We start from the raw sequence: 115,512 nt of genomic DNA on the forward strand, positions 1-115,512 counted from the left end.
CAGAACCTGCGAGCGCCCCCCGCAACTGAACCGAGCCGCCGTTGTGCTCGCCTTGATGCTCTGCTTCTTCTCTCCTTGCTTCTTTTGCTTACGTGCGCGCTTGGCTCGGCTTGAAGAATGGATTTTTTTCACCCACAAACCACCACAACCACCAAGGGACCAGACATAGTCAGTCACTGAAAGATGCTGAAACTTTGCAAGGTGCAAACTTGGCAATGGGGAATATATACCTAAAAGCATGTAACGATAGAAAGATGAAGCCTTCTGAGATTTGGGTGCACCCATTGTGGTGAAGGAGAAGGTAAGGCTTGGAAAAGTTCGGGCGGTGCAGTTGTCCATAGTTGACAAGGTAGTGACAGTGCAGTACAGCTGGTCAACGTCGTCAAGGAAGAATCATGAATATGAAGCTTGAGCAAGGGCCAAATCTTCACTGGTTTGATAGGCACGTGGTAGCTGGGTCAACCGCTAATGATAGGTGTAGACATTGGGTAGGACACCGCAATGAGATCCATGGCTGCTGGTACCCTATGCCACTGCATTCCCTTCCATGGTGTCGCCGTGTCGCCTAGAAGACACGTGGAAGGTTGTGCGACCGGCAGCATCAGGTACAACACTGGGGCCTAACGTCGTAACTACACTGGATTTGTTGCAGCACTTCCTGCCTCACCATCTCATCACAAATGTGCATGTAGCACAAAAAAAAAAAAAAGCGCTGTAGTGCAGCAAAATTCTGCGTCAGGCTCTTGCAATACTTGCAAATGGTAAGAACACTAGAGAAACCAAACTTAACTGTGCGCCTGCCCCTCTCAATTTCAAAGATTTCAACAAAGACGGAAAAAGAAAATGCACGTCGCGAACCTGTTTGCTCTCTGCTTCTATATACAATATACCGATTTTTGTCCGTGTAGTTAATACAGGTTACACTAAAATGTGTGCAGGTCCGCCCCCCCCTTGCTGGTTTACAGGCCTCTGTAGATATCCACAAATTTAACGGCCCTGTGCATAAATACATTAGCTCCAGTTGGTTGTATACCATATTGAACGCAATATGAGACGACAGCAGTGCTTCCTTGGCGAAATCAACCTGCCAAATTCTAACCTCTATTACTAAAAATATTTCCTGTCAACACAATACATATTTGGATTCAGCAAACTGACACCAAAACCACAAATTTTGATACATCTTTCACATTCCAAAGTTTATTTTATTTAATCGTACTGGCTTTAAAACGTTGAGAAGTTCATGTTCTGCAAAAAAATTTAAGACATATGGTAAACAAAACACTCGCAGAATTTGAAATCAATATCTGCTTTTCCTCACTACAATATATCTTGCACGTGCCTGCTGTACTCACATTAAGTGCTCTATTTCTAGAAATATGCATATTTGAGGTAGGTCGACACCTTCGAGAAAAAAATTGACAGGTGTAGCCCAAACGTTACAATTATATTTTTGGCTTGTAAAGCTTATACAGTTAGAAACTTTAAATAAATAAAATTGCTAAAAATGTCAAACAAAAAATTTATATAAATTAAAATGCGCCAAAATATGCATGTTGCGCGAACAGTCATAAGTACAAAATGGTTGGTTCGATTCAACCACGACTTGGCAGGAACATAATGAAGACAATAACCTGTGCAACTAACCTCCACGAATATCACATCTTTAAGCTAAGTTGCGTAATCATAAAAAGACTCAAAAATTTGATATCCGGCTTGTTTGGGTTTCACACAACTGGCCATAATATAAAAAGTTACCAATAGTTTTCAGTCATTCTGCTTGATTGCATAGCTCTATATATAAATAAACAGCACACAAAGTTTCGTAAGAAAATAATTTCTAGAAGCAAAGTTATCACTGTTCGCGTAACTAATGGTTGCAAAAAATCAAGTTTTGAGAAAAATGGCTTTGAAGGTTCAGACCTATTACGTATTATAGGAAACAGTCAATGCGCCTAAAATCCGCCAGGCTGATAGCTTGCACCCTCCTTGTAACCGGCACGATCTCCGTTTGGCCGAGCTGAGGCGCAAACATTTTTTTTGCCTGTTTCGTGTTTTACAGTTGACTCACATGCAGCCTTCGTCTTAGGGTGACAGTCACTGGTCAGGCACGCCGTCCTCGTACTATAACTGTAACTGCAGACTATAAAATACTATAACGGTCTCCTTGCGAGGCTAGAACTAAATCCGTGAGGTTAAAACGGCATACGAAAAAGCACGGACAACCAGACACGAACGCAAGGCAATGCAAATGCGCGCAACGTGAACACGAGTGTGCCACCCATTGCCCCTTAGTGAAAATTTTGAAATAAATCAAATGTACAATATCCCGAAATGTGTCCAAAAGCTTAGAATGTAGCTAAATAAATTGGCATTATGTAACATATATACGAAGAAACATTTAGGACGACATGGCAGATACTGCGGAATCGGAAACCTTCAGTTTCGGTTTCGGATGCGTCTCGGAGGGGTTGAAAAATGGTCATAACTTTTGAACCGATTAAGATAACAGCACAATTTTTTTTCTAAATATTCTTCAATAGACAAAGATGTTGAAATTACAAAATTTAAAAAAAGTCATGTTTTTTTAAAAATGCGTTTTTGAAGGTGTCGACCTACCTTGAATGAGCAGTACTACTTAACCGCTGAACACGATGGTTCTCCGAGAACTGCTCATCGGTCGCAAAAACTACAGGGGTAGAGATTTTCCCGGTGGACCAACATCAGAATGCCCACCGGAATTACAAAATAGAAAAAGTAAACGGCGGAGATAATTGTCAGCTTCAACACTGAACTCACCGAAATACAATTCCAGCATTCAACCAAGAACAACTCGACGTGTGGCCCGCGGATGCAACATGTTTACCAACGTGTTTATCAAATTTATTGCTGCAACTAACAAACTATTGAGCTACTTAAAATTACGCCCATCTTCCCGCGAGGGAACCCTGGAGTGATGCGACGCATCGGGGGGCTCAATTGGCGTTTCCATTGGGTTGATTCTCTAAATCGGGTGAAACGTGTTGTGAACGCGTATGATGCATTCCATCACATGCGGGTGTTCTCATACGCGGGAAGATGGAAGTAATTTTACTTTTCATTAAGGGACTGTCGCTTCCATCACGTTTTCATCGGAAGAATCAATTCAAGCACGTAGTCGTCTAGCAAAGTGACGCGAAGTCGAACGAGAGCGAGCGCTGACTGAACCGCCGCAGCGCGATACCCGCTTTATATTCACAGCGCCTCAAGGAGAGGAGACAACGGAGGAGAGTCGCGCATGCGCACGCTTGCGCGACGGGAGCGTTGTTGTTGCAAACTTTATTAGATAGGATGGCCAAAGGCCAGGTGGGGGTGGGGGGGGGGGGGGGGGGGGGGGAAGGGAAGGGAGGACGGAGCACTGTTCTTATAATGCCGGCTTCAAGGGTTCTCTTCAGGAGTCGTGTAGACCACTGCTATATTGCCCGTACTAGGCCGCTCTTTGTGGCATAAATGGCGATTTCGAAGAGTGTGTCGTGTGAGAGGGATGTTGGGTCGATGTAGGTAGAGGTGTCGTGGTGTGGGAGAGTGAATGTACGAAATCGAGAAAACTTGGGGCATGTGCCAGATGAGGTGGTGGAGATCGGCTGCGATGGAGTGGTAGCAGTAGGGACATCGGGGGGCGTGCTGGGGATAATACCATTGTCGAATGGTCTCTGGTGCCGTACAGGTGTTGGTCAGGAACTTGTTCAAGAAGATCTCTTGTGCTCGAGTTAGGGTGGGGAAGGAGGTGAGGTGGCCTGAAGGAGTTGTTGTTTCAGCTGCTTGAATCTACGGAGCCTGATTGCGGGAGCGAGAGTGGGGTCATCGTCTGGGCAGTTGGGCCAGGGGTGGTCCGAGAAGGGCGGCGCCGGGGGTCCATCGGAGGCTATTGTGAGAAGGGCCTCCTGTGCAGCCACGTGAGCTGCTTGGTTCCCAGGAGCGGCTGGTTCATGACCGGGGGTCCAGTCGATTCGGACTTGGCAGCCTGATGTTTGGAGCGCAGTGATTTGATGAATAATGTGGTGGACAGAAGGGTGGGTGGACATGGGATGACAAAGTTCTTGGAGAGCTTCATATGAGTCTGTTAGGATGCGAAGGTTGGGGGGAATGGGGTGATGGTAATCGTACATAAAGTAGTCGAGAGAATCGTGGATAGCGATGAGCTCCGCGTCCGTTGAAGTAATATTGGGAATACGGTGAGCGGAGCGAAACGAGCGAAGCGCGCGCACACAGCTGTTGTTTATGATAATGAGGCGGAGTGAGAGCGTTGCGCGCACAGTGTGGCTGTCGGAGAGAATACGGGAGCAGAGTCGCGCATGCGCAGCTGGCGTGCGGACGCCGGACAACGCCGACGCAGGAGGGACATGCCTCAGAGCAAGAGATGCGTCGCATGTAATAACACAAGATTAGCCAACAGCTTTGCGGGCAGCTTGACAATGCTAAGCTTGAGGTATGCCAACAGAGACCAGAGTGATTCGAAAGGGACAGCGCAAGCCGGGCTGGTCGCAAAGCAGGCGAAGGCTCAAAGGCGTGCGAACAATTTTTATTTTTTTGTTGGCACGTGGCGTGCGAACCAAAAATAAAAATTGTTCCCACGGGGCGTGCGAATAGGTACACCTGAGCCGAATACAGACCATATCACAATCATTTTTGTTGGCCGCAAGTCACGACTAGGACGTACAGCAGGCGGGAGTTGCCAAGGCACAGGGCCACATGTGTTAGTAGTATTCATGGAGGAAACCTTTTCTTTCCTCCATGGTAGTATTAACTCTGTGACCTGAGCCCTGAGCTACAAGTACAGTGCTTTAGAAGTTTCTTCTAGAGCACTGTACTACAAGCATGGAGGAAAGAACATTTTTCTTCCTCCATGGCTACAAGAGTGGGCGACAGCAGCGCCTCCGCTACTGGCTCCCCCGGCCACCCCGGCTGTGACAACCCGCGCCGCTCGTTTCACTGGCCTTATTCCAGTTCCAGTTCACTGTAGCCATGTTTTGTGTGATGCGAGTTGAGTTGACTGCTGCCAACAGTGGCTTTATTGCAGTTCCCCACTGCTAGAAAACGTCTTTTGCGTGTAACCATCAAACTATCTGTATGTGGCACGCGTCGCCTGCTGTGGTGTAGTGGACCGGAGAACGGGAGTTTGGTTTGACAGCGTTGCAGCACAGTTCTTCCCGTCGTCGCGAGTAAGTGGCCCTGTGCCTTGGCAACTCCCGCCTGCTGTACGTCCTAGTCGTGACTTGCGGCCAACAAAAATGATTGTTATATGGTCTGTATTCGGCGGCAGGCGTTTCCGATGCTTGAGGGGCGCCCCGTTACCCTCTTCAGAGCGAAGGCTGCCATCCTGCTCGTCTGCCTGCACCCACGGATGTGCCTTGTCTGTTTGCACGCAGGAGTCATTGTAGCGTAGGAGAAAACAAATAGTCGTCAGGCCGTATGCTTCGAACGAGTAACGTAGCAATAAAAGGTCGTTCATTTGTGTCGTTCACATTCCATTTCTTTAGTGCTGTTTTCTAACGTGTACCAGCTCGCCGAGATGCAGGTGTCACCCAAGGGTAGTTTCGTTGCTCACACCGCCTGGTCCAGGACTAGTGAAACCCCGAGGTGCCGCCTTCTCAGATTTCACCTAGCCGAGGTGAAGAGATTGCGTGAACGCGGCCCTACAGAACGTGGCTCCTCTAATAAGTAGCACGAAGACGATCGTCTCTTCTCTTGCGCTACGTCTACAAGCCCAGCTTCACATAACTCGTGCGGGCCGCCGCGGGCAAGAGAAGCCAAGGGGCTACGACACTGCTTAAGAAATATTTTCCTCATTTCGGCCCGCGGATGAAAAGCACATCTGCGTACGTGCGGATCGCAGTTGACCGTCCCGCATCGCTGTTCCTTTCTTGTGCTAGCGCCCCTCGAGATGCGGCCTCGTTCTTGACAGGGGCAACCAGCCGCCCGAGTCGTTGCTAATGTCTTTGTTCGTGTGTCAGGGCATTAATTTGCGGGCTGGAAGATGGCGTGGGACGCTGGGAAAAAGCTTCTGTTGAACGTGTCAGTGGCCTTTGTGGTGTGAGCAAAGGGTCCTGAAACCTTTTCTGTCATCTGCTGGGGAGTGCTGATCTCCCTAGCAAACGAAATTCTGAGAGCTTGTGAGCGGTGGGCCTTTGAAGAAGAACACGTACCAGTGAGCCATGTCGGGAACAATTTAGTCGTACAGCACTGTGTTATACACCGAGTGATAGACGAAGCCCGAGCTTTGTAGCTGTGCGGAGATGCCCTTTATGACGCTCGCATTCACACGGCTCAGCAGCTATCTGTGTTCCTCAGGGGAACGTTCGTGTACAGGACAGAAGTGTAACAAATTTGGAGTGGGTCTTTGGAATAGTGGCCAAGTGTGGGGCCTGTACACAACCAGTCAGTCACCACAGGGCTTTTGTTTTTCGAATGAGTATGGGGAACATTTTACGAACTGTCGCCCCGGGTGAGTGAAATGTTGAGTGGTGAAAAGGCTTCTGTTACTTCCATAAGGCCCTCTTCATTGTCACTGCTTTTCAGTGGCCTTTTTTTGCGAGATCACGGAGTTGAAATTTTAGTGGGAGCGCTGTTCTGCGCAACAGAAGTGCGTGCCATTGGTTTGCTACTACTGCAAAATTGGTTTGCTGAGTCTTAGTGACCACACCCCACATTCAAATGCCTTTTGAGAATCTTTGCAGCCTGGAGTTGTCTCTTGTGGGGCGTGTTGAGCATTTTGGCGGCCGCGCAGGAGGCCATGCGGGCCCGCACGGTGGCCGGCCACAGCACGGTGTCCCTGCTGCAGCAGCGGGAGCTGGGCTGCAGCGCGCAGAAGCCGACGCATGCGCTGGCCTTTGAGCGCATGGCCGAGGACCGGGCGGCGCACTACGAGCTCGAGGAGACGGTGGGTAGTGCTGGGGGAGGGGCCTTGTGTGGGCCCTGCTCGACGTCCCTCCCTCCCTGCTCCTTGCAGGCATGCCAGCTGCCACCGTCCGTCCGCTCCACGTTCCTCATGGTGTTCAGCCCCGACTGGTGAGAATCTGCAGCTCGTGAAACGTGCATTCGTCGGGGATTTTTTGAAAGGCTAGACGAACGAGACGGCCCCCGGTCTTTTTGTTGTCGAAGGTGACCAGAAGCCACCTTGCAAGCTGGGCCAAGTAAGAATGGAACACTGTCAGCTGTTACGGCAGCCCCTGTGGCAGCAGGGTACCTCAGTGGCACTCTGCTGGAATGGAATTCTGTGCTACAGATTACCTGCCTTGGACGTGGCACTGCCCAAAGCGGGCGCATAAGTGCGGGAATTCAGATTGCATCACAAACTCGTTGAGACACCAGCAGTTGTCTAAACGACCCGCCGTGCTGGCTCAGTGGCTATGGCGTTGCGCTGCTGAGCACGAGGTTGCGGGTTCGATTCCTGGCCGCGGTGGCCGCTTTCCTAGTGTTGGCGAAGAGCAAAAATGCCCGTGTGTACAAGATTTCGGCGCACGTTAAAGATCCCCAGGTGGTCGAAATTAATCCGGAGCCCTCCACTACGGCGTGCCTCATCGCCTGCGCTGCCCTACAATCAATCCTAAATGGTGCTTGCTCTGCTTTGCAAGCCCCCTGTGGCGTTTTGGCACATCCACCGGGAAGCAGAGTTCCTCAGGGTACACCACTTGCAAAACTGCGCTTCAGAATCTGCCCGGTTGTAGCACAGGGGCACCTAGCTAGGCACAAAAATGGAACGCTGCAACACATTGACTTTAATAACACAACTTTGTAGATGAAGCTTGCATTTCAAATTATAGGAAATTTACTGGGAGATGTTGGCTTGTATTCACACAGTGGTTACCTTAGGACTTACGGCAGCAGCCGCTTGGGTAATTTCTGTTGACAGGCTAATGGAGTTGCTGCATGCTTGCCCCTTTTTCCTGCATGGTGAGTTTCACAACTGGTGTATATTGCCAGGGTTCCCTTTTGCTCTTTTGCTCTGCAGTATTTACAAGCAGCCTTGACCGCGCAGGCCTTGTCGACTTCGAGGCCGGGCCATGGGGCACCTGTCGTGTGCCCAAGTGCCACGTTTACATGAGGTTGGCACAGCGCAATCGATTTAGAAGCAGCCATGGCATGGGTCTTCTGGAACTGTGCACTTGTGCTTCCCGTAATGATTGGCGGCCACTGAGCCCAGCCGTCGCCAAGAAATGCGACTGCATCTAGTTCCGTCTGGATTCCTCGTGGGCCGTTAACACATTTTGAGAGCTCTGCATTTAGTATTCACCTGTCCCATGCTTGTGGAGTGTGAAGTTTCTCAATATGGTGCTTCTTGGTTAATACTGGAATGGTGTGATTTCAAGTTGGGCAAGCCTCGTTGGCCTCCTTCATTGCCACCCTTTCCCATGCCATGTTGGTGGGTGCAGCAGCTGTCAAAGTGGTGATGGCCCTGTGGCAGGCAAAGGAGGTCTATGGCAGCTCTTCAAATGAGCCCGCCTGCGCTCGCCACGAATCCAGCTGGACTCTATGCCACATGGAGATGTACATTCAGGGGGGACAGTCGGGGTGTTTGCCTAACTTGGACACGGTGCCAGCGCTGACAGGTGGAAGGTAGGAGCTGCATGTGCATTGTTTTGTCGCCTCCACACAAGTCGGCATGGATGGGCAGCCTTGTCAGAAAGGCGAGAGGGAAGTTTCACAGTGGCCAAGACCACACCACTGTGAGGTCAGTGCTGTGCTGGCTAATCGAAGGGAGCAGCCTGAACCGCCTGTGTTTTTGCATGTGATTTGTGCATGCGTTTCACGCCTGCCCTAGTCGTCTACTCGGTGAGAGTGCTCGAGGGAGCCGGCCGGTCCATGGAAAAATAGTTTAGGCTTGCCACTGCGGCGTATATTTGTCAAGTGCTTCGCCAAGTGGAGCAGGGGACGTCTTCAGGGCCATTATCGCCGACAGTACCAGCTCCTTCCCCGCATGAGCAGCTTGGTTTGGTCCTTCTGCGGCATTTTAGCAAGCGGTCACTGGAGCGGCCTGCACCACTTCACGGTGTTCAAAAACCCTCCATGCAGCGAGCTGTGGTGGTGGCAGGACACTTGGCCGTCTGGTGCGGCTGCTGCCGAGATTTTTGCCGAGGGCTACGAGTGTGTACGCACCCCCACATGGCCCTCTCGAAGGAAGCATTTTGTGAGCAGCGCGTCTTGTGGGGTCAAAAGAAGTCACCAGAAGAGAATTAATTTTATGTTTGGCATTTACTTAGAACCTGCGAGATCTGAGGAAAGCACTGGCAAGATGTTCCAGACCACGATTCCTGAGCTCCTCTTGCCTCGTTTTCCCAAGACTGACTTTTTATGTTGTTTTCGTGTAATGTGCGTAATTCCTGCTGCACCTGGGAGTTGCCCATTGACTGGACAGGGTAAGAAAACTAGAAAAAAAGCTCTCTTTTTTGTCAGCACAGGTACAAAATATTCTCTGTGGAAATGTTGGCGCTTCGAACGGGAAATTTTATGTTGTCATGATTTTTGCAAAGAGCAAACTCAAACTGCAGTAGTGTTATAATTACTCTCCCCGGTCCTTATCAAGCACTATCACGTGTAGAGTAAGCCAGTATTTAATCTAATCTGAAATTTTTGCGTGATGCTGGGGCATAACATATTGCACACCTCGAAAACTTGTGCAGCATAGACTGGTTGCATATTTGCTCTAAGCTTACCAAAAGATGACATAGGCCGTGTTACGTCAGCCTGTGTTGCATTCTGGTTTCTCTTTGAATGCTGCCCTGTGCACAGGCAGAAAGCGCTAAGAATAAGACACTTTTCCGCATTTGGGGCCCAATGGCAGGTTGAGGGAGCATGTAAAAAAAAATGTGCAAGAGGGGAAAGATGCAGAAGGCTTCTTGACAGGCCACCGCTTGTCTTGTAATGACTGTTCTTCAGACTTGGAAAATACTTGCGTCATTAGAAGGGCAAGACATGGCTGCTGTTGCGTGCAATTGTTGAATCGGAGTGAATTTTTACACTTGGTGAGGCGTGTCAGCATGGCCTCTATTGGCGGTGAGCGCAAACACAGGCGGCGCTGCGAAGTGCGCCTCCGTGACGCCTGCTTACAGACTCTTGCATTTGTCGTCCGCTTCACTCAGGCTCTCTCTCCCTGCGGTTTCTTTGCGCTCAGTCAATGTCTGATGCTTGTCTGCACCAGAATCCTCATGTGGGTAACTTGTTATCACAATAATAAGCTTAAAATCACGTAAACAATAATAAGCTTAAAATCACGTACACTAGCTGAAGATGTGAGCGATACTGCTACGGAAGAAACATTGCCGGTGTCGCCCCATTCCTTGCGAAGCTGGTCCTGTGCGGAGCGCGAAGATTCGGAGCTTCTGTATTAGGCAATCTTTCGAACAAGGGGAATAGCCAGCTGCTTTAAGCGACAACAGCGAAAATACAAAATACTGTCTACTTTGGCAGAAGGCATTACGACTCCCAGTAAGGTAAAATGGTTTTTGCAACCTCGCCGAACGCACGTTTTCATGGCATGACTGTGTGCTGACATGCACTACATGCTGCACAAACGCTGCTGAGTTCCAAATAACCCATTGTGTGTTTTTTACACCAGGCTTCTAACCCGTATGGAGGTTTATTGAGCAAAACGAGCTACGTCTAAGGTAAAGATAAAGAGACAATATGTTTTTTCAGACCTGGAAGGATGTTTCGGTACATTTTCCGCAACTATATCTTCCCAATACTATTCGGATATGCATTATAGGAAAACTGCGCTCAAGAGGAGGAGGAGTAGGAGGAGGAGAAAACTTTATTTAACAATGATATCGAGCTGGTTAGTGGGCCGGGTCCTCAGTCCAGGACAAGAGAGTAAGAGTAATTTTGTTCACTTCATAGAACGCCATCCTGAGTATAATAGTATTTGTTCTTTGCGCCTCGAAGGGTTGGAAACCAATAAAGAGCTGCTTGGAAATATTCATCAGTTTTGATTCGTGTAATATATGCATGTATACCATTTATTGCGTTAGTTAGCGAGTATATCATGCCTTCAACACCGTAATCATGTTATCATTAATCATGTTGAGAGTCAGGTCGTTATGATAACAATAGTTACGACACAGATACAAAAGCCGCCCTCGAGTAGTACTCTGGACGACGTTGTCTGGGGCGCGATTGTGGTGCTGTAGCACAAACGTTCTCATTGTATTTGCATGTGAATAAACAACGCACGCTTCGGATATGCACCTTCTTGCACGCAGCCGTAACGAAAGCCAATTTGTGAGGAAGGGAATGTATGCCATACAACCTGAAGAAAATATCCACACGATCTTTGTGAGCCCCCCAAACATCCCCAAACCTCCTAATAAAACGTTTGTGGCGGTGCAGAAAAATTAATGCGTTGTGCACAGGAAAAAAAAAAAAAAAAAAAAAAAAACATTCATCTGATATAAGTCATCAACAACAAAAGAAATAGAAGACAGCCGTTTTATTTCGTGCTGTGGATGCGCGTGTGTGCTTCATAAGAGCATCTCAAAAGTACTGCAGGGAAGCCTACGCATTTTGAATACATATGGGGGAGCTGTGAGCGCTGATCGTCGCGAATAAGCTAGAAAGGACGAGCTACACACGATCTTCTGGCCGATGCCCTGAAGAAAGCGGTTCTCTATCTCCTCGTGTGTTGCAAACTTGTGGGAGACACAGCTTGAAATTATTTAGATGTGCCAGAAGCTGGCAAAAATAACTGAGTTACTAGAACTATGATTTTAATGCACTAAAGCATCAAAGCGGGCGATTTCTAGCACAGACACTGCTGCCCCTCACAAGCGGAGTGTAGCAGACGACAGCGGCGCGAGTCCCTAAGCCGACGTCGAGAGCCAGGGGGAGCCACTGAAACATCTCACCGCCAATCACGCTTTCTCAAAAAGAGCTAAAACTTGTACGCATGCGCAGAGATGAGCCCCCGGTAGGACGGTTAACCATATGAAGCCAGTTGGAAGCACAGCGCAGACCTTTTCTCTCTTTTTTGCACTGTTTCTTTCTCCGATCCTTGTGCCGACATACCCAGTTTTCCACGTAAATCAGTGCACATAATCCTCTAGGGAGCTCTTCCAGCACAGGTGCCAGAGATCGCCTTTTCTGTAGGTTTTTGATGCCATCAAAAGCATGCCTTTTTAGCAAGGAACAGCCTACATGCCAGAGTATAGGACACAATACTCACTCGCACTTTGACACAGCTCTGCAGTACTCTTTCCGTCAGTGGAGTGGGCACAAGCCCTTATGGTAATGACTTTATTACAGGGTAAAGTTGCCTTCCCATAAGATATTCGAAGATGCTAGTGTGAACATTCACAGAAGCATCCAAACTTCACTACACATCCATAACACACCTATGCGCCCCCCAAACGCTCATTCCGCAGGCCTCTGGCGCTCTACGCAGCCCCACTGTGATGGGACGAGACTTAAGGCAGGCGCCAGGCCAAGCCTGGGGTGCTCCTGAGCACCTCGTGAAGCAAAATGGCCGAGTTGGAGTACTCTTCTGACGTCAGTAACTTCAGAACTGACACATTCACGCCAGACACATAGCATGTCCCTGGTTAACGCAACACTTGAAAACCAGGTACTATCACAACACTTGCACTAGCTTTCAACGTGCGTCCAGTTCCCCGCAGTGTACAAACACTTTCCCCGCGTGGGACACCTTGAGTATTCATGGTGACTGTGTCGGCGACACCACAGACCCCAAACATGAGCTGGAGCCAACCATGGGGGAGTGGGGGTCAAGCTCTGGCGTTCGGGCTCAGGGGGGGAGCTCGGGGACCTCTTTCAGCGTCAGGTTAAACCGAGCTGAGAAAGTATCCCCGAACCCTGCTTTATACCATAGCATATGGTATTTTCTACACCCCCCCAAAAAGGGGCTGCACCCAAGTTTGTTTTCCGTCCCTATCAACCGTTCCTTTCCCAAAGCCAGCTTCCTGATCATTGAACCTGCTGAAAAAGAAAAGTTTGTTGCCTCACTGTCCGTGTGGTTGATCACTAAGTTGGTAGAAGGAATAATCGGAGAGTCCTACAAAGCAAGGAAACAGAGAACTGGAGAACTGCTGGTAGAAGTCAATGCCCAGCAGCAGGCAACAAACCTCCCGAGCCAGACGCGCATCTTAGATCTTGACGTCAGGGTCACGCCCCACCGAAGCCTTAAAGGGGCACTGACACAAAAATTTTGTATCTTGTTTTTTTTTTATTTTTGCGATAAGTAGCTAGTGACCTACTTATCACCTGTAGAAACCTCATTTACTTCAGCGTGCGACGGTTGTTTAATTAGAGGCATTTTCAATGCGGCCAGTCGCAATTTCAGTTTCTGCGGGTGCCGCGAAACGATGGATTTTGTGTGATCAAAGCTGACCACGTGACCGTCGAGGGATATCACAGAGCAGAGCTGCCGTAGCACTGTCGAATCCGCGTCGCCGGCAGGTTCTGCTAATGCCCCCACGTACTGCTCTCGTGAGCCGCTTAATTAAAAACCGACTGTGGACGTGACGCAGGTGCTGCGAGTGCAAATGCTGCCGCGGCTAGAGAACGACGCGTGCCAGACAGTGGGTGGCAAGACGCGCGCTGGGAGCAGCCGGCCGGTCTGCCCACAGGTCCACCTACAGATGTGTTCGGCTTAGCACTGCGGCGGATATTCAATTGCCGCTCTCGTAAGCAGTGCAGATGACAATTTCTAATGCAACCCGCCATTGCATCATTAACTCCTTTCTCATATAATCTGCACTGTTGGGACTTGGGTTCAATTTCGTGCAGCGGTAACAAGCAATCACTCGAGCTACCTGCGCCACTTCGCGGCTATGGCCGCCGCCTGCACAGCAACCGTGCGGCCCGCTCAGTGGGCTTTTTGTGTCTCCGGCACGTTTTCGCGTCCAATGTAAATAAAAAGTAATAAAAATAGAGTGCCTGGAATCGCTGTAGAACTTTGGTAGCGGCCAGCCGCCCGATGAGCCGACAAAATCATAGCGCCTCCACCGCCAACGATCGGGTCGTTCGTTCTCGAGAGCAGCTCCGCCCTCTGATTGGAGCGGCAAGTCGGTGAAAAACACCGGCAGTGCGGAAGCGGCAAACACAAACTCGTGACGTGTTTGGTTGTTGTTTATTTACAAAATATCCAGGGGATGTCGATTGTGCGAGGTCCTCTGCTGGCTGCTCGGTTGCATTTCGCACACTTTAAAATTGATTTTAAATACGTTCTAGGCTGTATTCGCCGCTGATATTTTGCAGATGATGTATGTGTGTTCCAACAATCTATCTCTGAAGTTATCTCGCCTTCAAAATTTTGTGTCAGTACCCCTTTAACTGCTCACAGGGCATGATCTCAGATCCTGACCTCATGATCGAAACCGATCTGCTCGAGGGCCTGCGAAGTCGGGGTGTAACAGCAGTGAGGCGCATAACCATACGTAGAGAAGACAAAGAAATCCCTACCAAACACCTGATCTTAGCCTTTGACCGGTCAACACTCCCCCAATTCATCAACGCAGGATTCATTCAGTGTTCAGTTCGGTCATGCATCCCCAACCCGGGGTGCTGTTTTAAATGCCAGAGGTTTCAGCATGGTACTGGCTCCTGCCGTGGTTGACCTAACTGTGCAAAGTGGGCTCAGCACGACCACCCATCTGAAAACCCTCACCTGCAAACCCTCACCCCACGCGACCTACTCTCGGACATGTGAGAAGCTGAAACAGTAGAAGCAGATCATCGATGTTAAGGTCACCTTTCCAGAGGAGCGAAAGGGGTTCGGCTCTTTCCCCTGGGGAGGCCGCCAACTCATCTCACCAGAGCTGGGTGCAGGTCTGGTTTCCCCGGGGACCCAGTTCAGCAAGTCTGACCTGGTCCCACCCTCTGCTGGGTTGTCTCCGACAGCCTAACCCGCCACTACGCCGCTGTTTGAGTCGCCAGCGGTTGCGGTGACGACTACGTCCTCCATTCCCCCTCCCCGTGCCCAAGGAGGGCATGGAGGAAGCCCCGGCGGCTCCCACCCCGTCTGTGCCAGCCGGGTCAGATTTTTAAGGCTAGAGTCGTTGCTCAGGCCTCATACGTTTATTCTGCGACACACAATTTGCGACCGTTATGTGTGTCGGGTGCTTCGCTGGTCATCCACCTTCACAGAGTCGAATAGCTCGCAATCTTTTACGCACTAGCTTGTCCCTTTCATTCTTGTCTTTATTATTATTTTTTTGGCTCTTCCGGTGCAGAAGCAGTGCATCCGCGCATCATGCAGCACTGACGGAACCACTACAAACTAAATTTTGCTGATTTGGTTCACTGCTGTTCCCATCGACGCAAATCAGTTTAGCCGCGCAGGTTGAGAAGGATTTTGCTGGCTGATATCTGTTGTTTCTTCACCAGCGTGGAAACATGAGGGCATCATTGGGAATGGAACTGTGTGGGCAACAGCCGAAGGGCAATAAATCTTGCCCTTTTGGCTGAGAGCCCCGTGCTTCCGTGGGGTTCGGTTCAATGCAGGGGCAGCATCCTGATGGGTGCCGAGCCCACGCCTGTGTGCTGTAGCTGAGCTGTTTACACTGCCGTTGCAGGCAAGGCTCACAGATGTTCCTCATGGGACAACTGGGAGACTGACCCAGCCTCCAGGTTGTGTTTGTGTCGTTTTGTGCATGACTGTTGGGAAACTTTCAAACTAGCGCCTCTTTAACAACCCTTTCTCAGCTCATTCACCATTGTCATGGTGCTCTTTGCCTTTGTCCGCCGGGCGTCATTAAATTTAAATCATCGTCGTAGATCACCTGGCTGAAGCGATCAAGATCAGCCCGCAGGTTAGTGTCCAGCCTTCTTCACGCTGCTGAAGACTCACGAAAAGGGCAAACTGTTCAGGACGATCGTAGAAGACAAAAGGTGGTTGCCACCTTCTTCAGAGACAGTTGAAAAGACGACCCCTTCTTGATAAGAAGCTTTGGGGGATTTGTGGACTAGCCAAGAGACAGCCCTGGTTCTCAGTTGATGCGCAAGACCGGTTTTGCGGTGTTCCCCAAGACAGTGTCATAGTAGCAGTTGAGCAAAGTATTGATGCTTGTGGGAATGTGCGATTGGGAAATGAAGTAGTTCTCTGCACGAAGTTCTCGTCTCCTCAAGCTGTATCTCGATTCCTCATACGTTTTCCACCAAGGGCCTGTTCTCTCGCAAAAAGGTGCTGTGCCAATTGCTCAGTGATTTCTACCTTGCAACAGGAATCTCCGAAGGCATTCCAAATGTCCTCATGCTTTCGGTATGTTGATGATGTTTTAGTGCACCTATCGTCCAGTGGTAACATTGTGGAGGTATCGGGGAAATGTTCAAAGCTGCCCACTGGGGTGTTCAGTTTGCATTTGAACTGTCTGTGCGTGATTGCTGGCAATTTCGAGGTCTTAGCCTCAAGAAAAGCTTGCTGGGGCTGTCGCACCCCTTACGACTCTGCTCATTCCGAGCTAAGTGATTTGGTGTCTTCCGCATGCTGTCACAAATTGTGCAAGCTGCAGGTGCATTCGATAAAACCGCCATCTTGATCTCCGCGAAAGATAAAATGTCCCGCGAGATATATGAAGCATTTGCCACAAAATTAGGGCATGAGGGAGAGTGTGTGAGCACCCCTTCCACTACGGTGACCCGGGATTGACTTTGACGCCCGCTGTCTTTACCCTCCCCCTCTCTCCTGATTCATGCATGTTTTCAACTTGTTTAGAATGAATCACTTGTCAGTGCACTGCCTGCTCATGAAAGACGAAAAATTCATAGCGCATAAAAACAAGGACAGAGAAGAGGAGAGACACCACGAAGCGCTCCGTGGTGTCTCTCCTCTTCTCTGTCCTTGTTTTTATGCGCTATGAATTTTTCGTCTAAGCATCACCAACTAGCCCAGAAATCCGTACTCGTGCTCATGAAAGTGTGGGTTTTTTCTGTGTCCGTCCTTGTCACCATACCCAGTGCAACTTGAAGAAATCATGGCTGCACAAATGTTAACTCAGACTCACTCGTTCAAGGTATAACTGTCGGCCGTGCCAACACGGTAAGGTGCAGTGCATTCCAGTCGCGTATGACTCGTGGAAAAAAACTCACTAAAAACATTGTTCTTGAAAGAGTATTTTTATCAAGTGTGGGACAATGCTCGTTTCATGTTTGGCGCTTGCGCGTAGTAATTAGCCGAATTTTTGTTCAATGAGCTGTGTTGGAGCAGATGCAAAAATTTCGAACCAAGGGCAGTAGGTGAATCGGTACGCCTGTAGCAAACAACTTGAGGGTTCGAGCTACAGTGAAGACCATTTTTAATGTAAGCCTTATAGTGTGGGACTGGATATAATGCGGGTCCTACTGGCCACCAATAGGCCTCCCATAGATCTCAATGCATAAATGAAGCACTTGTAATGCGGTTCCCCAAAGCATAATACCATTTATAGTGCTGTTTTTGGCGGGTCTGCTGATCGACCGGTGCAGCCGGGGTCACAAAAAAGAAAGAGAAACGATGGACTCGGCATTCCCCAAAATGCACCACTCGTCCAGCAACAAGTTCTTTGGAGGACTTGCAAGTTGTCTCGATAAGGCGTTGCTTGCTCAAAGCCTGGGTACATTGGGCGGTCGCCATGAGGCACGTGCCCATGAGTGCTCGACATTTTCTCGCTCTTCGAAGTTTTCGCCGTTTTTTTTTTGTTTTGTTTTTTGCTAAAGCCACTGCGCAAGCTGGGGACTCTTGGCAGTCGGGCCAGGCATGCGCTCCGCATTTTCTTGGTATTTTTAACGCGTTGTGCAGCGGACATTACGGCCAGCTACAACAGCTCCACTGACACTCTAGACTGCGTTTTGCGAGGCAGCCGAGCAACATTTTTCGTCTTTTGTCTTTCTCTTCCTGATCTCCCCTCCTGTAGATGGTATTCGTTGAAAAGTTTAGCGGTCAATTTCTTCTCTTGGCAACACTGGAAACGGCCACAGACATGGCCGATGCGCCACGGACATGGACAAGTACCGCCATCCCGCGGAGCCAGACGTAACTAGTGACGGCGCACTCACAGGGTTCCATGGAGGAGAAGAGGGGTGCCTGATCGGGGGGTTGTGTGCACAACGTCGCCTAGCAACAGACGCTTGGCCACAGATATGGCGGCGCCCTTGCATGGTTGCCTGCATGCATTCCACACCATTGAATACCGGCCATAGGTTGAAGGGGCACTAAAGGCAACCACCAAGTTGCTTCCAAGCCAGTCTGGCCTTCTCACAGCCATGTGTGGGGTGGAAAGATGCCTCGATTGCTGAGAAACTGCCACTCCAACAACTCTCGCTCGTTTACCTTGCAGCAATTGCGCGACGCAAACAGCGTCGTGATGAACTGCTATCGAGCGAGGCACTGTGGAGTGGTTTAGAAGCAACCGAATACCACACATCCCCAGCTAGCTGTTCCTTTGTGCCACGGACCACTCGGCAAAATGGTATCGTGAACCAAGCACCCATGCATAGCTTGCCCCCACAGGCGTGCCTCTTTGCACGGGGAAGTGGCGCCTTTGAGCAGCAGCTAGGGAAGACGTTGGGTGTGCGTACACCTGAAAGGACTGGGTTTTGAAACGTCAGAGCTGTTTAAGCTTTTGCTTGCACCATCTAGCGTTACCAGCTAAAAAATACAGAGAAAAAATACTGAGCACACACGAGCGTGCGCCCCGTGAGGAGTGCGCGACCTCCGACCTTCGAGAACTCTCGGCGTTCGTGGCGTGTGCTGTTCTCCTCGCCACTTCACGTGCATCCGCTCCTGAAGTGGGGAGCACAGACGCCCCCCCCGCCCCCTCCGAGTTCGCGAAGCCGGCTGCTGCAAGTTCTAGCGCGTGCTAACACTTTGGGAGCGATGCGAACGCCTGCAGAAAAAACGATCCAGGCCTGCCAGTCATAGAAGACTTCCAGCTACAAGTTCGGAAATCCACGTGATGTGCAACAGCCGGGTAAATGTGGCTATGCCCACAGCACTGTACAAGAGTGGCACAATTGTCTGGCCGGATATTGCACTGAAATCGGAATGAACTTGTTGGCGTTTGGGTTCATTGCGGGATCTATTGGCTGTGCTTTGTTTTTTTTTCCTTGATTTTCAAACATCACACCACAAAATCTTGTAAGTTAAGTTTTTATGAACTTGTGAAACCGTATTGTGAAGATGTTTGCCAAGCAATTTTAACCACGTCCAGTGTTGGACATAGCCAGGGGCGGCAACACCTGCCGTGACGTTTTCGTTCTTGTTTTAGGAGCACTACACTCGTGCAACTTGTCTTCCCTTGAGCCTTGGCGCTCGCTGAGCGAGAGGCTTTCACTCCACATGTGGTGCTTTGGCCGCACACTGGCTGGCCTTCAGGGGGCCTCTTCGAAAGCTGTCGGACGTTGAGTCTCGCGTGACAAGTGCTTTCTCCAATCTGGCGTCGGTGCTGTTTTTTTCTCTCGGTGTGGTCCTCGCTGCTCTTGGCCCGCCTTTTGGGGGTTCAGCATTCAGGCTGTTACAGTCCGATGTTCAACTAGAACATAGCATTGCTTTCTGGAGTTGGCTAAGGGGCCGTTAGTCTGACGCTGGCAGTGAGGTGTGGTGACAGGGTCATTCGTGCACTTGTGCAGCACCCGGGTGGCCTCGACGCACGGGGACCACCGGATCCACGTGTGCGAGGTGTCCTCGGGGCGGCTGGCGCACACCCTGGAGGGCCACCCGCGCACCCCGTGGTGCCTGGCCTTCCACCCGACCTGCAACCACATCCTGGCCTCGGGCTGCCTGGCGGGCCAGGTGCGCGTGTGGGACCTGCGCGGCGGCAGCGAGGTGTGGCGCTCGCGCGAGGGCACCGTCATCTCCTCGCTCGCCTTCCACCCGCTCGAGCCCCTGCTGGCCATCGCCACCGCCAACCGGGTGGTGCTCTGGCACTGGCGCCGGGGGGCCGCCCTGGCCACCTGCAAGACGGCCTCGCAGCGTGAGAAGGTGGGCTCGGTGGGCCTTTCAGGCAGCCACGTTTTCTGTGCGCCTCAGGGGAGATGACAAATGACTGGCCCTGTCAAGTCGGATGCGTGTGGGTAAACGACAGTTTTGCTAAAATCAGTAGTCATCTGCCATGACTCGCACCATGCGCAAAATGCAGAAAATGATGTGTTAAGACACCGTTGCTTCGTTGTGATGGTTTCGTACGAGATGCAATCGCGCGTTTTTATGGTGATGAGTCTTTGAGTTGATGTTACAAGGCAGATCATTTATGTATAGTATGAATAATAAAGGGCCCTAGAAAACACCGGAAGGCACACTTGAAACTGATAATTTGGCCCCGTTAAAGTCTACATACTGCAAGCGGTTGCTAAAAAATGTGAAATCCAGTGACAATTTGCTGTTATTGAAAATGGCTTTTAATTTGCAGATGAGTTTTCCATGAGACACTGTATGAAAAGCTTGCAAAAAGTCTATGAATATTGCATCAGTTTGGTTTCCCAAGTTCAGATACAGTAGAATCTCGATGATACGAATCTTGCAGGACTGCGAAGAATATTCGTATCACCCAAAATTCGTATGAACGAATACAGACCAAAAAATTGAGCATTAAAAAATAGTTTTCGTTTATTTCTTTTCTTACTTCCGTGTAAACCCTGTAGACTGCTCGATTGCGGACATGCCATGATCTTTTTCTAAACCCAGCCGTTTCTATCAGTTGGGGGAAATGAAGGCCTTGCTTGCTCACCCCTGAGGGTCTGTAGTTCTCCCACATCTCCCCTGTTGGGAACGAGCATCAGGCTGGGGGCACCTTTGCAGTCTTTGATTGACCAGCCTCCATGGCCACGCAGAGCTCGGTCCCCAGCTGTGTCTGAACTGGCCGCCACTGGAATGGACTCAAGAGGGAGCACGGAGGAACTCTGCAGCGTTACGTTAGAGGTGGGGCGATGAGGTTGCACGGAATTCCCACAAGGTGTTGGAATCAGCAGCGAATACCGTGAAAGGTGCTGCTTCTGCAAACAAGGGGCATGGGTGCTGGCAGTGTACCGACGGCGACCTGGGTCCTGTACAGGACAGTGGGCAGTGGGGATCACAGAAGGCCGGACGTTCAGAGGGAGAGTAGCCCGGCGTTGAGTCGGCCAGAGTGCACGAGTGCAGAACGAACTTGGGCTTTTAACTGGAGACATGTGCACACTAAATGACAACCCCACGCGGTAATCTGTGTGGGGTTGTCAGTTGTTGGAGAAGCTGAACGTAGGAAGGAGAGAGATGAACTGGGCAAGGGGCAGGTAACTGACAAGGTGGGCCACTGCAAAACGTAGGAGGGGGAAGTTGTCGAGGACACTGCGCACAATTCAGTTGGTGGAGCTGCTGAGTAACAGAGGCATTTGTGCCTACAACTTGGCAAGGATTGAGGAAGAGAAGAGGAAGCAGAGGTGTAATGTACTCACTGATAAATGAACAAGGTAACATTATTCACAGCATGGGTAAGGTAATACTAGTAGCAGGGTTATTTTATACCAGGCTATGCGCTAGCAACATACTTGTGATGAATGGGCACGCGAGCGGTTGACCGCACAATCGAACCAGCAGGAACTGCAGCAACGACGACAAGAGGAGCCGCGCGGTGTTGTGATCGCGAGGGCTTGAACGACGATGGCTGTAAGGCAAGCGGTGGAAGTTACGTGGGGAACGACCCCGGGGGATGCCTGGTCCACCAGTTGCTGACGCTCCGTTCCGGCTGTTGGGCGCTGCCGTTCCTGCTGTTGAGCCGCGAGAAACGCATCACGACGGAATGTGAGCGCAATCGCTCCCGGGCATTGCCCTCGGACCTTCCGAACTGCCAGAGTATATTGTGTAGAGTAGACTGTGTTGTGCTTTTTCCCATCGTATCTTATGCTCCCGTCGTGTGCTTGTCCTGCATCTTGTTAAATGCATCTTCAACGTGTTAAGCAGTGTTCGTCTCCCCCTGCATGGTCCTTGGTCCATTTTTCCTGCGGCCACCCCTGTCCAGTCGCCACGTGCTCGAAGCGCTGCAAGTACGCGTGTAGGTCGTCGTGTCTTTCATCAAACAGGGGTAGGAGCTTCTGCGGATTCACGACGGGCACATTTGGGTTGATTTCGTTTCCGGCAGTAACGGCGGTGGTGCTTGAAGACGAATCTTCAGCTCCAGGATTGGCATTTCCCTCTCGGCAACTTCCTTGGCTACCTCGGCAGCTTCTCGCCGTCCCTCTTTTTCCTGTTCTGCAGCTTCACGGAGTGCCTCTCTTTCAGCTGCCTGCTGGGTGTCGATCCACTGGCGAAGTTCCAGTCCTGAGAGACCCAGCTGCGTCCCGATCACCACGAGCTTTTCCACATCCATGATGGAATCTTCAATCACGGGTTTTCACAGCACTCAACTTCTTCCTGCAGATGTCAAGGGTGTGCTCCTGGCAGGCTCGCCACTTTTGTTAGCAATGGGCCGAGGAGCACGCAGGCGGAGACGAACGCTGTTTAACACGTTGAAGATGCAGGACAAGCACACGACAGGAGCATAAGACACGATGGGGACAAGCGCAACACAGTCTACTCTACACGATATACTCTGGCAGTTCGGAAGGTCCGAGGGCAATGCCCGGGAGCGATTGCGCTCACATTCCGTCGTGATGCGTTTCTCGCGGCTCAACAGCAGGAACGGAGCGTCAGCAACTGGTGGACCAGGCGTCCCCCGGGGTCGTCCCCATGCAACCGTGCCCTGGTCCGCCGCCGCTTGCCTTACAGCCGTCGTCGTTTGAGCCCTCGCGATCACGACACCACGCGGCTCCTCTTCCTTGTCGTCATTGCTGCAGTTCCTGCTGGTTCGATTGTGTGGTCAACCGTTCGCGTGGCCATTCATCACAACCATAATGGAGGGCCTACAAGTCTAGCTTGTGAGTTCCCACTAGCAGCTAGAGAGGAAGTAGAAAAGGCACTCGCAAAGGCAGGAAAAGAGGAAAAGTTGCAGCTGACGATAGGGCAACCGTGGATCCCTTAAAGGAGGAAGGAGATATCGGGCTGGAACTGCTTGCTGTACTATGTATTTTCATTAGGAAACTTTGTCAGATGAATAGAGCACAATCCTGGGAAGAGACTACAGGCGGTGGGATTCGTTATGTTGGCCGGACGGTGCGGCCAAACGGACGCGCCACACCACTCATTGTAGCCCAGACAAAAACGGAACTCTTTGTTCAAGGATGCCTGTCCTCTATGGCATAGTCACGACTGTGTGGCTGTGCTATTCATTCAAGGACACACGTGTCACCTCTTGATGTCTACCTAGAATACCTGAACGGCGGCACCTGGTGCCAGCCCACAACACCGCAGGATCCTGCCAGGCTTCGGTGCACGTTTTTGAACGGAGAGTGCCAAGTGCAGTGGTGGGGCCTAGCCTGCCAGGCTGCTTTGTCCCACGATGCTGGCGCAGGGATTGTCAGCGCAGTGTGGCCAACTCAGTTGGCCGATGGTTCGTGTGGATTGGCGGCGGGGTGTCTGATGGTGTGTGTGGCGCCCCCTGCGCAGGTGCGCTTTGTGCAGTTCTGCAGCGGCCCGCGGGGGGACTCGCTGGTGACGGGCATCACCAACGTGGAGGGGGGCCCCTCGGCCTCCCCGCGGGTGCTGGACCCCCTGCTGGGGCCCCAGGTGGGGGCCCTGCGGGTGCCCGCAGCGGACGTGGGCGGCTCGAGCCAGCGGCGCAGCATCCTCACCCGCCTCATGGCCATGTACCAGCACCTCGAGGGGCTCGAGGAGGTGGGTGCTGCAATTGTGGAAAGGCCCGCCGAGCGAGTGCTGGCTGGGGCTGTGCAGAATGGAGCCACCTGTAGTCAGACGGGCAAGTGCACCTTGAGCGACCCCATTGGGTGGTGATTGGTGCTTAGTAAGGAGGGACAGAAAGTATGGCTGCATAAGTCGTAATACTGGCAACACGAATTAGTAAGATGGGATTAACACAAAATGAGGACGTGTAGTGTGGCCGACAGTAGGATGGGCATACAGTCAGACCCAACTACAGGCGCCTGAATTGTCACCGCGATCAACTCCATTTCCACTGCACTCTGAAAGGCTAATCTTGCTGCTTTGTGCCATCCATTGCAGCAACACTGCAGAAGTGCGCAAAGGACGCAAAACGGCAGTGAATGACAAAAGCATGGGGACAGCTTGTCTGTCTGAGAAAGCGCAGAGTGGGCCAAAATCATTCTTTTTCGTGGCATGGAGAAGAGGGGGAAAAGGCTTCCGCTGCCCACGAGAAGAAGCTGGGCGAAACCACTTTTACCTTTTCCACAGTGGGGAAAGACCAGCTTGAAGTGGAGCTCCTGCGGCAGCTGACTTTAGGTATATCATGATTCGCTGCCATTCCTGTTTGATGTAAGCACAGTTTTTGCTATATAGGGTCACTGTGTGCATTCCATGTTCAGAAATAATTCAATACACAGGATAATGCAATATGCAGTAATCCCTCGTTAACTTGAAGTGCGAGATTTTGGCGCACGTTAAAGATCCCCAAGTGGTAAAAATTAATCCGGAGCTCTCCACTACGGTGCGCCTCATCGCCTGCATTGCGTCGGCGCGTTAAACCCTACAATCACTCAATCAACTCGAGTCGTACAATCCGGTGAAAATTGTGAGATAGGCCGAGTTTCGAGTAAAGTGAAATGCTGAAAATTTGTGGCCAGGTCACAGAAATTAGGGCTAGTGCTGGCAACAATCTCCATGGCACAGGGGAACTTTTGTGATAAAGGCAAAAAAGTTTGCAGGAAAAACAAATTTTTATTATTGCGGAAGGAATAACTGCGTGATATTCACGCACCTGGTCCCAGAAAAGCGTTCTCAAGCTGATCAGTGCATCGCCTCAACTGTTGATCACCACCGCTCCATCCTGCCTTGTTGCGAAGCAGGTGCAGCAGCATCTCTGTCCTCGAGGCTCCTTGTCGTCTGCGTGATCAGCTGCATTGTCCACAGATGTCTTCCATGACGTAGGACAGCGTTCCGCTAACATCGGCCTTGTGCAGTGCTACTCCGAGTAAATTTGCTGTTCAGGAAGCTAAGCATTTGGACGGGGGCTTCATCAGCTGCCTGCAGTGGGCTTTGCCTCGTGTCCTCCTGTGCCGAAATTTCGGGGTGTCCACGGCTTCCCGCAAAAGCCTCTCAAGATCAGGAAGGCCTACGGGAGGTAAACGCAAGGCGAGAAGAGTTTTAGACTCAACTGGTATTTGTCCTTGTGGCTTTGACTGAGCACCCTCGGCGCAATCTAGAAGAATGAGCTCCTGGGCAGCTGCTTACGAAGAGAGCCACTTGATACTGCTTCTGCATGCCAGTGACAACTTTGGAAGTCCCGATTAGTGCAAAGAAGCCACGATGGGAGAGTTCTGAAGTGCAAGGAAGGGTGGGCACAGCGAGGCCCCCCCCCCAGTGGGATTGCTGCACTTGCTCATGTGCAAATGTGGACGGCTTCAGCTGTGACAGGAAGCGCGCTGTCTTCTTGTTTATTATTCTCCCCGACACTCAAGAGGAGGAGCATAATTGGCCGGCTCGGTCGTTCTCCACCTGTGGAGCTAAATAGGAAAACTTCAATGCAGCAAAGACTCGCCACAGTGTGGCGGGGGGGGGGGGGGAGAAATTGGCGGTGGCAAAAGGGGGACTGCCCTCCATTGAGGGGTGGAGGTGATGAAAACCTAAAAGGTGGCGTCGACGGTTCTTCGCCGGCAATAAGTAGTACAGGCCTTCCATGCCCAAACAGCGCTGCATTAAAGCTTTACGGCTTGCAGGTGGGTGGGTGTGGTTCCCTGATGCCAGGAGATAATTCTTGAAGAGGCCCAAGGTATGGCTGGCTTCCCTGGCGTCGACGGCAACTCGGGCCAGGCTCATTGGTTCAGAAGCCGGGACAACTGGGGAGTGATCGCAGCAGCCCGTTTATTAGATGCGAACGCATCTCATTCACTCGCCTCGTCCCTGCATCCATCCGGCGTTGTCGGCGTCCACCCCTCCCCTATTCTCCTCGCCGCGTGAGCTGCGCTCTCCACCGCTCACCCCCTCTCCTCTCCGATAGCAAACACTCTCTCGCGAGGGGCATTGGATTGGCTTGGATTGGATTTGGATTGGATTAAAGTGGATTGTGTTGGATTGTGTTGCGTCATAGCCGCGGCAGGTGCACTGGAGCCGGCGCGTCCCCTCACCGTTATGCGCGCTGTAATACGCGGTGCCTGCGCCGCTCCGCTCCATCGTTCCAGCGCCGTTCCTCCTCCGCTGTCCAACGCTGCAACGTGAACCCCCTATGCGTCGCATCTACACAGGGGTTCCTGCGAGGGGAGGTGGGAGTTTTTTATTTTGTGATGAGCATATGCAAATGTTGGTGTCAGCTTAAGGCGCATGCCTGGCACCATCTAGGTTACGTAACTGCTGATTATCACACCCTCGCCAGTCCAAAGCGATAAACTGGGATGTCTTCCGGAAAGCAGAACGACAAGAGGGTCCCGGTAACCCGACAGCTCCTTAGATCAGCACAGGAGGCTACTCGACATCTGATGGTAGACAAATCAGCTCCTACCACGGTTAAGCACTTGCCGAACGTGTGGACCACACGGGAGAGCCTTCACAAGGCCTACCTGGCCCATGGCCGGCAATACAGGGATCTCCTCCGAGGGCGCAACAAAACCGCTCTGGCCTGCTAATTCGCCAAGCAGCTCACCCGCTCGAGGTGGTTGAAATACTGCGAAACCTCTGGCAAGCACACAGCGCTCGCAAGTTATGGCAAACCCACCAAGCCATGTCTGGCAAGCGCAAGACATAGAACTCAGCACTGAACATGCAAATGACCATCATGCCAGAGGCATTCAAGGAGACCGCTGCTAAGGCGTCCTTTTCACAACTCTGTCTAGACTTTGGACGGTATATGCACGTGTCTAGCCCTCCTTACCGGCGGATGCATTCATAGGCGGCGGCCGCCACAACCATGTACTTTCGCCGCACTTTCTAACGATCTGCTTCGTTATGAGTTTACCTAATTAACAAGTGCGTCTTGTGCACCGGTGCGTCTTATACACCGGTGGGACTTGTATACGTTTTTTTTTTTTCGGAAGAACTGTCATTTTGAGGGGGTTGTGACTTATACAAAGGTGTGACCTATAGACCGGAAAATACGGTACCTACGTGTTTTTACGAAAATGGTAAGCCTCTGACAGCGCTTCTCTTAGCAACTTTATTGTATGAAATTTCAACTTTTAAAAATGTTCCAATTTTTTCTGCATATTGAACCCTCCCCCCGAATTCATGCCGAATTTTCTAAAAAAAAAGTGGGTTCATTACGGGAGTAAATATGGTAATGTTACAGTCATCAGTAGGTATGAGCTCTCATTGGAAATGACCTGTCTTCTCTAAAACAACCGCGTAGCCATTCCCAGGTCGTTGCAGAAAATTGTTCTATACCTACTGCACGAAACCACACTAAAAGTAAAATGCCTGGAAATGATGAACATTCTAAAGGTACTATCTCATCCGCCCTGGGGAACGGATACAAAATATCTGCTGGCACTTCTTAATAGTGTTGTTTGGTCAAGAATAGACTACGCCTGCATTGTATACCAGTCTGCAATCAAAACAGCACTCAAAATGTTGGACCCAGTTTACAACTTGGGGCTTCGTTCGAACAGGTGCATATCGAACAAGTCCTATTCCATCCCTTCATGTCGAATCAAATCAGTGGTCTCTAGGGTACCAGCACGCCTACGCTGCTCTGATGTATGCCGCAAAGATCACTCCTCTGAAGGAACACCCTCTGAATACCGTAATGAAAAATAACGCAACTGATCATCTCTTTGAAAACCGACCATCCATAGCTCCACCTTTTCCGCTGGCCGCATCACACCTCGTCAGCGAGTTCCAAGTTCCTCTTACTGATGTCTACTGTACCTCAATTTATGATTTGGTTGCTCCGTGGGACACTTTCCCAATTCATTGTGACATGTCCTTTAGAGAAATACAAAAGAAAAATGTACCAAGCTTCGTCATCACTCGGCATTTTCTGTTCCTCCGCGACAAATACAAGGCAGCTGAATTTTACGCAGATGCTGCAAATGGCCCCCTACTTAATATATCCAAAACAATGAACAGAAACACAAGTATATTCACTGTTGAATCCCCGCTGGGGTATGCGCCACCGCCACCACCATTGTCATCATCATTAGCACATGATCCCTGCCTTTAAAGTGATTCATCACGTAGCGGTCAGCCATGACCCCGAACCCTGCTGCCTGTCTCCTCCTTCCGTAACATTTTGGTGCCGACAAACCCGGGAAGAAGACCAGGGACCGAACTCGAGAGCAGCATGATGCCAGTGGCTGCAGGCAAGTGGGACCCACAACCGTTTGCCGCCGTCTCACCCTGAGCCAACTGGTCCGATGGCTGACCCTGAGCGCAGCACTCCAATGACCGTTACCCTCGAGGGCACCGACGCCAACAGCGGCGTACGTACTTTCTGCCTCGAGGGTCGAGTAGCTGCCCAAACTGAGCTGACATGGTGCGTCGCCATCCCTGGTGCGACCACCACGACTACCGACCGCAACGCTCACACCTACGCAGAGACGCGACGTTCCGTCCAGACCACCACACTTGGCTACAACCTTGCGGCTACCGAAGACCGAGGTGATGAGCTGGACTCTCTGCGCTTGTTGCGGAACCATGCCCGCTCAAACGTTAAAGCTATTCTTGCCCATGTTCAGCGAATTTGCACTCCGTTGCCTGCAGTCTGTAAAATTAACACCTGCCTAGAAAATCTGAAACTTAAGCAAGCATGCCTAAAAAAACTGGATGCGGCAATAATTGATTTAGTCGACAAAGAACTTGAGGAGGAAGTGGAAACTGCTGAATTATACATCGATTGTTTCATCCGTGCAAGAGTACTACTAAATCACTACATCGATTCCCGCAAGAAAAGAGTGCCCCCAGAATTGAAAGGACCAGACCGTCGTCTAGAAGAATTGATAGCAAGGCTTAAAGATTGTTCGGCTGATCCATGCACAAGGGTGTCCGACGTGAATCAGACCGATGTGAGAAGTGCCCTCCCGAACGAGCCGACAGAACAGCAGCCTGCTAAAGGGAACGACGAGACATCATCAACAGTGAAGCATGCGCAAGCGGGCATTGCCGGAGTGGGAGTGGCGCGAGCTCCTGAAGAAGCACGTGTTGAGCCGCCACCGTCTGAGTTCGAGTTCCTATTCGTTCCAGACTTCATGAAGGAGGAAGCCTTGCCCGAACTTCTCGAAACCGCACGGACGCATGCAAATAACTACCCGGCATCTAGTGAGTTTCAGGAAGGCCTACTTGACAGCGCAGGCCCAGACAATGCGGCGAGCTTAAAGCCTGCCGACGGAGTCATTGCTACTTCCGCGAAGGGTTCGTCTAGGACAAAATGTCGTCGGCCTGGAACCCCACGTCATTTGAATGTTTCGTGCATGGTCACCGCATGGAAGAGTAATTGGAAGAGCGCAACAAGGACCAGAAATCCCGTAAACCGCCGATATGGCCGGTTCTTACTTATGAAACGGACCCACCCTACTCGAAGGCAGAGAAGCGACCTTGGAACACCGTTTAAATCATCGCTCGGAAGCTCCCGTAAGACCTACCATAACAAGACATGGAGAGTTGCCCGGCATTGCCTTTGGTATGATCGCCACATGACCACCGAAGGAATGAAAACATTTCCCGAGGCTCGGCACACAGTTTGGCTGCCGTCTGCTTCCACCTGGCGACGCTTGGTTATCCGGAAGTCGGCATGCCGGTGGAAGCACCGCTGGAAACGGAAAAGGCGACAGAACCAGAAGGCAGCTTGCAAGGACTGACGTTACGGATTTTCCCCCAGCATCGATTGTCTCGCGGGCGGGAGTAAAGATGTGGCGAGCGGTCTCGACCCGACGAGATTCAACGACATTTTGGATGACCATTCGTCACTGGAGCCAGGCGTGCCTGAGCACCGACAGCAGCATATCGAGGAGCTGGACAAGGACCCGCGTGATTGCCATCGACATGTACAGGATGCGAAAATTCAAGGGGAAATTGCGCAGCACCGTACAGTTGTCTGAAGCACTTCAACAGCGGCGCATCAGCACGTACCGCAACAAGAAGCCGGAACTTCCGCTCAAGTTTTGGGCGAACTGCGGGGCTCGCTATGAGAGCATCTTACCGAGACGAGCGTGCTGGAGGACTTGTGCCAGAACCTGACACGCTGGAACGTGATAGAGACTAGGAGCCAGCTGGAGAAGTGTCGTACTGCTAGCAAGTTCGGCCCTGGCGCGTGGTTCATGAATCTGCTTCTTTGTGGCATATGCACATTGCGGCGGCGGGAGGATGTTGAATCCCCGCTGGGGTATGCGCCACCGCCACCACCATTGTCATCATCATTAGCACATGATCCCTGCCTTTAAAGTGATTCATCACGTAGCGGTCAGCCATGACCCCGAACCCTGCTGCCTGTCTCCTCCCGTAACATTCACTGCAGAGGCGCACGGTATTCTACTGGCTTTGAACCACATTCTTCAAAACAAAATTAAGAACTCGGTTATGTACACAGACTCTCCGAGTGTCGTCTGAAAGCTTTTATCTGTGAAGGTCAGTAGAAAACCTAGTACTTTTAATTGTGTTTTAAGAGCTCTCTACTTGGCTTATGGCCTGAAACTCGTTGTCACAGTCTGCTGGGTTCCTGGCCGCTGCGGCATTGCTGGAAATGAAGCTGCTGACCGTAGTGCCGCAGCTTCCGCCCTTCGAAGCAGCATAGACATAAATGAGGTCCCATATCAAGATCTGAAACCTTTTGTAAAACGGAAGCTGCGGGACCACTGGCAGAAACAATGGGACAGAGAAGTAGAGACTAAGCTACATATCGTTAACCCCAAAATAGAAAAGCCACCTGCTGGAAGACATGACAGATTTGTAGAGGTAGCATTATGCAGATTAAGAATTGGCCACACACACATCACACACTCGTACCTTTTAACAGACTCAAACAAGTCGCACTGTCATCGGTGGAGGGGGCAGCTCTCAGTTCTTCATATGCTTATTGAATGCGAGATGTGCAACATAGAGAGAAAACGTCACTTTCATGAAATATACACTCATTGCATACCCTTGCACCCTTCATTATTTTTATCAGATAGTCCCATGTTTTCTTACAGATGTGTCTTTAATTACCTTGCCGATGTTGACTTCTTAAGGTACATATCATACTCCCCATGACCTCACTTGGCCTCATGTTCCGTCACAAAACAGTGGCGATATCGTGGGGTTTTTAACACCTTGCATGCCAACATTTCTTACTTTTTAATTATGGCCCTATACACCAACTTGCGTAGTTTACAGATCCCATTTTCATATCACCCCATGGCATCCCACCATTGTCGTGGCGCTATTTGAAAACCCTGAGTCGTCGTCATTGCAAAGCTGGGGTTACTGGCTGCAGGTGTCTGTGGAAAGCCGGCAGCAGCCGCAGCCGATGGCCAGCCCTGGTGTGGACGAGGCCCTGCAGCAGGCGCGGGAGTATGCACGCGACGTCACCCGCTTCTCCCAGCGCCTGCACAACCTGCAGCAGCAGGTCAGTCTCCCCTGGGTGCAGGCAGGCCATGCGTGCAGGCGGTCAGAATTGATCCCAAGTGCCAAAACATAAGTGCCTGCTTTCCAAAACTAAACTGCAAGGGGGGCTGGCCTGCCGCCTACGGCCAAGGCCTTGCGTATGCGTGGAGTTCCACTTGGCTGAGCCAAAGGCATGGACAGTGCAAGCTGGGACCCTCCGGGGATCTGCAGGCGGGGAATCCATTTTGAAAGGGGCAGTCCGTGGGTGGCCCCGCATCCAACGCCTAAACAATGTCGTTTCCACGTTTCACCTATCACAGCAAACAATTGGAAGAGCATTTCCGGAGGGCGTTATTTGTCCTTGCAGCAGCAGCAGCGAGGCGGCGGCAGCGGCGGCTGGGCGGAGGAGGGCTCGTCGGCCGAGGACGAGGAGGGGCCCGCCCCGCGCGTGGGCAGCGGCCGGCACTTCTGGGCCACCTTCTACCGGCTGCGCTCCATCTGCTCCCGCCTGGAGCGCCGCATCCAGCAGCACCACCAGCTCAGCTCCGCCGCCACCGCTGGGTGAGCAGGAGCACTTTTCAAGGGGGAATTTCATTGTTCCCTTGAGGCATGCGCATAGGAAACTGACTAACTGGTGGCCATCATTGAAGTTTGCAGCAGTGCACTGGTGGAATTTGTGGCCTCTTTCATGAGCTGGTTACTAAGGCTCTCACACGTCCTTACTCCATGACAAGAACGTCTTTCTACCTACAGCCAGTTTTCTTTCTCTCCATGACTTCATGGAGCGCCAACAAAACAACAAGGACAAAGGGGGCGACGGGCACATCCTTGTCGTTTTGTTGGCGCTACATGAAGTCATGGATTACCGCTACCAACTAGCCCAAACCCAAACTCTAATAAGCTATAATTCCTTCTCTCATTTCTTCTTTTAACACGAAAGTGTTTTCTGCCGGAGTACACAAACCTCACCGACGTCATATCCGTCACGGAAATGACATCACCAGAAAAAGTTCCATTGGCGCAGTGGCGCCAGGTTTCGAGCCCGCCGATCACTTTGGCTGCAACGGGAGGGGAGAAAGGCTGTACCGACTGAGCCATGAAGTCATGCCCGGGTAGCTTTATGTCCTTCCCTGTAACTTGTCCGTTCAGATGGTGCTGCTGTCTAGGAGAGGTGAAGCGAAGTGGTGCGTCAGGATGCTAATGAGCGCCGATAGTTGGCGGCTTGATAGGGCAGCGTGTAGCAGCGGAAGCTCCTGTGTTTACCCGTCCGCCGCCTACGTGCAATGCCGCTCACCCTTGTGGAATGCCGCCGCCGCATTCCACAAGCTGAGCTCGTAGCAACGCAAGCGTCTGGCGTACACAGCCACGGAGCAGGACCAAGCATGGAGCATTTTCACGCGGCGCGTTTTCACGAGCAGAAAACAAAACCCTGGATGTTCCTGTAGAACGAGCGACAAAAAGGGGAGAGAGAGCCCGTACGTCGCCGTCGCTTGCTCACTCAGCAGTCGGGCGCCTCGCTGACTCGTTCGTATCATCCGCCGGGCCGCGCAGGTCCGTTCGTAAGAGCCGAAATTTTTCCCATCGCAAACAATGCAATTTCGCCGCGACTTATCAGAAATTCGTATCATCCCGAAATTTGTATCATCTAGAATCGTATCGTCGAGATTCCACTGTAGAAGTAAAAGTTGCGCAAAACAAAATGCAATGGAGATGGCTGGTGTATAGGGCCAGGATGATTACACGTGATATGACAAGAGCTGCAGAGACTTTACCTTAGCTAATAACTTAAAAACACGTTGACTAGAAAACATTGGTTCGTCGGCTAAAAAGTATCATGGGTGCAGTGGAATGTGTTGTCTGTATAATTCAGGGAAATGTTTGTGTGTCGTGTTGTGTCAAGTGCCTTGCATGTGACTAGTATGTGGACTACGGATAGGTCCCTTCCACACCTGCTGCACATGGGTCGCGAAGGTCCAGTGAGCAGGTGGGAGTGCATCACGTGTGTGGCCTATCCGCAGCCTAGCCAGGGCGACTTCAGTGTATCTGTTGTGTGAGTCAGTTGTGTAGCATCCCAGTTGTGGTTTTATTACGTGTAGTTTGTTGTCTGTTTGCTGACTCCAGTGTAGTTGCCATGTGTTACGAAGCTGTCGTCTGATGTGTGTCTTTAGGTCAGTGTGCGGTACTGTTTTTATGTCAACTGTGGTCATGAGAGCAGCAGCACCAGCCATTTCATCGGCGGCCTCATAGCCAGGGATCCCACAGTGACCTGGTACCCAGCATATAGTTATTTGAAGATTTGAGGCATATGCAGTCATTATAACCTTTAAAAGAACATTGCTCACAGTTTTTAGATGGCCTTTCTGATGTCAGTGCCTGCACGCTTAGAGAATCTGTGTAAACGGTGGACTTGGGAATTTTATGTTTGATGATGTGATTTGAAATGAATAAGATGCCAGACGCTTCTGCAGTGTAAATACTGCTATGAAAATTCATTGTTTTAGTAACACTAAAATTTGGCCCATGTGCTCCACAAGAGACAATAGAAGCAGTTTTCGACGCGGCGCTGAAGATTTCTGCGCATCTGTATTTGTCCTGCAGGAACAGGAAGTGATGCAGAATTGCACTCCTGGGTACCCTATTTTTTTCTAGTTGTGTGAATGACAGGTTGCATGATATAGGACGAAGATGCCATGGTGGAATGAAATTATGGATGGGTGTCTTGTGCGTGTCTGAAAGGGGGACATTGAGTGCAGAAGCCTCCTCCCTCCCTCTCAGAGAGAGAGGTAAGGAAATAGATGGCCTGTTTAAAAAGAGTTGCAAGTTTTATGTATTGTTCATGGTACGATTAAAAGGATTGTTGGTGAGAGACACGATGTTAGATGCATACAGCAGGTCAACATACTCCCGCTGATGCCCTCGGCACCATTTGTCGCACTCGACATACAGACTCTCGACAGGGCTATTGCGGAAAGCGCCGCATGAGAGGCGAAGGCCAAGATGCAGCACTGGGTCGAGCATTTTCCATGCTGTTTTTGTTGCCGACCCATACACGACACTGCCGTAGTCACGCCGAGACCCTACCAAGGCGGTGCAAAGGCGCAGCAGGAGTTGTTTGTCGGCCCCATAAGATTGCTGTGAGAGGACCTTAAGAATGTTCATTGTTTTTAAGCATTTGCGTTTTTAAGCTGTTTGATATGCGGTATGAATGTAAGCTTTTCATCGAATAAAATACCTAAAAACTTGTGCTCCTTGTTCACAGGAATCGACACGCTGTTAAGAGTGATGTCTGGGTCTGGACAACACAAGAGCTTTTTCCGGGATTCAGTTTGAAACCATTCTTGTCAGCCCAGCTGGAAAGTTTGTTGACACCAAGCTGGACTTGACGATCGCAGATGGACATATTACATGATTTAAAGGATATCTGGATGTCGTCGGCATACATGGAATAAGAGATTGTTGGTGGCAATGCCTTTCCAAGGGCGTTCATCTTTACTATGAAGAGAGCGCAGCTCAACACATTACCTTGCGGCACGCCATTTTCTTGCACGTGAACCTTTGAGAGTGCACAACCGACTCTCACTCTCTGGCGGGTACTGTAACAGTTAAAGGGGAACCTTACCCAAGGAAAGCAACGGCAAAGTGCACTGTGGGGCACCTGAATGCGCATCAGCCCAGCCAACCAGCGGCCAGGTTTTTATTGTCATGGCAACGCCCAATTGAGAGAAACGCTTCAGTGAACGCGGCGGGCTAGAAAATTGCGTGTTAGAATCCATCGGCTGCTTTGTAGCACTGTCTTTCTTTTTCGGCCGTCTGTGCATTTGTGAGCGAGCGGTGATAAAAGAAGCGACCAGAAAGTGGAAGTTAAGGCTCGGCCGACGATTCAAGGATGCCAAACGTTGTGTCACTTGTGCTGGCACCAGCACACATTTGTTGGCCATTTGCGACTGTTCTGTGGGGAGGAAGCTCGGGGTGCAGCAGAGCAGCCGTTGTTGTTGCACAGGCCCTCGACCTCGAGGGGGGGCGACAGCCAGCAGTCCCTGTCCCTGGTGTCCCTGCTGTCCCGGCTGCAGACGTCCCTGCAGAGCCTCAGCAGCGCCGCCCTCACCACAGCCGTGGCCCGCGACCAGATACACCAGGTGGGCCCTGGGGCCTTCTTCCGAGAGGCCCAGTGTCGCTCCGTTTCAAGGCACGGGCAAAATATTGCCACAGCCTCTCCAGCAGAGGCTGCTATGTCGGGTAATAAATAATGAGGCCTTATTTCCACTGCATAAATGCAGACACAGAAAAAGGAGTGCTGGGAAAAATCCACCTACCACAGACGACTGGACAAGGAGGCTGTACTCAACAGCAGCGTCGCGACAAAGCGAACGCAGCCAGAAAGATGAATGCTGAAGAGCTTACGGTTGCTCATTTCTTTGCATCAGGCAGGGTTCCCATTATACGGGTTCCCAAAGATAGGCGATCGAGAAAGCAAACAAAGGAGACGAAGACAAGGCTAGGCACACATTTTGCTATGCCTGGCACGTAGCTGACGCTTCGAGCGTGTGTATACTGCATCAGAATCGGCACACATTGTGAGAGAAGGCAGAGTCCCAGTACTCTGCAGGGACCTCGTTATTCCACAACTCTTTCGTTGCCAAGGAAAATTGATTGATTTTCAGGGTTCTAAGCAGTGATTTCCCTGCACGCCCCCTAGGCGGTGTGTAGACCCCCCTAGTTTTTCTGGACACCCCCCCTTGAATCCCCAAATTTCACTCTTGTCAGTCCTTGTATGGACCTTTTTCAGTATCGATCTGCGCATGTGTGGGCTGCCCGTCTGCTATTCTTGGCCGTAGCCTCGGGCAAAATAAACAAAAGTGCGCCCCCCGAGCTTGCTGTTAGCGTTGCACGTTTTTATTTCCTTTTTTTCGACAGCTCGTGGCAAGTTCGTATGTGCACACAAAAAAGGCTTTCGTAGGAAAGGGGCAAAGTGGTTTGAGGCTGAGCACGCTGCGAGCACATTGCTACCAGCCAGGGAGTAGCGAAAAGCACTACGGAAGCTAATCCTGGCGTTTTAATAAATCAGGAGCGTACAATCGATGCCTGATTTATAAGTGCTGCATAATTCGTGTACTACCTAAACATTGTTTCAAGAACTCAAATTTCGTCACTGGCCCTGGTAACAAGTTCGAAAATGTCCTTATACGTTGAAAAATGGCGAGAAATTAAAAAAAAAAAAAAAAACTGAATGGTAAAAAATGAATTTCTCTAAATTTGTTTTTTTCTTAGATTGAATAGAAAGCACCGCCTCTCAGGTGTATATATATATATATATATATATATATAGAAAATGAAAAACGTACGTCACGGGGATAAACGTTTGGTTAACAGACGTCTATTATTTAACTAGTGGGATAAAAAACAGCTTTTCTAGTTTATGAACCCCCCCCAGAGCCATTGAGACACCCCCCCCCCCTTGATTCGATGCCTGGGGAAACCCCTGGTTCTAAGAAAACATTTTTTTTTTTGTGTAAACATATTGGTTAGTCAAATCGAGAGCATGACGGAATCCCATCTGGCCGGGAGGGTACATTAGGAACGAAAAAGAGATGCCGACCAGTCCAAACAAAACGTACTGACGTTTCGGCTTCTAGCACGGAAGCCTTGTTCACAATAAAGGCATCACCAGAAGTGGGTCGTTTAAGTGGGCTTGAATAATCGCTGCAAAGAGCGTGCGTAGATCAGGTTTAGATTTCCGTCGTTACGATTGACTGTGTTAGATGTGGTCTGAATGATTAGTGATTCCAGATGCAGCCGTGATGCTGTCACTTTTTCTGTTGCGACGATTCTTGCATTGTCCCAATCAATCTTGTGGTCATTCACGACGGCGTGTTCGGCTAAAGCATTGTTGCGGACACTCTTATTCTTTGCGTCACGTGCGTGCTGCTGCAGACAATTCTTATAATTTCCTGATTCCCCGATATACACGCCGCTGCAGTCTGCACAAGGTATCTCGTATACCACACCGGGGAAGCGCTCCTTGGGCTAGCGGTCCTTGACTCTCACGAGCTCATGGCGCATCTTTTTGGCTGGAACGTGGGCCACCTGCACGTCATATTCCTGTAGGACACGTGCCAAACATTCACTTGTTCCCGGAAGGTAGGGCACAGGAGCTCGCTTCATCGGGGCAGGAGGCACGTCCAGTTGTCCCCGTCGGGTCAGTTGGCTTTCCGTTGCGTTTATAAAGTGCCTCGGGTAACCGCAGCTAGCCAGGTCGTCCCATACCTTTGCCGTGTCCATCGCCGCATCCTCGGGCTTCGAGCACAATCTTTTCGCACGCTGCAATAGCGTGCTAACAACAGCCCTCTTGTGGGAAGCGGGGTGCACGGAGTTGAAGTTCAGGTAGCGGCCTGTGTGCGTTTCCTTGCGGTACACGCTGAAACGTGGCCTCTGGCCCTGCCAAGACACGAGGACGTCCAGGAAGGGAAGTTTGCCATCGGCCCCCTCTTCTGACGTGAACTGAATGGCACGTTCCATACTGTTGAGGTGGGCCAGCAAGCTGTTCGCCGCGTCTTTCTGAACGACGCCGAAACAATCGTCGACATAACGCAAGAACACTTTTGGTTGAGGGGCAAAGGAGGCTAGCGCGCGTGCTTCCAGCGCTTCCATGGTCAGGTTCGCCGCCGTGACCGAAATAGCGGCACCCATTGGAGTCCCCTGCCTTTGCTTGTAAAAATGGCCCATAAAGACGAAGTACGTATTGTTCAGGCAAAAATCTAGAAGCCTGCGTAGTTCTGGCACATCCATCGGTGATCTCTCGGGCAACGTCTCATCAGCCTCGAGAGCAGCTGCGCATACGTTGACAGCCAGGTCAATCGGAACGCTCGTGAAAAGGGACTTCACGTCGAGGGACTCCATCAAGTCGTCTTTCTCGATCACGGTGTTGCGAGTCTTCTCGACAAAATCGAAAGAATTACGAACGTGAGTGGTCCCTCTACCGACGAGCGGAGCCAGAACTTGGTGCAGGAACTTCGACAGGCTGTGCAGGGGAGAACGAGTGTAATCAACAATGGGGCGCATTGGGATGTCCGGCTTATGGATTTTTGGCAGTCCATAAAACGTCAGTACGTTTTGTTTGGACTGGTCGGCGTCTCTTTTTCGTTCCTAATATTGGTTAGTCACATACTGCAGTGACAAAAAATGCAAGCAATTTAACGCCCTTGGCAGCAACAGCAGTTTTAATGTTTTCATAAATAATGGTTGCAAAAATAAGATTAAATTTAAAATCTATGTCCAGATCTGCAAGAAAATTAAAAAAAAATTATACATAGAAGTGTGTACACGGGCAGGACAGCAAAAAAAAAGACAGGACGAATGCATGACCGCCACTAGTTCATTGAAAAATTTTACGTGCTTACATACCCACACCAGCACTTTTGCAGAAATGTCACCGTCTTAATCGCATACAAGAGCGGTTTAAAAATTTGTACACGTTTCCATACAAAGATATAGATGGTTCACCGATACACTGTTCGACATGCTTTCGAATGTAGAAGGCCTAAATTGTGTCCCTTGCCACCTGTTCTCTGGCTTTTGCTAAGTGCTTTAGTCTGATTAAGAAACAGCTTGCATGGCTTGCTTTCACATGCTACTCAGTGGTGCGGAACGTGGGAGCCTGTTTTGTTCCGCACGAACAACTGGGGTTCCCTTAAGCGGTTCTTTAGACAGCGGCCCGACCGATGCCAACCCTCCCGCATGTGAGCGGGACCATGTACACCACCCCGGTTGCGCACCTCACATATGGCGTTGCATGCCTTTCCTGGCAAACTGGTGTTTTTGTCCACTCCTTTCAGGATCTTGAGGAACAGGCTACGTCTGAGAACCGACTAGGCCAACAACGTGCTTTACCGAGAGAGAAAAAAAAAATTGTATATAACAAATCACCAGTAGTAAAAAAAATTTAGAGCATTTCAAAAACCCATCCTAGAAGAGAAAGCGCATAAAAGGCGATTGGTCTGATATATCAAGAAATGTTATCATGCGTGGTGAAGCCCACCCTCCATTTGAGTACAGTCGAGTCCACTTATAATGATACTGTTTATAGCAATATATCGGGTACGGGTGTAACGATGAACAGCTATGGCACCGTCCGCTTTTGTACGCTTTTCATGGGAAAATAAACCGCTTATTGCAATGCTCCAGGGCCGCAATATCGGATATAACGATTGAATCGGGTTACAGCAAGCACCGAAAATGCGAGCTGCTGCTGGCTCTCCACGCCAACCACGCCGACGCCATGCGCCGCGATGCGCCTCGCATCCCGTCCACCTCTCAGAAAACTAGTCAACTGTGGCGCTTACGAGCAAGCGAGAGGGGGAGGGGATCCTTCCAAACCCCCCTCCCGATGCCGCCGCTTTGGCCCCGTCCTCATGACTGCTGCTTTGAATTTGACTGGGCGCCTCTTCAACTACGTTCATTTTTCTGCAGATCAGACGTCAGGGCCGATGTTTTGGAAACGTCCAAGTGCCTCACTGAAGAGGCGACCGTCGCGCGGATGCGTGCTGCAGACAGCGGTGGCAGTGACAGCTCTGACGACGCGGTTGCACAGCCTACTCGGGTAGCACCTTTGCAGGAGGCCCAATGCGTGACACAGTCCCTCGGGGACTTTGTTTCCACCAAGGACCCTTCGCTCAGCTGGGTGAAGCCCCTAGATGCTCTTGAAAAAGATGTGTGCCAGCTTCATGTGCAGCAAATAAGGCTGACCCAGTATGGCTTCTTTTACACAAATTGGTAGCAGTGTAACCTTACTTGCCTGGAAATAAAATGTTTTGAGCTCTGCTTCTTCTTTTTATTTAGCAACCTGCATATCACAATCATCGGCTATAACGATGGGATTTCCTTGGCACTTGGATATTGTTATAAGTGGACTAGACTGTATGTGCAATTGTGGATGGTTCTCTGGAAGACATCTGGTGGTTTGGCATTATTAGAGGCACCAATTACAGTCTAGTTCACATATAACAATATCCAAGTGCCAAGGAAATCCTATCCTTATAACTGATAATTGTCGTAAGTGGGTTGCAAAAAAAAAAAAAAAAAGACTTAAACAGAGCTTAACCCATTTTATTCACAATCAAGCAAGCTGGTACTAGTACTCCTCATTTGCAGAAAAGAAGCCATGGGCGCACATCTTTTTCCACAGCATCTATAGGGGCTTCACCTAGCTGAGCAAAGGGTCCTTGGTGTGGAAATGAAGTCCCTGAGGGGCTCTTCGGCAAAGGTGCAACCTGAGTAAGCGGTGCAACTGCGCCTTCACAGCCATCGATGTCCCAGCACATATCCGTGCAACGATCGCCTCTTCAGTGCAGCACGTTTCCAAAACATGGTCCCTGATGTGCCATCCACAAAAAGACGGATGCAGTGGAAGAGGCACCCCGTCAAATTCAAAGCACTGTGCAGCAAGTGACCCAACAAGCGAAAGTGACCCAACACGAATGAGAGCGCGAGGGTCGGCGGAAGGGGGGCTTCGAAAGGAACACTGCTCCTCCCTTTCTCTTCTTGCCTCCTTGTAAGAGGCGCAGTCGACTCGTTTTCTGACGGCTGGAAGGGATGTCCAATGTATACTCGTCCGCATGTGAGCGGGATCATGTACACCACGCCGGTTGCGCACTTCACGTATGGCGTCGCATGTCGTTTTAGGCAACCTGGTGTCTGTTCCATTCCTTTCAGGATCTTGGGGCCCAGGCCAGCCAACTTGTTAGGCGCAGAAAAAACGATAGCCACATTTGTGAGGTTGTGTGCCACTCGATGGATGTATGGAACCACCACCGGTTTCTTGCGCCTAAGGCCGCCTGTCCTTTGGGGTGTGTTCCCTTTCAACTTGTGAAGCAAGGACTTGGCCACCGCTGTCACATCCATTAAGGGAAACCCAGCAGCAATCAATCCGGCAACCTGAGCATCGAAACTTTCCTGAATCTTGTGATGGCAAGATTTTGCTAGTGCTCCTGGAAAGCAAGAAGAAGCAACTGCCCTTTCTACTGTCTTCCTTACCTTTACGGTTGTTGCCTTACCTGTCTGCGCACTCGAAGACAGTAGAAAGGGCAGTTGCTTCTTCTTGCTTTCCAGGAGCACTAACAAAATCTTGCCATCACAAGATTCAGGAAAGTTTCGATGCTCAGGTTGCCGGATTGATTGCTGCTGGGTTTCCCTTAATGGATGTGACAGCGGTGGCCAAGTCCTTGCTTCACAAGTTGAAAGGGAACACACCCCAAAGGACAGGCGGCCTTAGGCGCAAGAAACCGGTGGTGGTTCCATACATCCATCGAGTGGCACACAACCTCACAAATGTGGCTATCGTTTTTTCTGCGCCTAACAAGTTGGCTGCCCTGTGCCCCAAGATCCTGAAAGGAATGGAACAGAAACCAGGTTGCCTAAAACTACATGCGACGCCATACGTGAAGTGCGCAATCGCGTGGTGGACATGATCCTGCTAACATGCAGGCGGGTATACATTGGACAAACAGGCCGCTGTCTTAACGACTGTATAAGGGAACACCAGCAGAGTATGCGTAATAAAACTGGATCCCACCTTCCGCACCATTGCATGGCTTGTGCAAGCCATGCGAGCCATTTTTGACTCAGTCAAAGGTGCTGAGCAGAAGCAGAGAACAGCTGGCAAGGGAATTAATCGAGGCCTTTTTCATTCGAAAGCATGGTGACAAGTGTGTAAGTGAACCATCCATATCTTTGTATGAAAATGAATATGAATTTCTAAACCGCTATATCATGTGATAAAGGTGGTGACATGTGTGCGCATGTGCTGGTGTGGGTATATTAGCATGCTCCATTTTTCAATAAACTAGTTGTGAGTCTGCGCCCGTCCTGTGTCTTCTTTTCCTTGTCCCGTCCGTATGCGCAGTTTTAAGTATGCCTACAAGTAAGCTCGGCTACAAGTAAGTTCGGCCAGCAAACCCTTGCCAGACTTGCGACGCAGCCTATATTGGTGAAACCGGAAACTTCAAAAGGTGCCTAAAGGAGCACAAAAACGACTTTGCTAACGGCCGCACCCAGCTAAACACCTTGGCAGAACACCGAAACGTAACCAGTCATGTCATCGCTTGGGACTCAGCCAGAATCATTGCCACCGAGAAAATATTATCAACGCGCCTACTCCGAGAATCATTCCACAGCCAATCAACCCCGCACGCTCTTAATTGGACGCGTGGGCCATTCCTACCACATACGCGTGCGCTTTGCAACGTTCCACGCATGTATAATTACGGCCGAGCCCCTTTTCGTTTCATATGTGAACAATAAACCCGTACGGGCCCCGAAACGTCATTTGTTTTTACCTATCGTTTTTAGCTTTTTGGCGAGTGTCAGTTTGTTCGCGGAAATGTTATTTCCTCGCCAGACGAGTTTTCGTCGAACTTTGGACTACTATAACAACGATAACAATGTAGCAACGATAACATGTAAAAAATGTGCGGGAGGGGAAAGATGCGGAAGGCTTCCTGGCAAGACATTGTTTGAATTGCAAGGACTGTTTGCCAGAATTACAACACACTCACCGTCATTATAAAGTGCAAATCACAGGTCGCGTGAAATTGTAGAATCCGAATGGATTTTAACGCTTGGTGAGGCATGCGTCACCTTGTCTGAGGAAGAAATTTTCTACGCATGCACAGATAAGCCTTAGGTTGGATGGCTCTATGTATTGTCTCTCTTTCAAAATAAAACCATTTGTTAGTTCAGTGCAGTCCTTGTCGCATATCTGTCTCTGTCTTCGTGTTTTTCTTGCACTGTTTTGCTTAGATTATGTACCAACACACCCAGTTATTGTGGGGCTCGACTGTATATGCCAATCGGGCTTATTTAAGAGCTGCTTGCGCAAGCCCTTAGAAAAAATGACAGGGCCTGCAATGACAGGCCTCAAGTTGTCCCATGCAAGAGATGCACTCTTCAAGTCTGTACGTGGACAATATCCGCAAAGGTATCGAGTCGTGTAATGCGTGTACACGTTGCTGGAGGGAGTCAAAGTCGAGGGGACAAGGGCTTTTTTTTTTTCCGTTGAAAACTGACACCTTGTGAAGTTGCTGGTGAAGCTGGTGTGAAGTTTGTGGGAAGCTCACCAAGGAACGGGGCAATGAGTGTGGGTACCACGGCAAGCATTGTGCACTGTTTTACTGAGTTGTGGCACGGGTGATGTGTGCTTCTAGGGGCCAGTTCCAGAGAGGACACAATGGCCTCGCGACATGTGCCACCTGGTGGGGTGGAGCACAAGAGAGGGGCGACGTGGTGTGGGCAGGCAGAAATGGCTGAAAATGGTTTCGACGCTCCAAAGGGGCCTTTGTAGTAAACAGGCAGAGTCACTGTATCGAAAGCCGGTCTGCAGTGGGCCCCCCTGTGCTGGGGCAAACAAGGACAAGCTGGCGAGCCTGCCGTCCGTAGGCAGGAAGTGGGAGTAGTACTCGAGGCTGCTGTCTTGAAAGGATAAAGCTGATACTCTCTAATTTTACAAGCAAGCTTTATTAGGTTTGGTTATTCATTGAGTGTGTGGCCCAGTGTCTCCTGGGTGGTGCCCCTCAGTGGAGCAGGGGGCATTTGAAGCGGAGTTTGGCGACTAGCCTACATGTATGGAAGAGCTCTGGCAAACAAGGAGGTGTATCAGTGGGAGGGCGTCGGGATGTTGTGGGAAGGGTGCTTTGCCTGGGGTGCATGCAGCAGCGCAGGTGTGCTGAGTGGGGCCCCGGCGGGGGTGGTGCAGGTGCGGCTGCGCATCACGGAGATTCTGGAGCGGCTGTCCAACGTGAGCGGCTACCGGGCGCGCCTGACCAGCATCCGCGACCAGATCTACGAAGGTGGGCCCTCGTGCGCGCAGCTCTGTGGCGGCTCGGGTGTGCGCCTGCCTGTGTGCCACTGGTGGTGCCTCCCTCTCTGGCCTCCTTCTGCTCCTTCCACTAGCCCTGCTGGGCCCCCAAGGGGACGAGAGGCACCACGGCTGCTGCCAGGCACGGCAGTAGTCAGGCTCTGGCCAGGCGCGTCTGTGGCAAACCGCTCTGCACCAGCAGGGGCCTTCTTTAGCCACAACTGCTTCACCGCGAGGCGTGAGGGCGGTCCCTGCACGTGTAACTGCGGCAGCGGGCTGTGCGTCGGAGGAGCCGGGGCCAAAAGGCCGCCGCACGGATCCTGGGGGAATCGAGAGAGGGTTGACGTGGCCCGGAGGTTGCCTTGTGGGGGGAAACGCAGTCAACTCGGCCTGCGGGATTAATTGCCAAACCTGGTTGGGTGCCACCAGAGGGCAGCAAGGAAGAGGCTGCTGCGTTACCTGGCCAGCACCCTAGAGTGCGAGAAGCGAAGCCACTGTCCCCTGGGAGGGGCCACAGAAATGCTTGGCGTGCGTCATTGCTTGGTCAAAATGGGGAACACTCTCTGGAGCCACCACTGGTAAAAGGGGTCGAGCAGCGGACAGAAAAACCCCCAGGAGGGGAGGACCTCCAAGGGGAGAAGAGGGGGCTGACATTGCACATGGCCGCTTTCCCCCATGCAGCGACCTCAGTCTCAAACCCCTGACTGCCCTGACAGGCTTTTAGGGTACTGAAAAAAAAAAGAATGTGTAATGGGGGCATGCTATTTGTACAAGGTATGATCATGGCAGTTGTATACAGTAGCCAACCGATTTTCATACCTGGAGGGGAACGAAAAATAGTCCGAATGAAAGAGCAGTCAGAAAAATCCGCCAGTTGCAAGAACGAGCTTTTATTTCATTTAAATAGGACTGAATTAGTCGCGAATGGTTCGGGACAAACATGATGTCGCCACGTATGACCCTGGCTACGTATGACCATTTCCGGCTTTTGAGATTGCTTTCGCCGCAGAATATACATGCAAAATAATGGCCTCCAAGATGAAAGTTTGTTACCCCAAGTTAAGCCAATCCCCATGCAATCTGCAGCTAGCCAGGTGGCTTACTGGCATCCTGGGGTCGCGCCATGGCTCTGTTGTGGAAAATCTCGCCCAGGAAATCCAACTTTTGGCTTGATTTTGTCCGAAATATTCGTTGTTCATATACGTCACTCCTATGAAGTTCGGAATATCCAGCAAGTCAGAATTTTCGGAGTCCGAAAAAACGGTCGGCTACTCAAAACCCCGCAATAACGAAATGCCACGACTACAAAATTCTCGCAGCAACGAAACATTTTTGGATCCGCACCAAATGTCCATAGAAGCCCATGTACCCGTATTTACTCGCATAATCCTCGCACTTCTTTTTCGGAAAAGTCAATGCGAAGTTAGAAGTGCGAGAATTATGCGGGGAAAAAAATACGGTGCACAGTGTTGCCAATTTGCCTTCTGCCAATCCCGCTAAATGTAGCGGTCGTTTTTTGTATATGTAAGCGCAGTGCTGCCAACAGCAGCTATTTCTTTTTATTTTATAATTTACAATGTAAACAGTATCCCGTCGATCAGCGATCATGAAATCGCCGCCTTTGCTTTCTGGCGTGCGCCCTATCTCGTCGTCGTCATGTGCGTGCCCTTCTTGTGAAGCTCGACAGTAACGCACGTTGAAGTTGCTGACGCCGAAGTGCCTGCCTGCGGCGCGGTTGCCGTGATCGATCGCGTACTCTATCGCTTTCAATTTGAAAGCGGCAGTGTAGCTGGCGTTCTTCCCCATGGCGAAGCGGCACCAAGCACAAAACAGACATCAAAAAGTTCTGAGAATGGCAGCGAGCTATCCACCACTGACGCGAGTGACTCACTGACTGCTGCTGCTCAACGACGCGGCGGCACGACAGCGGGCTGCGCGAACGTAGTCCAGTTGCGCGCACGCGAAACCGGCTCAAGGACAGTGTGAGTAGCGTGTTAGGGCGCCTGTTAGGGAGTAGCCATGCAGGTTGTTAGGGCGCCTGGATGGCCTTGGATACACAGCGCTCTCCGCCGAAAGGAGAGGCGGCGGGGGAGGGCGCGCGTTGGAGAGCCCGTGCACCATGCGGGTTTCGCGAGCAGGCAACTTTCGCCTCTGCAAAGTTGGGGGTGCGAGGATTATGCGAGGAACCAAAAAATCCAAGTTTTGGTAGTTCACATTAGGGGTGCGAGGATTACGCGAGTGCAAGGATTACGCGAGTAAATACGGTATTTCATATCACTTGGCAATTAAATGATGTTGGACAGTGATCCCATGTTAGCAAAATTTGCTACAACCTAGGTGAAAATATTTTTTCTTTCTAGCTGGAGTATTGCACCAGAAACTCCATCCATCTAGAAATCATTCTAGAAATTTTCTAGCTGAAGGAGCAGCTTCTTTTCCAGCTGGAAAACTTCGAATTCATGCTGGAATGTGGAAATTTCCAGCTTCTTTCTAGCTAGAAGTGTTTTTTTTTCTTACTAGTTTAAGCAGTTTTACCAGCTGGAAATGTTTCAAGCTTCATTCCCAACTAGAAATCATTTTTCTAGCTGGAGCCTTGCCATTTCCAGCTAGAATCACCATGATTTCTAGACGTAGATTTGTAATTTCTAGGATGCAGGCAGTAGGCCTACTGCTAGGCTGCAGTAGGCCTAGCAACATTCCTAACCATGTGGACAATAAAAAACCACAAAGGCATAAATGCTGGTTGATTGGTTTCACTGCACACAACAAAAATATTGAGCTTCCGGCGTATTCCTTGAGCCGAGAGGTGCGAGACCTGCAACACCGGTAATACTTTTTACGTTAAAGGAGCCATGAAGAGAAAATGCAAGTTGGTTTTATTTGAAAGATTTCGTGTTTTATAGTGCCCCCAGCGCTTGTCTGGATACAAACGGTGCTTTATTCACTGAGAAATTAAACAATTTAGGTTAAAATTTTGATTTTCCCGCTCAATCGTGCGTTTTCGTGGTCCCAAAAGACATCACTGAAACCGACCGCTCTGCAGCCTAGAGTACCTTCATTCACGCATCCGCCGTACAGGGTAGAGACACGTATACGCTGGCGCCGCCATTTTCAGTTGCTCGCTCGCCGCCGAAGCAAGTCATTGTGTCAAAACCGCGCTAAAATTATCGCCGCAACGCGGTTTACTGAAGAAGTTTGAATCATATTGTCTGTTTCGCGTTGCTAGGTCTCATGGGAAACGAAAATTATAACGCGTTGAGCCCGTTGGCCCAATTGCGGCGGCACGAGACCGTTCAAAGGTTGTCTCCACCCTGTACAGCGGTGTTGGTTTGTTCCCGCGTTTCTTTACGTTCCGTAACCTAGATGGCGCCACCATACCGTGGCAGGCGTTTGGTTTGTTTTTGCCCGCATTTAAACCTGGCTTGTTTTTGTTCTGGGAGAAAATATTCGTTCCCTGAAACAGTGCTCGCTCGACAAATGGGGTCACGTAAGACACCGTTGCTTGCGTCAATCGGCCAGTGTCGTCTGAGACAACCCCAAGCCCCGTAGTGCTGTGCAGCGAAACCAAGCATGCTGTGCGCAGTACGAACAGCAGAACGCATCAGTACTTCTATGTTTACATGTGCTTTCGTAACTTCCACTGTTTGTCCCATCATTCTTATTGCTTTGTAAAGAATGTGCCCTAAATTTAAGCGCAAATCGCTCGTTCGTCTAGTTTGTAAGCTCTACCTAATTTGCGCCTGCTTCTGCCAGCCTCCGCCAATCGCAGAGCTTAGCTCATGTGACATCATAGGTTTTGTTGCGGGAAATGAGCTGGTGGGTCGCATGACCATTCCCGTTTTTCCTAATTATGTAGCTTATTTGAGCGAAGTTTACGTTAAAAGTGGTGTCAGTATGATTCTAACGAGACAATCTTTTGAATGAACCAAACTTGTGTTTTCTCTTCATGGCTCCTTTAAGGCATTAAATAGGAATGTAACAAAGAACCCACAATGAACAGCTCATCAACATTCCCCACTTGTACTCGAACTCCGTGTACACGGGGCTTGCACTGATGAAGGCTCAGTTCTTTCAAAAATCTTGTGCACAGCTCCATGTGACAGGAAATGTACCTTGGTTGCCTTGCGTGAAGCCCCCGGAAGTCACCGCCCAAAAGTCTGCTGCGCTCCCTGCAGGTGATGCACTTGCTATGGAACACCATCTCTGCCCGATATCAGAGCACCTATCGGAAGACCGTCCTTCTCGGCACCATTTTGCTTGCCAGGGGGCCAATTCTCCAAAACGGCGGGCCGTCGCTTTGAAACGACGGGGTAGCGCCATTGAAATGTATGTGTTCTGTGGTTGGGGCCGCCGCTTTGAGGTGGGCAGCAGGAAGTATGAGCTGCAAGAAAAGCACTGTGGCAAGGACGCGAAGCGACACCCACTGCCCTCCGTCATTTCACTTGTCGCTTCGCGTCCTTGCCACAGTGCTTTTCTTGCAGCTCATACTTCCTGCTGCCCACCTCAAAGCGGCGGCCCCAACCACAGAACACATACATTTCAATGGCGCTACCCCGTCGTTTCAAAGCGACGCCCGTTTTTTAGAGAATTCGGCCCCATGTTGTGTGTACAAAACTGTCGCCCACAATCAGTTATCTTGTCAAAAGGGGTCACCGAAGTTCTCATTTTCTATGTAGTTCACATTTTATATATGGTTGTTACGACGGTAATTGGAATATGGTTGTTACGACAATGGAACGCTTTGTATTTTTTTTTTATGAGCGAACCGTCGCTCGGTTCGCACTCAAACTTCAAGCGAAGGTCACATTTTGTGGTCTATTTTGTTTTGTGTTTTATGGTCTATCTAACACCGACGGTATTCACCTGTTGTGTTCTGAAAATAAGCAAAAACGATTTTCGCCTGTGGGAAAATGGCAGCCAATTCTGATGTGCGAGCCAGTGCAAGCGGATCTTGGAACAGCGGCGCCACCTGGGGTATGCAGATGGTGTTCTCGCAAGCCCCAGAGCAGGAGTTTGTATCGCTGCAAGGTGTGGCAGCCATCATTGCCCAAGCCAGTGGCCCAAGTGGAAGAGTTCGGAACTGTGTGCAGCTCACTACCATTTTGAAAAGCAAGGCTGCCACTCTGTGGGGGTGCACAGCAAAACGAAGCAGTGATGGCAGCAGCCTTTCCAGCTGTTGATAAAGTGCGCAGTTTGTTTCATGAACAGCATTGGAACGACGAGTGTCTGGCAGAGGCCATCTGCAGAAGCTGCTGGACTTTGCTTGCACGCTCAGGCATGATCGGGGCTGGGCACCGAGGGATGCCTGGGATGTGTCAGACATGGTGGGGTCGTCGGTAGGCGCTTCTCGTAGTTTGTGAGCTGAGCTGTGAAGTTGGTGCACGGAAAGGCTCGCAAAGTAGTACGACCGACCCCTCGAAATAAATATCCGGTTTTGGGGGGACTTTCCCGTCGTTTATATTTCATTCGCGTGGCAACGAAATCCTCGCAGAAGGGAGTTTTTTTGGCTTTCCCCGCTGGCTTTGGTGTGGCGAGGTTTGGCTGTAGAGGGGGCAAATAGGTGCACCCGTTAGTGGCGCTTGCACGGACATTGGCGCGAGTTGGGAGGAGAAGGCAAGTGCAGGCCCGTAGAATTGCGCCTACCTGTGCAGCCTGGTAGGCAGCCTCGTTCCTGGCATGGCAGCAGTGCAGGTGTGAGTGGGCTGCTGTTGCGTGGCACTTGCCAGTGCCTCCAGTGGACCCCTGCTCTCTGGTGCGCAGCGGCTGCAGCGGGCCCCCCCTGGCCAGGCCCCCCGTGGCAGCAGGAGCCCCCCCAGCAGGGAGTGGTCGTCCAGCACTGGGACCTGGCCTACTGCCTCTGGCTCGTCGGTGAGTGGGGGCACTATGGGCAGAACGGCGGTACCAGAAGGCAAGCTGCGTCGTGCGGAGGAAAAAAAAAAAAACGGTGGAGAGCGAGAGTCTTTTTTTTTTTTCAGTGAAAAAAAAAATGTATGCAGAGAACTCGTGTTGCATCCAGCGCCACGTATAAGTTTTTAAATCAAACTAAACAATTATTTGACAGGTTTTACAAAACTTTACATAATGAAATAAAGAACTATTTAGTGCCATGGATAAGGATGAATTTAACAAACAAAGCTTCTAAGACCAACTGGTAAGCAGTGGGCCGCCATGAGCGCCGCTTACAACGGGAGTCCATCAGTAGAAATTTTCATCACAAAAAGGACGCCCCTAATCGGCCCCGAACGACACACCTCTCTGTTCTAGTACACTGTAATGGTACCGGAACTCATCAATGCCATCCTCCTGGCCATAGGAGAACGCCGGCTGGGGCTTTTCATGAGAGATCGCGCATACATAGCTCCTTGTGCGCAGGGGAAAACATGCCTGAAGTCATTTGGGGGAAAAAAATTTGCCCTTCCTCAAAAAGATTACCAAAGTCGGCTCAAGTCACTGAGTGCCCTGTGGAAAATTTGGAACTTCTGCTACTGTAAAAGAAAAACTACTGCAGAAGCTGCCCTAGTTTTTTTAATGTGAGGATTTTACGTGCTCTCAAATGATTTAACGCATTCATAATTTGCCTGCGAAGTGAATTCTTCTTAATAAAAAGTTTGAATTGGAAAAATTTTAAAGAATGGGCCAAATGTGGCGGCGCCTTTTTCTTCTGCATCTAAACAAGCTAAGTGGCTCAACATTTTTAGTGCTATTTTTCTATTATTGCCCAATCTTCAGGTCAATTTTAGTTTCTGGGCTCAAGGCGGTTCAAATTCGAAAAAGCACTCTATTGAGCTAGGAATAGAATGCACAAAAAACGATTGTTGAGCACGAAAACCAATTTGCAGAGTGTGTCGATTCCACTGTCCTGTGGAAAAACGAATGTATGCCAAACGGGACGATGCCTGAGTGAAAGATTAAAAGACCATGACTATGGTGTACATAAGGTGATTGGTGGCCACTTAGTTGTCCACTGTCAGGGTAGCCGAGGCTGCGCCCCGATCTTTCACAAAACACAAAGATGAAATAACCCGAGAAATAGTTGAGGCTGCAGAAATGGAGTGCCAGAGATTTCTTGTCCCGCAGATAGCACGTGTGTGTGGCACATGGCGTTGGTGCAGTGTGCTTGGGTTATCTCCAGCTTCATGTCATTTCTGCTTTCTTGTATTCTTTGACTGTCAGCGTGTATATGTGGCATGACGAAAAATAAAAATTCAGTTGTTAGTCAGCGCCACTTTCTTGTGTTTCATCGGTGTTGCGCTGTTCCCCTCTTGGGGAACAACCAATTCGCTTGGGCCTTAAAGGGGCCCTGAAAGGCATTTTGAGCACACTAAATGAAGTAGCGCAATCGTTAGATTGGGTCGTCAAGGTCATCTGGGCCAAGTATTACCGTATTTACTCGCGTAATCCTCGCACTCGCGTAATCCTCGCACCCCTAATGTGAGCCAGCAAAACTTGGATTTTTTGGTTCCTCGCATAATCCTCGCACCACCAACTTTGCAGCGGCGAAAGTTGCCTGCTCGCAAAACCCGCATGGTGCATGCGCTCTCCACCACGCGCCCTCCCCCGCCGCCTCTCCGTTCGGCGGAGAGCGCTGTGTATTTAAGGCCATCCAGGCGCCCTAACAACCTGCACGGCTACACCCTAACAGGCGCTCTAACACGCTACTCACACTGTCCTTGAGCCGGTTTCGCATGCGCGCAACTAGACGGCGTTCACGCAGCCCGCTGTCGTGTCGTGTCGCCGTCGTGGTCCCGTCGTTGAGGAGCAGCAGTCAGTGAGTCACTCGCATCAGTGGTGGATAGCTCGCTGCCATTATGAGAACTTTTTGATCGCTTTGTTTTATGCTTGGTGCCGATCTGTTTGCTTTGTGCTTGGTGCCGTTTCGCCATGGGGAAGAACGCCAGCTACACTGCCGCTTTCAAATTGAAAGCGATAGAGTACGCGATCGAACACAGCAACTGCGTCGCCGGCAAGTACTTCGGCGTGCCTGGCGGCAATTTCATGATCGCTGATCAACGGGAGACCAGGGAGACTGTTTACGATAAGATAAAAAGAAATAGCTGCTGTTGGCAACACTGAGCTTACATATACAAAAAACGACCGCTACATTTAGCGGGATTGGCAGAAGGCAAATTGGCAACACTGTGCACCGAATTTTTTTTCCCCCGCATAATTCTCGCACCCCTAACTTCACATTGACTTTTCCGAAAAATAAGTGCGAGGATTATGCGAGTAAATACGGTACTCTTTTACGCGCAGCGGAAAGCTCACACTTTTGTTGCAAAGTTTGTCGCTTTTTTCTCACCCTTTCCTTCGTGTTTTTGGACGCCGCCATCTTCACATGTCTACATCATCGATTCCCAGATCTTCGTCATGAGCTAGACATCCTGCTATTGGGCGGCTTTTTCACGCACTTCCGGCAAAGAGATGAGTCGTCTGCTCAGCGTCGACTCGCCGGCTGATCTGCCAGCGTAGTGCCGGAGTGCTTGGACATTTTACAACAAACAAAACAAGTGTAAACAAACGCTTAACCGTTCGTATTGAATGCAACACGGCCATAACACGACATGGATATTCTCTTACCGCAGTACGTTCCATAAAGAAAGCGTTGATTCCATAAAGAAAGCGTTGAAGCCCCGTGGCACTTCTTTCGTGCAATCGCAGAGAACGCCCTGAGCTGAATGCCCGGGTTTGACGGATACATTTTTTTCCACTTCAAAACAATCCAGAGATGCGTTTCGAACGAACACAACGTCACAACATGCGTTGCAAGTCTGAACCGCGATTGACAGACGATGGGTTGCCTCCTCCTGCCCGTCGCAAATTCGGCACTCACCTCGCGCGCGGTTTGCGGGGACGAACAGCAAGTCACTTAACTCTGGCGCGCAAGCCGAGATGGCTTTTAGCCAGGCACACTGCACATACCCCATGCGAGGTTGAGTCGTACGTCACTCGAGAAAGATAATCCAGACCATGGGAAGCACTATCCACCCGCAGAAGCACAACGTCGCATTTCATCGCGAAACAAAGGCGTCCACAACACACACACCATCGCCTCCTGTAATGCCAAACGCATCTCACACTTCCTAATGAGAGTGAGTGGTACGTCTGCAGTGCCCACATGTCGCGAGGTGGGGCCCCGAGCTGAACCGGGATCACGCAACCGTAACTGACCTCTGGGGCGGTTTGTGCCTTGTTGCCAAGGCAACCGATGTTTGAGATCGTCAAAGAAAGGCGCTCGCTCCAGCGCTAGAAAGCTCAGAGCCGCGCCGGAGCATGTTTTGCCAACGTTGCCGCTCTCCACCACGCGTCGCCCCAAGCTGAACTGGTCACATCATTGAAGCGTTTTGTGCACGGGTTCTGTATCGGTTTAAAATGTATTTTTCACATGGCGCCGGCAGGAATTACCACCACCGCAAAATAAGACCCGGCACCAGCTGGGCCACATCTGATACGGCGCTTTTTGGATAAACAGTGCGCGGTGCATGAAAGGGACCGAGCGCAAGATCCTCCCCAGCGGCTGCGAGTTCGCCGCCGATTAAAAGTCACGTGCTGCACTGCAGCAACGCACACCGCGAAAGGGCAAGGCCAGGCCACCGCACACATGCGGCCCGATTTTTCGTTCGCTTATCCATCCTTGAGCGGAGTGCGGAATTCATGGTGTCAACAAAACTTGCCCGTAGCAGACGGCAGTCGGAGGAGCGTAATGCGGAAGTACGTCACCGATGACTAGCGCAGCATCATGGGAGGGAGTGCTCGCGCGCCGTCAACAGTTGAAAAGAGGAGGAAACGCGGCGCGGCGATAATGCGCGGTTTTTGATTTACGATTTCTCAGCTAATACTCATCGCTTTAACAAAATTCTTGCGGGAGGAGATTGCTAATACATTGTCTTATTTGGTTACATGTACATCCATGCATCCGCGGAAGGTATTTCAGGACCCCTTTAACCATTGCAATCTCTACTAATCAGTGTGTCGAACCGAAAAAAATATTGGTTCGGTTACGGTTCTGGTTCAGGCGAAATCATTTTGTTCCGGTTCAGTTCTGGTTCGACAAAATCACGTACCGAACCGGTTTGCGAACGGTTCGGGAGCTTGAACTGGTTTTGCAGACTGGTTCGACGAGTTGAATTATCACTGAAATTAAAAAAAAAACAACACATTTAGTAGTTTCAAACGACAGTCAAATCAAAATACCGTATTTATTCGAACCCAGGCCGGCCCCGATTCTAAGCCGACCCCCGAAAATCCGAAGCCACGAAAAAAAAAAAAAAAAAAACTTACCTCGAATGTAGGCCGAACAAAAAGGCGAAGTCAGCGTTCACAAAAAGAAAACACGTTTATTGAACATGAAGATGCGGTGCTCATTCTGAGTCGTCATCGCTGCCAGCCTCTGAATGCCATCCTCGTTGCGGCGCACGCAAATATCCTCTCCCGTTGCGTCCTCCAACGACGGACATTTTTTTCATCCACGCCGAAGTCCCGCCCGGCTTCAATGTTCGACAACTCCGCGGCTAAAACAACCTTTCTTTTAAAAGCGGCACTATAATGGCACCGCTTGTTTGGTGCTATTGCGCTGTCAAAACCAAACGCCACACCGCACGCAGGCCACTATCCGCACAGTTCAAAATGGCGGCATCGCCCCCAGCTATGGGGTGAGCCTCATTTCACAGACGATTTCTATGACACCCCCTTGCGCTCCCGTCACGTGATCATAAAGGTCGTGACGTCAAGACCAAACGTCACGTGACAAAGATCGTTTCGTCACTTTGTGCCGTGCGCGTTTTCTCTACGTTGGCGTCGGCGTTTGTCGGTTCGGTGCTATCCGCGTTTGGTGTCAAGGGCGGTTATTTAAAACAAGTGCAGCGTCGATCTGCAAACGTTTCTGTCAGGTAAATAAGCGAGCGAGAGTGAGGGAGAGCTATTTTCCCCTTGTTTCCGTCGTTTCGTGGTTTCGGGCGTCGCGTTCGTGCCTGGCGGTCGATCGTTCCGAGTGCGCGGCTGGCCTTGCGCGCCGGAAAGCTGACGCCCACATGTAGTAGTTATTAACCTTACCTTACCTGTTCTTGCTTCTCCTGGCCTCCTGGACTTGGGAGGCTGAGCACATCGTGGTGTGCACAATAAACGTTTATTCCTCCTCCTCCTCCTGACCTTCATGCCATGGCAGGCACACGAGCGCTAAGCAAACAGTCACATGTTCGTCCATCCAAAAAAAGGAGGGTGCTACGACAGTCGCCTGACACTCACCGTGTACGCGCGTGAGTGTCCGTCAACTGCTGGCAGCCCGTAAGAAGCGGTCGATGCGGATGAGGGTTGTATATTCTCAGTTCGGTCTCATCAAGGCGTCGGTTTGATGTGTCATATTTGTCATCCAGGATTTCACATATTAACCAGTTATTGAGATAAAACATCCTACTTCAATATCTTCCCTTCTGATATTTCGTCTAAATTTCGTGCCCACTTATAAAAACGACGTTATTGTGCTTCACGCTGTCACAAGAGCAAGCCCAAATACTAACTTCAAGCCTTGGAATTATCATAGTATTCACTTTTCAAAAACTGTCTTCTTTTCATCAATTCCCTTTCCTCATCTGTCCGCAGCAGTAGAAATTTGACGATGCCCTCAGCAGCATAGACTCAGCACCAGGACATGTGTTACATCGATAAATGGAACACTTCCTGAGCGTATAAAATGAAAATACGCTCAGGAAATGAAAATTTCCTGAGCGTATCGCTGCTCTGTTCGCGCTCAAACTTCACATGGAGGTCGCATTTTGTGGTCTATTTTGTTTGGTACTGGGAACAACAACAGTAGATACCTGTTTATTCTGGAAATACATAATATCGATCTTTGACTATGGCAAAATGGCGGCCATTATGGACAGAGGATCAAAAAACCTCTTTTGTCGATAGCTTAAGATGGCCACAAATAATTACATAGCAGCTAGTACAAATCATAATACTGTACTCCTGCGGTTCATTGTTGTCGATACCGGTTAACTGGTTTCAGATACGCTGTCGTCTTCTGTGCCAGGTTACCCTACTTTCCGAAATAAGGCTTACAATTCTTTGTTCACGTTTGTTGCTTTGTTCTCGTTTTACTTCTATTACTATTCTGTGCGTAAGTGTCTGTGCTTGTGACAAGGTGCCACGAGATCATTCACAGCATACGAAAAGGCATATCCTGCTCACCTGCAGTGATCGATATTATGGCGTCATGTCACAAGTACAGAATGTTCGCCGTTCGGCTGGCTTGAGAGACAGGTAAGGTGTGCCATACATAATGTGCCTTATGAGAAAAGCTTAAGTCGGATGATATCTGGTTCCTTAACTCCTGCCCGTTTGTGCTTGGTGCGGTGGATGAAGTTGGTTAGCTGAGTCATTGTTGGAGCCTGATCCGTTGGAGCCTGATCCGTTCGAGCCTGATCCGTCCTGTGGGATGGTGAGCACGAGTAGGCTCAATGGCCAATTGCACTCAAGATTTCAACCCCCTGAAAATGCTATTTCCGCATAGTCGGCCTAAAAAGACTGCATGCATGCATAGGCAAAAAAGGACTAAAAGTTGGTCTTCTGGGGGACTACTTGACTTTGCCCCAATCATTACACCCTTTAGGAGCTAAATGTGAGCGGACAAACGGTTAATCTGCCACCGGGTTGTTCAGTTGCCATACTCCCCAGGGATGGACAACTATACTTCAAACAAAGGAATGAACAAGAGAGAGTGCCAAGAGATGCTGCTCGAATGCAATTATTTATTTTCATAGTGGGTCAGATGATTTTGTGTGCACGTTTAATTCTAGTAAACCATGAGCGCTTGACCAGTCGTCCTTTACCGTGGTTGTCCAAGTTGCGCTGTATTTTTTGAATCATTAAGGAGTGCTCCAGCTAAATCGAGAAGATAGCCCATACGTTGCTAAAAGAATCAATTGAGCAGAAGTTCGTTTTTCTGGCCTAAGAGTAATTGGCGAAATTTTGTGATTTCCGGTCGAGTCTTCACACGCCATTAATCATATGATGGTACCCTGTGCTGCAAACAAACAGATTAGTCTTATAGATTTCCATAATCACAATCACACTTTCTTTGTTTTGTGGTGGAACTATTTTTAGGAGGTTGACGAAAGCCATCCGGTGCGGCACATTCATGTGCAACGCTTTATATTGACGCAAAGGTGAGGCCCGCGCAGGACTACCTGCACAGTCGCAACGCTCATTTTATTAATGTAGCGTAACATTTGGCACAACACGCTTGAACCTACCGCTATCAGCTTAACTCTTTCGTTACCACGCCTATTCAAATCGATCACCGGTGATCGATGATTTGTATTGCCTATTTTGACATGTTGTAGTCATTTCTTGTGCACCTAATGCGGTCAGTGGTTAGTCTAGGCACTGCCCTTTTAGAATCAGTTTAAATTTTCCCGCTCCGGCGACATTGAGATTTTTGGCGGCGTTTTTTGCGAGCTGAGGTGCGTGTGTTTTTGAGGAAGGGGGCGTGGCTGCTGCCCTTGAGAAAAAAGCATGCAGATCGTCGCTAGGCTGCATTACCATAATATTTTTTTTGTCAAAAGGCTTCCGGCAAGTCAAATACCAAATAATGCGGTCAGCTTTGTAGTCCACAGCGTTGAGAGGTGATAATTACTTGAAAATGGCCCCAGCTATCCACTAATGATCTTTGGTTCGGACAAAGGGCAGCTTTATTCTCCCAAAGCTTATTTATGATGGTCCCCCGCATGTCTAGCAAGTGTGCCTGCCATTTTCAACCAGTTTCCAGAAGTTTCGGTTTCGTTTTTGCATTGCGAAATTCATATTTGGCGCTACTACGCAGTTACCCAACTACAAGCTCATTTGCCATGGCGCCTCCGTTGCCCGCTACTGCTCCTCAAACAAGCATGCCGCTCGCGCTTCCACTTTATCTACGCCTTGCTTCTACGATAAGAGCTTCCGCTGAAAGTCAAACGATAACACCAAGTCATCGGGTGTCAGTTCAGACGAGGAGAACGCTTCCAATCGGCCTTGAACACCGCCAGCTGTTCACCGGCCAGTTTCGATTTCATACGAGGGTATTTCCGGAGGTCTAGTGTCGCTTCTTAGTAGTACTGTCTATTCTGACAGGGTCTCCAACAGCCTTGTATTTGTTTCTCTTCGAAATTGTTAGGTGGCGCTGCAATGTAGTAGGCTCGGAGTGCTGAACTCGTTTCACAGCCCGATGGCGGCTTGGTGGTGAACACTTGCTGGGCATGATTCTAGCGCATCGTACATTATTCCTGCAAGCAAGGCTACCATAGGGAGTCAGAACATGATAATAAACCGCAAATGAAAGTTCTGACTGATAAGTGATCATCAGAACGTCAACAAACATCCACCAAAGAGTTTGGTTCCCAACTCCAAGCGGATTTTTTCGCATCGCTTGCTTGCCTTCAATATTGTGCTGGTCATAATCATTGACAAGGTGTTTTTACATCACGTGGAGGCTAATTTGGGCCTTTAATAATGTCAAACCACCAGATTTCTTTTAGAGAACCATCCAAAATAGCAACATTTGAAATAGTGGTTGGGCTTCACCACATGGCACGGGCACCATGCGGGCTAACATTTTCTTCTTTATCTCACAAATTGTACTGCGCAACTCAATTTTTTTTCTAGGACGGGTTTTTTAAATGTCTACCTACAAAATGTATATTCTCAATTTTTTCTACTACTGGTGGTTTATTGTACACAACTTATGTTTTCTTATTTTCTTCGACGCGTGGACAGAAATTTCGAATTCGATAATTTTTTTCGCAATCATTATTTAGGAAAACATTATTAAAACTGGTGTCATTGAAAAGCGCGTGGAATAATCTGCATTTTATGTCACTGCAATGTGTGTCTAACCAATATGTACAACGCAAAAAAATGTTTTGTTAGACCCTTAAAAATTGGCCAATTTCCCGCGGTAACGAAAGAGTTAATCTTCACAACAAATGCATGTCTTGAATAAAACAGTGGGCCTTAGTATTGTTGGACCCTTCGTCTCGTTGGACATTGAGGCCAAAAGCGGTTTTTATGTAGCTTGAAATAAAATTCAAGAGAACAAAGAGCAGAATGCACATTTGGTGGACACTTCAATGCCCACAGGAGGATATATATTAAAAGGCGGGGGTAAGTGCGAAAGGGTTTAAGCGGAGGTTGTTCAGAGAACATGCCTGATTTACAGCATCCCTAAAAGGGCACTTGTAAAGTGGCCTTTTATAGTCCAGTATAATTGCTGGCTTTTTGTAAATGTGAAATTCGAACCTGTTATTAGATACAGAACCTACTTTTTGTCGTTCCTAAAGCTAAGTTACGACGTCCTAGTAAATTGGCAGAAGTCTAGCCTTCATGCTTGAATAGAATAAGTACATGGACGAGGGATAATGAAAACAAGCGTCCTGCTGTCACCATGGTCTCTGTACCCTTTCTTTCACCACCGCCGCTGCCATCTTTCGTCCCCGCAACGCGCAGCATGTTACGCGGGTAGCAGCTCCGTTGGGCGAAACAACCTCGGGCGCTACCGAACGCCAAAGCGATCGTAACTGACCAGCACAACCGCGCGATGCTTGCAGCGGCTGCCTGCAACAATCGCTGCCCATGCAAGCATCGCACTTCACCGCCGAGTGCGCCGACATGAAGAGCGACAGCACAAAGTAATCGGTACATATGACACAACACACCCTCCACTCGACCACATCTCATTTGGGCATTGCCGCAAAAGCCGAATGTGGTAAGTACGTCGAGTTCTACGCTTCGATGCACACAATCGAACCTCACTGTATTCGCCACATCACAGCACGGCGTTTGTTCGTGTGGTGATCTCTGGCACGTTGTTGCATGTCATTGCTGGTGGCAACGTGACTTGTAGGATAGGTACTGCAGAACTAGCGGTGGCAAACTTCGTCCTCGATTTTTCATGCGACGGATCGGTGTCGTCATGGTCACCGTTTCGTCGACGAGGGCTCAGCACGCCGGCTACACCCGTGAGCTCCCAGCACAGCACACAACGCGAAGTCTAGCGTTTGCAGATCGACACTGCACTTGGTTTAAATAACCGGCCTTGACAACGTAACACGCGGATAGCACTGACGTTTAGAGGAAGAAAATGGGGCGTCAAACAAACGCCGACGCCAACATAGAGAAAACGCGCACGGCACGATTTGTTTTGGGCCATGGTTTTGGGCAAAGCAAGAACGTGACGAAACGATCTTTGTCACATGACTTTTGGTCTTGACGTCACGACCTTCTTGATCACGTGACAGGAGCGCGAGGGGGTGTCATAGAGATCGTGTGTGAAATGAGGCTCACCCCCAGCTATGGCCCCTTAAGTGGCTACTGGTTTGTCTAGTAATGACTACAATACTTTCTTTTCTGGTTGGCGCTAGCTACGCGCCACTTCCCTCAATTTCACTTGGAAATTGGCGCGTTTCAAAATCCTCGAATCCAAGCCGACCCTGGAGTTTGATATATCAGTATTTCAAAAAAAACTGTCGGCTTAGATTCGAATAAATACAGTAGCTGAAGTGTTGCTACGGCAATTTTGCAAACGCAGCAAAGCTGGATCGTTGTTTTTTTTTTAAGTTTTTGAAAACTATCGCTGGATCTAACTTTCTGCCGCCCCCTGCAACGCTTGCCTTCTCTAGGCATCCACTGTGTTACCCTTAATGACCAGCGGTTACCTTGCCTTCGGATTACATGCCCTGCCCACACCGATTTCTTCTTCTTAATTTCTACTAATATATCCTTAACACGCGTTCGTTCCCTGACCCACTCCGCTCTCTTCTTGTCCCTTAATATTACACCTATCATCTTCCGCTCCATTGCCCACTGAGTCGTCCTCAATTTAAGTTGTGACCAAAATGCGGATTTGGTGGAAGTTCCACCTTTAATCGTTATAATGGCATAAATGGAGATCATTGGTCTCATTGGGATCTGACAAAATCAAAATCTGACAAAATCAAAATTATGCACCTTGTACATCTTCCCCAAAACAAGACAATAAACAATACTTTCTGCAAGACAACATTAAAAATACAAAAAAAAAAAAAGCGTAAATGGACCAAATCTGCAGTGCGCCTTGCATCTTCGGTAAAAAAATCATAATTTGTGACGTGAAGGCACTTGATCGCTATAATGGTATAAGTTTACATGTTTGGCAAAAAGACACAAAAGGAAACCTCAAACGAATAAAGTAATGCAACGGCTTTCGCTACTCATAACCACATCTCGGCATAAGGAACTCGCGCTCTGGACAAGCGGCACAAGAATGCTACACATCAGTGGACAATTCTCTGCATTCCTGCAGATTTTTTTTTTTTTCGCCATTGTCTTCGCTTTCTCTTTTTTGGTTAGGGGAGGGTTGCTTTGTAATCAGGCACATTTCTGGACTGTAACTTAAAACCGCCACCTTTTTGTCTTGCGGACATCTTTCTTTCTTATCACTCTGAGAACCTTTGTTTCTAAGCCAGAACAGGCCCGTCACCATATGCCTGTAGCTGTGTCAACTATGTTAATATCATATGTAAAATAAATATGTGAAAATGTGAATATTAAATATTCGCTGTGAATGAGTTTCTGAGTGCTTGCGTGAGGAGCAATGTATAAAGCCGAGAATTATTAAAGGGGTCCTGAAATGCCTTCCGCCGATGCATGGATGTACATGTACCCAAATAAAGCAATGTATTAGCAATCTCCTCCTGCAAGAATTTTGCTAAAGCGATGAGTATTAGCTGAAAAATCGTAAATCAAAAACCGCGAATTATCGTCGCGCCGTATTTCCTCCTCCTTTCAACTGTTTCTTCGCTGTTGGCCTCCCCTCCCATGATGCTCCACTCCTCAGCGGTGACGTACTTCCGCTATTGCGCTCCCACAGACTGCCGTCTGCTACGGGCCAGCTCTTTCGGCTTTTTCATCTCTGTAGACACCATGGACACAGGCTGGAAAAGCGAACGAATGACCTGGCCGCATGTGTGCGGCCTGGCCTTGCCCTTTCGCGGTGTACGTAGCTGCAGTTGGTATCGGCGGCGAACTCGCAGCCGCGTGGGGAGAATCGTGCGCTCGTTCCCTTTGGTGCACCGCGCACTGTTTATCCAAAAAGCGCGGTCTCAGATGTGGCCCCGCTGGTGCCGGGTGTTATTTTGCGGTGGTTGGAATTCCTACTACCGGCGGCATGTGAAAAAAGACATTTTCAACCGACACAGAACCCGTGCACAAAACGCGCCGGATCGGATCGCTTTATCAGCGGCGATGAACGTGAAGGCGAAGAGCAAACCAACGCTGCACTCGATCAGCGAGAACCCGTGTTCTGACAAGCTGCACCCATGTGTTGCATTCAACACTGACGGGAAAGCGTTTGTTTGCACTTGTTTGGATAGTCGTAAAATGTCCAAACACTCCGGCACTCCGCTAGCAGATCAGCCGGCGAGACATTTCGGAAAACATTTGACAGATGGCTCCGTATGCATTAGTGTGTCGCTACGCACTGATGAGACGCTCTACTAAAACTCCCATCGCGGTGTCACGTAGCGGGACGCAAAAATTTAGCGTTTAGCGTATGCAAAGGCCACAAACGCTGTACTAAAACTCTATTAGCAGCAAAATAGCGTGCGTATGTGAAACCGCTTGCGTTTACAAAGCTGCACGCCGAGCGCGTACGTTTCAAACCTAGTGACATCGTTTAAATACACTGGCAAGCACAGTGTAACGTAGTCAGATATCAACCGTATGCTTAGGCGACAAGCAAGAGCTTGTTTTATGTGGGGCGGAGATTGCGCATAAAGGCCCGTTCGCACTTGCGACGAAAGCGAGTGAGAGCGGCAGGAATTCCGTCGCTTTGTCGCGCGACGATCGTTTTTGTTGAATGGTCGGGACAAATTTTGGTTGCGCGACAGAATTCCCGTCGCTTTCGCTCGCTTTCGTCGCAAGCGGGAATGGAAAGTTCTGCCGCTGCCGTCTGCTACGCAGCTCGGAGGTAACCGCGCGATCTGCTCGGGCCGGATGAACGCGCACACTCCCGCACGGCAGCGCCCCAAGCGGCAGACGGCCGCGTACTTCGCTCCCAGCGCCCGCCTGGAGCCCGCCCTCGGCACACTAGCCAGTATATTTCAGGCACTATAATGGAGGAAAGATTTTTTGCTTCCGATGAACCTAGTTCTTTGCCCCTGTGTTTTTAAATACGTGAAGTGGTTAGCACGTCGTCCTCACGCAGCTCTGTATCGTCGTAGCATCGCTGATTGTCCGAACGAAGCTTGCAGCTAAGCCAATGCAGCGACCGAAGCTGTGTGTGTGTGTGTGCATCGCCTCCTGTGTGTTGTGGACGCGTTCGTTTCGCGATGAAATGCGACATTGTACTTCTGCGGGTGGATAGTGCTTCCCATGGTCTGGATTATCTTTCTCGAACGACGTATCACTCAACCTCGCATGGGGTATGGGCAGTGTGCCTGGCTAAAAGCCTTCTCGCTTGCGCGCCAGAGTTGTGACTTGCTGCACGTCCCCGCAAACCGGGTGTGCGGTGAGTGCCGAATTTACGACGGGCAGGAGGAGGCAACTCATCGTCTGTCAATCGCGGTTCAGACTTGCAACGCATGTTGTGACGTTGCGTTCGTTCGAAACGCATCTCTGGATTGTTTTGAAGTTGAATAAAATGTACGCGTCAAACCCGGGCATTCGGCTCAGGGCGTTCTCTGCGATTGCACCAAAGAAGTGCCACGGGACTTTCTTTATGGTACGTACTCACGTAAGATAAAATCCACGTCGTGTTATGGCCGTGTTGCATTCAATACAAACGGTTAAGCGTTTGTTTACACTTGTTTCGTTTGTCGTAAAATGTCAAAGCACTCCGGCACTCCGCTGGCAGATCAGCCGGCGAGCCGACGCTGAGCAGACGACTCATCTCTTTGCCGGAAGTGCGTGAAAAAGCCACCCAATAGCAGGATGTCTAGCTCATGACGAACATCTGGGAATCGATGATGTGGACATGTGAAGATGGCGGCGTCCAAAAACACGAAGGAAAGGGTGAGAAAAAAATTCCCCCGCATTTCCCCGAGGGGGAGAATGTGAAAGTGCGAATGCACGGTTGTCGGCCCGCTTGCGGCGCTTGCGCTCGGCCCCCGCAGCCCACCGCCTCGCCGCCTTCTCTTCCATCTCTTCCATCGGGTTTGTAGTATCACGTGTACACCACGCAGTTATCAAGCCGCTATAACGCCGCTGAGTCGCCAACGCACGCCGCTGACGACGTAGTTTGAGTGCGTTAAAGATATAAGGCGCGTTACTCACACTGATATCAGCGTGGCGTCCGTGGCTTAGTCGGTAGCGCGTCGCGCTGCGGCCGCAAAGTCCTCGGATCGAAACCTGGCGCCGGATGCTGTTTCTTTTTTAAATATAGAGGAGCACTGCGGACGCCGACGCCGCCGCCGGCGGTGGATGGTTTGGGGTCGCTTATAAAGTGCATTTGCACTTAAAAAGCGACAAACTTTGCAACAAAAGTGTGAGCTTTCCGCTGCGCGTAAAAGAGTAATACTTGGCACAGGTGACGTTGGCGACCCAATCTAGCGATTGCGCTAGTTCATTTAGTGTGCTCAAAATGCCTTTCAGGGCCCCTTTAAGAAATGCTCCAACTGCCGTTCCCATTCTAAACTTGAATTCTACAACCAACAATTGTTTCCTACAGAAACCAGAAGCACTCGTGAGAGCAATATTTGTTTCATAGAGTCCAATAATGCCAAGGCTTTAAGTCTTTAAAAAGTGCACTATGACACCCCACTTCACCTCAGTGGTGCATAAAAGGAAAGCATTGAAGAAGGTGAGTCCGAAAGGAGCTCAAAAGAAATAATGGTCTACCAGTGCAAACTCCTCCTTTCACACCACGTCGATATGTCTTTCAGTCGTTGGGGTTCAGTCCTTGCAGGCATCGGAAATTAGTTCCGCATGTGACTCGGGAAAGAAGTCGGGAAAGAATTTACACCATCTCGAAACCCAATTCCCCCTAAAGTCTTCCACGCATGGGGACTTCAGAGAAGTTTCTCAGAATCACACCCAGACATCAGTCAACAGTTTTGAGCTTGCGTTCTGCCTCATACGGATTTCTTGTAAGGGTTGCAATTAAAAGACTTTTATTACGGCTTCGTTTTGAAGCAACATTTCAGGGTATAGTTACCAACACTGTGTTTCTGTTGAGAAAGTGCCGCCAAAGGCGGGCTCTGGTTCTGCTGCGCGGGTGCACGCATGGAACAGTGGTGGCTGCCTGATTCCCTCCGTTCTGTGGTGGCGCCTTCATCCCCAAACGAAACTTGGGTGGGAGTTTCATGACCAGAAAGGCATTAATTAACGCTGTCGATAATGACAGAAAAATAGGCCGCCATCGCAAGAAGTGCAGGCCTGTCTAAGCAGACGGTCCACTCGACCATCAGGAACAAGGATGCTGCCGAAAAACGCGACTCCAGTGGGGTTGAAGAACACTCTTTCGAATACACTGAGTGGCGCTACCGGTGGTCAGGTCTGTTCTTGTCGCAGGTTTTTATGTAATCAAGAACTCGAATTCAGTCGGCATTTATCATTCTTGCGCATGCATCCTTCCCGTTCCATTCAGTGAAAAGGGTAAGAAAATGCCTCAAGTAGGGGTTGGTTCCCATCCATTGTGTGCCATTGTGTGCCACTTAAAGGCATACAAGGGGAGCGGCTGTCCCGGGCTTGGCCGAGAGCGTGGATCTCCAGGAGCTCGCCAAGCCGCTCACTTGGCCCGTCTCCCGCGGGGAGACTTGCCCTGTTGGGGCACCCCTTGTGCAGGTCGACTGTGCGCCGAGAAAGGAGAGGACACGTGCAGGGGACCGAGTGCCAGAAGGAACCGCAGTTGCTGTGGGCACTGCACGGACAAAAAAAAAAAAACTGTTCACATAATAAGCGTTGCGGATATACTAAACAGAATAGAACAGAACATGACAACCCTCTACCACTGAGCCTTATTAAGTTACCGCCGCTCAGTACAAGAGCTGCGATGAACCATTGCTTTAATTCACCGGTTGCTAAAAATGTGTGCGGTCGGTGGCTAATAGAATTTCATGGTGCTCCTATTTGGAATGCTGTACCGGCAGATGTGAAAGCTGCACACAACTTTTCTGCGGCCATGAAATGGTTTATGTTACAGGATAGTTACTGTAGTTTGAGTAATAATCTGCACTTTCCTTTATCCCCAAAAATGCATTGTGTAATCCAGTATATGTGTTTGTACCTGTTCCGTTTGCCACTGGCTACCGTTTGCCGAGTTATGCGGTATGTCTAACCATTGGTCCCGACACTAGGCAGCCAGGCTATGAGACCAAAAATGCTTTTTTCAAAATTTTTTTGTATCAAATGTTGAAAGTGACAATAAAAAACAAAAGTCCAGGGCCATTAAATGTTTGGAATGTGCCGGGAACCGAAGCTTCACTCGAGCGTACTGTGGCGGTGCAGAGATGAGCCTGCAGCTGACGCGGCAGATGCAGCGCATCCTGGCGGCCGACTACCGGCTGACCCAGCTGCACCTGAGCGCCTCGTCGTCCCCCCCGGCCTCGGCCTCGGCCTCTGCCGGGCCCCCGTGGCTGGGCCGGCGGCCCGGGGGGGAGGAGTCGTCCTCCGACTCGCTCGACTCGTCCGACGAGGAGAGCCTCAGCTTTGGCCGGTCCCTGTCCAGGTCCCGGGTGCAGCGGCTGGCGGCGGGACGCTTCTGGGTGGCCTCCCCGCCACCCCCGGCCGGCGACCACCAGCCCGCTCCCGAGGTGAGCGCTTTGACGAGGCTACTTCTAGGCACTCAGCCCTCGCAAATTGGGAAGGTCAGGCGGCTGCTGTCTTCCCCCCGGAAAGTGGTACATGGTGTCACTCACAGCGTTTAGCTACAGTGTGGCACAGCGATAAATGAGCGAACTTTTTTCGAGCTGCTGCCTTCCCACTCAAACTTCACTCCAAGGTCACCCTGTGTGGTCCATTGGGCTTAACACTCAAGAATGGCAGCATTCCTGAAAACAACAACAGGCAATAAGTGAAAAAATTTTGGCCTATAGGGGAGCCAGCACCTATTTCAGACATCATGGCTATCTTGGAAAAACAAACACTTGCGTGTTGACGTTTTGCCACTCTTAAAGGGACACTGAAGTGAATTTGTCAAGCTCCCGTTTTTGCTTGCACTGCGTAGACTGGCTCAAATTAGCACACTTTTCATCGTTTATCCGGTTGACAAATCGGTAATTATTTTACAAAGCGCGAAAGAAGAAAAACTACCATGCGCGGTTTGCGGCGGTCGCACCAACTAAAGCTGTGACGTTGGGAGGAGCGGGCACCGTGATTGGACGATGCCCAAGGTGAGCAACCAAACAAGTTTCCAGGGTGTCTAGCGACCGGGAAAACCGGGAAAACCGGGAAAAGTCAGGGAATTTTGCGCCACCGGGAAAAGTCAGGGAATTGTCAGGGAATTTTTCAATCAAGTAGTACCAGTCAGGGAAAACCACGTCGGGGCCTGCCCACAGTTTCAGAATAGGGGAAACCAGTGTTGGGGGCCCCCAAGAAGTTACCGAACGCAACACGTTCGCGCGCGACGAAAACGTAAACCGCATGAAACGTTTTCTGGTTTTTCTGCAAGCAAAAACGCGCCGCGCACGCCTGAGGCGCGCTGACGCCGCCGCGAAAACCACCTGCGCGGTGCGCGCCGAGCGGCAGGCGCCGGCAACATGGCGGCTGCACCCTGCACCGGCCGCGGAGTAGTGCGGTAGCTCCAACGACCGCTTCTAACCGCTCTTTAAAATGCTACTCAAGGCACAAACGCACTTGCTTGTGCAGGAAAGGAGCCACGCACGAAATCGTCGACGCGACCGTGAAAATACCCCGCACGAATCGCGCGCAGAAACTCGCCGTGCGGTTCACGCAGCTCACAGCTGGCTTAGGTTGCTGGTTGCACTTGTGCAGAGGGGCGATGTAGGTGGTGCCCAAATCGCACGCACAACGCGCTTTTTTTTTTTTTTTTTTTCCAGCGAATTTCAAGAGTCAGCGCTTTTTTGAAGAGCTAATCTTGAAAGAACTTCATTCTTATGACATCGGAAGCCAGAATTACCTAATCAAAAAGAAACATGAAGTGGTTTTCTGCTCGCGAAAATGCGCCGCGCACGTCACAGACGCTCTGACGCTGCCGCGGAACCGCCTGCACGCTGCGCGCGGTGCCGCCGGCAGCGGAAACATGGCGGCGGCTTCGACCGCGAACTGGTGACGGGAGATCGAGCGACCGCTTCTAAGCGCTCTCTAAAATGCCACACAAGGCACGCACGAAGTTGCTTGTGAAGTAAAGGAGCTTATAATGTGGGCGAAAACGGTACTATGAAACATCATCCGCGCCGTTAGTGTTAGCGCCCATGCAATACCTGCCGGGGTTACGTAAGCCTAAACATCTCTTGCGGGGCCATCCGGCTGTCTTGAGAGCTTCAAAACTGCCACCATGAGGCGTGCGGCTCTCCATTGGCGGAAGTCGGCAGGCTCCTCCCACTTCCTCGCGCGACGCGCGTCATTTTCTGAGCGAGGCAGAAGCTGCCGCGCGCGCGAATCGTCGACGCGGTCGTGAAAAAATCGCACGCGCAACGCCGACGCGCCCGAGTCGCATGCAAAAACGCACCATGCGGTTCACGTTGCATGTCGAGCCAGGACAATAGAAAAAAAAAAAAAAAAAAGCAAAAGGTGCTCGCTGAAGCGCAACTTGAAGCTTCTATCCCGCAAGATGAAATAAACTCTCTGAAGCCGTAACAGAAGGCAAGCAAACCTCAAACTGAAGTTAATGTGTTTTGTATATGCTTTTTATATGCTTCATAGACCGTTTCCACAGAATGGCGCCTGTTGTATAAGTCAGGGAATTTCGTTTAAAATGGTCATGGAAAACATGGAAAAGTCAGGGAAATTGAATTAGGCAATTTGCTAGACACCCTGGTTTCGGTTTTGGTTTCGGTTCTGTAAAACACAACCGGTGGCGTTGTTGGATGGTGGATGGGCATTCTCAATAACTCAGTAATCATCGTACCGCGCTTCTGCCATGTTGTCAGCTGTAAAATGCATAAAGATAAGCCTCCCAGGACGGCTTGGAATCGTAGCATTCACTAGCCGAGGCCTACGCAGTGCATGGACGCCCTCCGCGTACCCGCAGACGCCCAAATGTCATGCGCTTTTCCCCCATATTTGGAGCTTGCCTCACTCATGCCTGTACCGTAAAAAGCGTGTTCGCACCAGGCCAAGGGTCTGTTCATTCTGGCCTGTGCCCACTGCCTGCAAGCAGTCGGTGCTTATGGCAACAGCACGCCAACGAGAACTCGCTAGCGCGCCAGTGCCAGCCTGCGCGCGTTCGTGGAGCCATGAACTAGTTCGTGGAGCCATGAACTAGTTCGTGGAGCCATGAACAATGCGGCCCAAAAAAAGGTGAACTCAATGTAGAAAACATCGGCAGAAAATGAAAAAGTTAACTTACAAAAAAAAAAAAAAAAGCACGTACCTGCGGGGACTCGAACTCGTGACTTGCAAAACACTTGCGGTGACATACCTAGGGCCCCAGACCACTCGGCTATGGGACGGGCTCCGCCGACCTTGGTAATATAAGATATATATTGTACAACAAGTTTACACTTTTATTTAGTTTTGGCATTTCAAGCAGCTTAGGTGACTATTTGTTGTATTGCGCTCGTGCAGTAAGCGTCCCCCGAGTTTCCACAATAGCTCAAGTCTAGCAATTGCATTTCGTAGACGGAAAAGCGTTCGCAGATGCGTAGTCGTGCCGCTGACCGCTCTGCTTGTTCGCCCAGCGCAAAAAAGTGCTTCCCGCACCCTATTTTTACGCTGTACGGTAAAAATATCAGTTGATTTTATTTCCTTAGTACCTATATTGACTTCGCTGACTCTTCTCCCGCCTTCAAGAGGCCTTATATTTTCCTACTGGCGTACCGGTCAGCGAAGCGTCGCATGTGCGCTTGTGCAGCGCTTGTGTGAAGCGACCATGACTTGGAGCTAGATACAGTGTGCAAACTAACCAAGTAAAGAAAGGCACATTCTTCCATTCACAAACGTGTCCTGGCTTCGTTTCAACTGAGCGAACGAATTGCGACGACCCGTCGGCGGCCGGCGGACGAAACGCTGGGCCGACTGACTCTGTCGGCCGGGGAGCCGTGCAGTAGCGCAGCCAATTGCGAGCTCTGCTCCTCCCGACGTCACATGAAAACGCCACAGAAAATGGGCGAGCGTAAAGAGAGGAGGACAGCATTTTCGAATTAGTTTTTCTAGTAAATAAAATCGCGTAAACGCGCCCAGAGTGGTCGAAACGTGGCCTGGGGACTCCGGACTGCAATTTGCGCTAGTAATCCCGCAATGTTTACATATCACTTCAGTGTCCCTTTAACTCCTTCCTTACAGGGTCATAAGCCATCGAACACAGAGTTCCGATGCTTCGGAACATCTCGCGAAAGCTAAAAACTGCGCCTTGTGGACAACTGACACCATCTGGCGTATTTATTGGCAACAAGAGAATGTCTTGTTGACATTTTATGTGCAGAGACAGCGCCGTGGGTGAAATTTGAACCCCCAATAACGGCGAGTTGTGCAAAAATGGCGTCCGCTTCACGGCACGCTCCACAAAAGGGGAAAGCTGTGGCAGGGACTTCGACAGCTGCTGCTGCTGATGATTTTTGTTACCCCAGCAGCAGTGATGACTCCGCCAACGATGTGGATTTGTTAGATTTTAGTTCTGACGAAGGCGCTCCCATTCAAATGCCTCGGGCTTCAACAGGTGCTGTCAGGTGGGTTCATTTTTAGATGCGACTGCATCTCATTCACTCGCCTTGTCCATGCAGCGTTGGCGTTGTTGTCATCCGCCCCTCCCCCAATCTCCTCGCCGCGGAGCTGCGCTCTCCGCCGCTCACCCCCTCTCCTCTCTGATGCCCCTCTCTCGTCCACACCCCTCCCTCTACACTATAAAAAAAATAATAGTTAGCGGCGCCCGGTTTCGATCCCACGACCCTGCAGGCGGAACGCGAGGTACATGGTGCTGTTCCCACTGCGCCACAAAACCGAGACAGAATCAAATGCTACGAACGCGCCTTATATCCTTGACTCATTCAAACTACGTCAAGAAGCTACTGATACAACGCATGATGGGGCAATGATTAACACTTGCAATAAAAGAAAAGAAGCTCTCACTTACAGCAATAATGATGGAGTAAAGGTCGTTGCGACAGCGAAGCCCCAAGCATACCACTTAGAGAGATTGACCAAGATTGGCCAATAAGACATACTAATACAGTCGAATCCCGCTACAACAAAATTGATGGGACCTGCGAAAAATTTCGTTGAAGCGAAAATTCGTTCAGGCGAAATCTGCCCCAACACACCACGGAAAGGCCAGAAAAATAGCCCCGTGCGTTTCCGCAACATTGGCAGCATAATACAAGGTTTAGAAAAAGGAGTGACGCGCAATAAATCATGTTTATTCGGATAACAAACATACCAATGGTTATCTGTTTTTTCACCACCCAAAGAACCCGTTACGGAGGGGGGTGAAGATATGCAGGCGCTAAAACGTATCGCTGTACAACAAGGCGTGTCCACCGAGCTGATTACTTGCATATAGCTGCTAGGCCGTGGGAAGCCCCCCTCTCGCTTGTGGCAGGAGCAGTGCCGTTATCTTATCCTCTGACAGGGCGCGGCAGCTACTGACCTTGGCAGGCAAGACGCGCGCGCTTGCATTTAACATGACCGCGCGCTCGCGACTAAGATAGGATGACTAGGCTTCAAGACCAAACGCGCAAACATGATTTTCGCTCTTGGCTATGAAGAATGGTAGAAGGAAAACGGCAAGGACAGCTGCTCACAACGCATACATGACGGCACCGCGCCAGCAGCGGAGCACATTCATGCAATTTCAACTGGATACGGATTGGCTGTAGCTCTAGGGCTCCGCTTGGCGAAGCGGGCCTGCGCCTCGTGTAAAGACGGCCAGCCACATCGTTATCACCATCAAGCAATGGCGTGCGCCTATGAGTTATTTTTTGTTTTGTTTTGGGTGGCGGTGTGGTCTCAACGCGCATTTTCGGTGAAACTAAGCGTTCTGAATGTATAAAAATTTACAGATAGCTGGCGCTATGCTTATTTTATTGTAAAATAATTGTTCAAACCCAGCCCAAATCATCGAAAATTTCGTTGAAACAAAAGCAAGCCTCACAAATGGTTCTTTGTGGCGAGGACTTTGTTGCATTGACTTCTATGGCTAGCTGACGGGGAATTGGAAATATTTCGTTGAAGCGGAAATTTCGTTGAAGCGGCGTTCGTTGTAGCGGGGTTCGACTGTAATAATAAAACATAATAATCATACACGTTCCCGACACGTTTCACGCGATTTCAGAACCAATCCAACGGAAGCACCAAGTGAACCCCACGATGCGTCGCATCTACACAGGGTTCCCCTCGTGGGGAGGTGGGCGCAATTTTTTCACTTCGCTATGTATTTGTACAGTTGAACCTCGTTATAAGAGGCATGGATGTAAGAAACAAATGGGTATAAGAGACACTATTCACCCACATGGTTGGCTGCCCTGTCTTTCCCATTAAATTGACCTCTTTTATAACAGACATCGGATGTAGAAGATTGGTTATAAGGGACAGGTGATCCTGGAACTTTAATCAATAATCTTCCTTGTAACAGACATTTTAACTTCAGATGCAGAGCCACCGGTCACTAATTGCAGTTGCTTCCATTCTGGAAACACAGGTGGATGAGAAACGCCTGCAGTCACTATTTATTATAATTTCAGCAAACACAAAGTGGTTCAGTCAGCTATGAAATGACAATGAGAAGCCCTGCCAATGGAAATGCATCTTACAGAAGTGGTTGAAGCTTACTGCCATCCATTGGAGCGTGATTGCACATGTGGGCCCTCCCACTCACGTAGCTCCCAATCAAGAAGCATCGCAAATGTTGAGTCCTGCAAGCATAATGAATAGCCTGAGCACACAGCGGAAGAAGCTGTGCACCCTGGCTATTCATCAGGCTTGTGAACTCAACATCTACGATTCATCTTCCACAAACAGTGAAAGAAGAAAAAGCTTGTAGAATCGGTTGTAAAAAACAGTGTAAGTACAGTCATGAAGCAAACAAAGATTCAGAACTGTTTCATAAATTCTGGGGGCCAAACATAAATTAGAATGCATTTTTTGAAACATACTGTAGCGTTCTTTTGAGCTTGTTTTAGTCATATGGTACCCACATTGAACTAGGGTCTGATTAGTAAGTGAAAACATGGTTCCCTGCTTATAAGAGACATCTCATATAAGAGACAGAAACTGCTCCCCGGTACGTGTCTCTTATAAAGGGGTTCAACTGTAACAAGAACATGCTTCCTATCTGACGACTGCAGTTTTACTTTGATGTGCAGGGTCTGGACAGTGTACGGCGGAGATATTTGGCAAATTCACCACACCGTATCACATTATCACCTTTAAAGGAGCCATGAAGAGAAAACACAAGTTTGGTTCATTCAAAAGATTGTCTCGTTAGAATCATACTGACACCACTTTTAACGTAAACTTCGCTCAAATAAGCTACATAATTAGGAAAAACGGGAATGGTCATGCGACCCACCAGCTCATTTCCCGCAACAGAACCTATGATGTCACATGAGCTAAGCTCTGCGATTGGCGGAGGCTGGCAGAAGCAGACGCAAATTAGGTAGAGCTTACAAAATAGACGAACGAGCGATTTGCGCTTAAATTTAGGGCACATTCTTTACAAAGCAATAAGAATGATGGGACAAACAGTGGAAGTTACGAAAGCACATGTAAACATAGAAGTACTGATGCGTTCTGCTGTTCGTACTGCGCACAGCATGCTTGGTTTAGCTGCACAGCACTACGGGGCTTGGGGTTGTCTCAGACGACACTGGCCGATTGACGCAAGCAACGGTGTCTTACGTGACCCCATTTGTCGAGCGAGCACTGTTTCAGGGAACGAATATTTTCTCCCAGAACAAAAACAAGCCAGGTTTAAATGCGGGCAAAAACAAACCAAACGCTTGCCACGGTATGGCGGCGCCATCTAGGTTACGGAACGTAAAGAAACGCGGGAACAAACCAACACCGCTGTACAGGGTGGAGACAACCTTTAAACGGTCCCGTGCTGCCGCAATTGGGCCAACGGGCTCAACGCGTTATTCTTTTCGTTTCCCACGAGACCTAGCAACGCGAAACAGACAATATGATTCAAACTTCTTCAGTAAACCGCGTTGCGGCGATAATTTTAGCGCGGTTTTGACACAATGACTTGCTTCGGCGGCGAGTCAGCAACCGAAAATGGCGGCGCCAGCGTATACGTGTCTCTACCCTGTACGGCGGATGCGTGAATGAAGGTACTCTAGGCTGCAGAGCGGTCGGTTCCTGTGATGTCATTTGGGACCACGAAAACGCACGATTGAGCGGGAAAATCAAAATTTTAACCTAAATTGTTTAATTTCTCAGTGAATAAAGCACCGTTTGTATCCGGACAAGCGCTGGGGGCACTATAAAACACGAAATCTTTCGAATAAAACCAACTTGCATTTTCTCTTCATGGCTCCTTTAAGATACCTAGCCCTTGCGCTGCTGAGCACGAGGTCGCGGGTTCGATTCCCGGCCGCGGCGGCCGCTTTTCTGATGGAGGCGAAAAGCAAAAACGCCCGTGTGTACGAGATTTCGGCGCATGATAAAAATCCCCAGGTGGTCAAAATTAATCCGGAGCCCTCCACTACGGCGCGCCTCATCGCCTGCGTTGCGTCGGCGCGTTAAACCCCATAATCAATCAATCAAGATACCTAGCCTGGCGCTCGTGTCAGATTAGTGCTGCAGAGCGATGTGTGCTGCTTCTCAAGAGCTATGGATTTTTGTTCTTGTTTTTTTAGCACTAAAGAGATGAGGATTTTATTTAAGAACAGAAACAACTATGCTTGGATGCATATTTGCAAAACTGTGCTTGGATGCAGACTGACTTACCCTCGAGTGGCTTCGTGGAGTGGCACAGCCGTCGGTTCTGGTAGGTTGACGAGCCCGCAAAAATCGAGAACTTGATGTACAGAGTTAATGCATATAATGAATCATAGCTTAGGAACGTAAGAAGAACTTGTATATCTTAGAACTGCTAAAATAATTTTTAGGCTCAGTACAACCGCCTATATACATTGTGTGTATACTTTTTCGTGCATTTCTTTTTTCTGATTATTTGACCAATGAACTGTAAGTAATTGTACCTTTCGCAATACTGCTCTTATGTGTTTGGAAGAGCAATCTGTAATCTACAATTTCATGCATATCAAAGCTAAATGTGTCCATTAACTAAAGAGAAAAAAATAGTTTTGTGGAAGCACTCAAGACTGGTTGTGCAGTCTATGGCAATATGCTCTACGGTTTCCCGATCCCAGCCGCAGCATACACAAGTTTTGTCCTGCTCCCTGTAGATGGCCGTGTTTGTCCATGTTCGGAGACGCCCCCGCCCATGCTTCAAAGAGCAATGCACTGCCTTGCGACAACCCCTTCCCTTCTCTGTACCCAATTCGTAGTCTCTGCTGCTTTTACCTGCTTTCTAACTGTTGTGTATACCCCACATTCCCCTACCGACTTTCCGTACCGGTTAGTCGGCTGTCTGGTTCTCCGTCTCCACCGCGTGTCCATGCTCCTCATACGCAGGCACCTGAACACTCCCATGGCCCATTCTTCCTCCCACATGTCTCGTAGCCTTTCCTCAAATTTTGTCTTGTTCTGCGCCTCCCTTGCCTCAAAGGACGGCCAGCCCATATCCCCCTGTACCGCTCCATCCGTCGTTTTGCCATGGGCCTACCGCGCCGATACCAACAGGCCCGCGCAAGTGAGCCAGCTTCGGGAGGGGCCGGTCTTCGCACTTCCCCTTCTAGCCACCTTGTCCCGGAAGTCGCACCGTGGTTTTGTCGCCGAAATTGTTGTCTGGAAAATCGAACATTTGGCTTTATTTTGTCCAAAATATCGGTTCATATACATTACTCATGTAGGACAACTGGCGGTCCCTCGGGAAAGTCTGGAATATCCAGCAAGTCCGAATTGTCGGAGTCCGGAAAAACGCTCGGCTGCTGTAGTAGCTGTGTTAGAAAATGTATTCTGGTTCGTAGCTTCAAATCGGGCACATACCTACGCAGAGATTGGACAGCAGGTTCCCTACCTAATTAGTCGGAACGCACGCACAAACTTCTTCTTTTCTTTGGGGTATGTGTCAATAAACACCTCATGTTCGATGGGACTGTTCGACGGGTTCTGGACTCTGGTCTTTTCGCAAAAGTTTGGTGCCGAAATCCCCCTGAAGACTCGACGAAACCTCTCCTGAAGACCACTGAAGAAGCAGCCTGCACGACTGAAGCAACAAACGGCGCTTCTACAATGTGTTTAGTCCTGACCCGACGTTTCTAGCTGCCCTCGAGCCTCACGCCGCCTCCGCCTCAACGCAGTGGTGTGCTACGCCGTTCCTGATTACGCGGAGTCGATTCCACGCCAAAGCCCTCCACAGAATGGATCGACACAAGCGCAAGCGGGCCACCCTTCGAGCTGGCGTGACGAAGACCATTAGTGACAGCAACGCTTTGTTGGACTCCCAGAGTGCGTCTATCGGTGAGCTGCAGGACTTTTTGAATGTTCTTGTGATGAAAGAATCAGCACTCCGAGACATAGACAAACAAATTGAAGACACCGTTGATGAACAGAATTTAGAACAAGAGTGGGAAGCTGCGGAAGGGTATTACGTTTCGATATGTGTGGCAAAGTCCAAGCTCTCCCGAAGAATCGAAGAAATTCAGCGCCCACAAGCATCCAACAGCCCAATAAACAACGTAGAGCCATCGAGCGCAGTTCGTGTGCACTCAAGCGCCTCTATTAAGTTCCCTCGAATGGCACTAGGAAAATTTGATGGAACCATTCAAGGCTGGCGTTCCTTTTGGGACCAGTATGAGGCCACCATACACCGGAACTCGCAGCTGTCGACCATTGACAAGTTTAAATATCTCAAAGGCTGCCTTGTTGGTACGGCGCAGGATACGATCAGTGGACTTTCCCTGACTGAAAGTAACTACCAGATAGCGATAGATCTACTGGAGGAGCGCTTTGGACGGAAGGACCTTGCGATCAACGACCACATGACTCGTCTCCTACAACTGGAGGCTGTTGATTCAGCGCAAGACGTTGGGGCACTGCGACGCCTTTACGATGAAGTTGGAAAGAACGTCAGGAGTCTTGAAGCACTAGGGGTGAAGCAGGAGCAGTACAGTGCTCTGCTCAGGGTGGCTATCGAGAAGCGGCTACCTCACGAGCTTGTACTTCGGTACTGTCAACAGAAGCCTGAGGAAGCTGACACTCATAGCACATTTTCAGCGCTTCTAGACTTCCTGAAGAAGGAAGTTCGCAGCAGGGAGGAGGCCATAGAAATCGCATCGGACGGGTCAACAGTCCACAAGAAACTCCACGACAAAGCGCGACGCCACTATGTACCTTCAGCAGCCACCTTTACCACCACTTCCGGATGGGACAAAGAACCGTGTTATTTCTGCAGTTCTGAAGAACACTCCTTTACTGCGTGTGATAAAACGTTAACCCTTGAGGAAAAGAAGAACATACTCAAGCGAAGCGGCCGATGCTTTAAGTGCTGCAAAAAATTCCACCGAGCCAAGGACTGTCGAAACTCGAGATTTCTGCGTTGTCAGAACTGCCAAGGCCGACACTTCACGTTCCTCTGCGACTCCAAATACGCTGCTCCTTCGGCAATTGACACTCAGAGGCAGTTCGTCACGAAAGGAATTCAAGTGACCAGTGCTGTGACTCAGGCCCAAGATACTATTCTTCTACAAACAGCTAAAGTTTGGGCACGTGGCTCCACTCAGCCACGACTTGTCCGCTGCCTTCTGGACGGTGGTAGTCAACGAACGTTCGTCACGGAAGACACAGCCAAGAACCTTAGCTGCAAGGAAGTCGGAAAGGAGACTCTGAATGTGCAAACGTTCGGAGCAATGGGCCCATCTAAGCAGACTCTACGACGCGTGGAACTGTCGATTACAAGCCATCACGACACCGAGGCCATTCTGATCGAAGCCCTCGAGGTGCCAACAATATGCGGTGGAACTCCGTTCTCAGTTCCTACTTCTTGCATGGGAGAGGACGTTCGGGATCTTCGCCTCGCTGATGATGCTGATGCTCCAACAGATGACACTATTCATGTACTTATAGGATCAGACTATTACTGGAAAGTCACAACTGGAAAAATTCGGCGGCTTACAAACGGCTTAACTGCCGTTGAGACGTCTTTCGGGTGGACGCTACAGGGCCCGGTAAAAAGCACGGAGAATATCCGAGGAACGTTTTCCACTAGCGTCATGAAGATATTGGCCCAGAATTTCAGTGACGACAACGAAAAACTGTCTCAACAGCTGCAAGCCTTTTGGGAGGTTGAGCAGATGGGTATCCTTAACCACAAGGATGAAGAATCTGTCGAGGATCCAGTTCTCACTGAATTCAGAAGAAAAATAAGGAGAAAGGATGAAAAGTACGAAGTTTGTCTTCCCTGGAAGGATAACGCTCCGGAGCTTGATTGCAGTGTAAAGGAAGCGAAAGATCGGCTTGCCAAGCTCACGCGACGTCTTCAGAAAAACGAAGAGCTTCTCATTCGGTACGATGCGACGATACGCGAATATGTTGAGAACAACTTCGCCGAACCCGCAACGACACAAGAAGCAGCCGGTCCAGTCTACTACCTGCTGCACCGAGCAGTCATCCGCAACGACAGGGAAACAACCAAGACTCGAATTGTCTTTGACGCGTCATCTAGTTCACCTGGAAAACTGTCACTGAATGACGTGTTACACTGTGGTCCGAACCTGAATCCATCGGTACTTTCCCTGCTTCTGAAGTTCAGGATGTACAGAGTCGCCGTAACAGCCGACATAGAGAAAGCATTCTCGCAAATTTTGTTGTCGGAGAACGACCGTGACGCACTTCGGTACTTTTGGTATGAACACCCGCCGACTCCTGGACAGACCTTGCCGAAACAACTTGTCTGGAGAATGAACCGTGTTCCCTTTGGTGCTACCTCAAGTCCCTTTCTACTGAGCGCCACGCTGCACTACCATTTTGAAACTTCGACAGGTCCGCATGATGAACTTACAAAGGCCATGAAAAATCAATTTTACGTTGACGATTTTGTGACAGGCGCCGACTCTACCGAGAATGCCTTGTTGTTATGTGACAATGCAGCCAAAGTCATTAGCAAAGCAGGCATGCACCTCAGAAAATGGACGACTAATGAACCGCAACTGAAGGCCGCTACTGAAGGGGACAACAACGTTAACTTTGATGTTGAGTTCACGATCCCTCAAAAGAAGAAAGTTCTAGGCGTGTTATGGCACCCGGACGAGGATACCTACGGGTTCGACACGTCTGAAATTATGCAACTGGTAGCCTCAATTCCAAGCACGAAGAGGAATATGCTCTGAAAATCACAGCCAAAATATACGATCCATACGGCTTTATTACTCCGTACACAGTGAAGGCCAAGTTACTCTTTCAGAGGGCTTGGAAGAGGAAGGTGAACTGGGACGGAAATTTGCCGGATGACTTAAAAACTGAATGGGACAAGTGGTGCGAAGACCTTCGTCTTCTTAACGTGATACAGGTACCACGCTTTGTGCTGTCAAATGAACCCAGCAAAACAACCTTCCACGTGTTCTCTGATGCAAGCACCTCAGCTTATGGATCTGCGGTCTACGTGCGAGTCAAAACTACCAGTGGCATAATGACTAGACTGCTCATCGCCAAGACAAGAGTCGCCCCCGTGAAAACGCAGACCCTACCAAGGTTGGAACTTCTTGGGGCTCTAACAGCAGTTCGGCTGATGTCAACCGTACAGAAGGAGTATGGTACCCGCGGCCAAGTTTCGTTCTGGACAGACTCATCTGCGGTTCTAGGATGGTTGAACTCGAGCCCAGGAAAGTGGAATACGTTCGTGGCAAACAGAGTGAGTGAGATCCATTCCCTAACCGATATTGAACAGTGGCGTTACTGCCCGACAGATCAGAACCCTGCAGATTTACTAACGCGGGGAATATCGGCTAAGAAATTGCAAGAAAGCAAACTTTGGTGGGAAGGACCTGACTGGCTGCTCAAAGGAAGTGACAAATGGCCAAATAGAACATTTCGCGGCGAACCGTATGCGGAAACCACAGAAGAACGGACACAAGTTTTACCCGTAACTGAAAGGAATATTTCCGAGCTTTTTGACCTCGCAAGGATCAACAACCTGACAAAGGTCTTGAACATCACGGCTTGGATAATGCGGTTTGTCCACAATTCTCGTAACCCTCGCGGAAAAATAACTGGACCCCTAATCACTTACGAAACTGAAAACGCCAAGAAATTTTGGATTTACAAAGCTCGAGAACGGGCGTTTTGTCCTCAATATTTGACCCATCCAGTTATCAGCAAATTTTTGCCCTACCGTGATGAGGATCGTTTGATTAGAGTGGGAGGACGGCTACAGAATTCCGACTTCACGACCAGCGAGCAACACCCAATCGTACTTCCTCCAGACGACGAATTTACAAGATTAATAATTGAAAACGAGCACAGACGGCTTTTTCATGCCGGCGTTCGAGATACGTTGGTGCAGTTACGTGAGCAATATTGGATCATCAGAGGTCGTCAAATGGTTAAAAAAGTGATCAGTCAGTGCAGTACATGCAAGAGACATTCAGCGAAGGCAATGAGCGAGCCATTCGCCCCTCTCCCAAGGGATAGAGTCACCAAATGCGAACCGTTCAGTATCATTGGAGTTGACTTTACTGGACCATTGTACCATCGAGAAGGAGACGGAGCCAAGAAATGTTACGTTGTCATCTTCACTTGTGCCGTCGTGCGAGCAGTACACCTCGAGCTTGTGCGAAGCCTCAGCATGCAAGACTTTTTAGATGCATTCCGTCGTTTTACAGCCAGGAGAGGAATATGCAAGACAGTGTATTCAGACAACAGCCTCACTTTCAAAAGAGCTTCGAAAGATTTGAAAACTATTTGGAGGACGATACGAGACAAGGGAACATTGAAGTACTTTAGGGAAAACCAAATCCACTGGAAATTCATAGCCGAACGAGCCGCCTGGTGGGGCGGATTTTGGGAAAGACTTATAAGAACGATCAAGGAATCACTGAGAAAAGTTTTAAAAGCTAATTGTTTTGACTATGATGAGCTGTACACTTTACTTATAGAAGTTGAAGCCATTGTAAACTCGCGGCCACTGACTACCCTTTCAGCGTCCCTAGAGGAGGAACCCTTAACTCCTGCACATTTTTTGATCGGCAGAAGACTGCTGTCGGTACCGGACGGTGGAATCTTAGACATCCAGAAGAAGTCATCAGAAGAAGAATTTCGGGGACGCTGGCGACGACGGAAAGAGTTACTAGATGCCTTTTGGAGTAGGTGGCGTAGAGAATACATACTGCAGCTGCCATCCGCCCACACTGTACATAATGCATCTTCAAGCGACGCTAAAGTTGGCGATGTCGTCCTCATTGTGAACGAGAAAACACCTAGGTCGCTTTGGGATCTGGCGGTGATCGAAAAAACTTTTCCGGGCTCTGACAACAAAGTTCGTCTTTGCCTTCTCAAGAAGTCGGACGGATCTCGTATTCGACGTGCAGTGCAACATCTGTATCGCCTGGAAGCTTCGAGTTAATGCTCCTCTTTTCGCCGGCGGGAGGATGTTAGAAAATGTATTCTGGTTCGTAGCTTCAAATCAGGCACATACCTACGCAGAGATTGGACAGCAGGTTCCCTACCAAATTAGTCGGAACGCACGCACAAACTTCTTCTTTTCTTTGGGGTATGTGTCAATAAACACCTCATGTTCGATGGGACTGTTCGACGGGTTCTGGACTCTGGTCTTTTCGCAAAAAGCTGTACTCTGAATACGGTCCACGTGTATATTTAGATCCGCATTTCTCCAAGTCATGTTGACCGAATTTCGTTAGTGCGGATGGGATCAGAAGTGGCCAGTGCATTGGGTGTAACACCAGTTTGAAATCATCAGCTGGCAGGGGAGTGAGCTTGCTCAGTGCTTGCTCAGCGCTGCTGCATGTTGAGGCCCGCTTGGATGGTGCGTTGCTGGATGTGGCTGTGAAGCGTAGCCCTGCCTGTCTGCGTTCCCCACTCTTGGTCGCTTGCTCGGGCCTGTTTTGCACTCGGAGGTCAACAGCTGGCCGAATGAAGGGTAATCGGTCCACTGTGGCATGCCTTCAGTGCAGTAAAGGCGATTTTGGGCATTTCTGGATGAATGGCTCCTCCAGGGGAATAATTGGCACTGTCCACTGTTGCCCCGTGCAGGCGGCCACCCTGCGGCAACGGCGGCGGCGGCCCCCGGCCCCGGCCCCCTCATCGCGGGCCCGCTCGCCCCCGCTTCCTCCGGTGATCCTGTCAGGGCCCTCCTCGCGGCCGCCGCCACCAGACCCGTGGAGTGCGCCCGCCTACGTGTCCGCGCCCTACGAGGGCAGCTTCCGGCCACGGCTCAGTAGTGAGTGGGGCCTCTCCTTCCCTTGGGGCTGGGGATGATGGCCACTGGAGTGATTCCCCTTTCTCCCTGCCAGGCGTGTACGAGGCGGGACCCAACCTGACCCACCGCATCCAGTGCTGGGACATCACGGGCTCCCAGCTGCCCGACATTGGCGATGGTGAGTGCCTTCTCGGGGACCCATTCTCTGAAGCCGTTTCAAGAGCCCTAACCACCTGCTGTGCATCTTGTTCCTTCTGCCGATTCTTGTGGAGCCACTTTAGCTGCTTCCTGCCAGGTATATCGCTTGCAGGAGCTTGGGCACTCTTAGTCGTAGGTTATTGACTTCGCTAATTGCATGCCAAGGCTTTTCAAAAACGAAACTGAAACCGGCATGGCTGACTGAATACTGAGGGAAGCAGCGTGCCTCGCAGTGTATAAAAACTGTACTTTGTGTTTAGATATGATGAGCTCACGGAAAGCTTTGGTTTATGTTTATTTCACGTGTTCAACCACTTGGGAACTTTTTTTTTCCCAGGAAAAGATCTGTAGGTGCTTGTCCAATGAGTGCTCACCGTGCATCACTTTTGTGACGTCACAAACCGTAGTACCCAAATGTTTGTTGGGCTCCGTCCCCTGTTCTCACATTTCTGCCTTATTAAATCACTTGGTTTGACTTCCTCTTCATCAGCATCGTAGCAGACGACGCTAATCATCGTTATTTCATTGCGCTCGTCACGAGCGGCTCACGCGCGCCGCTTTCTAGCAGATTCCATTGGAGCCTCATCCTATCAAGACGTGTCTGAGCATCGCGCTGCAGCTGGAGGACCCAGACTTCGAACACATGGTGCCGGGACTTCTGGACGACGCCAAGCCCATCGACGCACGGAGCCGCGAAAGCCGAGGAAAAGACTGCGATCTTGGCGAATTCTCAGCTGCGTGCGACCTAATGGAACGGCAGCCTACGGGCGCAACTGGATGGCCTTCTAGCGGAAGCGGAGGGCCACATGCAGAGGCGACGGCAGGAGCGGTGAGTGTACGGCTCGAGCCAATCGGTGCACTTTGTGGCCAGGTAGAGAAGTTGGACGAGACCTAGTGAACAGCGGGACGACAGACGCTGGTCAGCACTGCCGCGAATCTTCGTCTCAAGCTGCAAGAATGCCGGCTCTCAATACCACGTCCGACGACCGTCCACGCATTACTAACTGGCAAATGCAAGCTTCCCCAGCTAGAGCTCCTCAAATTTGACGGGAACCGCAGATCGTGGCAGCGATTCTGGACTCAGTTTTCGGCGGCCGTCGACGAGCTCAGCACGGCTGACAAGTTTAACTACTTGAGCAGCCTCGTGACTGGAGCAGCTGCAGCAGCCACAGCCGAACTGCAGGCTACCCAAGACTGCTACAAGGACACCATCGAGATATTGAAGAAGCGCTTCGGAGATGACCGCACCATCGTGCAATATCATCTGTGGGGCCTCCTGGACTTGAAGCCGGTGTCGTCGTCATCCGGCGTCCGGCAACTGAGGCAACTTTACGATCGGGTCCAGGTTCATATCCAGAGCCTCAAGGCGCTTGGCATGAGCTCCACGACCTAGTGCACTATGCTGCGGGAAATCCTGCTAAGGGTCCTGCCGACAGACATGGTCCCGCAGTTCCATGAGGGGCACAGGACGCTGTTTTCCTCAGCTGGGGCTTCATCAAGCCCACACCGCGACTCCTGTGGTCGAACGGCCCCTCCAGATAAGGATCTTGAAGTGCTTTTGGAATTCTTCGACCACCAGCTTGTGTGTCGAGAAGTCGTGGCTGAACGCGCGGCAGAGAAAATTCAACGCACCCCAGAGAAAGAAACACGAAAACCCAACCGCCCGTGTGACGTACCCACGGCAGCTGCTCTGCAAAGCTACGTGAGCAGGCCGCGGCAGGGCTTTTTCTGCCACTCGGGAAAGCCTGCGATTTGACAGAACTCGGCCTTTCACGTGAAAAGGAGACACTCGCCAAAACGGGACGAGGCTTCCCTTGCCTCAGGAAGAGGGGCCACATGGCTAAACAGTGCAGAAGCCAGCCTAAGTGTGGCAAGGGCTCGAGGAGGCATGCAACAGGCGTGTGCGCCTCAGACAGTACTGAGAACGACGAGGGCAAGGTTGTCTCGACCCCCCTCAACTGGGTCTCCAAACGAGAGGGCTCAGTCGTGCCGCTGCAGACTCTCACAGCCAAAGTGGGAGGCGTGAAAACGTCCGGACGCTACCGAGTTCTCTTCGATGGAGGGAGCCAGCGGAGCCTCATTATAGCCAGTGCTTCTTAAAGACTCAGTTGCCAACCGCTGGGCGAGGGCCGTAGGTGTGTTTGGAGGTCAACACGCGCGGAAAACAATGACAAAGGTGCGAGTCTTCATTTTCGCTGGAGGCGATCAGTATCGAAGCCCTGGAAATGCACACGATTTGCAGCAAAAAGGTTCCTGTACCAGAAGAAAGAGTTCTAAAGAAAATGAATAATATGCACATCGATACAAGGATTGGAGGATAAACAGATTGCAGTCCGATCAGACTATCAGTGAGGCCTAGAGACCTAATTAGGATCGACTGTGCAAGGCCCATTTCCTGTAGCCAGTGCTGTTGTGCTGCGATCGTACTAAACTTTTCCCTCCTTTCTGGGACATTGGAAGCATCATCGGAGTTGGTGCTGCCGAATTGCGAGCAAAACACCACAAAGAAAGACATCCCCACAACCAGAGCATCCGCTACCCGACTTATACGCCTGGAAAATGACTAGCCTTTTGGAGCTAATTCGCGTCCTGTCCTCATGAAGGCTACCTTGAAGCACCACTTTCGACTCTCTGAAAACCGCTACCCACTGGCAGACCGACCAGCACAATACTCCATATATACGAACGATTCGCTCATAAGAGCCGGCGCTCATAATGAAGAAACGATGGCGAACCAGGAAACAGAGATGGTACAAGAAGCTTCCACGAACCGGCCAGCAACACCCCTGCTGTAGTTTCTACCTTCGAACAAGGAATGACTCCGCCGGAAAAATCCCTCTACTTCCCTCCTGGAGCCCTAAAAGTGCTCGGCCTTCTTCAGAACCAGCGCTTGGATACCTTTTCGTTCAAGCCCCAGAACATCCTGCACTCCATCAAGGAAACAAAGGCAACAGAAAATCTTCGTGAGTGAACGTCTGCAATACGAACCGAGTCGGAGAGACACAAACACAAAAAGAAAGAGCGAGCCAGGAGAAGTCATGCCAAGCCCAAAGTGAGGCTTCTAGGGAAAATGTACGTGGTCCAGACAAGCACAAACACTTCTGGCGCTCTAACCAGGAACCTGGCTTGCAAACACACTGTGCCATGACCCGAAGGTGCAACAGCAATTTGTCAGACGGTGTAAACACCGATGGCGGAGAAAGCTGGAGGATCGATGCTCGGAAATTTCACCTGGAGACAAGAAAAGCGCCTACTCATTGAAGCAAGACAGTATGCTACTCTGCAAAACTGTGTAGTTTCGGAAAGAAAAGATTTCATCGGCGGACAGACACGATGGCTTCATCTGTCATCTGCCTGCGGGGCAGACTGTTGCGACTTCCTCATCAGCATCGTAGCAGACGACGCTAATCGGCACGAGCGCCCGCTTTCTAGCAGATTCCATTAGAGCCTCATCCTATCAAGACGTGTCGCTCCGCTGTCTGAGCATCGCGCCGCAGCGGGAGGACCCAGAGGTCCCACACAACTGCTAGTTGTCGGAATGGTGAATCTGGATTTTGGGTGCCGTAATCTACCAATGGAGGCCAACTTGTTTCTACCCTTTAGTGTCCCTTCAAACAGTCCAAGTCAAAGGGGGTATCTAAGATGTTGAAGTGGCCCGGTTCAGTCCTGCAAGAGCATCCGCTGGATGTCCAAGTCGTGGTCATGAGGGCTTCCAGGGCGTATTATGACGCCCTCTGGTGGCCGGGGTTGGGAGTGGAGTAGAGGACGAGTTTGGGTAGAAATCGGCTGGTCCCATCTCAGGTGGCCTCGGGTATCTGCGCCAATGCAGATGTGAAGAGGCAGGCGTTCCACACCGCGAGTTTGCCGGCGTGGCTGTCCAAGGGAAGTCGCGAGTACGGCGGCAGGCTTGACAAGGAATCGGGACAATGGTTTCCACCGCATGCCTGTTGTGGGGCAGTCCCTGTGTGCAGGAGGCGACGACGAGGGTGACACTGATGATGGGTCCAGTGCCCTCATCGTTGGCACAGTCGGCCAACTTGTTGTGCAAGCGCAGGAGACTGCCTTCGTGGGCAGCACTGGTGACATTTAAGCTCGATGGGGCAAAATGCTAGCCGGGGTCGCTTAACCCTTTCGCTGTCACTGACGTACCGGTATGTTTTCACATTTCTCCTCTGCAGTGTCACTGACATACCAGGACATTTTCCATCTTGCGTTCAGAAATTCGTGCCATAGCGCAAAGCTGCCTTGCCTGGCCTGTTTGCGCCATCTGTCGAATCTTTCTAGTAGCTCGTATTTTCACTCGCAAGCTCAATACACGGTGTATGGTCTACACTTGTTACAGCGGATCCAGCAGCAATGGACTTCCGGTTACAAGAGACTATTTCTGTTGGTTTGTTTGGTCCCCATGCATTTTAAATAGGGTCCACTCCGCTCATAACGGACTAGAGCAGACTATTTTAGGCGAAAATTGTTTCGACTGAATGTTTATAGTGGACTTCTGCGGGGGCCAGCATCCAATATGCTTCTTCTTTGATTAGTTTGGTATGAAAACTGTTATGTCTGGCAACATTGTTGGCAGCTGGTTTGTTGGTGCAGCCAAGCCAAGCCAGTGGCCTTTTTTTTTTTTTTTTTTTTTTTTTTGCGACCAGTGGCATGAGCGGCAGGGTAACTGATTTCACTGTCGGATAAATTGGCCATAATTAATGCTGTCGAACATGGGGGAAAAACAGACCGACATCGCCAGAAGTAGAGACCTATCTATACGGATGGTACGATCGACTGTCAAGAAGAAGGCCGGTGCCGTTAAACGCGATTCCAGTGACATTGAACTACAGCACTATCGGATACGTAAAGTAGTGCACCGGGGTTGAGTCTGCCCTCGTCACAGTTTTTTTTTTTTTTATGTAATAAAGAACTTGGGTTCAATGAAGTTCGGTCTTTATTATTCCCACGCGTGCATCGTTCGCGTTTCTTCAGTGAAAAAGGTAAAAAGCAGGGGGTTGCTTCCCATCCATTGTGTGCAATCTGCCAGTGGCTGTGCGCAATCCAACAGGTCTAACTTCCGGTTTTACAGCTGTCCATCGGATCAGCTGTTTCAGTGACCAGACTAAAATCATAAAAAATGTGGGAGCTGTCTTGGGGGAACGTCAGGCAGCGATCCGATTTGCTTCATGAACGGTTTCGGGTTAACCTGCCTTGTCATGAAGGACGTACATGAAGGACGTACAGAGGACGTACATGTATGTCCTCTGCAAACATCTTCAGAAAGGTCAATAACGTACATGTACGTCATCGCTTGTATGTTTAAAAAGCACGCCTTTTTCGCCAACTTCTCTTGCTTGGCATGTGCTGCCACACCGCGGAAATACCTGTATTTACGTGATTGTAAGTCGACTCGAATGTAGGTTGACCTTCCCAAAATCGCGTCTCTCAAAAAAAAAAAAAAAAAAAAAAGAAAGAAAGAAATGTGAGCGCAGAAAGCAGCCCATTGAACGCTGCTGTAAACGAATGCCGAAAGAGGAGCTCTTCCGTCAACTGCCCATCAACTGCCGTCAACTGCCCCTACGGCGGCTCTTCCATCAATGATCGATGCTCCCCCAAGAGCCGTACGCTTGTGGTGCGTACAGTAGATGTTAAAAAAGAGAAGCTTCTGTGTGAGTAGGCGGAATAACGATGTGCTGTGGGTTTAGCGGGAAACTTCACTTCTAATCGTGAGAACACATTCGCTGCGAGATCACAACAATAGAAACTACCGGCAGCGGCCACTGCCGCGCGCTATCAAAACAAATATGGCGGCTGAAGAAGCGGCCGCTCGCGATTTCCTTTTATTCGTGAGTGCATTATTCGCATTCAAGAAGCGTTTTGTTCGTTCCTAATAAATAAATTAAGTATTAGCGAATTCCTTGATTCAGTGCGCGGCGCTAACGGAGCCACAATCATATCATGTTGTTCAGTACACTTCCGAAACGCAATGGTGGGAGGTTAGTCGCACAAAGGGCACAGATCGCGAACGCTAACTTTCAATGTCGGTATGACCTTTGTTGACGCTAGAATGTATGCAACAGTAAATTAAGGGGGGCACTGGTCTTGAGGACCGAAAATTTGCCAAAAAATCAATTTTCTGTATTAATTTTATTTGCAGTCTGCAGGTCCCAAAGAATGTACCTGCAAAATATTATAGCTGTTTCATAAGTATTCACAAAGCTGTCGCCCTTTGAAGTCACCTAAATGACCATTTTTACCCATGTTTCCAAACTTTGTGCCCTGTTTTCTCAGAACCAATTTTTTCCCCACATGGTCAGCTGTCGGGTACAATATCTTGGGATGTACTGGTTCGATTTGTATCATTTTCACTGCATTTGAAAGCGTATGAACTGAACAATGCAATAAAACCACAGAAGTTTAGAATTTCTTTTTGCTGGTGCGAGATTTTATGCAGTTAATTTCACAAAAACATTGGAAATTGATGACATGACATTTATGAAGTACACAGTGCTTTCAGAAACAAGGCTAAAGTTACTGCTATGGTATAGTTGCACTCCCTGGTCCTTCTAGAGCACAAAGGGATAAAAGCTATTTGAGTACTTCGTAGGTAGATAATGAAAATATTGCCCGAAATGGAGTGGCATAACATGTTGCACAACTCTAAACTTACACCCCATAGATGAAAACTATTTGGGCTCAGGACGTTGAAATACACTCAATGTGTAAATCTGAAGCTCATAAGTTAAAAAATAACAAAAATGTCCTCAAGACCAGTGTCCCCCCTTAATACGCTACGCTTCGACCGTAACCATGAAAACGAGGGTGCAAGGCTCTCCCCATCTTGTAGCACACCCGATTTCTCGTTTCCCTTGCCGTTACTAGCGGTGCACGATTTGATTTCGATTCTAAGTCGACCTCCCAACACTGGGTAGTCAAATTTGAAAAAAAGGGTCGACCTACAATGGTGTAAATACAGTACGTCAAATTATTTTCTTGCGCCGATGGCTCTTCTTTCTATTTTTGAATGATTTACTTCAGCGGCGCACCGGCTATCGCTGCACATCTGGTAACGAGGGGGCGCGCTGGGTATCGCCCACCTAGAGTTCCTGTATATAGCTCCCAAAGGGAGCTAAGAGTTGCGCGACCGCGCGCCATCTTGTTATCCGGATTGCTGCGGGAAAGCCGCCCATCGCGAGTGTAGGAGCCTCGCCGCCCCGCTTCCGACGGCAGCCGACGCGCGGTGGGGGCGCTTTGGTCGGCGGCGCCTTACGGCGGTTACGCTGGATTCCTGCGATGTCGCTCACGCTGCTGCTGCTGCTGTTCCTGTGCGGGGCGCAGTGCCGCCCGCGTCGGCGGCTGCGGCGTAGCTGTAGTGGGGGCTTCTCTGCATGGCATGGATAACCGGAGTGACGTCATCATGGCGGCGCGTGGAAAAGGGTCGCGCAACTCTTAGCTCCCTGCGGGAGCTATATAGAGGAACTCTACGCCCACCTAAGCCCCCTTACGCCCACCGGGCGCCTCCAGCTTTGCGCCTGCCACAGACCAAGGGCGCCTGCGAAACTGATGAGGTTCTTTTCTCCTCTTGGTATTTTTTAGGGGCGGTGCGCCGTCTATCACTCGCACATTCGGCCGCGCGCACGGACGTGGCAGCTGGGTTTGGTATCGTCCTCCGGGCGCTTCCCGCTTTTTGCGCCCGCGAAATTGATGTCTATCTGATTTCGATTCACTCAAAAGGTACCTGCTTGTTACTCTCCCGTTTTTATTTAGAATTTTTCTTGTGTTACTTGTGAATAAACCACATGTATGTTACAACACACAATTTTTTTGTCACTTTATGGTCACCCTTGATTTTTTATAGCTAGTTAATAATTGCTCCTAATTATATTCTTGCTGTATTTGCTCAGCTGATCGTGCGTCTTTCCACAATTGACCGCATGCGCAAGGCCTTTGTGGAAACGGTTTGTAGGCGGTTATTTTCCCTCACGCGAACACTGTGCAGAGGTGGTGTAGAAAGAATATGTTTATGCAATACTGTCAGAGTACCCACTTTTGCGCTCATATACCCCCCCCCCCCCCCCCCCTCCCCATCCCCTTCCTGGGTACTGCATGCTTCGGCTGTAGCTGACTTTTTTTTTTTTTTTTTTTTTTTCCGAATTAAAATGGTCTGTTGTAACAGGTGTTGACAGTATTGAAGAGTACGGAGCGACCATGCCGACCCTTTGTTGCTGGGGGGCATGGCAGCTCCACATGCTAAGATGAGTGACCATGCGGCACGTGTGCTTTCTTTTTATTTTTTTTGCCCCCATTCTGTTTCCGCATCTGCTACAACGCGCCAGGTAAGTCCAGCGCACCGTTGCCTCTCCAATAGACTGAAACGTGACTCAATCACGGGTTTCGCTCGTCCGCTGCGCTCTCACTTGCCGCTGTCAGGAGCAAACCAGGTTGTTGTTTCAATCATCTTTTTATCTCTATCTGTGATCATAATTTCGCAACGCATCATTTCTGTGTGTCGTGTGGGCTGCTGAAAGTGCTCCCTCCATACGCGCGGTTACTTTTGTCTGGCTGACAGCGCGGGGCCTTTGAATGTGGACGGGGGCGATGGTTCTTTCGATTCCGATCTGAATACGAGCTGAGCTCGGATGCGCATTCTGAGAGTTTCTCATCCAAGGAAGGGGCGCTAGTTCCGCAGTGTCAGATTCTGATGTTGAAACGGTGGGCTCATCGTCCCGGAAGCGTGCACAACAAACTGAAAAGGCGATTTCTCACCCTTGCTGTTTCCTTTGGACGTGTTACGTTAAGCCACTCCTTCCCTGATATTCCGGAAACCGAGCCGGCACTGGGGGTGCGTCCCGGCCTGGCAGGGAAACGTTCGGAGAAGGTTTGTTTTCGACACGGTGACCTTGTGGTCAATTCTTGGGACATGCGAGACCCGTGTCTCACAAACTCTGCATCCACTAAGCCATGCTGGTCATGCATGTGAACGCCGCACTGTAGAGTCATCTGGCTGGAGTTTGTCGCATGGGCCAGAGGGTTGTCGGTGACATACCTCCTGTCGGGACAGTGGCAGCTTGCCGGAGGTGGGGCTTTCGTTGTATTTGGTAGTGTGTACCACAGTGTGCGTCTTGTGAGTGCTGTGTGGCAGGAACTGTTGAGTGCTAGTAGACGCGCCAGCAACATCGCAGATGGTCGAAATGCGTGGGGAAGCAGTGTCTTCAGCTGAATTCTTCAGGTGGACGGACAGGGCGGGGTGGTTGCCGAAATCTCACTTGGGTCCTCAGGAGCCGCTTTCGTGACAGGTGGTAAACAAGGTTTCTTCAGAGACAGTCCCGGGGTTTGATTGTGTGGGGCTGCTGGCGTGCAGTCGGTGTTTGTTGTCGATCCACGGGGCAGGGTGTGTGACAAGAGGCACTCGACGGGTGTGGTACAAGGCTGGCCGGCTGGCACGTGTGGTTCTAGGAACCGACGGTGGCGCTCAAGGAGGACTGCCCTGAGCTCGTCGTAGGGCTGGGCTTCAGGCTGTGGCAGAGTGGAGGCTAAGCTTGTACACCAGTGAGTAACGGTCCTGCTGCGCTATTATGCAGTCAAAGAAGCATTCCATCTGCCTGAGTCGCACAACGGGGTTCTTGGGGCAGAACGGCAGTAAGGTGGCAAGGAGTGGAAAGGTGGGAGCACCAAGAGTCGAGTGGCTCGGCACGGAGAAAGTGGCCGGGTGGTGGTGCCTTTGCTTTTGGGTTGGAGAGTTGTTGTTAGGGCACAGGGGGTGCTGCATGCGAGGAAGCAGGGGCTGATGCGTCGTCATTGTGGTGTATGCCTGCTCACAACGTCAGTCATGTGTCGTGAATGACAAAGTGCGCTTCCATTTGGAGGAGCGGGCAGGAGAGAAGTTGGGATCTGGGTCACCGATTAATGTCGGAGCGCGTGCGGCGGCTGACCTTGCCAATGCGGTTCGGTGGCACCCCGCAGCCCAGGCGTGCGTGGTGGCCCCCCGGTGCAAGATCCACAACGACTCGAGCGTGGCCCTGTGCGGGGAGCTGCTGGCTGCGCTGGTGCCCTGCGGCCTGCTGGGCGCCTCGCTGTGCGTCTACGGCCTGCACCAGCGGCCCCCGCAGCTGCTGCACACCTGGAGCTTCGGGGCCAACGCCATCTCCGTCAGCCTCTCGCCCCTGGCCCGCTACCTGGTCGTCGGCTTCGCCTCCACCCGCCACCACCACCAGGGCTACTTTGCCCCCCCGCCCCCGCACGACCGCGAGGTGAGGCACGGGGCCTGTGGTTCTCTCTGGGGTTTCGTGAAGAGGTGCGCGCGGGAAACTAAAGAAGAAAAAAATGAAGGAAGCTCACTCTAACGCGCAAGGCTTGATAGTAGCGAAGCTATACACAAGCTTCACAGCCATCAATGACACAGTTTCAGTCCACGACTGCAGCCGATTTACTTCTTCTTCACTGTCACAACGACCTTTACTCCACCATTGTTGCTATAAGTGCGAGCTCCCTTCATTGGTTGCTTTAAGTGCGAGCTCCCTTCATTGTTTTTGCAAGTTACAGTGTAACCCCGATGATACGGCTTTCAAGGGACTGTGCAAGAGCGGCATATGACCGGGGTGCGGGTAAATGGTAAATGCCGGCCTAGTGGACGGTCACACACTAAGAACTTATTTAAACTCTTATATTTAGCACATTCTTGCATGATTTGTGAACCTTTAGCTAAAATCCCAAGTTTAAAAAAGACAAAATGCCTATTTTGTGCCTCCCACCCACGGAGTCCGAGCTAGCCCGCCAGCCGAGCACCATGCACCACGTGACCCGCATGCCATCCGGCGCTATTTGTAGTCCGCCGGCCTAGAGCCTTGTGTGCGCAAGACGAGGCCCTCGTGGTCGAGCGAACTGAGCGGGGGAACAAGTGAGTGTGAATCTGCCAAGGCCAAGCGAAACGAGGGGGTACCAGGCAGCGATGGAAAAAATGCGGCAAAGAAAGAAGGGGGGCAACAACACCGCTTTCAAAGACACTGGTCAGCAGAAAGCAGAGGTAGAGAGCGAAAGAGCGTCGAGAAAAGAAGAAACTTAGATCGCACGGGCGAGGAAAGCGGGGGTTCAGTCATGGCTGTGGAGTTGCGTCGAATGTTTTCGCGTTCGTTGGCGGCTTGTTGGGAGCTTCAAATTCACAGTCCGCCAGCCACCTCAACTTTGACTTCTCGCAGTTGGCTCGTTGGCGTTCTGCTCCCACGCGGGGCCGTCCAAGGTAAACTCCTGCTCACGAGTACCCGTAATGAAACGGAAGCGTGAAGAAACGACGACAACCAGAAGGAACGATTACAATGGGACGGAGCGCTACTATCAGCTAAACTTTTATTCAAAAAAACATGAAGAAAAGACACAATAACATGCTGCATCACTTGGGCCAGACACAAGCGAACCTTTTGTTAGGTAACATCCAGGTAGCCTACTTCAAGATTAGACAGACATACACTTATCACCCATTTTCGCAATGTGAGCTGCCTCCACGATTTCGCGCGTCTTTTTTTTTCAAATCAAATCAAATGAAGCTTATTATGTCAACAAAAGAATACAGGCGGTTATGTTTTGCAGACAAGGGTCCCAAAGTCCAGGGACTGCGACGGGACCCTCGATAAGTAAATGCAACGAATGCAGTCAATATGCAGGGTAGCAGCAGAGGTGAATGCAAAAAATAAAACACTCTTTAAATGTAATTTATACAAAAATGACTAAAAATTGATAAAGAAAACGCCAATAACATGAAAAAAAAAACGTTGCAAGGGTACAGACGTTCAGTGAATGTGATAGTGAAAGTGATAAAAAATGATTCAAAGCAAGAACTCCAAAAAAGAAAAAAACAGTCAACAGTCGGGTAATTGACAGCAAAAGAAAAAAAAACAGCAAAACAACAAAAACGAAAGGAAAGGAACCAAAAAAAGGGGGGGGGGGGGGGAACCATACAGTTAACACAATCACGGTCTTTTGGTGACGGTGTCCACACGACGAGCAATGCGTGGACATTTTTGAAAGCTTATCTGTTTTTAGGGCCCTTTCATGTTTGTGCAGCCGGATATTCAAACAGCGTCCAGTTTTCCCAATACAGTTAAACCTCGATATAACGAAGTCGTACTTGGGGCCGCAAATTTCGTTAAATCGAGAATTTCGTAAAATCGAGGTTTCGATTTTACAGTTCATTTAACCAGTTATTGGGGTTTTAACACTTTGGCCCTCGCCAGGCAACAACTGCTATGTAGTTACCTCTCCAATTAAAGCGAAATTTGTACTAAAACTGGCCGCGAAAATTGTGTGAATTAAGAGTTTCAACACTTGGGCAATGGAATTCGGATAGCCGACGGTAGTTCATGTGTCATCGTAAAACCGGTGCTTTTTCCGCAACGCCTCATTAAATATGATAGCAGACTAGGTTTCCACTTTTTCTTTTTTCATTTCGGTCACTACTAAATGCCGCTGTTAGTCAATTGAACCCACGTCCATGTCCCGTGAACTTCACCCCGCCGAGGTGCTCGTTCGAAGTTACGCCTCTTTTCGCCCATTCAGTGGTAGGCTTAGGCGCGGCGGGCCAACAGCGGAAGGCTGCTATGAAACTTTCGAAAGACTTTTTTCATGTACAAGGGCTCCGCAGTATGGGCGCGTGATTCAACCACAACACTCGAGATAAAACCATGATTGCGAGTTGAGCGGAGTACACGCGGACCGCTTCACTGTGTGGAGCAGCGCTTACGTGATCCGGAAAGCGGAAAGCTTACATTAAAAATCTTCCGGCCGAATTCGATTAAGCAATTGCTTTTATGCCCACTGAGCCCTTACGAAACTGATTTCTCCGCACCGCAGCTGTCTAATGAACGCTGGTGAAACGAAGATGACCACGTTCAAAGAGAGCAATTTATTGCCACCAGCACTCGATGTTCAAGCCGTAGTGAAGAAGTCCATAAGCAGTGCTTGGCGTTTCTTGACCAGGGCGGGCTTTACGTGACGCTCGTATGCTGACAGCGCTAACAAGGTCTTAAACATTCGTGTGCACCTGCGTGCCTCCGCAGAACATCGATGGCATCCATCACACTTCGGTGGCTGTCAGTTTCACCGAGCTTCCTCAGGCTCTTGTTCGGAACACTTTTCTTTCTCTTGGAGTGCTCATGCTGCTTACAAGACTCACCTAACGATGCACAAACAAAATATTAATTTGGTTATCAGCGAGCACAACCTAGCGCAGCAGCACCGTGAGCAATGACGCGTAGAAAAAAAAAAGCTTGAAGTAGGCATCAGTAGCCTAAGCATAGAGGGCGCTGGCGCAGGCAACGATGGAGACGTCAAAATAGTGGGTGCACTATTAAACCGTCTATGACCGCTAGCGGTTTGTGCAGCTTCGTTCTTCGCTTTTAATTGTTGTTAACCGTAGATTTCACCGCTTTTCTTTCATTTTAGCCTTCAAGAGTCAGTTTGAGTACTGAATTTTTTCAATGTAGGGCCTGAGAGGCAAAATAAAACGTGCCTCGACCGGAATTTCGTTCTTCCTTTCTTGCCGTGACTTCGTTAAATCGAAAGCGCCGCACAAAATTACTTCGTAAAATCGAGACAAAAATACATGCGTTTAGCAAAATTTTGTTAGAAAACTTGAAAAAATTCGTTATATCGCGAATTTCGTTAAATCGAGGTTCGTTATATCGAGGTTCAACTGTATGGGCACGTTTGAACTTCAGCGGTATCTTATAGATCACCGCCACACGGCAGCCCACATACAAATGAGTGTGTTTGACAGACATGGCCTTTCTTTCAGCAGCCGCGCAAACACGAGAAATCTTACCCGCCCGGGGCACTAAACAAAACATCAACATCAAAACGTTTTGCCACTTTTTTCGATCCTATGCATGTAGGGCACTGCCGGATCTTTCTTTTTCTAATTTCATCCCTGTCTCGGTTGGGCTCGGAACAACACCCAGAATTTACCCACTTCACACGCTTCTCTCGTACACTCGACAACAGGTTATCGGGAAACCCAGCAGCCTTCAACCTCACAGAATGAGGACAGGATTTTGAGAGGGCAGACTTGATGCACGAGAGCGCGATGCCATTCCTAACAACTTTTGAGTGGGCCGATCCGTACTTTAGGAGCGGTCTGGAGGACCTAAGCCAGAACCACCAACAAGCATGGCGATCGGAAAAACGCAGCGTAAATCAAGAAACAGGAGAACATTGTCCTTAGGCAACTCAAAGGTGAAATTCAATCCACAGCCGCACTCTGGAAAAACTTTTTAAGATGCCAACGCAAACTCTGTGGTAATCGTGCCTATCTGACAGAACTAAAAAGTCGTCAACGGAATGAAATACACGTTTATGCACCCATGGAGATACCTCTCCAATAGGCGATCCACCCTGCTAAGGAAGATTTCACAGAGAATAAGGGCAACCCTCAAGCCTGTGCAAACACCCGACTTTTCCAAAAAAATAACTTCATTCTGCCATCCTACAAAGGCAGAAGGACAACAGTTCCAGAGAACTTTCCACAGACACGCCACACTTAGTCCTGAAGGCCGTTTCGTCATTTTATTCAGTGATGCACAGTTTCACACTCTCCATAAGTTTATCATGCGGAAGGGAGTAAAACGCGCCTTCAATACCAATACTGAAACCATAACAAGAACCGGGATTCTCGTTTTATAGGAATTCAACCACAGTCTCAGAATTGCGTACGCGAAACGGGTCCCGAATGTTCAACGAGGAACGATGGCGCTGTAGAAACCCAGACACCACGTGTTGCCAGGGGCCCCTTTCAGACACAGTAGCACGAAAAGGGATGTCAGGCTTGTGCGTTTTTGCGGAAAAGAAGATTTGGAGGTGAAGCCCTTCAGAACTATTTACAACAGAGGCCTTGGAGGTTCATTCCTCCCACAAGGCCCGTTCTCTGACCCTCTCTTCTTGTCATGTGGATGCCGTCCCTTGTTCAATGAAACTACTGTCTTGTATCGACACCGTGACCGAAAGAAATCGTGGAGGCAGCTCACATCGCAAAAATGGGTGATAAGTGTATCTCTGTCTAATCTTGAAGTAGGCTACCTGGATGTTACCTAACAAAAGGTTCGCTTGTGTCTGGCCCAAGTGATGCAGCATCTTATTTTGTGTCTTTTCTTCGTGTTTTCTCTTTTTCAATAAAAGTTTAGTTGATTACAGTAGCGCTCCATCCCGTTGTAATTGTTCCTTCTGGTTGTCGCTCGCTTCCGTTTCATTATGAGCTCTTAGCGACTCTCCCAGCTTTCTGTGTTACTTCACGAGTACCCGGCTGCCTGTGGAGCTTTGCACGTCAAGCAGCGTCGAACGGGGGCCAAGAATAAAGACGGGTCGAGACGAGGCGGTGGAGCGGTGTAAAAGCGAGGGAAAAACACCGAGGGTTCGTCGTATGAAGCGGACCGCTTGCACTCGAGCATTATGTCAGGGGGAGTTTGCTGGCACCGTTCAGGGGACGTATCGAGTCAAATTTATTTTCCCCGAGCATGCAGCAGCCACAAAAAGCTGCACTGCGTGGCAGCTCGACGAGGCAGCTGTCCCTAAATTCGCCAGCAACTGGCGACGCAAGTTTGTCCTACCAAAAAAGGAACAGGTCGGAATTGGCCCTGTAGAAAAGAGGAAGGAAGGCAAAAATAAAACGGAACAAGCAAAGTCAGGCTACTATTACAGTCGTGAAGTCTGAATCTTGAATTGCCATAAACGTGTTAACACGATACTTCACTTGCTTGTAAACATTACATGATGAGAAAGCAAAGCAAGCATCATTTAAAGGGTTGCCGAGCGGGTATGCCAAGGGACCGCCCCAGCAGAGACGTTCTTCCAGCCAGGGCACTGATGCTCTGTTGGCGCAGCTAGTGTGTACACTGATGAGGAGGATGATGGTCGCCGTCTAGGCAAAACATTTTATCTTGATCGAACAGCTCTTTTTTGTGAGTGCCAAATGAAACATCGGCTACAACTCTTATAGCTCTCTCTTGCAAGAGGAGCAACTTGTTTAAATTCGTTTTAGTTGTTGTGCCCCAGACCAACTGGCCATATGTTAGGGAAGGGGGGGGGGGGGGGGAATAGGGAATTGTAAAATAAAATCCTTATTTTTTCAGGTAATACCGTTTTTTCTCGCATATGAACCCATTCGGGTAATGAACCCTCCCCCTACTTTTCTTCTTGAGAATTTACTTTTTTGTCCCTTGGAATAAAAAATGCAGGGGGGATTTGTTTTCATCTCAGCATGGTTGCTGCTGCTGTAGGCGATCGCAGTAACTTGGTATCGCGCCACAGAACACGCAGAAATGCTAAAAAGGCCTTCCAACAAAAAGATATCTCAACAGTAGCCCGAGACGTGAGCGGGAATGCCGTGGCTCACAATTTAAAAATTGCGCACTTTCGGTGCGCCGCCTGCTGCACACAAAACAAACCTTGCACCACACAAACGTTGCAGCGTGCGAACAAAGCGCAAAACGTACTCCGCACTCCTTTCCTGCTCTTTGCCGTTCCGGCTGGTTTTTGGCAGCGTGCGAACGAAGCACTAAACGTACTCTGCACTCCCCTCCCCTTGCTGTTCCACGACTTCGCCATGACGCCCCGTGGTGGTGGTGTTCAGCTGTGTTCCGACCTTTTTTTGTGCTCCTGGTGCGTGCCTTGCGATGGGCCAGTACATAAGTTGCGCAGACGGTTTTAAACTGACGGTGGTGGGGCACATGGAAACCGCGCGACTGGGCAGCACTTCATGTGACCCACTGCGTGTAAGCGATGGGTGCAAACAAGGTTTTTGGTCGGTGAACAGGATTGTCATGTGTTTCATGGGCCCAAAGAAGGGAAGTTTCCGGGTGTGAGAAAATAACTTCTGGGGTGCCTGGGCGGCCCGGAAGATGGTGCGCTGTGGGCAGACTACGAATGTTAAGCCAGAATCGAGTTCAGTGAGGAGGACAGCTCTATGGCGAGTATGGGGGGGCCACTGGCATGTTCAGAATAAGAAAGAAATTCCATTACATAATCACTGAGGCGTTTTTACGAAACTGGTAAGGCTCTGACGCGCTTCTTCTAGCAACTTCATTGTGTGGAATTTCAGCTTTTAAAAAATCTGTCGCAATTTTTTCCCGCATAATGAACCCTCCCCCCAAATGCATGCCGAATTTTCTGGGAAAAAAGTGGGTTCATTACGCGAGTAAATACGGTATATGAGGGGTTCTATTTAGCATCCCAATTATTCTACACATTTTTATTTTTTAAATTCGCTAACAATAATGTCCCAAGGTACTAAAAAAGCGCACTCCTAGCACTGATATAGTCTCAAGTATACGCACCTTTTTTGTACCACGTATTGGTTTAGGGAGAGGTACTTTATTTTTTGGCCTAAATAGTATGCCTATCGTTTTGTCTGCATTAACACAAAGGCAACTATCTGTCCACTTTAGAAAAATGGGTAACATTTCTTGACAAATGTTGTCAATATCCATTGTACTTTTTCTTGCAATTAGAAGAGTGGTGTCCTCAGCACAGCATATGGTTAACTTCAGGGCGTGTAATAATACAGTGCCGATCGCTAATATGCAGGAAAAAATAACAGGGGACCTGCGGTACTCCTGTTTTTACGCATCTAAGTTAGGATGAAAATTTACTGTAGGATGTGTACTGTTGTTGGTTATTTGAGTAAGATGTAAGTAAGAGCAGTACCGCGAATTCCATAGGCGTGCAATTTATTAAGCAGAACCTTATGACTCAACGAATCAGAAGCTTTGGATAAATCACTATAAATATCCAGTGTTAATAAATTTTCGGGAAAATTTTTTAGTACTATTGTTTCTTTTCGTTTAAGTAACGCATTTGCGGTAGAACAATGCGTGCGAAAGCCATGTTGAAAACAGGGAAGCAAACTATTTTTAAAGAGATATTTAGAGAACCTACAATATGTAATCTTTCCAGTCGCCTTCGAAAAAAAAGGGTAATATTGAAATCGGCCGATAATCTTTTGAGACATTGCTGTCACCGCCTTTAAATACCAGCGCTACTTCAGCAATTTTGCCAGAATTAGGTCACATATAAGAGTAACCGCAGTTCTATCAGAGGTCCAATTTCCATGTTTTCTGCATTGCAGCCGTTGGCATTGCCTAAATACAGATTTGTGGCAGTGACTTCGCTTTCATCTGTGGTATTAGAAAATTTGGCACCTTAGGAAACAGCGCAACAAACTTGGACAGAGAGAGGGCAAACAGAGGCGAGCGCTGACCAGCAACTGGTGAAACTTCATTAGAGTTGGCAATAAATAGAAGTAGGAAACAACGTAATAATATGCCAGTGCGAGAAAGAAAATCGAGATGAACAAAGCTTGAAAAGCGGCGTCGGCTATAAAATGTGATAAAACACACAAACATTATTTTCATCCGGCCAGCTACGCAAATCTCACGCTTAACGAGCGCCACCGAAGCCGAATTCACCCATCCCCTCCCCCTTAATGCTTATAACTGAAGCTTCAAAGGTTTCGCGGGATCGGGCATGCCGGTACCGTTTTAAGAAGTGGGTTTCGTTGAGCTTGGGGTAGCAGTCTTTGCAATTCTTGCAGTGTAAGGCTGTTCCTGTGGCATGTCATATGCGTGCTCACAAAGGCGGTCATTAACGCACCTGCCACTCTGGCCCACGTAGAACCGCCCGCACGAAAGTGGGATCTCGTATACTATGCAGTCCACGCATTTAACGTACTGTTTTTCATGCTTCGTCGCGTACTTAGCCCTGGAATACTTTCCATCATTGACCATGGCGCACAAGGTGGCTAGTTTGTTGGGCGCTGAAAAAACTGTCCGCACTCCTGCCTTGTCGCCTATCCTCTTCAGGGGGTGCCAAACGTCGTGAACATAGGGGATGACCTTGAGGCGGCCCTTGGTCTCAAGAGAATGCCAGGGGCCGCCTCAACATCATCCCCTACGTTCACGGCGTTTCTTTGGTTATTTAGATTTTCTTTCTCGCACTGGCGTATGATTACGTTGTTTCCTTTTTCTATTTATTGCCAACTCTAATCAAATTTCGCCAGTTGCTCGTCAGCGCTCGCGTCTGTTCGCCCTCTCTCTGTCCGAGTTTGTCGCGCTGTTTCCTAAGGTGTCATGTGTACCCAACCAGCCCAAAATCAAGCTTTAGTTACTAGAAAATATGGAAGCTAAGCGGGCGCTAAACAGGGTTCCAAAGGTTGCGATTTTACGTGCGCAATTGCCGGAGTACTATCCGAGGAATGTCCTGCCGCAAAAATAGTTTGAAAGCATTGAGTATTAGCCGAGTTATTGTTCGTTAAAAAGGGCCCGCAATAAGGTACCCCCTCACGGTCGCCTCCGAAGCGCTGTGGAAGCTGTGACGTCACCGACCACCTAGAGAAACAGGGCCAGTTCGAGGTGCACGCAGCAGCCCCTGCTTTACGCAGAGGTGTAATATTTTGTATACGTTGTTGTGATGGGGTACTCTAGCGATTGCACGTTTGAAATGGTGACCTTCAGAAGCTTATTTAGGGCCCCTTTGAACAGGAGCGATCTTCTGCGACATGCAAATCGTTTTGGCAAAATTTTGAGCCTGCACATTGATTCACACAAAATTAATTGAATAGATTTGCTAACGGACGCCCCGAGATAGGCTTATCAGGGCGTCAACCAACCGGGAAAACAGGGAAAACCTGGAATTATAAGGGATTTTGAATAGTCTGGAAAAACTCGGGGAAAACTCGTGGAATTTGGGCTTCTATCAGGGAAAATTAGCTGTACTTTATAAAGGAAGCGAAATTCACGGTAATGCTGGCTCAAGTAACAGCAAATCAAAGGTGGACAGCCCTCCGGAGCTGTCGCTGATGGCGCCGCCTGGCTCCAGTGAGAACTAGCTTCATACAGCTTGCAAGTCACCTCCCCGCCCCCTGCCAACCCCCTGTACACTCCCTTCATGTTCTGGCTTGTTTCCCAGACTCCTGAAAGGTGTAAGAAAATGTTGCGTGCCACGATAGCTTGTTGTGGCAAGGGAGTCTACAGTGGCAGGGGCAGTAGTAGCTTTCAATCCTCTGCTGGAACACCTCTGCTGGAATTAGTTGACGCACGTCGTGAATGTTTGAGTTGTGAATCTGGCGTAATAATAAAAGCACATTTCTCTCAATTTTCAACTGTAAAAGTTCGCGTCTGTGTTCACATTAAGTCTTAAGTATCGAGTATAGACATTGTACCCCGTTTTAAGAGTGTCTTTTAACTGCAAGCCGGCACCATATTCCGCTGTGTAGAAAGACAGCATGTTTCGGCTCTGTAGCTTTCGCTGCGCGCCGAAAGAACTTTACATGGAGTCACCGTAGCGGGCTGTAGTTGGGGGTGTCTCCGATTTCGAATGTGAATGTCAAACTTTTCCTGTTTCTGGGAGAAACGGGAAAAGAAAAAAGAAGCCTTGGCTCGGGCGGGGTTGAACTGCCGACCCTCCATTCGGGCGACGGGCAAGGTGCAAGAACTTGGTGCACAATGCCTGAGCATCAACCTATGTGCAGTTTTTGTCATTTTTCAGATACAGTTGAACCTCGATATAACGAACCTCGATTCAATGAAATTCGCGATGAATGAAAAGTCTTTATTGTGGAATGGCTCTTTGGCCTAATAGGAGGGGAAGAAGGGTGTCGGAGAAAAGACAGAAACAAAGAAAGAAGAGAAAGAAGTGCGTACACACATGCGTGTACATGGTATACATTTGCAATCACATGCGGCGATCGATGCCTGCCTCGTGAGCGAACGCCCAGAGGGAGAGCAGCGGCGGCTGTTGTTGCTGGGGGTGGTCCATTGATGCAGAGTGCTGATGTGCGGTGGCAGGTACTGGGCACGGAGGTCCCGGTAGCCAGGGCACTCCCACAGCATGTGGGTCACTGTTGGGCACACTTCCATGGTGCATGTGGAGCAGCTCACTATGGGGCCCTGTTCGTGGTCGCTGTCGTCGCTGTCGTCGTCGGTAGCCCCGGGCCTGCATCGGTGGTGGGCCCGCCATTTGGCGAGCACGTCTGCTGTTAGTGCGGCCCCCGCACGTGTCTTGTGGATGAGGACCTGAGCCCCCCGTGGCAGTCCTCGGGGCAGTGGGTGGTGGTTGGTGGGGATGTGCTGCCAAAGGGTGCGCCTTCGCTCCCTCTTGGCTGCCAGAATTTTGGCTCTTGGGTCGGGGTCGCCTGGTGCAGGCATAGTCTGGGTCGCCAGGGCGGAGCGGTCGTCCATTAGCTCGCTCGCCAACGCCTGTGCGGCTCCATCGCCAATGCCACCGGCGTGACCTGGTACCCAGTCCACCCTCACCTCCACTCCATATTGCTGGTACAGCACTGTGCTTGCCATTTTGATCCTGTGAGCAAGCGTGCCAGTCCTGGAGGTGCGGCCAAGGATTTTTATGGCCTCTCTACTGTCTGTGTAGATCACCACAATCTCCCCTGTCTGCCTCAGTCCTCGACGGGCCTCCCCACAAACCCCGTCCACTGCACACAGGATGGCGGACAGTGAAATCTGGTCTGGGCTGGGTCGGTGCTCATGCACGTGGATTTGTCTGCATGTGCCGATTGGGGAGATCGCAGCTAGCCTGGCTCTGCGCGTGATGGGGTCCCAGGTGGCTGCCGTGAACACAGAGTTCCGGGTTCTGTCAGTACAGGCAGCTGCTGCTCTACGCTCCGCTTCATGATCCTGCTGATGGCACTTTTTGCGATATAACGAATTTTTTCAAGTTTTCTATCAAAATTTTACGAAATCCATGTATTTTTATCTCGATTTTACGAAGTAATTTCGTGCGGCGCTTTCGAATTAACGAAGTCATAGCGAGAAAGGAAGAACGAAATTCCGGTCGAGGCACGTTTTATTTTGCCTCTCAGAGCCTACATTGAAAACATGCAGTACTCACATTAACTCTTAAAAGGCTAAAATGAAAGAAAAGCGGTGAATTATGCGGTTGACAACAATTAAAAGCGATGAAAGAAGCTGCTCAAAAACCGCTAGCAGTCATGGACGGTTTAATAGTGCGGCCACCATTTTGACGTCTCCATCGTTGCCTACGCCAGCGCCCTCAATGCTTAGGCTGCCGAAGGCCGAAGTTCAAGTGTCTCTTTCTACGCATCCTTGCTCACGGTGCTGCTGCTCTAGATTGTGCTCGCTGATAACCACATTAATATTTTGTTCGTCCATCATTAGATGAGTCTTAAGCAGCATGAGCACTCCAAGGGAAAGAAAAGTGTTCCGAACAAGAGCCTGAGGAAGTGTCGGTGAAGTGATGGATGCCATCGACATTCTGCGGAGGCACGCAGGCGCATGCGAATGTTGAAGAGCAAGCCTTGTTAGCGCTGTCAGCATACGAGCGTCACGTGAAGCCTACCCTGGTCAAGAAAGGCCAAGCACTGCTTACGGACTTCTTCACTACGGCTTGAACATCGAGTGCTGGTGGCAATAAATTGCTCTCCGAACGTGGTCAAAACGTGTTCATTAGACAGCTGCGATGCGGAGAAATCGGTTTCTTTAGGGCTCAGCGGGCATAAAAGTAATTGCTTAATCAAATTTGGCCAGAAGATATTTAATGTAGGTAAGCTTTCCATTTTAGCGGGAGCGCGTAAGCGCTGCTCCACAAAAGTGAAGCGGTCCGTGTGTACTCCGCTCAACTCTCAATCATGGCTTTATCTCGAGTGTCGTGGTTGCATCACGCGCCCATACTGCAGAGCCTTTGTCCATGAGAAAAGTCTTTCAAAAGCTTTATAGCACCCTTCCGCTGTTGGCCCGCCGCACCCCTCAACGCCACGCCTAGGCCTACCACTAAACGGACGAAAAGAGGCGTAACTTCGAACCAGCGCCTCGCCGGGTTGAAGTTCATGGGGCATGGACGCGGGTTCAATTGACTAACAGCGGCAATTAGTAGTGACCGAAATGAAAAAAAGACAAAGTGGAAACCTAGTCTGCTATCATATTTAATGTGGCGTTGCGGAAAAAGCACGGGTTTTACGACGACACAAACTACTGTCGGCTATCCGAATTCCATTGCCAAAGTGTTTTGAAACTCTTAATTCACACAATTTTCGCAGCCAGTTTTAGTACAAATTTCGGTTTAAGTGGAGAGGTAACTACATAGCAGTTGTTTCTGAGCAATGGGCAAGGTTTTGAGACCTTAATAACTGGTTAAATTAACTGTAAAATCGAAACCTCAATTTTACGAAATTCTCGATTTAACGAAATTTTCGCCCGCAGGTACGACTTCGTTATATCGAGGTTTAACTGTAATCTGGCAGGGATGACATCTGTTCATCACGAGCGGGTCCTGCAAATGGGCCCCGTCGGGCTGGCACTGCGAGAGCTCGCTCGTTTGACTCGTGGAGAGCTATCACACAGTTGCGATACTCTCGACGCAGGAGGCCTTTCCATCAAAAATAGCTTGGTTGAATTTGCCTCATGGCAGCCGATTGCTGCTAGAGAGAGGAGAAAGAAGAAGGTGTGGTTGCTTTTAGGTGCATGGAACGGTGCTTCCCAGTGAAGAGCACGTCCCCGAACGTCGAGACGCTTGGGCCGGACTGAGAGCACCGAGTCTGCTGTACGCTTGCCGGTGCTGAGAGCATAGAGAGCGGCTCATCGTAACACGGCTTGGAAGGGCACGCAAGCGCTGGAAGTGTCTGCCCTTGCCACTATCTGCGGTCAAGTTTTATGCTTCCTTTAAAATGTGCCCTACAGCATCATTTAGGCTCGTTAGGTCGATAAAGTGACCTGTACAAAATATTGCAAGTTCAGCCAATCGTAGGGTGTGCGCATTGCGCTGTCATATATGGCGGCTTCGGTTGTGACGTAGGCAGTGCCGCATTTGCTTGTATTTGTAGGTGTAAAAAGTGAACAACTTTCTTATTTCGGCACCGATCCTGATAGTTATTTTTGCGTCTGTATCTGAACGACATGAGCAGCCGATGTGGGGCGAGAAAAGTACCTGCGAGGAAAGCATTGCAGAGGTAGTAAGCAGCAGCAGCAGCAGCAGCACGTCCACTGCTGTTATGGTGCCCAGCTCCTTCCCACCCACACTTGGGGCCTCTGGCTTGTGCAGGTGGTGGCGCAGATCTTCAAGCTGAGCCCTGCTGACTCGGATGGGCCGTCGTCGTCGTCGGTGAGTGCTGCTCTGGGGCCCAGACTGTTGCCACCTGCTGCGTAGTGGTTGCTGCACTCAAAAGGGCCACGGAAACCTTTTTGCCAGCGGGTTGATGTGGGCACGGCACTTTCAGTAGCACGCTGCTGAAGTTACTGCCGTGATATACGTGCACACTTTCTGGCCCTCAGGCGGACGTCGGGTCTTCCAGTATTTAATGGGCACACTGTGAAAAGTGGGCACCAGGACAACAGTGCAGACTTGGGCCACACAGCCATTGCGTATTTGTGCTCAGAATGTGCCCTGAAAGTGCCCCGGGTGCACAGTTGAGAAGTGTCTTCAAGGGCACAAAGTTGACATTGCAGATGGGGTGTGTACTGTTGGGCTTTTCAGAACGCATTCTCAGCTATTGAAATTAAGAGTTGGATGGGACAACAATTGAAAACTGACTCCGAGCACAGAATTTTCTAAAAACAAAGATGCTTCAGCTCCTGAATGAAAGCCTTGTTCACAATGAAAAAGGGGGGGTGGAGGTGATCCAGTTGTGTAGACTTCAAGATGTAATGTAGGCACGTGCGTACACGTGGGGGAAGTTGCCATCATTGCCATTAAAAGAGACCCTAGAGGGTGGAAACAAGTTGTCCTGTATCGACAGATTGCGGTGCTGACAATGTAAATGCACCATTCTCGCTACTAGCAGTTTTTGAATAAGGCAGAAAATCCTAGAAACGTAAAAACAGCTGTTGACGCCCCATATGCTTTTGGGTGCTACGTTTTGTGACGTCACCAGAGTTGTAAACGGCGAGAGTTAATTGGAGAAGCATGCATGGGCATCGGCAGGATTTTGTCTTGGAGGGGGCAAACCCATTGTATTGAGCGTTGCCGGGAGCAGTTGTTCTGGGCTGGCTCGGGGGTGCAAGGGCGCCTTTTGCACCCCCCTGCCGACGCCCGTGGAAGCATCAGTAAATGTTTTACAAGCAAGCTCTCAGCCTACCACCCACCGCAGCAACTGGAAAGCTCGTGTCCTTAGTTGTCCAAAGCACACCCCATAAGCCAGCAGGAACGTCCCACACTCGCTCCTACTGGCAGATGTGTGGGATATTCCACCAACACTGGGCCGTGAAGACCTCGAGCTCAGGGAGAAACTCAGCGTGGCACGGGGTGAGTATCGGCGAGAGCCAAATATATTCCGTCAGTTTGAGGTTCACGGATGCAGCCAAGCATGCGCTCTGGCCAGCGATGGCAACGTCCGTCATCGACCCAGACCTGCAGAAGACAGAGGCCGAACACAGACGCCCCCCCGGCCAGAGCTATGCTGGGCTCTCATCTAGAGCGTGGCCTCTCTTCGTGGTCACCAGCGCCGCCCCAGCACAGGTGGCTCACCCGACAAGCCTTTCCTTTTCTGCACAAATCCTTCACGAGAGACACACGCACTTTCCTGCTCCCAGGAAGGCTTCAGTCCACGCACCCGTCAAACAAATGGCCTTCCTGCACGGCTCAGTATGCCTCCCTTCACCGCATGATGCGGGCCTGCCCCGACTTTCCCCGAATGCCCAACCCAGCTCTTGAGCAGCAGTGGGAGAGTGCGCTGCTCAGCTCGGACCCGGAAGATCAGCGACAGTCAGTGATGCAGGCCACGAGTGCGGCCAGAGCTACAGGGGCCCCGGAATAAGGACACCTCCCTCCCTGAAGCGAAGGACACCCTTTCTTTGCCAGTGTAAAATAAACCTATTCCGCCTCCTCAAATAAACAGTTTTTAAGTGGCTGGGCATGTGAAGTGATTGGGAATCGAAAGTTTCTGTGGGCTGATCTTATTTAAAGAACACAGACTGAGCTTTTATGCATCGCGAGACAGGCTGCTTTCCTGTTCTGCGTCGGTCACGCTTCAGCTAACCATTTGTGCGACCCCAACCATTCATGTGCCGAGTGTTGTTCCCCCGGTGGCAGTGCCCCCGTGGCCAGCTGCAGCAGGTGGGCAACCTGAGCCAGCCGGGCCCCCCGCAGCAGCAGCAGGGCGGGGGGGGAGGAGCCCCCGTGAGCCTCAACTCGGTGCGCTGGCTGCCCCGTCCCGGAGAGGGGCTCATCTACGGCACCAACCGGGGCTCCCTGTGCATCTGCCGCCCGCTGTGAGTAGCACGGCCGCTTCGAGCTCCTCCGCGGCGGCCGCTACTTTGCCACGCCGGCTCACGCTGCTGCTGCTGTTGCAGGAGGCCCATCTGCCGGGCGGGGGAGGAGGAGGAGGGGGCCCCGCCGCCCTCGTCGCACGGGGGCCCCACCCGGGACGCCACCAGCCCCTTTGTCATGCTCACCGACCAGGTGGACCGGGCCGCCAGGGACACCACCATCCGGGTGAGCAGCAGGGGCACGTGATTCACGGGTTCCAGCCGTCCTGGCGTGGCAGTGTGCCACGGAAGGAGCTCGTGGCCACGCAGGGGAGAAGGGTCTTGCGGTTTGCAGCCCCGATTGGGTGTGTTGGCACAGGAGTGCAGGAGCTGGACGTGCTGCGCAGGTGCTGTCCACTGCTTCCCAAACGGCGGGGCCCCGGACGCAGACCACGGGCACGCAGACGACCCTCCGGGGCTCGGCCATCCTTGTGGGGCAGCCCCGTACCCGGGAGGAGTACGAGGCGGCCGGCTGGTTTGTCTCCTCCTAGCCTGATCTCAGCGACCACCACTACCTCCAAGCGTGTGTGCTGCCGTGGCACTCTACGGGTCCCCCAAGCGCCCCTGCTCCCACTGAGGCAAATAAAGTTCCCCTGTTCAGCCCAGGCCGTGTTGCCATTCCAAGGTCAACCAGCATAAGGGGGAGCTCTTGAGGCGCAGCAGCCAGGCACGATTCTTTCTTGTATTGATGGGAAACCCCGGTCTTTAAGCCACACACCCGGAGCATTTTTTGCAGGCTGACAACAAGTACGCAATCGGTTTTGACACCGGGATGCAGTGCCATGCTGCGCCACCCCATTGCAGCGAGGTTCTTGGTCGGCTATCCACTAGATGCTACCTGCCTGCATTGTCAAAGGACCTAGGAGTTGTCATTACTTTCCACGCCACATAAAGTATGGCTTCATGAAATTTCGTGTTGCAAAGTGGCAATATAAAGTGCAGAACGTCTTACACTTGTGCCATAACGTGGTACATTTCCATAGCTCAATTCATTTGGTGAGGTTTGACATACGGCAAAGTGAAATGTGATTACGGGCAGTGGCTGATTCCACGGCACATCGTGGGAAAGGGAGGAAGTTCGAGCAACGTAGGTCAGAAATTGAGGCAAACGAGGTCATTTATGCAAACATTGTGCATAAGCTGTTTTCTTGTAGTTTTCTTCTTTACGCTAATTAGGCCAGGGTCTCCTCTTGAGTGCTCTTTAAGTATGACGTAACTTTACGGTATGACCGAAAGGTTGCATTTGTGGTCGGTCACCTGTGCGGGAAATATGCACAGACGTTTCTTGTTTTTCTCTTTGGATGCCCCATTGCGTGTGGGGGTAAATGCAGGGGCTGGTTGTACACTTGAAAATGTGGTACGCACACAGTTGAACCCTGGTTTTTCAGCTTCCCACACGGTAGCACTTGTCGTCCCCAGACACTTATCGTGGATCTTACGAGCCCAACTGACCACCTAGGAATATTTTAGGAAGAAAACGGGCAGCCAGGTGCAGTCGTGCAGGGGGCCCGTGTTAAGCTTGTTGCTTGTGTAGGCACTCCCCACTGATCGGTGAAGCTCAACCGTGCCGCATGTCCCTTGTGTTTCCGTCTGTCTGCTGCGGCCTGCGAAGGGCAAGTTCTGATGAGTGTGCACTCTGGCCTATTGCCCTACGCAGGGCTGTGTCCGCGATGCGTGTCGCAATAGAGTACCTAGGGTGCTGTGTGCGTACTGCACATGCACGGCTGTTCAGAGCAACTGGTGAACTTTCTGGCGTGTGTCGTGCCAGCCACTGGGCGCGCATGATTAAAATGATTTTTCCCCGTGATTCCCTGTGTGACTCGCACCGCAAGTTGGATGAGGGCAGGCAAGTTCTGTGCCGCCTTGAGCACGATCCTGCAGTCCTGTTTCGGGCGAAGCCTGCCGGCAGTGTTGCGGAGGAAAAGGCTTTTTTCACGAGACATGGCATGCACGTTTAATTGTGGCAAAAATTTTATTCCTTGTGCACAAGTGAACCTAGTGAGCAGGGAAAAGACATTGCCTCTTTTCAGTAAAACTGCAAAAGCTGGCTCGGGCCACAAGCCGCGTTGGATGCATTGCATGATATCAAACACAAACTGTTGCAGCTATTGCCGCAGGCACTTTTCTGTGGACGTTTTGCATACTTTCAAACGAGTTGATGCGCTCATTTTTTATTTTCAGTGAAGTTGTTCCCATTAAAAAACTACAAACAACACATTTTGAAATATTGCCGAAATGTCAGGCCCTGTTTCTCTGTATCTAGACAAGCTAGGGAGCTGTATTTTCTAAAGTATTATTCCCCCAACTTTTTTAATTCTTGGAAATTTTAGTTTATTTGTAAAAAGTATTTCCTGTGAAAAATGTGCTGCATTGCAGGTAAGTCACATTTTTCTCAAATTTAAAACCTAATATAAACAAAGGACATTTTCGAGTTCTTCGAAACTTTCATCAATCGAAGCGAAAGTTGTTCTCTATTAGGGGCTTAATGAACATGTGGCACCATTTTTATAGTTTCATAGCTCACTTTCTAACTGTGCTGCGGTGACACAGCCGCACACTTATGATGGCAGCACACGAGAAATGGCCAGTACTACTAAAATAGCACCAAAGTGCAATTGAGGGAACCATGCTCTCTTGCCATTTGGGCTCAAGCCCAAACTTCAGCATTCACCTGCTTATTCAGAAAGTAATTAAAAACTACGTTTGCCTGTAGGCATGGAGGGAAGAAGGTTGACTTGGCCCATTTTTTTGCACTTGGTCTCGCCCGCACTGTATTCTGTCCATGTGCCCTGCGAAAGCAGAAGACACTCCTCCAGTGCGTCGTCTGCTCCCAGGTTCAAGCAGCTAGCAGGGGTCGTCGTCGATGAGCGCGAAGGCGCTGCCGGCAGTTAGTTGGGGAAGTGTAGCCGCAGCATGTCCAATCGCGATGGGGGAAAATGCGAGCATGGAGCGCCAGGTATTTGGCGCGTGCAGTTCAGCCTGGCGGCGCACAGCTGATCTGATGATTCGGGTTGGTTTTGATATGCACTGGCTGTTGTAGCAAGTGTGCGTTCCCCAAGCACGAACTGACAACGGCTTTATTTCTCTTGGTCGCAAGGGTGCCCCCTGTCAGTACATCCCCCCTTGTTTTGGGATGAGCACTGCACACACGGTGCTTCACCACACAATCGCAAGTGCAGCCTGCTGGGCCTCGGGATCACTCTTCCATGCCTAGACACACGAAGAGGCAAACACTTGAAGACTGTGACTGGGGTGAAGCGAAACAGACTGTGTAGGAGGAACTAGCTCTGGCCTTCTGGCATTAGACTCGCTGCCAACACAGACCCTCCAACACAGGGATGCTGGACACTGGGACGAGGGGTAGCCGATTACGTCGGGTAACTCCCTTCGGGGTCTCCAAGACTTAGCACCGGGGACGTTACACTGGTTGCAGAACCAACATGGGGCTATTTGTCTCGCACCCAGACTTGCTCATCATACTTGAGGGGGCGTTGTCCTTCGGTTGAAGTCCAGTGCTTGCTGCTTCCTTTGACTGGCTTGATTACCCAGGTTGAAGGACTGAGGCCATGGTAGCTCGAGCTGCTGCAAAGTCTTGGAACTCTCTCGAACTCTGGGAGTCGTGCAGGGCTTACCCTGTTGACGCCCGGAGTGTCCCTGTTAAGGCGGACTTCTGGGCAAGTTGGTATTCCAGTGCAAAACCGTTCGAAGCGCAAAACATAAACGAGGGACGACGAGAGAGCACAGGGACACGCGTTACTTCCAACTAAGATTTATTAGGAAAAGAAGGCATATATATGCACAGAAAATCTAGGCAAGCAGTGCCAAGTAAGGATCATCCGCATTGCGCAGCAGGTCCTTGATGGTCCGCACCATTCTCTCCAATTCGCTGTTGGACTGCGGGAACCTGGGGCTACTGGTGACATGCTCGAAGCCTGCGTGTGTAGAAAAGTGCTTGGTTGAGAACTGTGGCTTGTCACTACGGACCACCTTTGGGATGTCCTGACTTGCTGCAATGACAGTCGGTGATGTGGTCAAGCGCATACTGATGACTTCAGGAAAGTGTGACCTGTAGTCAACCAGCAAAACATAACCTTGACCTTTCAGGTGGAAAAGGTCTACTCCAACCTCCTCCCAGGGAAGACTTGGAATCTGAGAAACCATCATTGGGTTTCAGCACATCTGACACAGAGACGAGGGTCTCGATGTGGCTGCTCCCCACCATGCCGACTCCCAAGCAATGGCTTTGCGTCGGTTGATACCTTGATGCATGTCGGGAATGAGATCAAGCATAGAACAGCACCACAATGCGGACTTCTTTCAGAAGCCCCCCGTCGTGGACACTGAGGTCTCCTCAATACTGCTTGACAGGAAAGCGGCAGCTCTGACTGCCTAGGCCAGCCCCTGGTGCAGTATTCAAGTAGAAGGCTGCACTCGCCATCGTCGGCGTGGGCATCTTTCCGGGGAGAGATGAAGTGAGCTCTCCAACAAAGAGCGAAACTTGATCAGCAGAGTGCCCTGGTGGAGGATCATCCAGTGGTGCACACGAGAGTGGGTCTGTCGTGGCTAGAAGCTTGCCGGGTGTGTGGAGGACCTGGAACTGGAACCGTATCAGCTTTAATCTGAACCGGGAGGCAGCGTGAGCGCTGGCTGGCAGTCTGTTTTAGTGAAGAAGCTTGGACAACGGACATACTGGTCGCAACGAATCACACCATCCCGTTCTAGCTTGTCCAATTCCACCTTGCAAGGGCAGGTGTCCCGTACGCTTAAGAGTCGCGTCAAGTTTCAGGCAGATAGTGTGGGAAGCGTTCCAAGTTCTTGGAAAATAGCGACAGTCAAGTCTCAGCTGACCACAGGGTTATAGAGCCTCGGAGACGTGGTCTAAAAACTTGCAGACGCCCACGGATTAAACAGGCGGGCAGCCAAGCAGAGGAACTGTACCCGCTGCCAAGACGTAAAGCTGCCGGTTGGCCAACTATTGCCATGCCACGTCAAAGTAGGGCTGTTGGTTCCCTCTCCCAGAACTGGTAGGACGTCATTGCCCAGGCCCTTCAGCTTGCCCTTGGGATCCCGAAGCTTGGCAGAAGTGCCGGGAAATGCTGGACGCTCAACAACTGAGACTTCGGCACCTTGAACGATGGCACGTGACCATCTACAAGCACTTCAATGAACTTCGTGTTCGAGTGACGGCGTGAAGCTCCATTGAACTGGCTGAAGTTTCCGCCTTTCCTTCCCGCCTACTTTTATAACAGTGAAATTGTTGTTCCTGGCCATAATGTGTGCAGTGTACGTCGTCAGAAAATTCCGAATCATAGTTACTCTTACCCTTTACGCAGCACGCGCTTTACGAAAAACGCCCGGCGTTGTCTAGGCTGGCACATCACGCTCACAAAATACCGAGAAAACAGTTCACATGGATCTGCGCCTTAAGGTAGGAGCACGAGACAGCTCGCGCTATGGACGCCCAGTCTGCGAAGCCGGTTGCCACCAGTTCTAGTGCGTGCTGACGCGTTCCACTTTGGGAGTATGTCAAAGCCTGCAAAAAATGATGACCCTGGCCCACCAGTGACGTACAAGGAAGGCGATATAAATGATATCACAACTTCAAACCTAATGCAATGCATGGTGGTGTGTCCTTGAGTGCTGTAGGGATGGATGGAGCACTGCATAAAGCCTGCGTTTATATGTTGTGGAAGTACTGCGCGGTCAAAAGTCAAGATGATGTGCTTGGTGGGAATCTCCTTGTCTCTCCGGATGGTGATGCGTCTCACGGCATGACGCCGTGATCCTTCAAGCCCGCAAGGAGATCCGCATGTGTTTCATTCAGCAGATCTGGCTCGGATATCACACCCTGCGAGCTGTTGAGGCTCCGATGGGGTGTGACCCTGATGTCTAGACCAGCCAGTCCCGAGTTAGAAGCTTTGTGGGCTGCTGCTTGTCATTTGCCTCGATGAGTTCACCAGTCCTTTGTTCTTTGGCCTTTTACGATTTTCCTATTATGGCTTCAAGATATTTTGCGATCAAGAAGACAGACTGCGATGCAAGAGGGTGGGCTGGACTGAGGGATTCCATGACAAGAAATAGAGAGTAATGATCCGGTTCAGGAAAAGTTAAGCATGGCAATGGGGGAAAAGATACTTTGGTGCGGCCTCTTTTCAGGGAC

The 115,512-nt window shown here is 50.1% G+C and overlaps 1 protein-coding gene across 3 annotated transcripts; it reads left to right on the forward strand.

Moving 5' to 3' along the window:
* Positions 1-4,898: 4,898 nt before the first annotated feature.
* Positions 4,899-109,944, forward strand: LOC144154809 (activating molecule in BECN1-regulated autophagy protein 1-like). 3 transcript variants are annotated; one of them, XM_077685911.1, is made up of 18 exons: positions 4,899-5,201; positions 6,767-6,919; positions 6,989-7,047; positions 19,594-19,945; positions 23,480-23,707; positions 31,404-31,535; positions 31,881-32,074; positions 35,514-35,649; positions 44,259-44,352; positions 50,121-50,228; positions 66,813-67,117; positions 82,755-82,941; positions 83,015-83,098; positions 93,067-93,353; positions 107,152-107,211; positions 109,138-109,316; positions 109,398-109,539; positions 109,700-109,942. In XM_077685911.1, the coding sequence occupies exons 2-18, from the start codon at positions 6,773-6,775 to the stop codon at positions 109,841-109,843; spliced, it is 2,838 nt and encodes a 945-aa protein (XP_077542037.1). In that variant the 5' UTR covers positions 4,899-5,201; positions 6,767-6,772; the 3' UTR covers positions 109,844-109,942. The 3 variants fall into 3 exon arrangements, with proteins under 3 accessions (XP_077542037.1, XP_077542036.1, XP_077542038.1); XM_077685910.1 differs by having other exon boundaries at positions 31,404-31,534; positions 31,877-32,074; XM_077685912.1 differs by having other exon boundaries at positions 5,099-5,237; positions 31,404-31,534; positions 31,877-32,074; positions 109,700-109,944.
* Positions 109,945-115,512: the final 5,568 nt, after the last annotated feature.

Source organism: Haemaphysalis longicornis, unplaced genomic scaffold, assembly GCF_048455015.1.
Source record: "Haemaphysalis longicornis isolate Haplotype H1 unplaced genomic scaffold, Haemaphysalis longicornis Haplotype H1 scaffold_93, whole genome shotgun sequence".
Classification (NCBI taxonomy): domain Eukaryota; kingdom Metazoa; phylum Arthropoda; class Arachnida; order Ixodida; family Ixodidae; genus Haemaphysalis; species Haemaphysalis longicornis.

Excerpts from the sequence above, each read along its gene's own strand:
- LOC144154809 (XM_077685910.1), top strand. The coding sequence starts at position 6,773 with ATGCGGGCCCGCACGGTGGCCGGCCACAGCACGGTGTCCCTGCTGCAG. Across the intron at positions 31,535-31,876 it reads CTGCACAACCTGCAGCAGCA|GCAGCAGCAGCAGCGAGGCG; the intron begins GGTCAGTCTCCC and ends TTATTTGTCCTT. Across the intron at positions 109,317-109,397 it reads CTGTGCATCTGCCGCCCGCT|GAGGCCCATCTGCCGGGCGG; the intron begins GTGAGTAGCACG and ends CTGCTGTTGCAG.